The following is a 129,151-nucleotide window of genomic DNA, read 5'->3' as shown; positions in this document are numbered from 1 at the left end:
CCCAGCCCAGTTGTGTTTTTAAAGGTCTTGAAAGAAGGAAGATGTTTCTTGAGATACTAAGGTCTGGGTCTGGGTTCCATTTCTCTGTCCTATTCCCTCTTCCCTCTTTCACTGTAGACAGCACTGAAATGCTTTTTATTTATTGACTGAAGTAATACACATAGGTGGGTTGGGGGTTTTCAGGGAGGAGGGAGAGTGCCCATATTTCAAAATAACTTCATAATTAGCTACTTGTGTTATCTGGAAGATTCTGTGGCTACTTTTTTGAATTTAAGCATAAGGTGGTTACCTTTGACAGTAAGGCCATTCTTTGATACTGTTTTAATCAGGAAAATTGGTAACAAAATCAGTAACAACAGTGACAGAGTGGTCAGTCACATCTCCTTGCAGCTGAGTGTAACCATGATGGAAGAGAGATGAGCGTCTCAGCCCTTCGGAGCTGGTCACAGGCTGAGTCCTCAAGGCCCGGAGACCGCATGCTCTTCCGCAGTTAGAATGCCCAAGGGTCACTGTGAGCAAGAGTGTTTGCTCCTTCCATTCCCTTTCCTGGTGTTTGAGAGTTGGAAGGGAAATCCAGAATCATTTTGTCTAACCCCCACCCTACAACAGTGAGGGGGCCTTATGCCCGAGAAAGAGGGTGCCTGGGTGCCTCAGCACCAAGAAGGAGCGGTGGGTCTGCCTTGACCCCGTGGGTAGCGTGTTCTTTCAAATCTCACTCTTCTCTTTTAGTCATAAACACTTTTGAGAATCTGCTGACATCTGTGACTTTCTTCTAAGAAAAATGCCATAAGCACAAAATTTTTGCCAAGCTTTCAGAGGAGCCCTGGACCCCAGTGGATACCATGTAAAGAGCACCTTTTTTTTCTTTCTTTCTTTTTTTTTTTTTTTTTGAGACAGAATCTCACTCTGTCACCCAGGCTGGAGTGCAGTGGTGCGGTCTCAGCTCTCTGCAACCTCCGCCTCCCAGGGTCAAGCGATTCTGGTGCCCCAGCCTCCCGAGTAACTGGGATTACAGGCGTGCACCACCACGCCTAGCTAATTTTTGTATTTTTAGTAGAGATAGGGTTTCACCATGTTAGCCAGGTGAGTCTCGAACTCCTGAGCTCCAGTGATCCACCTGCCTCGTCCTCTCAAAGTGCTGGGATTACAGGTATGAGCCACTGTGCCCGGCCAAAAAGCCCCTTTCTAGACATAGCTCCTAGATGCTTTCTGTTCTCAGGGGAGCAGAGCCTCAGAAGGGTTCAGCTGCCTTTTCTACCCTTGCTGGCCCTGACTCATTTGTACACAAATCTTGGGTGTACAGGGCATCGTCACTCAGCCCCAGCACTGGTTGGCATTCTTACTTGATGGCAGAAAGAAAAGACAAGGACTTTGTTCCAGTGAACTGGGTCATTTCCATCACTTCCTCCACATGGAACTCAGGAGCTAAATGGAAATGTACAAAGACACAGCTATCATTAAACACATCTCCTAATTGCAAAGGAGTAGTTCTGTGCTGAGCTTTGAAATAAAATCTTTCACTTCAAACTGTATTTTAAATTCATTCTCCAAAAATATATTCTCTGCTCTTCCCTCAATCTCCCTGTGATTTTCTTATAACTTTTATAAATATGCTTTGAAATTAATTTCATTCACACATTTTGAAGTATGCTTTGAAGTTAACTTCATTTGCTCATCCAGAGTGGAATGCACAGAGGGGCTCTCTGGGTCACACCCATTCAAGTAGGCATCAGCCTGAAGAGTTCCTCACAGCTGGCCACCCAGCCCCTGTTCACATGAAGGGAATTCCTTTCCCACTGAATCGTTTGTAGTTTTAACTGCTAGAACGTTCTTTCTTAAATTGAACTGACACCTGGCTCCCGTAACTTCCGCCCATGGCTCCTAGACCTTTCCTCTGGGCAAAATAGAGCAAGTCTGACCTGCTTTGAATAGCAGGCTGTAATATGTTAGTTGGAAAGGTAAGCTCCAAGTCTTCCCTTCTCTATGTTAAACTCAACGTTCATCCAACCCTCTCTCCTATGAAAAGGCCCCCACTACTGAGGAGGCTGAGGAAAGAGCATTGCTTGAACCCAGTTTAGGCTGCAGTGAGCATTGATGAGACCACTATAGCCTAGGTGACAGAGTGAGACCCCTTCTCTAAAAATAAAAATCCCCCAGAGCCTCACCACCTTGGGGACCCACTTGTCAGCTGCACCCCTAAAATATGGGCCTAGAAATGGACACAGTATTCGAGATACAGCCTGAGCAGGGCACCCTCTAAGGGCCCCCATTAATTAACACACTGTCGGGTGGCCTTAGCCTTAAGAGCTGTGTCACACTCTGGGTCTAGGTCCATCTCAGTTCCTGAATTTTGTGATGTTTCAATCCCAGTTCTGTCATCGTCATAAACATTCTCTCCCAGCTTGACATCTGTGGTCCGAGGGCATGAACATGTCTTCTGAACCTTCCTCTGCATGGTGATGAGCAGCCTTGGAGAGCAGCGCCTTCAGGCAGTCATCAGGACAGGTCCGTGTGGCTGTTGTCTCCCCCGTCAGCGGGGCAGTTCAGCTCTGCGGCCTCGTCACACAGCTGCAAGATCACAAAGAAGGAGCTTGATGGATGGGTCACAGCATGAATGCACTTCAGCGTCATTCTCTGCTCCATTTACTAGTCACATTTCAAGAAAAAGAAAGGAGTTTGGCACCCTCCCTGGATCTCAGAGTGCATTCTTTTATTTTTACTTGAGAGGGGCAGGTGGTGAGCGCCTGCCTCCCCATTGATAGCCACGTTTTTGCTATCCTGTGGCCACTTAGAAAACATGACGTTTTGTCCCAGTGTCCATAGGTCCGGGTGAGTAAGGGAGCAGGGCACTTAGTGGCCTTGTTTTGTTTCGGTGTGAATAAAGAAGTGATGTGTTTTGAAGGCTGTGTAACTGATTCCACAAAGGACCATACAACCAATGCCAGGCAGCTCTCCTGTTGCCTGATGGCTACAAAAATGTCTCCATCAGGGCAGAACCTGGCTCACGCTGGGTGTGACTTCAGACGCTTATCACCTTGAGCATCCCTTGCCTTTTTTTCCAGGGCCTAGTCAACACCCCATGCATTCATAGTGCCTGCTTTCTGGTTGTCATGTCCTTAAGGGTCTTGTTATCCACCATGGAACCAACTTACAGCACCAGGCAGGCTGTCCTGCAGGATGTGCACCCTCCAGCTTTGTGTGGCCACTTCTAAGAGTTTGCCCTGACCTGCTCCCCATCCCCAGGATTTCCTGGAATCTGGAAGGTACAGATAAAGCTTCGCTAGATTCACCTGCATCTTTTGGTTGTAAGACATTTAAGTGCTATTGTGTCCTTTCTATTAAATCACACCATGATATTGTGTCCTTTCTATTAAATCACACCATGATATTGTGTCCTTTCTATTAAATCACACCATGATATTGTGTCTTTTCTATTAAATCACGCCATGATATTGTGTCCTTTCTATTAAATCACACCATGATATTGTGTCCTTTCTATTAAATCACACCATGATATTGTGTCCTTCCTATTAAATCACGCCATGATATTGTGTCCTTTCTATTAAATCACACCATGATATTGTGTCCTTTCTATTAAATCACGCCATGATATTGTGTCCTTTCTATTAAATCACACCATGATATTGTGTCCTTCCTATTAAATCACGCCATGATATTGTGTCCTTCCTTTTAAATCACACCATGATATTGTGTCCTTTCTATTAAATCACACCATGATATTGTGTCCTTTCTATTAAATCACACCATGATATTGTGTCCTTTCTATTAAATCACACCATGATATTGTGTCCTTTCTATTAAATCACGCCATGATATTGTGTCCTTTCTATTAAATCACGCCATGATATTGTGTCCTTTCTATTAAATCACGCCATGATATTGTGTCCTTTCTATTAAATCACGCCATGATATTGTGTCCTTTCTATTAAATCACGCCATGATATTGTGTCCTTTCTATTAAATCACGCCATGATATTGTGTCCTTTCTATTAAATCACGCCATGATATTGTGTCCTTTCTATTAAATCACACCAAAGGACATTTCATATCTTTTTAACCCACTGTCAGTGATGCTAAAACTTTGATTTTTGATTTTTAAGTGTTTTTTAGAGGCAGGGTTTCGCTCTGTGGCCCGTGCTAGTCTCAAGCTCCTGGGCTCAAGCAGTCCTCCCTCCTCAGCCTCCCAGAGTGCTCGAGTATAGGTGTGAGCCATCACACCAGGCCAGTGATGCTAAAATTGGCCACTGGTTAGGTGATGACAGTCCAGTCCTCCGTCACTCAGTCACATTTTCTCCCTGTAAAGAGGAACTTGTCCACGTGGGCTTCTTTGGGGGTGCCTCATCCACCATGTCGCAGCTGTTGGCCTCAGTTGACATCCTGGCCATGAGCAAGAATTCTTTGAGGGCTCAGGGAAGAGTGATTTCCTTAATTTGTCCTGTTGCCATCACGTGCTGGCAGTTTGTTGTCAGCGAGAGCTCCCACGTGTCAGCCAGGGCTGTTTGGTGGCCCTGTGCCCAGCCTCAGCCAAAAGGCAGCCCTGCACCCTGTTCTTTCCCTTTAGTGGTCAGGGCTCAAAGCGTGGTGTTGGTTTCATAGCTGCCTGAGGCGGCATCACACCTTATTTCTCTGGCTTTTTCATTCCTCTTTTTGAGACTTGACTTGCCAAAACTGTAGTCAGGGAAGCTCTTCAAAGCTGAGCGCCGTGTCCTGTTGGCTGACCCCATTACATTTTAAATTTTAATTTTGAAATAAGACAGAAAAGTTGCAAAAATAGTACAAAGAATTCTTCCTCACCCAGATTCTCCAAATGTTATTTCACCACCTGCTATATCCTGTCTACATGCATGCGTGTGTATGTGCGTCTATACGGATATGCAGTCATTCATTTCACCATTGACTTTTTACAAGCAACCAGATTTTTAAAAGTCTCTTAACTTCAGCCGGGCGCGGTGGCTCACGCCTGTATTCCCAGTACTTTGGGAGGCCGAGGTGGGTGGATCACGAAGTCAGGAGATCGAGACCATCCTGGCTAACACAGTGAAACCCCGTCTCTACTAAAAATACAAAAAAGTAGCCGGGCAAGGTGGCAGGCACCTGTAGTCCCAGCTACTTGGGAGGCTGAGGCAGGAGAATGGCGTGAACCTGGAAGGCGGAGCTTGCAGTGAGCTGAGATCACACCACTGCACTCCAGCCTGAGCGACAGAGCGAGACTCTGTCTCAAAAAAAAAAAAAAGAAAAGAAGTTTCTGTTGTTTAACCCAACCCAGTGTGTGGTATTTTGTTATGGCAGCCTATGCTGACTAATGTGTCTTCTTTACTAAGTAATTTATTGACATCATTAAATTTTACCCCTAAATTTTCCAGTATGTATCTTTAAAAACTAAAGTTAATGCCAAGTCTATATTCAAGTTTCCTAAATTACAGAACTTTTTTGAAAGAAAAACAGTTGTACTAAATCCCAGTGCTGCTTTAAATTGTTTGTGTCATCTTACTTAGGTATATTTGAACATAAAATCAAGTATAACCAGTATGCTGAATAAGCAGGGCCTATGTGACATAATTAATATGCGATTTTATTTTACTCCCTGACTCCTTAACAGTTAGTCAGTGAGGCAGCAATTGATTCAAAACACTGATAGATCCCATGATCTTTCTGGTCTCATAGAAAACAGAAAACTTAGTCTAAGCAAAAAATTCCATTTCGGTTTAGTTATTAAAATGGCTAGTGCTGTGTGATATTCAAACTTGCCAAATTCATTCAGAGATGAATCTTCTACCTTCCCTGCTTGGGATATTCAATATACAGGAAGGCAGGAAAGGTGGCATTGGGTATTCCTTCCCTTCCCCATACTTCGCTTCTATCCCTCTTCTCTTTTATTACTAGCTTGAATTTTTTTTATCCTACTAGGGTCAAAGTAGGGAGCAGGAGATAAGGGATGGGAAAGTCCCACACTTCACTGGCCCCATCACACTATGGATTTGAGCTCCCCCATCTTTGAGGATCTGTTTCCCAGGACACCACTCCTGATACCAGGTTGGGTCACCAAGTGGGGACCAGTCAGGGAAACAGGACCCACACTAGGTATTTCAACAAAGAATTGAAGGTAGGGACTTGGCTCAACAGATGTTGGAAGACTTAGAGAACCAAAAAGGAAACGGAGGTAACAAATAACTGTAAGAGGCAGCTACCACCCTCTAGGGGTTAAGGATTAAAGGGAAGAGTGAATCTGGGCTTATCAGAGCCTGAAAGTTCAGAGAAGGGCCCCACAGAGAGGGAACCAGACCTGGGAGGAGCAGCATGGCCAGGCTGATGGTAGGCCCTGTGGGAGCGGCGATGAAGCTGTCCTGGGAGAGCAGAATGAAGCTGAGCTGGAAGCAGCCGCCACTGTTGGCATGAAGGGCTGTTGCTGACCTGCCACTATCAGGACAGTGGGCACGACGGGAAGGAGCAAGTGCCTTCTTGTCTCCTTCTAGAACCTCCCATTTGCAAGGTCAACAAGGAGTCAGCTGACAATGGAGAGGTGTGTGGCTCAGCCGAGGCTAAGCATAGAAGCGAGACTTGAAGCTGAGAGACAACGGCTCAATATCTGGCACAAGGAGACAGGGTCCTTCCCCGCCCTCATTTTGCTCCCATGTCACTTCCTCCTCTTCAGTTTCAGACCCCACCAAGCTCAAAGCAGGGAGAAGGAGAGGAGGAGCACAGAAGGCCATCCACCCCATGACTCTCTCGTAGGAAAGCATCAGGCTCTCTGGCCTGGCCACGCCCCCTCACAGCCTGCCTCTGTGATCTCCCTGGGCAGTTTTTTTTTTTTTTGGAGACGAAGTCTCGCTCTTGTCCCCCAGGCTGGAGTGTGATGGCACCATCTCGGCTCACTGGTATCTCCACCTCCCAGGTTCAAACGATTCTCCTGCCTCAGCCTCCCGTGTAGCTGGGACTACAGGCACCTGCCACCACGGCCGGCTAATTTTTGTATTTTTAGTAGAGACGGGGTTTCACCATGTTGGCCAGGCTGGTCTCGAACTCCTGACCTCAGGTGATCCACCTGCCTCGGCCTCCCAAAGTGCTGGGATTACAGGTGTGAGCCACTGCGCCCAGCCAACTCCCTGGGCAGTTCTTCAAATCCAGACAAAGGCACTTCTCGCTTCATCCCAGGGCTGGTTACATAATATTTAGGGGCTAGAGTGAAATGAAAAGGTGGGGTTTGAAAATCAGGGAAATCGTGCTGTTAGTGTTAAAGCACTTTTTTCCTTTCTGGCTCACTCTGTCTCCCCTTGTCCTGGCATTTTTATGTGCCATTTAATGTTATTCTAAGTAAATAAAACTTAAAATATGAGGTTATCATTAAAATGTAAGACAAACATTACTGTTGGTTTTTATATTATTCAATGCTTATTTTAAATGCAAATATAAAAGAATTTAATGCCTATACAGAATCACTGAAATTACACAATGTGTAGCTTATACATGCATATGTATTTCATTCTTACCAGGGCAACTCTGCATAAGGCTAACAACCACAGTCATGCGCCATATAATGGCACCTCAGCCAACCACGGACCATGTAAGACAGAGGTCCCATAAGATTATAATACTGTATTTTATTCTACCTTTCCCATGTTTGGAGGCCAGGTGTGGTGGCTCACGCCTGTAATCCTAACGCTTTGGGAGGCTGAGGTGGGAGGATCGCTTGAGGCCAAGAGTTCAAGACCAGCCTGAGTGACATAGTGAGACCCCATCTCTACAAAAAATGAAACAATTAGTTGGGTGTAGTGGCATGCATCTGTAGTCTCAGCTGCTCAGGAGGCTAAGGTGGGAGGATTGCTTAAGCCCAGAAGTTGGAGGCTGCAGTGAGCTGTGGTCGTGCCACTGAACTCCAGCCTGGGCAACAGAGTGAAGCCTCATCTCAATAAATGAACAAATATATTTTGTTTAGATACACAAATACTTAGCACTGTGTTACCATTGCCTACAGCATTCAGTACAGCAACTTGCTGTACAGGTTTGTGGCCCAGGAGCAACAGGCTTTGCCATACAGCCTAGGTGCTGTACCATCTGGGTTTGTGTGAGTACATCCTGAAGTTCTCACAATGACAACATCGCCTAACACATTTCTCAGAACGTGTCTCCGGTATTAAGCGAGGTATGACTGTCACTTTTTGACCCATACACATTCTACCTGCTCTCTCCATCTGCAGCTTACTGATGCGTGTGGAAGGCTGACAGGGAAAGGAAGGACAGGTGGCCCCATCTTCCCCTTTCCTTTTCTGTCACCACTTTTGGCTCCGTGAATGACTGATACAGGGAAGCAACCCGAGTGAGAAAGGCTATGATCAGGAAGAAATGGAAACCCTGAACAGACGAGTAATGAGTTCCAAAATTGAATCAGTAATAAAACACCCACCAACCAGAAAAATCCCTGGACCAGAGAGATTCACAGCCAAATTCTACCAGACATATAGAAGAACTTGTACTAATCCTGCTGAAACTATTCCAAAAAATCAAGGCCAAGAAAGGGACTCCTCCCTAACTCATTCTATGAGGCCAGCATCATTCTGATACCAAAACCTGGCAGAGACACAACAAAAAAAAGAAAACTTCAAGCCAATGTCCCTGACGAACATAGATGCAAAAATTCTCAACAAAATACTTGCAAACCAAATCCAGCAGCATATCAAAAAGCTAATCCACCTTGATCAGGTAGACTTTATCCCTGAGATGCAAGGTTGGTTCAACATACACAACTCAATAAATGTAATTTATCACATAAACAGAACTAAAAGAAAAGCCACATGATCATCTCAAGAGATGCAGAAAAGGCTTTTGGTAAAATTCAACATCCCTTCATGTAAAAAACCCTTAACAAACTAGGCATCAAAGGAACATACCTCAATAAGAGCCAAATATGATAAACCCACAGCCAACATCATATTAAATGGACAAAAGCTAGAAGTATTCTCCTTGAAAACTGGTACAGTACAAGGATGCCCTCTCTCACCACTCCTTTTCAACATAGTATTGGAAGTCCTAGCCGGAGCAATCAGGCAAGAGAAAGAAAGAAAAAGCATCCAAATAAGAAAAGAGGAAATCAGATTATCTCTTTTCTCAGAAGATGATTCTATACCTAGAAAACCTCTTATTCTCTTCCCAAAGGCTCCTAGATCTGATAAACAACTTCAGCAAAATTTCAGGATACAAAATCAATGTACAAAAATAAATAGCATTTATTTACACCAATGACATCCAAGCTGAGGGCCAAATCAAGAATACAATCTCATTCACATAGCCACAAAAAGAATAAAATATCTAAGAGTACAGCTAACCAGGGAGGTGAAAGATCTTTACAATGATAATCACAAACCACTGCTCAAAGAAGTCAGAGATGACACAAAACATTACATGTTTATGGATAGAAGAATCAATATCATTAAAATGGCCATACTATCCAAAGCAATTTACAGATTCAGTGCTATTCCTGTCAAACTACCAATGACATTTTTCATAGAATTGGAAAAAACTATTCTAAAATTCATATGGAACCAAAAAAGAGCCCAAATAGCCAAAGCAATCCTAAGCAAAAAGAATAAAGCCAGAGGTGGCACACCACCTAACTTCAAACTATACTGCAGGGCTACAGTAACCAAAACAGCATGGTGTTGCTACAGAAACAGACATATAGGCCAATGGAACAGATTAGAGAACCCAGAAATACAACCATCTGATCTTCAACAAAGCTGACAATAACAAGCAATGGGGAAAGGATTCCCTGTTCAATAAATGGCACTGGGATAACTGGCTAACCATATGCAGAATATTAAAACCAGACCCCTTTCTTATGTCATATACAAAAATCAACTCAAGATAGATTAAAGACTTAAATGTAAAACCTAAAACTATAAAAACCCTAAAAGAAAATCTAGGATATACCATTCTGGACATTGGCTCTGGCAAAGATTTTATGACAAAGACTCCAAAAGCAATTGCAACAAAGATTGACAAGCAGGACCTAATTAAAGAGCTTCTGCACAGCAAAATAAACTATCAATAGGGTAAACAGAAAACATGCAGAATGGAAGAAAATATATGCATCTGACAAAGGTCTAATATCCAGATTCTATAAGGAACTTAAACAAATTAACAAGGAAAACACAAATAACCCCATTAAAAAATGGGCAAAGGACACGAACAGACACTTCTCAAAAGAAGACATACAGATGGCCAACAACTATATGAAAAAATGCTCAACATCACTAACTATTAGAGAAATGCAAAGCAAAACCACAATGAGATACCATCTCACACAAGTCAGGAATGGCTATTATCAAAAATAACATCTTGGCTAGCTTGCAGATAAAAGGGAATGCTTATACACCATGGGTGGAAATGTAAAGTAGTTCAGCCACTGTGGAAATCAGTTTGGACATTTCTCAACTAAGAGGTGAAGTGCCATTTTACCCAGCAATCCCTTTACTGGTTATATACCCAAAGGAAAATAAATCATTCTGCCATAAAGATACATGCATGTGTATGTTCATCACAGCACTGTGCACAATAGCAAAGACATGGAGTCAACATAGGTGCCCATTAATGGCAGACTGGATAAATAACATGTGGTACACCATGGAATACTACACAGCCATAAAAAAGAACTAAATCATGCCCTTTGCAGCAACACAGATGCAGCTGGAGGCCATTATCCTAAGTGAATGAATGCAGGAATAGAAAACCAAATACCACACGTTCTCATTTATTTTTATTTTATTTTATTTATTTATTTTTTTGAGACAGAGTCTCGCTCTGTCACCCAGGCTGGAGTGCAGTGACATGATCTTCGCTCACTGCAAGCTCCGCCTCCCGGGTTCACGCCATTCTCCTGCCTCAGCCTCCCAAGTAGCTGGGACTACAGGCACCCGCCACCACTCCCGGCTAATGTTTTGTATTTTTAGTAGAGACGGGGTTTCACCGTGTTAGCCAGGATGGTCTTGATCTCCTGACTTCATGATCCACCCACCTCCGCCTCCCAAAGTGCTGGGATTACAGGCGTGAGCCACCGCGCCCAGCCTCTATTTTTATTTTTTGAGATGGAGTCTCACTTTGTTGCCCAGGCTGGAGTGCAGTGGCACAATCTCGGCTCACTGCAACCTCCGCCTCCTGGGTTCACGCCATTCTCCTGCCTCAGCCTCCCGAGTAGCTGGGGTTACAGGTGCCTGCCAGTATGCCTAGATAATTTTTTTTGTATTTTTAGTAGAAATGGGGTTTCACTATGTTGGCCATGCTGGTCTCGAACTCCTGACCTCGTGATCTACCTGCCTCGGCCTCCCAAAGTGCTGCGATTACACGCATGAGCCGCCACACCCGGCCAACATGTTCTCCTAAGTGGGAGCTAAACACTGAGTACATATGGACACCAAGAAGGGAACACTAGACACTGGGGCCTACTTGAGGGTGGAGGGTGGGAAAAGGGTGAAAATTTAAAAAAACTATCAGGTACTGTGTTTAATACCTGAGTGATGAAATAAAGTGCACACCAAACCCCCACGACATACTATTTATCCGCGTAGCAAACCCACACTATACCCCCAAACCTAAAATAAAAGTTGGAAAGGGGGAAAAAAAAAAGAAAGAAAGGCTATGATCAGGTCACGTGGCCATTCGTAGTTTTTAGGACACCATTGCCTTCTCTCTGTCTGACGCAAGTTCTGGTTAGAAGAGGCCCTGGGGCTGTCAGTACCCCACTGACTCAGTTGTCCAGTACTGTGCCCACCTGGAACCTGCCTGAGTCTGGGCGGCCAGAAACAGCCGCCCCACCAGCACCCTGCGTACAGGGGCGTCCTGAGCCCTAAGTGTGAATGGGGCAAGCAAGGATTCCCGTGGACACGCAGCGTGAATGTGTTTCCTCACAAGCATACTCCGTGGTCCCAATGGACTTAGCAAACACAAATTCAAAGATCAAATTACTAAGAACTTTCAGATGGTGACATGCTAAGGGCCCGCACACCTGCCCAGGTCGCAGCCCTGCAGGGGCTCTGTTCAGCCTGGGGATTCTGCAGTCCTGCAGGGTCTCCTCCCCGGCCCCCGCCAGTGCTTCGTACAGGGTGCACATGTGGCCCACCAGAAACCCTCACCACATTCGCCACAGCTCCCTGCAGCACCTCCTGCCGACGTTCACGGCCGCCGCTCACTCTTGCTTGGAGGTTTTCTGTCCCGTGAACCTGAAAACTTTGCCACACGTATGCCCAGGTGACCAGCCTGTTCGCCAAGGTGCCTGATTCACGTGTGCTGGACGAGCAAACACGGGCACCCCTGGCAATTTCCCACAAGGACATGGGCACCCTTGCTCCCTGACAGCCTGTGCCACATTCCGGTTGTCTGTGGGCCCTCTGGGAAAAGCGACAGGCCCAGCCATAACGTACGGGAAGGAAACGGTTGAGGCAATGGCTCCCGAACTTGGCTGGGCTCAGGACCACTGGGGCACCTGCTAACAACTCGGATTCCTCAGCCCTGCCCGAGCCCTCTGAGTCAGAAGTCTGGGCAGGGGCCTAGGGGACATGCGCCTTAAGCCAGCTCCCCGGGGAGGCCAGCACTGCTGCACGACTGCCCAGCCAGGCTGTTGGCTCTAGGGAGGGGAGAAGCCCAAGCCCAGTCCCACAGGCTCCCACCCACACGGGGCAGCCAGTGAGAGACGTGGGAGGCTTGGGCATCGCCTGCGCGAGTCGCCCGATTTTCCCAGCCTCTCTTGTGGGTTGGTGTCTTCCTCTCCTATTGCTGCTGTCGCGAACTACCACCAACTTAGTGCTCAAAGCAGCACAGTTCTGTGGGTCAGAAGTCCAGCGTGGGTCTTAGCGGGCTGAAAGCAAGGTGTTAGCAGGGCTGGTTCCTTCTGGAGGCCCTTGGGGAGAATCTGTTTCTTGGCATTTTGCAGCCACCCACATTCGTCTGCTCATGGCCCCTTCCTCCAAAGCCGGAAGGGCAGCATCTCCCAGATCCTGCTCCCATCGCCACCTCCCTGATTGCCTTCTGCCTCCCTCTTCCATGTATAAGGACCCCTGTGATTACACTGGGCTCGCCAGGATAATCCAGGATCATCTCACCATCTCAAGATCCATAACCTAATTCCACCTGCCAGGTCCCTTCGGGCACCCAAGGTATCATATCCACAGGTTCTGGGGATTAAGAAGCAGTCTTCTTCAGAGGTCGTTATTCTGCCTACCACAGATGGGATCCCTCTACACCAGCATTTCTGGAGTTTGCCCATCTTTGGCTTGCATCAGCTTCACCTGGGCCACTTGTTCCAGATACCGAGAGCAGGGCCACCCAGACCCCAACCCCACACCTGAGCCTCGGGTTGCTGGCTTTTCCTAGGCATTCCAAGTGATTCCACACACGCTGACATTTGATAGCCCTGGAGAGATGAAACCTCGAGTGTGACAGGTGCCCTGGGGTACTCTGTAGGGGAGAGGAGGGTTACATCCCCGGCCCCCAGCTGCAACCTGACGGCCCCATTGAGTCACAACTTCCCCCAAGCTTTGGGGTTGAAGACGCTCAGGAGGTGCTTCCCGTGCCTGCAGATTTCACTCTGCTGGACGCTTTCCCCAGGACCCAGGAGGACTCCCCGAACCTAAACCCATGCTCCAGGCCACTTGGGACTGCTCATGCCAGTGATTCAGCAGGTGGGGCCAGGAGTCCCTGCCAGCAGGGGCACCCAGCCTGCCTTCCCTCCTGGTGAGGCATGCGACTGGGTGAGGGGATGATGTCAAGGACTCAGAAGAGCCACAGGCCCCTCTCATTTCCATGCCCTGTTATAAACATGGATGGGCATGGCCCAAGGAGAGCCTGGTTACCAGTGCTCCAACACTACAGGTCACCCCTGGATATGCCACCTACTGCCTATGGGTGAGGGGACCCTAGCAGGGGTGGTGGAGGAGGGAGGTGACCTCGTGGACTTAATGCAGGACCTGGGGGAATCTTGAGTGTTCCGAGGGGTGCACTGCAGCCGGCAAGGTTTGCACCTGCACCACGAGCTCTCCACCTGCGCTAGCACAGGGAGCAGTGGCTCTGTGCTGCAACCTTGCGGTGACCACCTCCAGCTCCTGCATTTCTGCCTCTGGAATGTTTCTTAAGTCCTGGAACTCTCCTCAGCCTTCATGCAGGAGCAACCTGAAAGCATAGGAGACGTGGGGGAAATCCTCTGCCCAGCAGGAGAATTCCGAGATGCTTCCTGCAGTTCCCCAAAGGGGCTCCACCAGGCTGGTCACCTGGGACCCCCCCCCCCCACATAAACAACCTGCACCCACATCTCTACCTCTGCTTCCAGGGGATCCCATCTGTGATGCTTTCCTTCATCCTTGGGCCAGTCCAGATCGGGATCAGACCCACACTTACCCTCCACACACGTGCACACAATACCACACATGTGCATACAACACACACATGCACACAGCACATGATATGCACACAGCACCACATATATGCACACAGCACATACACACATGCACAAACTGCCCACACATGCATACAGCACACACATGCATATAGCACACACATGCACACCACACACATACATGCACACAGCACACCACATGCATACACAACACACACATGCACACAACACGCATGCACACAGCACATGCATGCACACAGCATACAACATACACCACACACATGCACACGGCACACAGTGCCACATATATACACACAGCACACCCACATGCACACAGCACACACATGCATACACCACACACATGCACACAGCACCACACACATATGCACAGCACACATGCACACAACACATACATACACCACACACATGCACACAACATATACACATGCACGCAGCGCCAACATGCACACAGCACACACACATGCACACAGCACACACACATGCACACAGCAGACAACACACACATGCATATACCACATGCTCATGCACACAGCATCACATATATACAGCACGCACATGTGCACAAAACACAGCACTACATACACAAGCATACAACACACACACATTACACACATGTGCTGCATACACATGCATAGAACACAACACCACACATTCACACAAATGCACATACACATACTGCATATACCATGCATGCACACATGTGCACATCCATCCACACACACACACCCTCTCTCTTGCTCCTCCCAGCCCAGGCTCAGTGGGTTGGCAGCCCTGGACTGTAAAGGATAATTAAATGTGGCCCCCTCCCATGGCTGGCTATAGGATGACTTCTCCTGGAGCTCTGCCCTTGCAGTAACTTTGGAGGGTTTTCACCAGACCAAGAATGGACGAGTTACGGGTCAGCTAATAAAATGCTTTGGCCAGAGCCCAAAGTTCTGTCCTCATTGTTTCCTGATTTTATTGGTGATCTTGCTCAGCAGCCTTGCCTGGTGCCCCTTCCCTGAGTCACCTGCTGTGGCTGTGCCAAGCATCCGGGGCAGACGTACTGCAGGGCCTCACAGGCTCCTGCTCTGCATAAGCACCTGCAGCTGCTGGAGCCCATGCTGTCCTTCCTTCCTCCCTGAGGACCCGCACCAGGCGGGCACCCACAGGCCCTGCTGCCTCCAGACCTCCTCCACATGCCCCTGGACCCACCGTCCCAGCAGGTGCTGTCTGCGGTGAAGGGGCTCCTCGCCCTCCTGGGAAAGGTGCCCCATTCACCCTGCCAGGAGCCCTGCCATCGCTGTCACTTCTAACACATTCTCCTGCCTCCCATCATCCAGTCCTGTGGCTTCTCCCCCAGAAACAGCCCTCAGGTCTGCCCCATTCCCTGCCCCATGCCCGGGTCCATTCCCTGCCCCGTGCCCGGGTCTGTACTCATCAGCTCTCCCCTGCCTGCCACCTCCTCGTGGGCCTGCTGCCTGTCCCTCATGGCCACGCCCAGTGAACAAGGACTCCAGCCCCACTAACCCAATGCTGAGTTGGTGGGGCACACTCAGGTCTCCCCGAGTCACAAGTGTGCAGCATGTGCCATCCAGGCCAGGGGCAGCTGTGCAGGGGCTGAAGGTGCTGGGAAAGGCCTCGTGGGTGTCAGGACCCCTACATCTGGGGACAGCACCACTCCCTTCTGCTGGGGGTGCTGCTGGCAGAGCTGCAGCCACACCTGCCCGTGTCGACACCCAGAGGACAAGATCCAGCTCCTTGCACACCTGGACACCCTGCCTGGCCCTGTTCCCTTCCACCTTTGCTCCAGCCGCTCTCCAGCCTCTTTTTTCCAAAAACAATGCAAAGTCCATGCCAGTCATAGGGCCACGCCCTTGCTGTTCTCTCTGCCCAGGGTGCTTTTCCCAGATCCTGTGTGGCCAGTTCCTCATCTGATGTGCCTGGAGAGGCCCTTCCTGGGCCCTCCCTTCTAAAGCAGCCCCACCGCACTCAACCACCTCCCCAGTATGGCTTCCTTCATGGCACTCGGCGCTCTCCGAAATATTGTTTTTACTCTTTTGTTTGTATGGTTAGTTTTCAGCCTCCCTTCTCTAAACTGTGAGTTCCAGGGGGCAGGAACCCCATGTCGGGCTCTCTGCTATATTCCCAGCACCCAGCATGGTGCCCGGCACACATAGGCCCTAGGTAAGTGTCCACCCAATAGATGTCTCAGGGCAGCGGTGGGGTGAGGGGAGACTGAGCTGATGGCCCTAGGGATGGCTCACCCTCTACCCCAATGCCCTCACTCAGGGATTAGCCCCGGGGCACGTTCTGGAGTCAGAAGTTGGGCGGGCAGGGTAGGGGCTGGGCAGGAGATGTTCCTTGCTAGAGGGCACTCCTGGGTGGGCTATGAGGGGTTAGGGGCAGATGCCTCCCAGGGCCCAGTGGTGGCACCTGCAGCCAGGGTCCCACAAAGCTGGGGGCTCAGGGCAGAACTCCACGCTGGCCACGAGGCTCAAAAACCTTCCCAGTGTTGCATGAGCCACGACTGCAGCTCATGCTTCTTCCTCAGCACAGGCCCAACTCTCAGCAGCGATGGGTCTGGCAGGGGGAGGACACAGGAGACCTCAGGGGACACGGTCTTCTCCTTTGTCCCAGAGCATAGCTCTGCCACCCTCACCCCTGTGGGACATGGAGCTGTGGCCATGAGCTAGTCCACACCCATGTTCCAGCTGCTCTGGCCTCATCCAAGCATCCCCTACCCTGCTCCCAGCAGGGCAATCATGCTTCAGTGGCCCCAGCCACTTGCTGGAGAAAGTGCTTGATCAGCGGACAGCAAGGGTGAGCTAGGGAAAGACTGGCCTCACCCCCCTGAGCTGCACTTGATTAGGAGGGCCACTCAGTGCTGCCCAGACCCCAGAACAACACAGCTGAGTGGATCAGCTCTTCCGAGGTCCCTCTTGCAGCCTCCGCTCCTAGACTCCTGGCTTCCTCCAGGGGACACCCTGGGACTGAACCTGAGGCTTAGGGGCATAGGGTGATAATCGGAGAAGATGCAGGAGTGGCCCAGTGCCTGCACCCTGAGGTGCATCTGTCTATCTGCTGGGAGCACACCGCTCACCCCTGACCAAGTGCCTGCCTCTGTTCCCCCTCCCTTTCCCCACACCTGACCCTTGGTCTCAGACATCACCCTCCCTAGGGCCAGCCTCTGGCCCTGGCCCTGGCCCTGGCCCCAGCCCTGCTGCCTCCCTGCCTAGCTACATGGCCCACATTGATTCTAATACATCTGTATGCCCTAGGCAGATGCCCACTCTCTCCAGGACTCAGTTTCCCTAACTGTTCAAGTAATGGGCTGGACTGTTGTTTTTAACCTGTCCATTCTTCCAGAAACAGCCTTCAGGGAAGCTTGGAACAGCACCTTGCTCCATCCTCAAAGCTGACACAGGACTAACTCTGCCCCAGCTCTAGCGAGACGACACCCAGGCCTGTTATTCTTGCTCCCTAGGTCTGTGGAAATGGCCTGAGCTCGGCTCCTCGGAGCCTGTGTGTGGCAGCCACAGGCTGTCCCACTATCAGGCAGATGTGCCCTCTCTGAGGTGTCAACCCAGGGCCATTCTGCCACAGAAAGACTGGGATATAGGGGAGGCCAGTTTCTATGCACATAGGTTAAGGACCTGGATCTAGCTAGTCCTCTAAGCAGCCAACCTTGGCTTTTTATGATCCACAAACCAGCTTTTTGCTCAAGCTGGTTGGGTTGAGTTTTGGGCCACATCTCATCAGGCAGGTCCTGACTAAAGCAGAGTGAGATGAAGCCAGCTGGAACTTCTGTGTCAGGTGGGGCCTTGGAGAACTTTTCTGGCTAGCTAGAGGATTGTAAATGTACCAATCAGCACTTTGTAAAAACGCACCAATCAGCGCTCTGTGGCTAGCTAGAGGATTGTAAATGCACCAATCAGCACTCTGTACAGTGTACCAATCAGCACTCTGTAAAATGGACCAATCAGCAGGACATGGGCAGGGACAAATAAGGGAATAAAAGCTGCTTGCCCACCCATCACCAGCCAGCAGCAGCGACCTGCCCTGGTTTGTTTCCATACTGTGGAAGCTTTGTTCTTTTGCTCTTCACAAGAAATTTTGCTGCTACTCACTCTTTGGATCTGCACCAGCTTTTTTTTTTTTTTTTTTTTTTTGAGACGGAGTCTTGCTCTGTCGCCCAGGCTGGAGTGCACTGGCCTGATCTCCGCTCACTGCAAGCTCCGCCAGCCCGGGTTCACGCAGTTCTCCTGCCTCAGCCTCCCGAGTAGCTGGGACCACAGGTGCCTGCCACCAAACCCGGCTAATTTTTTTGTATTTTTAGTACAGACAGGGTTTCACCCTCGCACCACCTTTAAGAGCTGTTAACACTCACTGCCAAGATCCGTGGCTTCATTCTTGAAGTCAGCGAGACCAGGAACCCAGCAGAAGGGACAAACTCCGGACACAAGAGGACAGGTGTCCTGACCTCTATGCTGGGACCAACCAGGGAACTTTCACTGAAGACCCAGTTCAAGGAGGCCACTGGATCCTGTTAGAGCCCCTCTCCCTTCCTAAAAATGAAATCACGCATCGCCATCCTCCCAGCACCCCGGTGTCTTCAAAGTGGTGTCCACCCTCCCTGGGGGCCACGGGAGAGCGCCGAGAAGGTTGGGGGGGTGCCGTTTCCTCATCCCCTGATGGATGCCCACCCAGGGATGTCCCACTGGGGGACACAGACAACCTACGTGGCCATGATGGGAGGCCAGTCCAGAGAACGGGCCGGGCCCAGTCTTGAGGAGAGAGGGTGAACTGGGTTTTGGGGCGCTAGAGGCCCACCAGGTGAGGCGTAGGCTGGGGCAGCTCGGGCGCAGAGTCCGCCAGGGTCCGCGCTCAGGAGGGCAGCGTCTGACGGCCTGAGCGGGCGGTCCTGGCGCGGGGGGCCAGCCGCCGCGGAGGCCTGAACGCAGGGCGGGACGCTTGGCTCCGCGGCCTGGGCGCGGAGGGCCCTGGTGTGCAGCGCCGCCCGCCGGGCTCCCGCAGCTCCACCCCGCGCCCCGCCCGCTCCGCGCTCCCTGAGTGCCACGAGGGGGCGCAGCGCCGCGTTGCTCTGGGGCTGCCGCCAGGCGCTCGTGCGGGCTGCGCTGGGAGCCGGGCGGTCGGGCGGCGGCGGCAGCGGCGGCGGGCGGCGGCGGCGGGCGGCGCCCCGGGTCCGCGGCGCCCCGGTCCGCGGCGCCGAGGCTCGCACCGAGCGCTGCCCATGGGCCGGTCCCGGAGTTCCGGCGCGCCGGGAGCCGGTGAGTGGTGCGCGGCCGGGGCACACCTGGCGGTGCGGGCAAGGGCGCGGGCTCGCGGGGGCTGGGGAGTGCTGCCGGCGGGCGCGGGGCGCGGGCGAGGTCGCGGCGTGGGTGCGGGGCAGCGAGCCCGGCGGGGACGGCCTGTGTCCGGGCCGTTGGCGGACACGCGCGGGCCTGACCCAGAGCACAGGTTCGCGCGTGGTGACAGTGCGCGTGGCCGGCCGGCGGGGCCGGGTGCCGCGGCGCACGTGAGTGTGCGGTCTGCGCGGCGCGGTCGGCGGGTGGCGGGAGGCTGCGCGCGGCGCGGGAGCGTGCGCCGGGGTCAGCAGGGGCGGGGTCCGCGCGGCTGCGGGGACTGGAGGCGCAGGGGTAGCGAGGAGGGGACCCTAAGGGCACACCCCCGGTCACCTGGCGGGAGACCCGGCTCTGCCGCGCGCCCCCAGCCCCTGCTGGGCGCGAGGAGCAAGCTTCTTTCAGCCACTCGAGTGGCAGGAAAAGCCAGCCTGGACCAAAGCCTCCACCCGCACCGGACCTCGGTTTCCCCGTCTATGAAATGGGGACGGGAAGGCAGACCTGCCAGTGCAGGTGCAGAAGGGAAAGGACCTTGCGCCTGGGGGAAGAGGGTGCTGTCGCCCTTGAGGATGGGATCAGATTTGAGGAAAGGACCAGCGCTACTACTATCAGAGGACCTGCGAGAACAGTGGGGTCTGCTGGGAGTCCTGGGTGTGTCCCTCACGCAGTGACAGCGGACGGCATCAAGGGACCACCTGGTCCACTCTTTGTATTTAGACTGGGAAAGCGATGCCTGGGGGGACTTGTGGAAGGGTGCTGCCGACACCGCCCCATGCTCAGCGTGGGCGTGGGAAACTGTGGGAAAGACAGAGCTGGGAAGTTGGGGTGATGGAGGAGCTTTTCCGGGCCCCTACCTCCTGCCTCCTGGGGCTGTGGGGGAGACAGAAGTTCTACTGAGCCCCGGGAGCCTGAGAAGAGTCCTGGGAAGCTCTGCCTGCCAGGCAGGTGGAGTAACTGAGGTTTAGAGAGGGGCGGGACCATGGAGTGGCAACGCTGGGGTCCCACCTCTGGTAGGACTGGCTCCAACAGCCATAGTGCAGCCACTGTGCCAGGCGACCGGTGGAGGGGGACTGGGGTTGTCCGCTCACTGGCCACATTCATTGAGCGCCTACTGTGTGCCGCCTGCTGCCTGCCCCCGTAAGTGCTCACTGGCTGGTGTGGGAGGGGACACCAAACAAGGAATCAAAGGGAAAAGCAAGGACATGGCCAAGAATGCGTGCTGGGAAGAACATGCAGGAGGGTGACTGGGGCAGAGGGAGACCAGGGCGCGGCGGAGCCTTCCTCTGGTCAGGGAGGCTGTCCTGAGCGGGGAGCCCAGCCTGTGCTGTGATGGACGGGTAGCCTGGGGGCACAGCGCGGGTGAGATCCCTGAGGGCAGGAGGGGGCGGAGCTGGAGCCGAGACAGTACAGGGTCTGGATGTCCTGGGCAGCCCCCAGGGGGTTTGGAGGTTGGGCGTTGAAAGGCTGCCCCTGGCGGTGGGTGGGCGCACTGCCGGGGCAGGAGAGAGAGGGACAGGCTGAGGGGGGGCCAGGCGAGGGAGGGACAGGCGAGGGAGGGACAGGCGAGGGAGGGACAGGCGAGAGAGGGCCAGGCGAGGGAGGGCCAGGCGAGGGAGGGCCAGGCGAGAGAGGGCCAGGCTGAGGGGGGGACAGGCGAGAGAGGGCCAGGCTGAGGGGGGGACAGGCGAGAGAGGGCCAGGCGAGAGAGGGCCAGGCAAGAGAGGGCCAGGCTGAGGGGGGGACAGGCGAGAGAGGGCCAGGCGAGGGAGGGCCAGGCAAGAGAGGGCCAGGCTGAGGGGGGGACAGGCGAGAGAGGGCCAGGCTGAGGGGGGGACAGGCGAGAGAGGGCCAGGCTGAGGGGGGGACAGGCGAGAGAGGGCCAGGCGAGGGAGGGCCAGGCGAGAGAGGGCCAGGCGAGAGAGGGCCAGGCTGAGGGGGGGACAGGCGAGAGAGGGCCAGGCTGAGGGGGGGACAGGCGAGAGAGGGCCAGGCGAGGGAGGGCCAGGCGAGAGAGGGCCAGGCGAGAGAGGGCCAGGCTGAGGGGGGGACAGGCGAGAGAGGGCCAGGCTGAGGGGGGGACAGGCGAGAGAGGGCCAGGCGAGAGAGGGCCAGGCTGAGGGGGGGACAGGCGAGAGAGGGCCAGGCTGAGGGGGGGACAGGCGAGAGAGGGCCAGGCGAGAGAGGGCCAGGCTGAGGGGGGGACAGGCGAGAGAGGGCCAGGCTGAGGGAGGGCCAGGCGAGGGAGGGCCAGGCGAGGGAGGGCCAGGCGAGAGAGGGCCAGGCGAGGGAGGGACGGGCGAAGGAGGGACAGGCGAGGGAGGGACAGGCTGCGGAGCCCGGGCGGGACTGGCGAGGAGGAGCCCGCAGGCCGCCAGATGTGGGGCCCTGCCCGGGATCTGGCCTTTTTCAGGCCGGGGTCTGCACCCTCCTGCCATGTCCCCGCCAGTCTCTGAGGTGGTTCTAGCTCTCACTTGTACCTGGACCCAGATCCAGAGTCAGCCATTTCTCCAAGGGGTCTTGGTTCCTTGCGTGGGACCCGTGGGACCCGGGCTTAGTTTGGGGCGTGCACTCGCTGCCTCTAGGCCTTGTCAGTGGACCAAACCAAGGCACCTTTCTTTTTTACTAAAAATTAATATTTCCATTCCCTTTCTCCTGCAGTGAGAACCTTGTTCCCCCAAACATGAGTATATTTAATCATTTACTTAGCTCTGTAATGCACCCCGAAATAGTTTCAGAATTACTGCATCCACACCGAAGCCAACCAAAACCTACTATGTCAGCATCGGGATTTCCACGCGTGTGCAGGCAGAGTGCTGTGTGATGATGTTATCAATCGGACACACTGTTAGCTTCGTGTGTTTCTACTTGCATTCAATTTAGAGCTTTTTTTCCTTTAGACTTTAGGATGTAATTTTATTTTTGAATATGTAAAACACATGGTTTAAAGGTCAAAACTATTAAAAAGCTATCCTTAAAGGTCTCAATCCCACCCCTGCATCTTCTTCCTTGTTCCCACACCATTGGTAGCCATTTAAAATATTTTCCGGTTTATCCTTCCTGTGTCTCTTTCTGCAAAACAAGTCATTTAAGCATTATCACAAAAGTTAGCCGTACAGCTCCTTGTTTTTCTTCAGTTGGAAGTATGTCCTGAAAGTAACTTCTTACCAGTTCATGGAGACCTGTCTCATTCTTTTTTACACTCACATAGTATTCCGTTCTGTGGCTGTACTATTATTGTTTATTCAAATTATGTCCTGTGGATGACCATTTTTTTCCAAGCCTTTTTAAATTTAAAATAATGGAGTAATGGATAATCTTGCACCTATATTGTTAATATTTGCAAAGGTGTATATTTAGAACACAATTCTAGAAGTAGGAGTGAATGTGGATTTATTTTGTTAGCTAGTCCCAAATTCCCCGTCAAGAGGTAGCACCATTTTGCATTCCCACCACCAATGTATCACAGTGTCTTCTGTTTCCCCACAGCCTCACTGGTTTCAGAGCTGAGAAACAGTATTTCAGTGTATTTTAAATTTATATTTCTATTATTATAAATGAAATTGGACATCTTTTCACATAGATTTGGAATCATAGTTAGACTTTTCTAACTATGAAAAGCCCAATTATAAAGCAATCATCTGTGTTTTCTAATATTTGTTTAGTTTTGTACTTAGTCTCTGGATCCAATTTAATCTTTTTCTAAATGTCTAGCACTCTATCTCAAAGCCATTTATTTAAAAGGTCATCTTCCCTCCAGTGATCTGAAATGCACCTTCATCATACGCTAAAAATTCAAGCCCTGGGCCTGTTTCTGGGCTTTCTAGTATGTCTCACAGGTCTGTCTATTCCATCTGTTCACATACTGATGTGAGAGAGAGAGAGAGAGAAAGAAAATATATTTAAAGGCAAGGAGGGCCTGACACAGTGGCTCACGCCTGTAATCCCAGCACTTTGGAAGGCTGAGGTGAGCAGATCACTTGAGGTCAGGAGTTTGAAACCAGCCTGGCCAACATGGTGAAACCCTGTCCCTACCAAAAAATATAAAAAATTAGCCGGGTATGGTGGCACATGCCTGTAATCCCCGCTACTTGGGAGGCTGAGGCATGAGAATTGCTTGAACCTGGGAGGCAGATTTTGCAGTGAGCTGAGCTGAGATTGTACCCCTGCACTCCAGCCTGGGCAACAGAGTGAGACTCCGTCTCAAAATAATAATAATAATAATAATAATAATAATAATAATAATAATAATATAATGGCAAAGAGGACTTTATTCAAGACCGTTGCAATAGAGGAGAGAGATTGGGCTCAACTCTCCTCGTTGTGTTTTAATATGTGGTGGGCAAGTTCCTTCCACCGCTTTTGACTGCAAGGATTCCCGGCTCTTGCAGCATGTTGCTGGCATTTGGGCGGGGAAGGAGAGCGTATTAAGTTTATATTAGGCTTGGATATTAACTTTAGGATAATTGGCATCTTTATGAAGTTGAGTTGTATTATCCAAAACCGAGAGATGTCTTTCTGTTTGTCAAGACTACTTCTAGGAGTGTTTTGAAGTTTTCCTCATATATGTTTTTCATATTTCTTACGAAGTTTATTCATGAGTATTTTTATCTTGTGTGTTGCTACTATAAATGGTTTTTTCTTCAATTATATCTTTGAATTGGCTACTGTTGTGTGTATGTTATTTTATATCTTTCTGTCTTACCTGAATTTTTATTGTTAGTTTTATTGTTAGTCTTTTTTTTATTTTTATTTTATGTATTTTTTTTTGAGACGGAGTCTCGCTCTGTCACCCAGGCTGGAATGCAGTAGCGTGATCTCTGCTCACCACAACCTCCACCTTCCAGGTTCAAGTGATTCTCGTGCCTTAGCTTCCCAAGTAGCTAAGATTACAGGTGCCTGCCACCACATCAGGCTAATTTTTGTATTTTTAGTAGAGACGGGGTTTTGCCATCTTGGCCAGGCTGGTCTCGAACTCCTGACTTCAGATGATCTGCCATCTCGGCCTCCCAAAGTGCTGGGATTACAGGCATGAGCCGCCGTGGCCGGCCTGTTGTTAGTCATATCTTTGATTCTGTTAGTCATTCTGTCATCTACAAATTCAAATAGCTTTACTGCTTCTCTACTGATTTTTATGCTTTCTTTTATCTAATTAAATTGGCTGAATACCTCCAATTCAGTATTAAATATTGGATGTGGTGGGCCTCCTTACCTTGTTCCTGACCTTAGTAAAAAGGCCTCTAATACTTCCCCTATTAAGAGAGATGCTGACTTTAGGATGGGAAGAGATAGACAGATAGATGAGATAGATAGATAGATAGATAGATAGATAGATAGATAGATAGATAGAGGAATATCCATTGACTCCTATTTTATTGGTGGTTTTAAAAATCAGGATTGGTGTTGACCTTTGTTAGAGCCATGTATGGAGATAATGATCTGATATTTCTCCTTATTACCATTAACATACTGAGTCATGTGATGGATTTCCCAATATCAGGTCTGGGACTAGGCTGAGGTAAACAGACACAAAATGTATGCATATTAACACTAGGCCATCTTTGCATTTCTGAAATAAGTCCCACTTGGACATGATGTAGAAAATAGTTTGGCAGTTTCTTTAAAATTTAAACATAAAAATACCATATGACCCAACAGTCCCACTCCCAGGAATCTAAGAGAAATGAAAACAATGAAATGTCCACACAAAGACTTGTACACAAATGCTCATAACAGCATTGCTTATAATGGCCAGAAAAGTAGAGACAACGCAGTTGTTCATCAACTGGTGAATAAATAAACAAGATATATATCCATACAATGGAATATAGTTTGGCAATTTCAGTTGGCCCTTGAACAATGAGGTTAGGGATGCTGACCCCCACACAGTCAAAAAGCTACATGTAACTTTTGCCTTCCCCCAAATTTCACTTTTTTGTTGTTGTTGTTGTTTGTTTGTTTTTTGAGACAGAGTCTCACTCTGTCGCCCAGGCTAGAGTGCGTGGCATGATCTCGGCTCACTCCAACCTCTGCCTCCCAGGTTCAAGCGATTCTTCTGCCTCAGCCTCCCAAGTGGTTGGGATTACAGGCATGCACCACCATGCCCGGTTAAGTTATATTTTTGGTAGAGATGGGGTTTCACCATGTTGGCCAGGCTGGTCTCGAACTCCTGGCCTCAAGTGATCCTCCCGCCTTGGCTTCCCAAAGTGCTGGGATTACAGGCGTGAGCCACCGCGCCCAGCCTGTAGTATGTTTTGATATCATTGTATTAGTTATCTATTGTTGTGTAATAAGTTATCATTGACCTAGTGGCTTAAAGTAACACGTGGCTTATTAGCTCATCATTTCTGTGGATCAGGAGCCTAGGCATGGCTTAGCTGAGTGCTGTTGGTGGTGGCCAGCACTAGGTTCTTATGTAGAGACTCAGCTAGGGAAGGATTTGCTCCTCCACTCATGTGGTTGTTGGCAGTATTTAGTTCTTTGTAGTTATATTTAGAGCTTAAAATTTTGTCTGGATGTTGGCTGGAGGCCAACCTCAACTTCTAAGGGTCACCCCCAGTTCCTCGGGACCACCCACAGTTCTTTGTCACGTGGGCTTCCCCAGCATGACTGCTTGCTCTATCAAGCCAGCAAAGAGTCCCTAGAGAGTCACAACATAACAAAACATAACATAGTATAACGTGACATACATGATATAACAACGTAACATAATCCCAGTAGTGATATCCTATCATCTTTGCCATAGTCTGTTGGTTAGAGGAAAGTCAGAAGCCCCACCCAGTCCCAAATGTATGAACACCAAGAGGTAGAGCTCATGCCAGTGAGCGCCATAGAAACTGCCTGCCACAATGGTGTTGGATTCTGATTACTAATATTTATTTTTGCCAAAGTTTTCCCGGTCAGCCTTTGACTGGACAAAGCTTAGCTTCTGTTGGTTCCTTAAGAAAGACTTGTGAGTACTGGCCAGGTGCGGTGGCTCACACCTGTAATCCCAGCACTTTGGGAGGCCGAGACAGGCAGATCACGAAATCAGGAGATTGAGACCATCCTGGCTAACACGGTGAAACCCCGTCTCTACTAAAAATACAAAAAATTAGCCAGGCGTGGTGGCGGGCGCCTGTAATCCCAGCTACTCGGGAGGCTGAGGCAGGAGAATGGCGTGAACCCAGGAGGCAGAGCTTGCAGTGAGCAGAGATAGTGCCACTGCACTCCAGCCTGGGCAACAGAGCGAGACTCCATCTCAAAAAAAAAAAGAAAGACTTGTGAGTACTGTTATTTCCTGCTTGCTTGCTTTCTATACTCTTGCTACTTGAAGGATAGATTGGCTGGTTATAAAATCCTTGCCTCTTACTTTCTGTCCCTAAATTTTTAAAAATGTTGTTATGGGTTGTATTGCTTGTACATTGTTGACAAGATGTCTGATATAAACATGCCTTTCTTTCCTTTGTAAGTGACTTGATTGTTTTTCTGGAGCTCCAAAGAATTTTTTTTCTTTATTTTTAAAGTCTAATCATTTTACTAGGCATTCTCTTGGAAATGATCTTAGGTACGTGGGGGACTCTTTGAATATGCAGATTTAAGTCTTCTTTTATTTCTAAAACATTTTCTTAGATTATAGTGTTAAATGTTAATTATATACCATTATTTTACCTTTTTTCTTCAGGGATGCCAATAATATGTTTGTGTTAGATCTGTTTTTCATCTATGTTCTAGATTGCTTTCTCTATGAATTTTATTTTTGTTTTATGGTTGTTTTCATTCATTTCCTTAATAAACACTATTAAGCTTTTAGTCAAATCTGTTCTCCCTAAGAGATTTTCTAATTCGGTCTTCATTTCTGAGATGATGGTCTTTTCCTCATTTTCTTTCATGAGTTCAGGCAACTCTAATTTCACATTTACCTTTTTTTTTGGGTCCATTTCTGTTGAGTTTTTGAATGTATAATGTAGGGATTTTCTTCATGTGTCTGAATTTTTAGTGTGTCTTCATCTGTTCAGGCTGCTCTAACAAAATATCAGAAACTGGGTTAGTTTACAAACAACAGAACGATTTCTCACAGTTCTGGAGGCTGGAGGTACAAGGTCAAGGTGTGTGGTGAGGGCCGCATCCTGGTTCGCAGATGGCTCCTCTCCTCACGCCCTCACATGGAGGAAGGGGCAAGGGAGCTCTCTGGATCCTCTTTTCTAAGGGCACTAATCTCATTGATGAGGGCTCTGCCCTTGAGACCTAATCACCTCACAAAGGCCCCCCTCCAAATGCCATCACACTGGGGACTACGTTTCCATGTATAAATTTTGGGGGACGCAAACTTCCAGACCATAGCATTAGGTAATTCAAGTTGAGGTGTTGCGTGTCGTTTTTCCCTTTGTAAATTGGGGGTTTGTGGGAAGGATTAGTGTCAGCTCTTTATACTGGCTTTGTATGGGTATTATCTGTTCACTTAGAAATGTCTTAATTTGCCTGGACTGGTAGTAACAGATGGCTGCAGGCAGGAGCTGGGGGCTTGGGAACCGTAGTAGGTTTCTTAGTGTAAGAGCGCCCTCTCCTGTTGTTGTAGTGAAGTGCACCATTTTCCTTGTGCTTTGGGAGGAGGGAGTGGACTTGTGTTTTCTGAGTTTACAATACTCACTTTTGCTTCCGTAGGTCCTTGAATATCCAGGCTTGCTACTTCCTGTCTGTTACCAGCAAGCCTCCGAAGGCTGCCTCTACTTCCAGGCCACACGCCTGGCCCCTAGAAGAAGGGCCTTCCTGAGACAGCCACCTCCGGGCTCGAATGCTGTCTCCTTTCAGTTCCCCAACCGCCAGTGCTCCGACACCCACCCCCAGGCGTGCTCTGTTTCCCCATGTGGGGTGGGACTTTCTTCTTCTTGTTTTTATCTGGAGACAGGGTCTCGCTCTGTCACCCAGGCTGTAGTGCTCTGGTGCGATCACAGCTCACTGCAGCCTCCAACTCCTGGGCTCAAGTGATCCTCCCACCTCAGCCTCCAGAGTAGCTGAGACCACAAGCACCTGCCACCACACTTGGCTAAAGGACTTTCTTTTTTTCATAGTTCTTGGCCCCAGCTCCCCTCTCCTCATTCCCACAGTGCCTCTCCCTGAGCCCTAACCCCACCAATGCCAGCGTGGGCCCTGGAGCCGGTTCTGAAAGTTGGGGTGTTCTTTCCTCGCCCACACCAGTTAGAGGAGTACATGCCCTGTTTCCTACTCATGCTGGAGGCATGGGCATGGATGGTTTGATTAGCTCTCCTGCTTGGTCCATATTGGCTTTTACCAAGGAGAGGATTGGATTTAGGTGGCCGCCATTATCCCTGGGGACCTAGAGATGTCTGCAACCGTTTTACTTGAAAAGCTCCATAAAGAATGGTGTACTTGGCCGGGCACAGTGGCTCACGCCTGTAATCCCAGCACTTTGGGAGGCCGAGGCGGGCGGATCACGAGGTCAGGAGATCGAGACCATCCTGGCTAACACGGTGAAACCCCGTCTCTACTAAAAATACAACAAATTAGCCGGGCATGGTGGCGGTGCCTGTAGTCCCAGCTACTCGGGAGGCTGAGGCAGGAGAATGGTGTGAACCCGGGAGGCGGAGCTTGCAGTGAGCCGAGATCACGCCACTGCACTCCAGCCTGGGCGACAGAGCAAGACTCTATCTCAAACAAACAAACAAACAAAAAAAGATGTACTCTTCATCTATTAAATAAATCCATCAATTTTTTTTTTCCAGCTCTGTAGCCCAGGCTGGAATGCAGTGGCGCAGTCTCGGCTCACTGCAACCTCCGCCTTCCAGGTCCCGGTTCAAGCAATTCTCCTGCCTTAGCCTCCTGAGTAGCTGAAATTACAGGCACGTGCTACCATGACCAGATAATTTTTGTATTTTTAGTAGAGACAGGGTTTCACCATGTTGGGCAGGCTGGTCTTGAACTCCTTACCTTGTGATCCACCCGCCTCGACCTCCCAAAATGCTGAGATTACAGGCGTGAGCCACCACGTCCGGCCCAATTTTTAACACTTTGGAACATTTGCTCATTATTTCTACTAAGCCATTTAAGAGTAAGCTACAGGAATCAAGACATCAGCATCACCTTAGAACACGGAAATTCTTCTACAAAACCACAATTTGAATATGCACATTCAAGAAATTTAATATGAGCCAGGTGAGGTCACTGATACCTGTAGTCCCAGCGCTTTGGGAGGCTGTGGTGGGAGAATCGCTTGAGGTCAGGGGTTCAAGGCTACAGAACAAGATCCCATCCGGGAAAGAAGAAAGGAGGGAGGGAGGGGAGGGGAAGGGAAGGGAGGGAGAGAGGGAGGGAAGGGAGAGGTCACCTTGGTTTATTAATTTGAATAAGCTAACTCAGGCACCGCTGTTGCCAGTTCAAGGTCTTCCAGTCCCACACCAGCATCCTAATTGGTGAATTTCTGCTTTACGTGCAGTGGATGTCGCTAAGCGTGGGACGGAGTGCAGACTCTTGGAATCAGCTAATTAGTGCCCCTACAGAGGAAATATCTACCCGGGTCATTTGGTCAGGAAGTTGTTTAGTTGTTTGCTTAGTTGTTAGTTGTTTAGTGTCCTTTCTGGCCTTATTTTAATATCCAGGATCCGGTCAGTGATGAAGGCTTGGATGTTTGCCGTATCTTTTAGATCCTTTTAATCTACAGCAGTGCTTCCACATGTTTTTTGTGGTTCCTGTAGAAAGCTTGCATCCATTTTCTCCCACAATCTGGATTTGTCGGACTCTTTCCTAAAAACTCAATGCAGGCTAAGCATTTTGAGTCAGAATTGTTTTAAAATTGCAGAATGTGATGCTTCTCTAGGAGAAAGGCACCCCCTGCCACCTCTCCCGTCCTCTCCACTCCTGGGGGCTGCATGTCTGCCAGCAGGGGGTGGGCAGGTGGGGGTTGGGGAGGAGAGGTGCAGTCCCTTTGGCTGAGACCACTAGGGGCCTGGGTAGGCTTTGCCAGGATGTGCTGTGGTACTGTTGGGCTCCTGCCTCAGTTTCCCTTCTACCCTCTGGGAGTCCTTCCTGGGGGCTTTCTCCTACTTCCTCACTCCTCCAGCCTCAGGGCCTGGACCTGTGGTCCCAGCTCTGCCTCCCTGGGTTCCTACTCTTGGCAAAGGTCCTCGCCAGCCTCAATTCATGCAGGACCCCCTAAAGGATCCCAGAAGCAGCAAAAGGTGCCCAGGTCACGGAGGCCTAGGTTTGAACCCACCTGCTATGGTCTGAGTGTGTCCCCCCACAAATTTACATGTTGAAACGTAATTGTTGAATGGTATATATTGAAATGTAATTGCCAGTGTGATCATATTGAGAGGTGGAGCCTTTAGTGGGCAGTACCCTAAAAAATGGGATTAGTGCCCCTATAAAAGAAAGAGGTAGGAGGGAGCTGTTGTCCTTCCCCCATGTGAAGATGCAGCAAGGGGGCACCCTCTGTGGAGCAGACAGCAGCTTGATCTTGGACTTGTCTGCCTCTAGAACTGTGAGGCATACATTTCTACTACTTATAAATTACCCAGCCTCAGGTATTTTGTTATAGCAGCAGGAACAGACTAAGACACGCTCCTTCCTCTCTGGGAGACTCTTACAGTCCTAGGATTGCTCTGGGCCTCAGACACCAGATGGGCTCTTAACGCCAGAGCTGGACAAGGCAGGCGTCCAGTATGCCTTCACTTTCTTCCCTTGTTGGGCACCCGATGTGTCTCTCACTTTCAGAAATGATAACAGGGGTCCTGGTCGTCTTCTGCTGGGCGGCACTGTCTGGGGCTGGGGCCTACAGAAGGGTGCACTTTTGTCCTGCCTGTTTCCAGTTTCCTTAGGTCCTTACTGCCCAGGGTCCTTCCACCAATGGTGCCCCAAACTGCCAAGCCCCATAAGCCTGTCCAGGAAGAGTCCTACAGACTTATCTATGAAAGGCTCGTGAATGTGAGGGGGTCACCTTGGTTTATTAATTTTGAATAAGCTAACTCAGGCACTGCTGTTGCCAGTTCAAGGCCTTCTGGTCCCACACCAGCATCCTAACTGGTGCATTTCTGCTTTACGTGCAGTGGATGTTGCTAAGCGTGGGACAGAGTGCAGACTCTTGGAATCAGCTAATTAGAGTCCCTGTAAAGGAAATATCTACCTGGGTCATTTGGTCAGGAAATTGTTTAGTTGTTTGTTTTAAAATCCAGACAGTGTTCAAAAGTGCCAATCTGGCTAAATAATACATAGTAAAATTACCGCTGCCCTTTGTGACAGTTTAAGCACCTGCACAGTGCCATTGGCTGAGTACCTGTGGCCTCAGGTAATTCCCACAGCAGCTGCCATCGATTTGCAGATGGGGAAACTGAGGCTCAGGGACACAAGGGGACATCCCAGGGCCATGCAGCCAGTGTGGGCCTTGAGCTCAGCCTGCTGTCTGGGGTTTGTGCGGTTGACAGTCTGGGCTATTTTTGAGTGTGGACTGCTCTCACTCTCTGTCTTTGTGGGCCTCTCTCTGTTCACAGCCTCCCATCTGTCCATCACGTGGACCACCCAGCAAACACGTGCTGAGCAGCCGTGGGTTTCAGGCCTGAGCTGGGCTCAGCCAGGAGTGCCTCTCTGTTAATCCCCAGGCCTTCTCTGTTCAGCCTGGGTCCACTGTCAGAGGCCACCACTGCCCTGAGCAGCACCCTGGATCCCACCATTGCTTCCCTCTGCTGTCCCGGGGTTCGGGCTCCCCTCTGTCTCAGCCATTGTTGAGTGATTCACAGGTGTGTGACTGCTGGCTGAGGGAGGCAAGGCAGAGGGCTCCCGTATGCCTGATGCACCCCTGCTTCCTGACGCCAAATCTCAGTCCCCAGATAGGACTCTCCAGGAATGGGATCGTGCTGCAGAGGGACCAAGGAGGCTCATCAGAGGCAGGCTGGCCACAGGCGCCCATCAGTGAGAGCAGCCCTGCCCTGTGGTGAGGTCTGAGGGGAGCCTCACCGATGCCAGCCTCAGGCAGCACACCCAGCTCCACATTCTGGGGTGGAGTCAGGTCCAGGGAACCCTCAGGCTCTTTGGATATTGTTACCCTGGTGTTACTCAGAGATGCTGCAGCTAGGTGTTGCTTTGAAATACAGAATTTTTATTGAGTGCTTCTTATCAAGCAGGGTGTGCCAAGTTCTCCTTAAACTTTATCTTGTGAGAATGGAGATTGATAAACAGAGAAATACCTGTTTCAAAAGATGAATAAGGTTGATTGCCTGCCAGCATGACCAACCAAGACATAAAAAGAGAAAGCACAAATGATCAACATCAGGAGGGAGAAAGGGCCATCGCTGCAGATTCTTCCCAGGTGGCGAGGATAGCAAGGGATTTTTATGGAGAACCTCATACCAGTACATTTGATATACTTCAGAGAAAATGTACAAACACCCCAAAAGACATAACTTACCAAGACTGACATAAGAAGAAATGCAAAACCTGAACAATACTATTTCTTTTTTTTTTTTTTTTTTTTTTTTGAGACAGAGTCTCACTGTTGCCCAGGCTGGAGTGCAATGGTGTGATCTCGGCTCACTGCAACCTCCTCCTCCCGGGTTCAAGCAATTCTCCTGCCTCAGCCTCCTGAGTAGCTGGTATTACAGTCTTCTGCCACCACACCTGGCTAATTTTTTATATTTTTTGGTAGAGATGGGGTTTCACCATGTTGGCCAGGCTGGTCTTGAACTCCTGACCTCAAGTGATCCACCTGCCTTGGCCTCCCAAAGTGCTGGGATTACAGGTGGGAGCCACTGCGCCCAGCCCTGAACAATACTATTTGTGTTAAATAAGTTGAATTTATCATTAATAGGCTTCCCAAACAGAACATACCAGGCCCAGGAAGCATCCCTAGTGAGTTCTATTGAATAGTTAAGGAAGAAATGTTTTTAAATGAATTTTTAAAAGCTCTACACGACAAAAAAAAGGTAAGTATGCAAAGTGATAGGTCAATTAGCTTGACTTAGCCATTGCACAGTGTCTGCGTACATCAAAACATCACATTGTACACCATAAATACAATTTTTATTTGTCAGTCCTACCTTAATAATAAATAAATAAGTGTTTTTAATAATATTCCAGATAGTGGGGACCTGGACGGGGAGGATCTGTGGGCAGGGAGGATCCACGGGTGACTGTGACATGCCACTGCCTCACCGGGTGGCGGGCCTGCAGGTATCTGTTTGTTGTGCTTTTTGACATGTGTACGCTACAGGTAAGCTTTTCATGTAGCAAATGTTACATAGCACAGTCATTTTCACAGTCATGTTGTAAGGAGTTCCCGTGTCGTCGTCTCATACACCTCCTGTTGGTCCGTACTCTGCAGACACCCTTCTCAGTTTGGAGACCACTAAGTTAGTCAGGCCCCTGGGCCCCAGGGCACCTCCCTGCAGGGTCCCTCAAGGTGTCCCTGAGCTCATGTCTGTGTGAGGGCTGCTGTGGGAGTCAGCTCCAGGGACGCTGGCGGGAGGGCACGATGTCCCAGCTGCTCTCCAAGGTCAAACAGGAGTCAGGCCACGCGTGTGTTTGGAGAAGGAGAGGAGGGAGCAGCCAAGGTCAAGGCCCCCAGCTTGAGAGGCCCTGCAACTCCAGGCCGTTCTCTGCAGCAGGCACTGGGCCCCGCCCTGGTCAAGGCCCCCAGCTTGAGAGGCCCTGCAACTCCAGGCTGTTCTCTGCAGCAGGCACTGGGCCCCGCCCTGGTCGCCATCCTGCAGGCAGAGGGGAAGCGTGGCCTCGGTACAGGAGGGTGCTGGGCCTTCCTCACCAGCCATTTCCCGGTTTCCCTGTCAACCTCCAGCAGACCTGAAGCACAAGAGAGGCAGGTGGAGGAGCCAGGAGAAGTCACAGCTCTGAGCTGCAGCAGGTCACTCAGCAGGCTCCACCGCCCTGGCCACCACCACTGCACGTGAGCTGGGGAGAGAGGGCTGGCTCAGAATCCTCGGAGAAGGTCAGTCAGGCTCCGGAGCCCTGTAGGGAGATGGATCTCCTGTGACTTACTCCCGTAAAATGGCCTAACTTTCCAGGACTAGAGTGTCTGATGGTAGTGCCCATCAGTCACCTGGGAAGTGGCAATGTCCTGACCACAGTGGGGCTTTTCTCCAGCTTAGCACTTCCGACCAGCGGGCTGTGCTCACAATCCCCTTGAGAATAAAAAATGGTACACTCAGTGGTTTTTGTGAACGTGCCCAAGGCAGATTGTGAAAGGGATTTGAAAAGGGTGAGGCGAGAGTGTGACAGCTGCTCCCGGGACTTGAGCATGGACCCCGTGGCCTCTGCAGTTTGTGCAGATGCTTCCGCATGGGTGCGGCCAAATTGTATTAGCACTTTGGATGATGAAAAGGACGTTAAGTGTCTGCATGTCACCATTCTTGAAATGTTTGCCGGGGAAAATGTACTTCTATTTTGCAAATAGCGAGTATAAGAAAGAGGAACAAATTAGGTTATTGCGTTCTAACCAATTTCATGAGCAGAGCCGTTGACAGATGCACATTTCATATAATGAACGCGATCCGTGGTGTTGCCACTCACCTTAATGAGGAGAGAGAGGAGCGCCAAGCCCTCGCGTTCGGCTGCCCTCCCCGTCCGGCTCACACAGGGAGGAAGGCCCAGTGGTCCTGCTCTCTGCAAGCAGGGAGGACACCCCAAGGTCACACCGCATCCGGGCCCAGTGGACTTTCAGGGAGAAAGAATCTCTTTTTTTTTTTCAACCTTTTCATCAGAAAACAAACAAAAAAAACACCATACAGAATAGGAAGAATGTGAGTCACCACACACCCGTCTCCCAGCTCCCAGGGCTTCAATGCCCGGCCCGTCTTCCTTGATTGCCACCCCAACCCTATTAGGTGCTTACAGCAAATCTGAGACACAGTGCGGATTCCTCCTGGACTGATGGAGGAATTCCTCCTGGACTGTCTGTGTTACCTTCATGCCAGTTGACACATCTCATAAAATTAATAATAATTTCTTAGTATCGTCTAATGGCCAGTCTGTAATCTGATGCCCCCATTACTTCAAAAATATCTTTTTACAGTTGGTTTGTTCAAATCTGGAAAGATCCACATCCCACATGTTGCATTTGATTTTTGTATCTCTTAAGTGTCTTTTATTCTGTAACAGTTCTTTTTGTTTGGTTGGTTGGTTTTTATTTGTTTTTTGGTCTTCACTCTGTTGGTTTGTGAGGGGATGGGAACACTTGTCCTGTTGAGTCCCCCGGTCCTGCCTGGGCTCTTCGATCCTTAGGATGTCACCTTGCATGTCCCTCCCTGACTTTCCCCCCAGAGGAGTCAGATCTGTAGCAGCTCTGCCCTGTCAAAATACCACAAGGTCCCCTGGCCTAATTTGAAATTTTCTAGTAGCCACGTTAAAAAAGGTGAAACATTAAGAAGATATTTTAGGCCGGGCGCGGTGGCTCACGCCTGTAATCCCAGCACTTTGGGAGGCCGAGGCGGGCAGATCACGAGGTCAGGAGATCGAGACCATCCTGGCTAACACGGTGAAACCCCGTCTCTACTAAAAATACAAAAAATTAGCCGGACGTGGTGGTAGGCGCCTGTAATCCCGGCTACTCAGGAGGCTGAGGCAGAATGTGGTGAACCCGGGAGGCGGAGCTTGCAGTGAGCCGAGATTGCACCACTGCACTCCAGCCTGGGCGACAGAGCGAGACTCAGTCTCAAAAAAAAAAAAAAACCACTAAGAAGATATTTTATTTAACCCAGTATATCCAACCTATTATCATTTCTACGTATAGTCACTATAAGTTACTAATGATTTATTTTACATTCTCTTTTCATGCTGTCTTTGAAATTGATGTGTAGTTTGTGCTGAGAGCTCGTCAGTTCCAGTGTTGTTTCCATGAGAAATAATTGATCTATTTATATAGATTTCATGAAAATTACAGTTGAAAAACACATTTAAACGTTTTCCAATAACTGTATCAAATACCAGGTTTTGTAGGCTTCTTTTTTCAAGCGGCTGTGTAACTGATGTACAGTAAACACAGCGTGTGTCAGCCTATGTGATCACTCGTGAGAGCGTCACTCCAGCGAGGACACTGAGCTCATCCGTCCCTCCGCTTTCACCCGGCATGATTCGTTTAGAACGTATCCGTGCTGTGGGTGTCAGGAGCTGCTTCCTGTCCATCGCTGAGCTGTGTTTCCATTGTATGGGTTCCAACGTGGCCCCAAGATTCCCGCCCTGTTAGGTTGTTAGCCATCTTATATGGCAGAAAGGATATTTTCCCGTGCGATCAAGGTCACTAGTCAGTTGACTTTTAGTTAACCAAAAGGGAGAAGTCCCGGGTGGGCCTGACTAAATGAGGCAAACCTTTAAAAGCACAGGGTCCTTCCTGATGTCAGACAGACACGAAGCTAGAGGGAGACTCTGCTCTTGGCCTCCAGGAAGTAAACTGCTGTGTTGTGGAGAAAGTGGGTGGCCTCTCACAGCTGAGGTCCTGAGACTCATGGTCACAAGAAAACGAATGCTGCCAACAACTAGTGAGCGTGGAAGAGGACGCCCAGGCTGGGATGAGAGGGCAGCCCTGACCGACACCGTGATCTCAGCCTGTGGGCCCCTGAGCAGAGGTCCAACAAGCATGTTCCAGAATCCTGACCCTTAGGAACTAGGAGATGGTACATTTATGTTGCTTTACATCATTACATTGTGCTAACTTGTTACACGGCAATAAGAAACTAATCCACAGATCCATTGCATCTGCTTATGGACATTCGGGTGGCTCACTCTTAGAGACTCTTATAAATAAAGCCACTGTGGCCGGGTGCGGTGGCTCACACCTGTAATCCCAGCACTTTGGGAGGCTGAGGCAGATGGATCACGAGATCAAGAGATCGAGACCATCCTGGCTAACATGGTGAAACCCCGTCTCTACTAAAAATACAAAAAATTAGCCAGGCATGGCGGTGGGCGCCTGTAGTCCCAGCTACTCGGGAGGCTGAGGCAGGAGAATGGCGTGAACCTGGTAGGCGGAGCTTGCAGTGAGCCGAGATCGCACCACTGCACTCCAGCCTGGGCAACACAGCAAGACTCTGTCTCAAAATAAATAAATAAATAAATAAATAAAGCCACTGTGAACATTTATAAGCAAGTCTTTGTGTGGACATATGTTCATTTTTCTTGAATAAATACCTACCAGTGGAATGGCCAGGTTAAATGGTAGGTTCACATTTAATGTTTTAAGAAACTGCCAAATTCTTTTCCAATGTGGTTGAGCCGATATATTTTCTCTAGCAGCATATGGTAATTCCAGTTACTTTCCATCCATGAGGCATCTGGTATTGTCAGTCTTTAAATTTTAGCCGTTCTAACAGGCATACAGGAGTATCTCATTGTGATTTCGATTTTCATTTCCCAGATGACTAATGATACGAGGCATCATTTCTTATGCCTATTTGCCATCTGTAAATCTTTGATGAACTGTCAGTTCAGATATTTTGCACATTTTTAATTGGGTTCATTTTCTTATTGTTTTCTGAGTGTTCTTTTCATCAAATAGGTAATCTATAAATTTTCCACCCAATACCTGGCTGACATTTTATTCTCAATGGTGTCCTTTGAAGAGCACAAGTTCTTAATTTCAATTAAGTCCACTTCATCAGTTTTTAAAATCATGTTTTGGTGTTTAAGGAATTTTTACCTAACTCCAATTTATAGATCTTCTCCTACATTTTCTTCTAGAAACTTTATAGTTGTAGGTTTTACTATTGTTTCTGTAATTTTTTAAATTATTATTATTATTATTATTTTTGAGACAGGGTCTAGCTCTGTCACCTAGGCTGGAGGGCAGTGGTGCGATCACAGCTCACTGCAGCCTTGCTTGAGCAATTCTCCTACTACAGCCCCCCAAGTAGTTGGGACCACAGGCATGTACCACCATGCCTGGCTAATTATTACTATTATTATTATTATTATTATTATTATTATTATTTTGAGACGGAGTCTTGCTCTGTCGCCCAGGCTGGAGTGCAGTGGCATGATCTCGGCTCACTGCAAGCTCCACCTCCCGGGTTCACGCCATTCTCCTGCCTCAGCCTCCCGAGTAGCTGGGACTACAGGCGCCTGCCACCACACCCAGCTAATATTTTGTATTTTTTTAGTAGAGATGGGGTTTCACCGTGTTAGCCAGGATGGTCTCAATCGTGTTAGACAGGATGGTCTCGATCTCCTGACCTTGTGATCCGCCCACCTCAGCCTCCCAAAATGCTGGGATTACAGGCATGAGCCACCGCGCCTGGCCTATTATTTTTTGTAGAGACGGATTCTCACTGTGTTGCCCAGGCTGGTTTCCAACTCCTGGCCTCAAACAATCCTCCTATTAATACCTTGGCCTCCCAAAGTGTTGGGATTACTGACGGGAGCCACTGCGCCTGGCCCTGTGATCAGTTTTTAGTTGATTTTTGCCTTTGGTGGGAAGAATGGATCAACATCAGATTTTTTTTTTTCGCATGAAGTAACTGTTCCAGCACCATTTCCTTGAAGTAACTATCTTTCCTTTTTTTTTTTTTTTCAAGATGGAGTTTTGCTCTTGTTGCCCAGGCTGGAATGCAGTGGCACAATCTCAGCTCACTGCAATCTCTGCCTCCCGAGTTCAAGCAATTCTCCTGCCTCAGCCTCCCAAGTAGCTGGGATTACAGGCACCCACCACCATGCCTGGCTGCTTTTTTGTATTTTCAGTAGAGATGGGGTTTCACCATGTTGGCCAGGCTGGTCTTGAACTTTTGACCTCATGTGATCCACCCGCCTTGGCCTCCCAAAGTGCTGGGATTACAGGCGAGAGCCACCAGGCGTGAGCCACCAGGCACGGCCAAAATAACCACCTTTCTCCACTGAACTGCATTTGCATCTTCTTTAAAATTCCCTTGACAATATATATTTGTGACTCTATTTCTAGTTGTATTCAGTTGATCTTTGCCAATCTTGATGTCGTTACTCCATTCTCTTGATTTTGTAGCTTTAAATAAGTCTTGACAGTTAGCATAAGCACTTCAACTTTGTTCTACTTTTTCAAAATAGTTTTGGCTCTTCCAGTTCTTGGCATTTTGAAATAAATTTTAGAATCATCTTATCAATTTCTAGAGTCTATAGATCCATTTGGGAAAATTGAAATCTTAATAATACTGAGTTTTCTAACCCACAGACACTTACTTACGTGTTTAATTTCTCTCAGCCGTATTTTGCAGTTTTCCATCTACAGCTCTTGTACATCTTTGCTCAGATTACCTTGAGTATTTCATTTTTTATGTAGTGTAAATAGTATTTTTAAATTTCCATTTCCAGCATTTTGTTGCTCATAGGTAGAAATACAACTGATGCTTACATATTGATCTCATATCTTGGAATCTTGCTGGAATCACTTATTGATCACAGTGCTCTTGGTACAGATTCTGTAGAATTTCCTACATAGATGATCACATTATTTGTAGATAAAAACAGCTTTATTCCTTCCTTTTCAATCTGGATGCCTTTTGTTTGTTTGTTTCTTTCTTTCTTTTTGTCTTATTATACTAGACTGAACCTCCCATACAATGTTGAATAGAAGTATTGAAAGTGGATTGCTGGGTATTCGTGGACATAAAGACGGCAACAGTGGACACTGGGGACTACTAGAGGGGAGGGAAGGAGGAAGACAAGGGTTGAAAAACTATTGGGTACTATGCTCAGTACCTGGGGGACAGGATCATTCGTACCCCAAGCCTCAGCATCATGTCATATACCCATGTGACAAACCTGCACATGTACCCTCTGAATCTAAAATAAATGTTGAAATTATAAAAGAAAAAAAGAAAGTGGATCACCTTGCCTTTTCCTGATCTTAGGGAGAAAGTATTCCAATTTTCACTGTTAAGTATGATGTAAGCTGCAGGTTTCTCACAGATGCCTTTTATCCAGATGGGGAATTTCTCTTCTATTATTAGTTGGCTGAGAGTTTTTATTGGGAATGGATTTTGGATTTTGTCAATGCTTTCTTGTATCTATGAGATGATTATGTGGTTTTTCCTTTAGTCTTTTAATATGATAAATTGCAAAGGTTCTGTAACTATCGCCTCTGTCTAGTTCTAAAACATTTTCATCACCCCCAAAGAACATTTCATACTCATTAAGCAGTTACTCACTACTGCCCTCTCCTGCCATGACAACCAGCAAGCCTGTGTTCTTTCTCTGTGTATGTACCTATTCTGGATATTTCATATAAATGGAATCCTGTGGCATGTGGCCTTTCGTGTCAAGCAGCTTTCACATAACATAATGTTTCTGAGGTTCATTTATGCAGTGACATGTATCTGTACTTAATTCCTTTTTATGGCTGAATATATTCCATTGTATGTCTGTATCACAGTTATTTATCCATGCATCTGTTGATGGACATGTGGGTTGTTTCCCCCTTTTGGCTATTGAAGATAGTCCTGCTATGAACACTCATGTACAAGTATTTGTTCGAGGATCTGTTTTCAGTTATTTGGGGCATGTAACTGGGAGTGGAATTGCTGGGTCATTTGGTGATGCCATAGTTGACTTTTTCAGGAACTGTCAAACTGTCCTTTCACATTCCCACCAGCAACACACAAGGTTTCCAGTTTCTCCACATCCTTGTCAACACTTACTACTTTCTGTTTTGTTGATTATGGCCATCCTAGCAGGTGTAAAGAGGTATTTGATTGTCTTGTGATTTGCATTTTCCTAATGACTAATAATGTGGAATATCTTTTTATATTCTTCTTGGCCATTTGTATATCTCTTTTGGAAAAATGTCTATTCAAGTATTTTGCCTGCTTCTTAAAAAATTGGGTTATTTGTATTTTCTTTGTTAAGTTATAGGAGTTATTTATATGTTCAGAATACTAGACTCTTACAGATATATAAATTTGTGAATATCTTTCCATTTATTTAGATTTTCTTTAATTTCTCTTAAATAGTATTTTATAGTTTTCAGTGTGCAAGTCTTTCTCCTTTTGGTTAAATTTTTCTCCCATTTTGTAGTTTGTCTTTTCACTTTCTTTGTAATGTCCTTTGATGCACACAGGTTTTTAATTTTGTTGAAGTCTAGTTTATCTGCTTTTTCTTTTGTTTCTTACACTTTTGGGGTTGCATCTAATAATCCATTGCCAAATCCATGTTTCTCCCCAGGTTTTCTCCTGAGAGTTTTATAGTTTTAGCTCATATATATAGGTCTCTGATCCATTTTGAATTAATAATTATATATGGTAAGAGGTAGGGGTCCAATTTGATTTTTTTGCATGTGGATTTCCAGTTGTCCCAGCACCATAGAGACTGTTTTTTCCCTCATTGAATTAATGATGTTGGCTCCCTTCAACTGGCCAGTACCACACTGTTTTGATTACTGTAGCTTTGTAGTAAGTTTTGAAATCGGGAAGTGTGAGTCCTTCAATTTTGTTCTTTTTCAAGATTGTTTTGGCTATTTAGGGACCTTTGCAATTCCATATGTATTTTAAGACGGGTGGTTTTTTTGTTTTGTTTGTTTGTTTGTTTGAGACTGAGTCTTGCTCTATCACCCAGGCTGGTGTGCAGTGGCATGATCTTGGCTCGCTGCAACCTCCACCTTCTGCCTCAGCCTCCCGAGTAGCTGGGATTACAGGCATGTGCCCCCACACACAGCTGATTTTTGTATATTTAGTAGAGATGAGGTTTCACCATGTTGGCCAGGCTGGTCTTGAACTCCTGACCTCAACTGATCCAGCCTACCTCGGCCTCCCAAAGTCCTGGGATTACAGGCGTGAGCCACCACGCCCGGCCAGGATGGGTATTTTGATTTCTGAAAAAAAAAAGGCTGTTGGAGTTTTGCTAGAGATTGCATTGAATCTGTAAATCACTTTGGTTAGTATTGCCATCTTTACCATATTAAATTTTAGAACCCATGAACATAAATGTATTTCCATTTATTTAGACTTTCTTTAATTTATCTTAAATAATATTTTATAGTTTTCAGTCTGCAGATCTTTCTCTTGGTTAAATTTATTCCTAGGTATGTTATTCTTTTGGATGCTACTATAAATGTAATTGTTTTCTTAATTCATTTTTCAGAGCATTAACAGATGATGTATAGAAATACAGCTAATGTTTGTTTGTTGATCTTGTATCCTGCAACTTTGCTGAATTTGTTTTTTAGCTCTAATAGTTTCTTTGTGGATTCTGTAGGATTTTGTATATATGGGAGCATGCCACCTGTGAATAGAGATCATTTTACTACTTCTTTTTAATTTCAAAGCCATTTACTTCTTTTTCTTGCCTAACTGCTCTAGTTAGAACATCTAATACAATGTTGAATAGCAGTGGTAAAAGCGAGCATTCTTGTCTTTTTTTTTTTTTTTTTTTCCTGTGGAGATAGGGCCTGGCTCTGTCACCCAGGCTGGAATGCAGTGGTGTGATCTTGACTCACTGCAACCTCGACCTCCCAGGCTCAATCAGTCTGCCCATCTAGCCTCCCAAGTAGCTGACACCACAGGTGTGCACCACCACGCCTGGCTGATTTTTGTATTTTTTGGAGAGACAGGGTCATGCCATGTTGCCCAGGCTGGTCTTGAACTACTGGACTCAAGTTATCCGCCTGCCTTAGCCTCCCAAAGTGCTGTGTTTACAGGTATGAACCACCACACTTGGCCTTGTCTTGTTCCTTATGAGAAGGTTTTTAACTCCAGTTTAAATTTCTTTGATAGGTATAGTCATTCAGGTTATATCTATTTTTTGTGAGATTTGGTAGTTTGTATCATTCGAATAATTTTTGCATGTCATCTAAATTTTCAACTGATTGGCGTGAACTTGTCCATGATATTTTCTTATTATCCTTTTTATTTATTTATTTATTTTTAAAATTTATTTATTTAAGATGGAGTTTCGCTCTTGTCATCCATGCTGGAGTGCAATGGCACAATCTTGGCTCATTGCAACCTCCACCTCCCGGATAAAGGTGATTCTACTGCCTCAGCCTCCTGAGTAGCTGGGATTACAGGCACACGCCACCATGCCCGGCTAATTTTTGTATTTTTAGTAGAGATGGGATTTCACCATGTTGGCCAGGCTGGTCTGAAACTCCTGACCTCAGGTGATCTGCCCACCTCAGCCTCCCAAAGTGCTGGGATTACAGGCGTGAGCCACTGTACTTGGCCTCTTTTTTTTTTTTTTTTTTTTTAGATGGAGTCTCACTTTGTTGCCCAGGCTGGGGTGCAGTGGCTCAATCTTGGCTTACTTCAAGCTCTGCCTCCTGGGTTCACGCCATTCTCCTGCCTCAGCCTCCTGAGTAGCTGGGACTACAGGTGCCCGCCACCACGCCCAGCTAATTTTTTTGTATTTTTAGTAGAGACGGGGTTTCAGTGTGTTAGCTAAGATGGTCTCAATCTCCTGACCTCGTGATCCACCCGCCTCAGCCTCCCAAAGTGCTGGGATTACAAGCATGAGCGACCATGCCCCGCCTGGCCTCCTTTTAATATCTTAAGTACTTTAGTAATATTACCTGTCTCATTTGTGATATTGGTAATTTTTATATTCTCTCTTTTTTCCTGATTAGTCGGCCTAGAGGTTTATTAAATTTTTTTATCTTCTCAGAGAACCAGCTTTTAGTTTTATTGTTTTGCTCCATTGGTTTTCTTCTGTACCCCATTCATCACTGCTCTGAATATTATAATTTCCTTTCTTCTGCTTACTTTGGGTTCCATTTGCTTTTCTTGTTTTCGTTTCTTAAGGTGGAAGCTAAGGTGATATGATTTGAGATCTATCTTTTTTCGAATATAGGCATTTTACTACTATAAATTTTCCTGTCAGTACTGCTTTAGCTGTATCCCACATACTTTGATAGGTTGTGTTTTCATTTTTATTCAGATCAAAATACTTTTTAGCTCCCTTTATTATTTTTTCTTTCACCCATACATTATTTGGTAGTGTATTATTATTTAGTTTCCAAATATTTGGGGACTTTTCTTGTTAATGATATCTAATTTAATTCCTTTGTGGTCAAAGAACATATTTTATATGACTTGAATCCATTTATTTTAATTTACTGAGACATGTTTTTGTGGTCCCGAATGTGATCTATCTTATTAAATATACATTTAAAATGCATATAAGTTCCACTGTTGTTGTGTGAAGGGTTTTATAAATAGCAATCAGATTATGTTGTTTGGTAACATTTAAGCGTTCTGTATCCTTCATGATTTTCTTTTTTTTCTTTTAGAGACGGAGTCTCGCTCTGTCACCCAGGCTAGAGTGCAGTGGCACGATCTTGGCTCATTGCAAGCTCCACCTCCCGGGTTCACACCATTCTCCTGCCTCAGCCTCCTGAGTAGCTGGGACTACAGGCGCCTGCCACCGCACCCAGCTAATTTTTTGTATTTTTAGTAGAAATGGGGTTTCACCGTGTTAGCCAGGATGGTCTCGATCTCCTGACCTCATGATCCGCCCGCCTCGGCCTCCCAAAGTGCTGAGATTACAGGCGTGAGCCACTGCATCTGGCCCAAATCTCTGCCTTTTAATTGGATTGTTTAGAACATTTACATTTAATGTGATTAAGATATTGTTGGATTTAAATTAACCACTTTCTATTTATTTATTTATTTATTTATTTATTTATTTATTTATGTATATTTATTTATTTATTTCAAGATGGAGTCTTGCTCTGTTGCCCAGGCTGGAGTGCAGTGGTGTGATCTCTGCTCACTGCAACCTTCATCTCCCGGGTTCAAGTGATTCTTGTGCCTCAGCCTCCTGAGTAGCTGGGCATGTGTCACCACACCCAGCTAATTTTTGTATTTTTAGTAAAGATGGGGTTTTACTATGTTGACCAGGCTGGTCTCGAACCCCTGACCTCAAGAGATCTGCCAGCCTTGGCCTCCCAAAGTGCTGGGATTATAGGCATGAGCCACCACACCCGGCCTGCTATCTATTTATTTGATCTGAAATCTATTCTGAAATCTATTTATTTATTTATTTATTGAGATGGAGTTTTGCTCTTGTTTCCCAGGCTGGAGTGCAGTGGTGCCATCTTGGCTCACTGCAACCTCTGCCTCCTGGTTCAAGCGATTCTCCTGCCTCAGCCTCCCGAGTAGTTGAATTACAGGCATGCACCACCACACCCAGCTAATTTTGTATTTTTAGTAGAGGTGGAATTTCTCCATGTTGGTCAGGCTGGTCTTGTACTTCCGACCTCAGGTGATCCACCTGCCTCGGCCTCCCAATGTGCTGGGATTACAGGTGTGAGCCACCATGCCTGGCCTTTATTTTTTAATTGTTTCATATGTTCTCCCTTGTATCTTTTTTTTTCTGACTTCTTTTGAATTAATTGGGTTTTTTTATGATTCTAGTTTATGTTCTTTGTTGATTTTTTAAGCTATATCCCTTTGCTGTGTTATTTTAGTGCTTAATTTAGGTATCATTCATTGCATTAATTTTCTGTTGCTATCCAAAACATTAAAACGATCTTGGTAATGTAAAACACAAATTTATTATTTTAGAATTTTCATGAGTCAGGTGTTCAGGGAAAGCTTAGTTGGGTTCTCCCCTCAGGGTCTCACAAGTGTGGGGCTGGGGTCTTCTCTATGTTTTAGTGTCTTCTTCCAAGCTCATGTGGCTGGTGGCAGAATTTATTTCCTTGCCACTGTAGACTGCATGGTGGCTTGCTTCTTCAAGACCATCAGGAGAGTCTCTGATGCAAGTATCTGACCTTTTTTAAAAAAGCTTATCTGTTTAGGTTACACTCATGCAGCATAATTTCCCTTTTGATGATCTCAAATTCAACTGATTACAGGCTTTACTTAAACTTGCAAAACTCCCTTCATCTTTGCCAGATAACATCACCTAATCACAGGAGTGACATCCATCATATTCACAGTCCTGCCTATACCTAAGAGGAGAGGGGATTGTATGGGGTGTGTACACCAGGGAGTAGGAATCCGGGGCCATCTTAGAACTCTTCTGACCACCACAGCTTGATCCCAGTCTCCCTCCAGGTGATAGTGAGAGGTGAAGCCAGCTGGGCTTCCTGGGTCCAGTGGGGATTTGGAGAACTTTTCTGTGTCTAGCTAAAGGATTGTAAAAGCACCAATCAGCACTCTGTAAAAATGCACCAATCAGTGCTCTGTGTCTAGCTAAAGGATTGTAAAAACACCAATCAGCACTCTGTAAAAATGCACCAATCAGCACTCTGTGTCTAGCTAAAGGATTGTAAATGCACCAATGAACACTCTATAAAATGGACCAATCAGCACTCTGTAAAATGGACCAATCGGCACTCTGTAAAATGGACCAATCAGCAGGACATGGGCGGGGACAAATAAGGGAATAAAAGCTGGCCACCCCAGCCAGCAGCGGCAATCTGCAGGGGTTCTCTTCCAGCTGTGGAAGGTGCGTTCTTTCGGTCTTCACAATAAATCTTGCTGCTGCTCACTGTTTGGGTCCACACCACCTTTAAGAGCTGTAACACTCACTGCAAAGGTCCACGGCTTCATTCTTGAAGTCAGCCAGACCACGAACCCACTGGAAGGAAGAAACTCTGGACACACCTGAAGGAACAAACTCCAGACACACCACCTTTAACAGCTGTGTAACACTCACTGTGAAGGTCCACGGCTTCATTCTTGAAGTCAGCGAGACCACGAACCAACCGAAGAAACTCCAGGCTCAATAGTGTGCTGTTGCATGTATAGCATGAAGACCTCCTGCCAATGACTTTCACGCTCCACAATCAGCCTTGTGTTTGTATCACTTTCCTAGGGCTGCCTTAACTAAGTGTCACAAACTGGGGTGGCTTAAAACAATGTATTCTCTCATTTGGAGTTCTGGAGTCTAGAAATCCAAAATCAGGGGGTCACGGGACACATTCCCTCTGAACCCAATAGAACCCTTTCCTGCCTGTTCCCAGCTTTTGGTGGCTTGTTAGAAAGCTTTTGCGTTCCTTGGCTTGAAGTCGCATCACTCCAGTCTCTGCCCTCATTGTCACATGGTGCTCTTCCTGTGTGCCCGAGTCTTCTAAGGACACTGGTCATATTGGATTAGGAGTCCACCCCACCCCACTCCACTCCAGTGTGGCCTCCTCTTAACCCATTACATTTGCAGTGACCCTATTTCCAAATAAGGCCTCGTTTTGCAGATATTGGAGATGAGGACTTCAGTCATCTGTTTAGGAGGGACTCAGTCCAACCCACAACAATGCTATTGTTGTCATACATCTCTTTTCCACATATTTATAAACTCCACACTACAGTATTATTTTTGCTTTAAACACTCAAGTATGTTTTAAAGGCATTTCTATGAGAATTTTTTAAGTCTTTATGTTTACCTGGTAGCTGCCGTTTCCTGTGTCCCTGATCCCGGTGGGATTGCAGCCCAGCAGGACTGGCACATCCTGGGGAGGCACTGCCTGACTGCCAGTGATGGGAGGGGCAGAGCCCCAGGCTAGTTGTCCACAACCACGTGGGGTTCCTGTTCATTTTCTTGCTCCTGCATTTAGGACAGGTACCCACCTGGGCATGATGCATTTCGAGTTTCGTGTGAACAGTGATAGTGCCCTGCGTGGTGATCCCTCACATTTCTAGTTTTGTGTGAACAGTGATTGATAGTGCCCTGTGTGGTGATCCCTCCCATTTCGAGTTTTGTGTGAACAGTGATTGATAGTGCTGTACACGGTGATCCCTCCCATTTCGAGTTTCGTGTGAACAGTGATTGATAGTGCTGTACACGGTGATCCCTCCCATTTCGAGTTTCGTGTGAACAGTGATTGATGGTGCTGTACACGGTGATCCCTCCCATTTCGAGTTTCGTGTGAACAGTGATTGATGGTGCTGTACACGGTGATCCCTCCCATTTCGAGTTTTGTGTGAACAGTGATTGATAGTGCCCTGCGTGGTGATCCCTCCCATTTCGAGTTTTGTGTGAACAGTGATTGATGGTGCTGTACACGGTGATCCCTCCCATTTCGAGTTTCGTGTGAACAGTGATTGATGGTGCTGTACACGGTGATCCCTCCCATTTCGAGTTTCGTGTGAACAGTGATTGATGGTGCTGTACACGGTGATCCCTCCCATTTCGAGTTTTGTGTGAACAGTGATTGATAGTGCCCTGCGTGGTGATCCCTCCCATTTCGAGTTTCGTGTGAACAGTGATTGATGGTGCTGTACACGGTGATCCCTCCCATTTCGAGTTTCGTGTGAACAGTGATTGATGGTGCTGTACACGGTGATCCCTCCCATTTCGAGTTTCGTGTGAACAGTGATTGATGGTGCTGTACACGGTGATCCCTCCCATTTCGAGTTTCGTGTGAACAGTGATTGATAGTGCCCTGCGTGGTGATCCCTCCCATTTCGAGTTTCGTGTGAACAGTGATTGATAGTGCCCTGCGTAGTGATCCCTCCCATTTCGGGTTTCGTGTGAACAGTGATTGATGGTGCTGTACACGGTGATCCCTCCCATTTCGAGTTTTGTGTGAACAGTGATTGATGGTGCTGTACACGGTGATCCCTCCCATTTCGAGTTTTGTGTGAACAGTGATTGATGGTGCTGTACACGGTGATCCCTCCCATTTCGAGTTTCGTGTGAACAGTGATTGATAGTGCTGTACACGGTGATCCCTCCCATTTCGAGTTTTGTGTGAACAGTGATTGATGGTGCTGTACACGGTGATCCCTCCCATTTCGAGTTTTGTGTGAACAGTGATTGATGGTGCTGTACACGGTGATCCCTCTTGGTGTTTCTTTGCAATTGAAATTAAAGGGTTAGTGAGTGAAGAGGGGCACAGGTGGACTTTTCAGGGTCTGGAAATGTTCTGCTTCTGAATCTGGGTGCTGGTGGCCTGGTTCACTTGGGAGATCTCATCTAGCTGCACGTTTCAAGCATGTGTGCTTTTCAGGATGTAGGTTATACTCCAATAAAAAGGTAAACAACACAACCACACCCATGCTGGCTGAAAAGAGAAGCTAGAGGCACCAGGGCCCCTGTTTGTGGCAATGGGTTCAGCCGTTCCTTGGGCAGGAGCCAGGCCCTGGGGTGCTCCCACCGATGGCCAGTCTGGGGCAGTGGTTTTGCTCCCGGCACCTCTGGGCAGGGACCTGGGACTCAGGAGCAATGACATCTCTGAAAGGACTCTGCAAACTGTGAAGTGAGGTACACATGTCAAACTGTAAAGTACTGTGCACATGTCAGTCTGACTGCAAACTAAAGCATGGTGCACCGGCCAGTTTGTCTTCTGACTGCTTTGGGTCGTGGAGCTCGTCTCAAAACAGCAGCAGTGGTGGCACTGGCTTTAGGAAAGAGGCGGCTTTGTGGCTGTCATAAATCTGAAAGTAGCGGCCAGGCCACCCTTTCCACCAGCTTGTGTGTGGACAGCTGACTTGGAGTCAATCAGACCTGCTCTTTGTCGAACTCAAGCGTGCCCTAAATGCTTCTACTTGTTATTACCTCCGCAGACTGAGAGTGGCTGGAGAGAGAGGCAGCTGTGCCCGCTGCCTTTTTGTGTAATTGGCTGCTGGCTTTCCTCCGAGAGCTGCTGGTGGATGTGCTACAGGCAGCGTGAGCAGGCCACCGCCTCCCAGGGCTTGGGGTGGCCCTGGCCTGCCCCCGCCTAGCCGGCAGCTCCATCACTGCACTCCACCTTCTCTCTGCCCACTTGCCTGGTCCTTCCTTTCCTTTGTACTTTTCTTTCTGTTGGTAAAAGTAATAAAAACTCGTTGACGGATGCAAAGCCAGGAATGTAGAGAGAGTAAAGGAGGAAACCGACACCTCTCACTCCCCCAGTTCCAGATCATGAGTCTGCTATCATTTAACGTACACGACTTATCTCTGGGTACACGGAGATGTACATTTTTCTTTTGCAAAGATCCATTCATCCGAAGCATAGTGTGCATTGTTTGGCTTCTCTCCTTCAGCAGCTCAGAGCTTCTTCCTCAGGGTTCCTTTCAGTATTCCTTGAATGGAGAGACCACAGTTGGCATACCCGGTGCCCTGTGGCGGGACGCGTCTCCTTCCCAGCCTCTCGGCAGCTCGGCAGCATGGGAGCCTCCTCGCCCTGGCAGGTGCTGTATTGATCACTGCTTTCTTGCTGGGTTAGTTCCTTAGGGTAATTGCTGGGTCTGAGGTCAAAGGTGTCAGTGCAGGCTGGTGCAGGCTGGCTTCTGCCTTCGCGCCCCTGTCCTGGCTTGGTCTGCTCAGCACACCATGGGTTCCCCGGGCTGCTCTGCTCCCTGTGCACCCCTGGCCCACCCATCGGCCCTTCTCTCCTGAAATGCTGCCCTCTGGGCTTCCAAGCCCCCTCCTGTCCCTGGGCTTCCTGCTGCTGTTACCTCCCACCACCCTCTACTCCCTTCTCTCTGCAGCCTCCCTTATCTCAGGCAAGTCACCCAGGTGGGTCATGCACAAACCCCGGGGTCTGAGTGCTCCCTTTATGTCAGCAGTCCGCCTCCTCCATCCAAACATCAGCACGGCCCATGCACGCCACCCTCCCAATCTGCGCAGAACGCAGTCACTGGGCTGCAAGCCCCTGATTCCAGCTCGATCCAGACCCACGACTCTCCCTCCAGCCCCAGCCCGTTCTTCACTCAGCAGGCAGAGACGCTCCAGGGCTATCCTATGGTCCTAAACCCGCCTCCTCCCGGCCCCAGACCCCGTGGCCCGGGGCCTCCCTCATCCTGCTTCAGCCCTCAGACCTTGCTGTCCTTGGCTTGCTCCCCACTCCGGGCCTTGGCACCTGCGGCCCCGCCTCAGAACATTCTCCAGTCACTCCTCCTGTTGAGTTTTAGACCAGCTGTCCCCTCCACATATCAGCCAGGGGCGCATTAGGCCCATTTTACAGATAAGGCTGTCTGAGGAAAGTGCCACCCCGGGGTCTCACGGCCAATAAGGACCCCACCCACATCTGTGCTCTGGTCCAGTGTGTGGAAAGCCAGTGATGAAAGCCAGCAGCAGCTGGGGATGGTGCACTTCAGAGCCGGGGTGTTAGGTTCTTTCTATTGCAAGTGCAGAAACCCACCTCAGACTTAAGGACTCAGAAAATGCATTTGCTTCTGTAAATAAAAAGCCCTGGGATAGCCAGGCGCGGTGGCTCACGCCTGTAATCCTGGCACTTTGGGAGGCAGAGGTGGGCAGATCACTTGAAGTCAGGAGTTCGAGACAAGCCTGGCCAACATGATGAAACCCCGTCTCTACTAAAAATACAAAAATTAGCCTGGAGTTGTAGCACCTGCCTGTAGTCCCAGTTACTTGGGAGACTGAGGCAGGAGAATTGCTTGAATCCAGGAGGCAAAGGCTGCAGTGAGCTGAGATCACACCACTGTACTTCAGCCTAGGTGGCAGAGTGAGACTCGTCTCAAAAAAAAAAAGAAAGCCAGCTGGGTGCAGTGGCTCACACCTGTAATCCCAGCACTTTGGGAGGCTGAGGCGAGTGGATCATGAGGTCAGATCGAGACCATCCTGGCTAACACGGTGAAACCCCGTCTCTACTAAAAATACAAAAATAAAAATAAAAAAATTAGCCAGGCTTGGTGGCGGGCGCCTGTAATCCCAGCTACTCAGGAGGCTGAGGCAGGAGAATCACTTGAACCCGGGAGGCGGAGGTTGCGGTGAGCCAACATCGTGCCACTGCACTCCAGCCTGGGCAACAGAGCGAGACTCCACCTCAAAAAGAAAAAAAAATAAAAATAAAAGCCCAAGGTGGGCTTCAGGCATGGCTGGATGTGGGACATAGTCTCAGTCTCTGTGACTCCTGGCTCCGCTTCCTTCATGTGGGCCCCTTTCACAAGAAAGGCCCCACCAGCTCCACACTTACTTCCTGTCCTTACCTTGCCCTGAACAGAGAGAGAGGCTCTGCTCAGACAGTTCAAATAAATGTCCCAAGAACTGAGTCTGGTGGCCCACCCGGGTGACATGCCTGCCCATGGATTTATCCCAGAGGCCAGGGAGATGAAAGGCACTGAGTGGCTGGGCCTGGATCACATGCCATCCCAACTGTCACAGACCAACGCAACTCCTTCCCCAAGTGGCACCAGGGCCATGTCCTCCTACCACGGGCAGGAGAGGAAGGACAAATGGGCTCTGTTGTCAGAGGGAAGAGCAGATGCTGGCCGGGCAGAAACCGCAGAGGCCATGGCCTTGGACAGCTGCAGCAGGGCTGAGCCTTGGCAGGGGTCCTGGAAGGAAGCCCAGGGCTCTGCCCTGCCCGTGGACTGCTGCGGCCCAGCCGGGCAGATTCCGCAGGCGCTCACCGAAGAGCTTTTGCTGGGGCTGCCGGGACTAAGGAAGGTTAAAAATGGAGCCGATGAACAGCCTGCGTCTTTGGGGAAGCTGCTGGGTGAGCCAGGCAGGCCAGACCCTTCACTCGGTGGGGAGGTGGGGCTGGGAAGGGAAAGCAGCCCCTGGCTTCGGGGCTGAGGGGCTGATGTGCACATGGTTTGAATGCATCCTCTACTGGGCTGGACGTTTCTGGAAGTAGCCCAGCCAGCCCCCCACCCCACTGCCCCTCATCCAGCCCCTCCATCAGGCTCTGAGAGTCTCACCTCTCACCCTGGTCCTCCTCCATGCTGGCAAAAGCTGCCATCCCTTGGAAACCCCTCGTCAGCAACCCTCTCCTCTGGGAGGTTGACCAAGGTGGGGCAGGAGTTGGAGGCCAGGCCAGGGGCCCTGTCTTGGGTTATGCCAGGGGGAGACAGGGGCAGGACTGACCACTGCCCAACCCTGACGGCTGGCACCACACAGCAGTCATGCTTTCATAGCCTCTGCTGTGGCTGAATCCTTTCTGGAAAAAAGTATTAGCCCTGGGACCGGGCGCGGTGGCTCATGCCTGTAATCCCAGCACTTTGGGAGGCCGAGGCAGGCAGATCACGAAGTCAGGAGATCAAGACCATCCTGGCTAACACAGTGAAACCCCGTCTCTACTAAAAATACAAAAAATTAGCTGGGCATGGTGGTGGGCACCTGTAGTCCCAGCTATTTGGGAGGCTGAGGCAGGAGAATCACTTGAACCCAGGAGGTGGAGGTTGCAGTGAGCCAAGATCGCGCCACTGCACTCCAGCCTGGGCCACAGAGCGAGACTCCGTCTCAAAAAAAAAAAAAAAAAGTATTAACCCTGGAAAGCCAAGGCCCTCTGTTACCTGAGTGGCACAGCTGGGCCCTCACAGGCAGCCTTTCCCCTCTGCCTGGTCCTGGCAGGGGCAGGAGGGTGTGATGGATGGCACGGGGCCTGCCTCATGCAGAGACCAGAGCAGCAGAGACTTGGCCAAAAGTCGTTATTCTGATGACTGGATTGACGGGCTCCGGTGAGGCTGAGTCTTTGCAAGATTAAAACAAGCGCTCAGCGTGGCTGGGTCAAGTGCCCTCCCGGGGCTGCTCTGCCTGCCAGAAGCCTGCAGGAGCAGGGAGGCCTGGGGCTGGGGCCTCTGCCTCCAGGGCCCACCTGCTCTCTGGGAGTCATGGCCACCAGGGCCCAGGCCAAGGGACTTTTGTCTAAGAGACCCCAAACCAGGAGGTCCTGAAGTCCACCCTACCCAACAGCCACGTGTCCTTGTTTCCTTGTGGCCAGCGATGTGGCCTCTTTGGGTTGGGCTGATGATTGAACACAGTAATGCAGCATTGTCACTGTCTCCAGCCATTATTACGTGTTTCTTTTAATACCTTTTTTTTCCTTTGAGACGGAGTCCCACTCTGTCACCCAGGCTGGAGTGCAGTGGCACGATCTCAGCTCACTGCAAGCTCTGCCTTCCGGGTTCACGCCATTCTCCTGCCTCAGCCTCCCGAGTCATGCGCACACAGACACACATGCGTGCACACACACACACACGCGCGCACGCACACACACACATCTCCCCAGCTTTTCTGACAAGGGCCTTTTCTCTGCCTGCTTGAAGTTTCTGAGGGAAGCCAGAGAAAACAGTATGTTTCTTTGTTTTATCATAAACGGATGACTTCATCTTCCCTCGTTCTTCCCAGAAAAGACGATGACGAATTTGTTAAAGTTTAGCTGTGAGAGCCTCCTCTTATAGCAAGAATGAGAAGTATTTAAATGGCTCCTTGCTTTTTGGAGTTATTTTCAGATAAACAGTCTGCCCAAAGTCACTCAGGATTCATCAAGCCCACAGCACGGCCCAGGCTCCATGCTGGGCACTGAGTGTTTCTCTGGCGCCCACCGTCTCCAGGCGGAAGGAGCCCCCGAGAGCAGCAGCGAGGAGGACCATACCTCCCCAACTTTCTGAGACCATCCCCATGTCCGGGCCCCCCCACCCCTGAGCTTCCATGTCATGGATCACAATTAATGAAAAATTGCACAGGTTTTTTTTTTTTTTTTTTGGTGGTGGTTGTTTTGAGACAGTCTCGCTCTGTTGCCCAGGCTGGAGTGCAGTGCACAATCTCAGCTCACTGCAAACTCCGCCTCCCGGGCTCAAGCAATTCTCCTGCCTCAGCCTCCCTAGCAGCTGGGATTACAGGCGCCCACCACCACGCCCAGCTAATTTCTGTATTTTTAGTAGAGACGGGGTTTCACCATGTTGGCCAGGCTGGTCTCGAACTCCTGGACTCATGATCTGCCCACCTTGGCCTCCCAAAGTGCTGGGACTACAGGCGTGAGCCACCGTGCCCGGCCAACTGCACCAGTTTTAACTCATTCCCCCAAATTTGAAATTTAGGGGAGAAATGAAATTCTTTTCTCTTTCCATTCTTATTTCTCTGTCATTTAAGATTTTCCAGACTTTGACAGACACATCTCCAGCTAGAAGGAAATGGCCCCAGGGAGTGATGTCCACACAGCTGCTTCTGCCTAGACAGCTGTAGCCAGTGTGGGATCTGCTTTCCCCACCTCAGGGTCCTCTTCATGCCCTGCGCCCTGGGCAGCTGCAGAGGCTTTGGTCTGGAGACCGGGTGGCAGGCTTAGGTGGGGCAGAGGGAGCAGGTGACGGAGACAGTGAGGTGGTGACATCCCCAGGTCAAGGGGCAGCCCTTGGCTCTGGCCAACAAACAGTACCAGGCAGGAATGCAGGCAGGCCCTGTGTAGCCAGCTCTTCCGAGTTTTTGCAGGAAAGCAGACGCACTGATTCTCCTGAAAGCCCCCAGTGTGTAAATAAGGCCAGTAAATTCGCAGTCTAAAAGGGCATTATGCAACCCATGCAGGACACCCAGGCAGCTTGTCAACTGCAGGTGACTTAACTGGAGCAGGCAGGAGAGTCAGGCAGGGTGCTGCAGGTCCTGCCAGGGAACAGAAGGGCCCCGAGGGCTGTGCTCAGCTGCCAGGGTCAGGTTGGGGCAGAGGAAAGGAAGATGCATTGACCCTCAGGGCCTCAGCTGGCAGACTGGCAGGAAAGGGCAACCCAGAAGAGGGTAGATCATGGGCAAAGGCATGGAGGCGGGAGCACAGGGAGGCAGAGGACAAGGGAGGTGAGAAGCGCAGGGTGGCAGGGAGTACAGGAGGCAGGGGGCACAGAGATGAGGAGCACAGAGGAGCCCAGGGAGGTGGGGAGCAGGTGGCAGAGGTGGCCCGGCCTCCCCTTTAGGGGAGCTGGGCGTGAGAGAAGGGCTGGGAGCCCAAAGCTCTGGGGTGGAGCCTCAGGCAGAGATTCTGGAGAAAGGGCAGTGTGGACCTGGCTCTTTGCTAACTGGGGCTGGAAGGCCCTGGCAGACACCCGGGGCTAGGCTCTATGGGAGGGTCTGAGAGAAGCAGCGGGCAGGCAGCATCTGGAGCGGAGTGTGCCACAGATTCAGTGTCAGGCTGCTGTGCCCCCGTCCCTCTGCCCCTCAGCCCTCGTTTCCTTGGCTGCCTCATGAACCCTGGGCCCTGGTCACACGCAGGACAGAAGCCAGGGGAACATACGCAGCAGTAGAGAGCTGGGCATCCCACGCCAGGTGGCCGTTCCTGCCTAGGAGGAGGCACGGGAGCCTTCCTGGAGGTGGCATCTAAGGGCTGGGAGAGCAGGTGGGAGGGACCACCAGCCATCTGGGCATGCCGGGGCCCTGAGTGCTCAGGCAGGCTTGGGACACCCAGTGGCTGCTGTTGCCCACTGTGCTCTCATCACAGGGAAGGTGGCCCTGCCCGTCCTGCCTGGCCTGCCTTTAGGTGAATTGGATCTATTTATAGCTATTGAGACTTTTTAAACACTATTTTTATTTCTATGAATGTAAGGGTGGAAGTGCAGATTCCTTGCGTGTTTGGGCCTTTAGTGCACCCACTGACCCCAGCCCTAACCCAGTAGGCCCACCTATAACATGGGTCTCATGAGCCCACTTTACAGATGTGAAAGCTGAGGCTCCAAAAGCTGAGGGGCCCGCCCCACAGCCAGGCAGCAGAGAAGACCCCAGTGGGCCCACACCCTGGCCACCGAGCAGGTCCTGGCCCTCACAGGCTTACCTCCCAAGACCACTCTTTGAATTGACTCCCAGAAGCCGCAGGGAGAAAACAAAGCATTTATTTTTGCTACGCATTCGCTGTTCTCCAGAGTGCCGAAGAGGTGTTTGTCAGGAGGTGTGGGTGACACATGCCATCGCTTGCAGACAGAATTGGCTATTTTTGCGCTAGACTCTGGCATCCCAGCAGGGTGCCCGTTGCAGTGGTGCAGGTGCTCAGGCAGCTCAGGCTGACCTGTGTGGGGACAGGGCCTGGGACCCAGGGGCTGAGTGTGAGTGCTGTGGAGGCCTGCCCTGGAACAGACAATCCACACATGTGACAGTTATTTCAGCACGTCCCTCGGCCTCAGAGGCGGGCTCTGAGGGTGCTGGGGTGCTTGTCACTGCGGGGTCTCCCGTCTTCTCATGGGCGGGTTGGATTCCCCGGGCTGTAGGAGGAAGTCCTTGTTAATGTCCCTTTCCCACCAGTCTTCAGGTCTGAACACGAGGCTGCTGCTGAGGCCTCTGGGGTCAGCAGTTTAGGACCTGCCCTCCCTTCTCCAAACACAGGTCACACTTCTTCCAGATCCTCCCAAGCAGAAAGTCGCGGGCTCCTGCAGCTCAGAAGCCTCAGATCCTAAGCTCCTGAGAATGGTTTTCCTCCCTGTGCTGCCCTGACTCCTTCCTCCCTGAAGATGTGCAGCCCGCGGGGGTAGATGGGGGTGCCTGGCCGCGTCTCACACTGTGGTCCCTGAGTCCTGGAACTCCGGCCGCATCTTCTGACCTGGGCTGTCTGCATGCTCTCTGGGATTCAGGGCCTCCAGTTTGGAGCAGCAGCGCTGACAGCCCCTCCTCCCCACTCTCCAGGCAGGGAGAGGCCCCCAGGCAAGGTGGGGACAGGGGACGGGGCAGGGAGCCCTGCCTGCAGGCAGACCCACACCTGCCACCACGTTCCAACTTTGGCCCTGAAGACAAGCGGAGCAGGACCGGGGTGTGTCACAATGCACCTGTGAAGCCCTTTTGGCTGTCGGGGCTCCGAGGCAGGTGGCCAGGCAGGCAGGCCCGGGAGGGAGAGGTCTGGTGGCCCCATGCAGGACTGGAGTAAAGGGAGGGCACCGCTGGGGGGCCAGGTGTGGCTCATGATGCCACAGGGACCTCCGGAAGGTTTGGTGAAAGAGGAAACGAGACGGTGACTTTGGCAGGTTTCAGGAGGGCAGCGAGCCTGGCCAGGACGGGGCCTCCGCGGGGACAGGCGAGGACCAGGCAGCAGCTGCGTAGCGCGGGGGCTGGAAGGACAGTGACCCTCGGCTGGGGCATGGGGAGTTGAATGAGACGCTACAACTTGCGTCCCTGGCCCTGCTGGCTTCACACATCTCAGTGGCAAGTGGGATTTTCACACAGAGCCTGATATTCATTCTCGTGGTAAATAGGACGCTTGTTTTCTCCCTCACAGAACAGGCCCATGCCCCTCCTTGCAGCTGCCTCCTGGCTGGCGGCCCTATGGGAGCAGCCGGGTCACTGCTGTCAGCCTCAGCCCTGGCCGGGGCCTCCTGAGCTCTCGGCCCCTCCCCTGCTGCCCGGCTTGGTCCCCTCCCGCATCCCAGGGGCCATCATTCACTCACTCACTCATCCACTCAGCCAGGAGGCTTTTGCTGAAACCTGCTCTAGTGCTGGGGTGCAGCCGTGAGCAGGAACAGGCAAGGTGGTGCCCCAGTGGAGCTCCCAGTCCCTGGGGAGACACATGGATGTGGATTTGGAGAAAAGCCAAGAGGAAAATGAAATGGGATCCAGGGTGGAGAGGGGCTGGGCAGCCAGTACTGTGTGGAGCAGGGAGCCCGGGGGAGGACAGCAAGCATGTAGCCCCAGGGTGAGAAGGCAGCCTGCACAGGGGAGGGTGAGGGGAGAACTGGGGCTGGGCCAGAGAGGCGGGCTTGGAGCCCCATGGGGTCGGGGGGTGGGTGCTGGGGGATACGCATGGGGCTACGAGAAGGGTCAGGGCAGGTTGAGTGACGTAGCCAATGAGGGTGCAGACCAAGTCCCAGTGCTGTGCTGGGCACACAGGCTCTCAGCCTCTCCGTGCTCATGATCTTTGTTGTGCACAGGGGAAACTGAGGCTCAGTGAGGCGCCCACCCCCCTGCCCCCATTGCTCACGTCCCCCAGCCCCCTCTCCCAGCTCACCAGCAGCCCTCTCCAGTCCTTCCCCTCGGGCCCTGTTGCTCAGAGGACCTTTCCCTCACTTCATTCACTTCCTCTAGTGGCTGCCTCCAAAATACGTGGGCCTCTGCCCGCAGCCACGGCATTTGTGAACGCTGCTTCCAGGAGCAGACACTGGAGCCCCTTCAAAGGGGCCAGGGGATGTGTTCCAAACAGAGGGAACCATGGAAGCCCTTACTCGGAGGCAAGGTGGGAATGTGCACGGCCCGTCTGGGGCGCAGCCAGCAGGGAGTTAGATCTGTTCTAGTCTTGCGTATTTTGTTTCATAAAATCAGCTCGTTTGTTAAAATAGATATATTTTGTAATGAAATATTCCTACCTAAATCATCAGTATCACTTCCCATAAATAGAAAGTGACCATAAACATTAATGTAATGAAAGCAAACGTTATTTATTTTTAAAATGAATGAAATTGCAGCATAAACAACAGCTTTCTGGTTCTGGGATAGTCTGAGCATGCTCCACTCTCCCACTGAACACAGCTTAAAACCAACAGAATGCATAAAGCCCCTACTTGAGGGCTTTGAAAGCTGGAATTTGGAGTACTACCTAGCTGGTAGGTTTGCCATTTTCCCCCTGGTCTAGCCAAGCCTACACTCCGGGCAGCATGGAACCTGGACGGACATCAGCACTAACAGTGAACTCCAGGAGAAACCCTCTGCTTCTGGTTTGAGGAACGGGAGGAGGGTCTCTTATTAGTCACAGAGCATGGAGAAAATCCATTTTAAAAACCTTTGCTCTCTCATACCCCAGCCCACAAGTAATCCCATGGAAGCATCGCGTAGGCCCCACAGGAGCCCAGAATTCCAAGAGGGAGAGGCCTTCCTCTCTGAGGGGAGGAGCTGTTGCCTCAAGGAAGATGAACTCCCGGCTTCTCTTTCACCCTCTGACCCCCACCCCTTGGCCCTGGAATCAGGCATAGCCATGGCAAGTACACAGCGAAACCAAGGAAGGAAAGCCCTAGCTTTCTGGCTCGACGACCGAAATGCAGAGCCCCAGGAAACGGGAAAATACCATAAAGATTGCTCAGGAAAGCAATCCCCTGGAGTTTTTTGGTTGTTGTTTTTTTGTTTGTTTATTTTGGGATGGAGTTTCGCTCTTGTTGCCCAGGGTGGAGTGCAATGGAGCCATCTCGGCTCATGGCAACCTCCACCTCCTGGGCTCAAGCAATTCTTCTGCCTCAGCCTCCCGATAGCTGCGATTACAGGCATGCACCACCAGGCTCGGCTAATTTTGTATTTTTTTAAGTAGAGATGGGGTTTCTCCATGTTGGTCAGGCTAGTCTCGAACTCAGATGATCCGGCCACCTCAGCCTCCCAAAGTGCTGGGATTACAGGCGTGAGCCACCGTGCCCAGCCTTTTTGTTTGTTCGTTTTTGTTTTTGTTTGTTTTGTTTTGTTTTGCTTTTGAGAGTTGTTTATTAATTCCTGGGCTTATCCTTAAGCTGCAGGAGCATGGCACTAACCCATCATAGGCTTTCACAACTATAGTACAAAATAAACCACGGCCCAGGTCTCAGACTGGCCACTAGGTAGCACAGGAATTTAAATACCGACTCAGTGACTTTGAAAACAGAACTTACATGGAACCACAACCCATAGAAGTGTAAACTTTTGGCCCAAGCCCTTCTGGGTCAATTATCTGCTAAAACAAAAATATAAATATCCCCCATAGGATTTAAACAAGACCCAGAATTCCACAGCATAGTATTCAAAATGTGCTGACCATTCAGAATTACTTGACCTGTGAAGAAGTAGGAAAATCTCAACCTGCACAGGAAAAGATAATGAGCAGATAGATAACACTAAGATGAAACAGACATTGGGATTATCGGACAGACTTGAAAGCAGCTATTATTAAAATGCGGCATCAAGTAAGGGCAAATGTTCTTGAAACACACGGAAAGCTAGAAAGTCACAGATAAGAAATAAGAGATATAAAGAAGCAAATGGACATCTTAGAACTGAAAAATACAATAACCAAAATTTTATTTAACTCATTTTATTATTTTTTTTGTTTATTTATTTATTTATTTATTTTGAGACAGGGTCTCACTCTGTCACCCAGGCTGGAGTGCAGTGGCGCAGTCTCGGCTCACTGCAACCTCCGCCTCCCAGGTTCAATGATTCTCCTGGCTCGCCTTCCCACAAAAGTTTAAAATTCACTGGATGGACTTAATAGCAGAATGGAGATGACAGGGGGAAGGATCAGGGATATTGAAGATAGTTCCACAGAAATTATCCAATCTGAACAACAGAGAGAAATTGAAAGAAAAATTAAGAGCCTCAGGCCTCTGGGGGACAATAGCAAAAGCTCTAACATTTATGTCACTAGAGTGCGGTACAGAAAAAAAGCATTTGAAAAAATAATAGCTGGAAACTGTCCAATTTAGTCAAAGACATAAACTTACAGTTCAAGAACCCGCCAGACAGGATGAATCTCAAGCAGAATAAAACACAAAGACACTCCATGCCCAGATACATCATAATCAAACTACTGAAAATTAAGTCAAAGAAAAAATATTGTAAGAAGCCAGAGAAAAATGATATTTTACTTATAAGGGATGAATAGTTCAAATGACTGTGGATGTCCTTTCAGAAACCATAGAGGCCAGAAGTAAGTGGAACAAGAGTTCTAAAAGAAAAGAACTATCAACTCATAATTCCACATCTATTAAAAATATTCTTCGGGGCCGGGTGCAGTGGCTCACACCTGTAATCCCAGCACTTTGGGAGGCCAACGCAGGTGGATCATCTGAGGTCAGGAGTTCGAGACCAGCCTGGCCAACATGGTGAAACCCCGTCTCTACTAAAACTACAAAAATTAGCTGGGCATGGTGGTGGGTGCCTGCAACCCCAGCTACTCAGGAGGCTGAGGCAGGAGAATTGCCTTAATCCGGGAGGTGGAGGTTGCAGTGAGCCAAGATTGTGCCATTGCACTTCTAGCCTGGGTGACGACAGCAAAACTCTGTCTCAAAAAAAAAAAAAAAAAGAAAGAAATTCTTTGGGAATGAAGGTGATATAAGACACACTCGGGTAAAGGAAAGCTAAGAGGGTGTGTTGGTGTGTTGCCAATAGAACGGCTCTGCAAGCACTGCTCACAGAAGTTCTTCTTGCCAAAGGGAAGTGATACTAGAAGGACACATACATGGGGAATGAAGGACGAGCAACAGAGACAGTAACCGTCTGTGTCAATATAATAGACTCCTCTGTCCCTCTTGAATTTTTAAAGTATGTTTGATGGTTGAAAATGAAAATAACAGTGTCAGATGGCATTTTCAATGTATGCGGACCTACAGTATAAACAAGGGAGGATAAAACTTAATGCCTACAGGGTGGTAAGTTTCTAGATTCCACTTGAAGTGATGGAATATTTATTCTAAATAAACTGTGAAAAGTTAAATATATATATGCTGTAATCTCTAGTGCAAACCATGAAAAAAACTATACAAAAAAATAGAAAAATTAGGCCGGGCACGGTAGCTCATGCCTGTAATCCCAGCACTTTGGGAGGCCGAGGCGGGCGGATCACGAGGTCAGGAGATCAAGACCATCCTGGCTAACATGGTGAAACCCCATCTCTACTAAAAATACAAAAAATGAGCCGGGTGTGGTGGCAGGTGCCTGTAGTCCCAGCTACTCAGGAGGCTGAGGCAGGAGAATGGTATGAACCCAGGAGGCAGAGCTTGCAGTGAGCCAAGATCACGCCACTGCACTCCAGCCTGGGTGACAGAGTGAGACTCCATCTCAAAAAAAAAAAAAAAAAAAGGAAAAATTAAATGAAATACTAAAAATGTTCATATATTCAAAAGAAGGCATAAAGGGGAACAAGAATTTTTTTTGTTTGTTTGTTTTTGAGACAGAGTTTCACTCTGTTGCCCAGGCTGGAGTGCTGTGGCACAATCTTGGCTCACTGCAACCTCCACTTCCTGGGTTCAAGTGATTCTCCTGCCTCAGCCTGCTGAGTAGCTGGGAATACAGGCCCACGCCACAACACCTGGCTAATTTTTTGTATTTGTAGTAAGGACAGGGTTTCACCATGTTGGCCAGGCTAGTCTCAAACTCCTGACCTCAGGTGATCTACCTGCCTCAGCCTCCCAAAGTGCTGGGATTACAGGAGTGAGCCACCACCCCCGGCCTAGAATTTAAAACAAAAATTTAAAAAGAAAAAAAATCATTGCCATGAACCTAAACCTGCTCTAAAAAGTTTATTTAATAAAATAAAACAATCGCCTTCACTCAAACATATCAATAAATATAGTAATTGTAAAGTCTTAAGACTACCCATGAAAGGACAGAAATTGCCAGAGTGGATTTTTTTAAATGATCCAATTTTATGCTACCAAAAAGAAACTCATTTCAAATATAATGGAATAGATAGGTTCAAAGAGAAAGAATGGGAAAAGGATATACCAGGAAAATAGTAATGAAAAGAAACCCAGAGTGGCTATATTAATAACACACAAAGCACAGTTTAAAGCAAAGAGAATTACCACAGATAAAGAAGGACATTACATAATGATAAAAGGGTCATTTACAAAGAGAACACAACAATCCTAAATGTATGTGCACCTAACAACAGAGCTTCAGAATACATGAAGCAAAACGGACAGAACTGAAAGGCAAAATAGACAAATCCGCAAATATAGAGACTTCAACACTCCTCTGTTAGCAGGAGACAGAAATCAGCAAGGATATAGAAGAACTGAACAATATCATTAACCAACCGGAGTTAATTGACATTTGTAGAAACTTTACCCCACCACAGCAGAATTCTTTTCAAGTGCAAATGGAATATTCACCAAAACCATATCTTGGAACATGAAACACACCTTAGCAACTATGAAAGATTGAATTCATATAAAATATGTTCTCTGACCAAAACGGAATTAGATTAGAAATCAAAGATAGAACCGCAACAGAGAAATCTTAGAACAAACACTTAGAAATTAGGCACGTATCTAAATAATTCGTAGGTAAAAATGCATGTCTCAAGGGAAATTCAAAAACATTTTTAACTGAATGAAAATACAGTGTATTAAAATCTGTTGGATATATCTAAAACAATGCTTAAATGAGTAATTTATATCAAAACATCACATTGTACCCCATAAATAGATACAATTATCTCTTGTCAATGAAAATCTTTTATTTTTGAGAAGAAACTTGCAGTGTTCTTACATTAGGAAGATCTCAAATCAATCATTGAAATTTCACATTAAGAAACTAGAGAAAGAAGAGCAAAATAGACCCAAAGCAAACATAAAGAAGGAAATGATAAAAAATAAGTGTGGAAATATCAATGACGTTGAAAACAGAAAATGATAGAGAACATCAATGAAACCAAAAGCTGGTTCTTTAGAAAGATCAATACAATTGACAAATCTCTAGCGATACTGACAAAGAACAAAAGAGAGAAAACACAAAGGTCAAGAATGAAAGTGGGGATATCACGAGAGATCTGCAGACATTAAAAGGGTAATAAGGCAAGGCTATAACAACACTACACACATAAATTTGACAACTGAGATGAAAGGGACCAATTCCTTAAAAGCAACTAACTTCCAAAACTCACCTTAGGTGAAATAGATAACCTAAATAGTCCTATAACCATTAAAGACCTTGAATTTATCATTTCGAATCTTAGAAAAAGAAATCTCCAGGAAGAGATGGTTTACTGGTAAATTCTACCAATCATTTAATGGAGAAATAACACAATTCTATACTGTCACTTTGAGAAAATAGAAGAGGTTTGGTTTTTTGAAATCAAAACCAGACAAAGACAAACAGACCAATGTCCTGTATGAACAAAAATCTTCAGCAAAATATAGCAAATAAAATTCAGCAGTATATATAGGTTATAGATTATAGATAAAAGTATAGAGAGATATACCATGACCAAGTGGGGTTTATCCTGGGGATGCAAGACTGGTTTACTATTTATAAATTAATCAATATAATCTATCACACTAACAGTGTAAAGAAGAAAAGCATCACAGCAATTGATACAGAAAAAGCATTGAACAATAGGTAAGAAAGGAAGTCTCAAGGGAAATTTAACATCCATTCGTGGTAAAACTCCTCCACAAACTAGGTACAGAAGGGAACTTCCCCAATCTGATAAAGGGCATTTTCACAAAACCTACCGCTAATATCGTATTTAATGGTAAAAGACCGAATATTTTCTCTCTAAGATCAGGAACAAGTTGACTGTCCATTCTCAACCCTCCTATCAGTATCCTACTGGAAGTCCTAGCCAGTGCAATAGGCTAAAAAAAAAAAAAAAAAGTGAGGGGGTGGTGGGAGGAAAGGAAGCCTACAGATTGGAAAGCAAGAACTAAAACTGTCTGTTTACAGACAACATGATAATTTTCTACCTAGAAAATCCAAAGGGGGAAGAAAACCTAGAATTAATGCATAGGTTTCTAAAGACCCCAGGGTACAAAGTCAACAATCAATTGTATTTCTCTGTACTACCTATGAACAATTGGTAGCCAACATCTAAAATACAATGCTGTTTGCTATAGCTACCCCCAGCCCCCCAAAGATACTTATGTATGAATCTAGCAATCCGTATGCAGGATCTGTGTGCTGAAAACTCTGAAATGAAATTCTGATGAAAGAAATCAAAAGAGACACAAGTAATCATACAGACACACTGTATTAATGGATTGGAAGACTCAATGTAGTAAAGGTATTAGTTCTCCCAAAATTAATCTACATATGTAATGCAGTTCCCATAAAAATCCCAGCAGGATTTTTTTGTGGAAATACATAAAATAATTCTAAAATGTATATAGAAAGGCAAAGGAACTAGAATAGCTAAAAACATCAAAATGTGAGTAATAATAAACATAAATCTATTTATGACAATTCACACCTGTAAAAAGCTCCTTAATGCGGTGAGGGGAGCTTGTTGATCAAATGTGGAAGGGCTGTCTGGCTTTGAGTTGCTTGGGGGAATACAGAGAGGACAGTTCCATGTTCAGCTTTGAGAACCTGAGGCTCCCACCTGGGTCTGCCCTGCATGGCTGTGTGTGAAAGGCCATCTGGCTCTTGGCCTGTGGCCCCTCCAGTTACACTCCCAGGCCGTGGGTCCTAGGGGTGACATCAGAGCTGGGACCTGGAGTGCCAATGCACTGGGTGCACATGTCCTCCCTCTGGGACTCAGTTTCTCCACTGCCCAGCCCAGCTGGATTTTTACCCTGCTGCTTTGAGAACTCAGGAGCCAATGCCACATCCATGACCCAGGAAGATGGGGATTGCAGAGTGGCTAGAGACAAGCAGACAATGTCCTGATTTTCAGAGAGGGAGGCAGGGCCTGTGAGTAGGAAGCCAGAGAGCTGGTGGCTTCGGACAGCACTCACACTCCTCTACAGGCCAGTGCTAGACAACCCAGGACCTTCCTGTCCCAGACTTGCTAGCTCCGTGGGGGACATGAGGCCACCCTGCAGGTCAGTGATCAGACAGAACCTCATCTATGGTCATCCATCCACTCACTGATGAATTTGTCTCAAGCTTGCTTTCGGATACCCACCATGTGCCTAGCACATCCCAGGCCCTGGGGGCACTGCCATGGATATGAGAGACCCTGTCCCAAGGCTCCTGGTCTTGTGGGGAGGCAGAGAAGAGACAGGAGAACCTCAGTCAGTGACAGGGGCTGTGGGAAAGCCCCAGCGATGTAATGTGGAGGGACGCCCGTCCCGCAGGTGGGTCTGTGTGACCTGGCCTGAGACTGGCGAGCTGAATGGGGGCGGGGGCGTCAGCCACGTGCAGGAGGGAGGGGGCTCCCGGCAGAGATTGCTGCGCATGCGCAGCCACAGCGGTGTTCCAGGAGCCGCGGGGCTGGGGAGGCGAGGCTGCACCTGCTTCCCCTCTTGGGCTCAGCCTGGCGTCCTGCAGCGCTGCCCTCACAGCCCCGGATCCCAGTCAGTGTAGACATCTGCCCTCCCTGGGCTGGCGTCCAGGACCACAGAGCTCGCGTCAGGTCCTCAAGACGCCACGGCGATGGCCCCGGCCCCATCAGGTCCACACAGGTGCGCCACATTCTGGGCAGTTCCCACCTGGCTGTCGTGGCGCCTCGTGTCGCCGGGGCTTCCGCAGGGCTGCGCGGGGCTAGGGCCAGTTCTTGCCACCTCCGCTTTCCAGGGAGGAAACCACCTCAGTCTCCTTGCCTCGGAGCCCACTCACCTCCCAAAAGACACTCCGGAAGCGGGGCGGAGGGAGTCCCTCTCCTGCCGACTGCAGCCCACGTCCTCAGGGCCTCCCTGCACCTTCTTCCTCTCCCCCAAATCTGGGGAATGTTTTTCTAGTCTGGGGACTGTGGAGGAACTTTGCATTTATCCCAGGCATATCAGTCTCCAAGGTCCAGAAGAAGAGTCCCATTTTTCTCTGCTCTCTGCCACCACTTCCTCCCCCAGGTCCTGAGCACAGGCTGGCCTGTGTGAGTGGGGAAATGGGCCCTTATGGTTAGTGATGGGCCCCTTCCTGGCCTCTCTTTGCACCCACAACTTCCAGGGCTGTACCAAATGCAGTCACACGCCACTTCCTCAGTTTTCTGTCATCTGTCTTGCTGACACGTTTCCCTAATATTGCCACATTGTGTTATACTATAAACACAGATGCTCTAAAGGTGCGTGCAAAAATCAGCATTCGGAGGAAAGTGCCTTCGAGCACTTGTAGGACGCATTTATGTGTTTATACCAGGGGTCTGCCTGGTTTTACAGGGACGTTCTCAAGCTGCGCATGGCTTCTTGCTGATGTGAGACCCTTACTGGAGTAGATACTCTTCTGCTTGCTGTTTTCTCCAGTGGGCGCCTATCTAGAGGTTAATTTTGTATTTTTCAGCTTTAAAAGTTTTCCTAATACTGATGACAGGTATATTGTGTGTGGCCTACTGAAATTAGGAGCCAGTTTTCCTTCCCAGAGGCAAAGCTGACAGTGTGATAGGAATGATGCTGGGCATTAGGATAGAAATGGGTGCGTGCAGCTCGGGGGCCTTTGCCTTGGGGAGCCAGGTGGAATGACCCCAAGTCAGGGAGTGATGGTCAGTGTATGTCACCAACAGAGGGGACACCCTCTGCAGTGTGGAGCCCACCCCTTGTGCACAACCTGGAGAAAGGTCTCTAGGCTCACAGGGCGACGTGCCCAGGCACCTGGAGCAGAGGGTGTCCAGTCTGGAGGCCCCAGAGGCCAACTGCACATGGAAGGTGAGTGGGTGCCTTGACTCGGACCCTGGAGGCCTCAGGGACCCCTGGCTACTCCTCAGGTCCAGAAAAAGCCAAATGGCTTCTTGTAGGAGGGGCTTGGGAGGGGCGCTCTACTGAGTCACTAGGAACAGAGGAGATTTGCAGGAAACACCTCCAAGTTAGCAAAGAAGTGGCATCCAGAGAGACCTTCCCACTGGTGCACCTTCCATGGGATAAACAAGGCCATAGGTGAGCAGCCATGAGCCCTGGAGGCAGGAGTATCCCCTGGGGCCAATTTTTGGTATCAAGATTCTACAAGCAGGGCTAACTTTGAGGGCAGCTAGATTCAGGATCCAAACAATGTGCTCAAAGCTTGGCTTCCTGCCCCCACTTGTTGGCTGGGCAGCCACAGCAGCTCACATTCATCTGCTCAACCTCCAGTCCCGCTGGCAAGAGAGCATCAGGAGGGCTGGCTGAACACTTGGTCCCTCCTGAAATCTCAGTGAAGTACACCAATGGGAAATTGATTGTCAAAATAAACAAACAAAATGAAAGCAAGTGGGTACGTAACCAATGATAGAGCCGACCTCAGAAAGCCAAATCCCCAGCCTGTGGATCAGTTAAGGGGGTGCTCCCAACTTCAGGATCAGAGTTCCCCCAAATGGCCTACCTAGATCTCCCCACTGCAAGCTTGTCCGCAGCCCCATCATCTCTCGTGAAGCATCCAATCAGTCTCAGTCTCTATGTGGTGGCCAAGGAGTCCCAGACATCTGAGTGAATGCTTCCGGCATGGCAGACGGAGACCAGGGCAAATGAGGAAAAAAGGCAAATTGGAGGAAACAAAGGCAATGCAGGAAGAAGAAAACTTCAAATAAAACTTGTTAAGGCCAGGCACGGTGGCTCACGCCTGTAATCCCAGCACTTTGGGAGGCTGAGACAGGTAGATTGCCTGAGCTCAGGAGTTTGAGACCACCCTGGGCAACATGGTGAAATCCCATCTCCACTCAAATGGTGCATGCCTGTAGTCCCAGCTACTCGGGAGGCTGAGGCAGGAGAATCGCTTGAACCTGGGAGGCAAAGGTTGCAGTGAGCCTATATCGCACCATTGCACTCCAGCCTGGGCAACAGAGTGAGATTCTGTCTCAAAAAAAAAAAATTAATTAAAAAATTAAAAAAAAAACTTGTTACTAATATTCTCAGAGAGGTAAGAGAAGATATTACATCTCTGAAAAAAAGAACAAAAAGTAGCATCCAAAGGACAAAAAAAAAAAAGACCTCATAGAAATTAACAATATGTCAGCAGAAATAAACAAAAGAAGATTTGGAAGATAAAATTGAAACGCTTTCAGAAAGTAGAGCATGAAGATTTTGTAATGGGAAGTAGGAGAGAAAATATTTTTTAAATTGGAGGACAAGTCCAGGGGGTCCAACAATGAGTGCTAAGAATTCTAGACAGAGAAAATGAAGGAGAGGGAACCATCCATGAAATGATTTAAGAAAGTTTTCCAGGACTGAAGGGCATGAGCTTCCAGCCCGTGAGACTGGAAAGTGCTCCACACGAGGGACATAGAAAGGCCCGTGTCAAGGTGCGTCCTTGTGAAATTTCAAAAGACTTGGGACTAGGGTGACCAGCTGGCTTTGTTTACCTGGGACTGAGGGGTTTTTCTTGGGATACGGGATTTTCAGTACTAAAACTAAGACAGTCCCAGGCAAACCAGCATGACAGGTCACCCTACTGGAACAAAAAAAATTCTACAAAGTTCAGAGAGAAGCCAGAAAACAATGCCTTCAAAAGTGTGAAGACAAATGAGCACAGATCTAGAATTCTATGCCCTGCTGAACTATAAACTACACTAGCAAGTGTGATGGTAAAATGAGAACGTTTACAGACATGTGAGATCTTAAACATTTACTTCCTAAGCACCTCTTCTCCGAAAGCTACTAGAGGATGTGCTCCATTAAAATGAAAGACCAGCGCAAGAAAGAAGACTTTAAATACAGGAGACAGGAGCCCAACACACAAAGGAGAAGGAATCTCTTGGAGGATGGTGAAAGGTGATCTCAGTGTAACAGCTTTGCACTACATCTGGAGGGCAACTGAGCCCCACTGCAGCGGCGTGAGCTAGGAAGTAGATGATCATCACCAAGACCCCCACTCCCTTCAAGCCATCTTTTTAAAAAATAGACTTTATTTTTTAGAGCAGTTTTAGGTTCGCAGCAAAATTGAGCAGAAAGTAGAGATTTCCCACATCCTCCTGCCCCCACACATACAGAGGCTCCCCCATTATCAACATCACCCACCAGAATGGTACGTTTGTTACAGCTGATACACCTACATTGCTACATCATTATTACCCAGAGTGCATAGTTCACCTTAGGGGGTCATGCTTGGTGTTGTACGTTCTATGGGTTTTGACAAATGAATAATGTTACATATCCACCATTATAGTATTATGCAGAATAGTTTCACTGCCCTAGAAATCCTCTGTGTTTCACCTGTTTATTCCTTCCTCCCCACTAACCCTGGAAACCACTGGTCTTTCTACTATCTCCATAAGTGTTAATGTTCCAGAATGTGATCTAGTTGGAATCATACGGTCTTTTTGCATTGGCTTCTTTTGCTTAGTAATATGCATTTACATTTTCTCCATGTCTTTTCATGGCTTGATACTTCATTTTTTTTTTTTTTTTTGAGACGGAGTTTTGCTCTTGTTGTCAAGACTGGAGTGCAATGGCACAATTTCGGCTGACTGCAACCTCCGCCTCCTGGGTTCAAGCAATTCTCCTGCCTCAGCCTCCCAAGTAGCTGGGATTACAAGCATGCGCCACCACGCCTGGCTAATTTTGTATTTTTTTTTAGTAGAGACAGGGTTTCTCCATGTTGGTCAGGCTAGTCTCGAACTCCTGACCTCAGGTTATCTGCCCATCTCGGCCTCCCAAAGTGCTGGGATTACAGGTATGGACCACCGCGCCCAGCCCTGATACTTCATTTCTTTTTAGCACTTGGATGCATGTACCACAGTTTATTTATGCACTCACCTATAGAAGGACATCTTGGTTGCTTCCAAGTTTGGGAAATTATGATAATGCTGCTAGAAACACCTGTGTGTAGGTTTTTATGTGGACATAATTTTCAACTCATTTGAGTAAATACCAATAAATGAGATTGCTAGATTATATGGTAAGAGTATGTTTAGTTTTGTAAGAAACTGCCAAGCTGCATTGCAAAGCACCTGTAATGTATTGCCCTCTCACCAGAAATGATGAGAATTCCTGCTGCTCCCCTTCCTTGCCAGCATTTGGTGGTGACAGTGATCTGGATTTTGGCCATTCTAGTAGGTGTGTAGTGTTGTCTTGTTCTAATTTGCATTTCCCTGATGACATATGATGTGAAGCCCCTTTGTAAATGCTTATTTTCCATCTTATATCTTCTTTGGTCAGGTGTCTGTTAAGGTCTTTGTCTCATTTATTAATCAGGTTGTTTATTTTCTTATTATTAAGTTGTAAGATTTCTTTGTATGTTTTATTTTATTTTATTTACTTTTTTTTGAGACAGGGTCTCACTCTGGTTGCCCAGGCTGGAGTGCAGTGGTACGATCTCGGCTTACTGCAGCCTCAACTTCCTGGGTTCAGGTGATCCTCCCACCTCAGCCTCCCAAGTAGCTGGACTACAGGTGCACACTACCACACCCAGCTAATTTTTTAGTAATTTTTAGTAGAGATGGGATCTCATGTTGCCCAGGCTGGTCTTGAACTGCTGGACTCAAGCAGTCTGCATGCTCAGCTTCCCAAAGTGCTGGGATTACAGGTGTGAGCCACCGTGCCTGGCCCTTTATATATTTTCGATAACAGTTCTTTATCACAGAGGTGCAGCGCTTGTTCCCCACCTCGGCCCTGCCAGGCACCAACTGTGCTGAGCCCCGTGTTTCCCAAGACTCCCTTTCAACCCTGCTCACGACTTCCGCCGGAGGGGCCTTGTCAGCTCCCAGAGAAGCGGGAATCAGACCACAGCCTGGAGACTGATCCGCTCACCTCCTGGAGCCTCTGTCCAGCAGGGGCAGTGCCGTCCTCTCCTTGCACCGTCAGCATGTGCCTGCCCTCAGCTGTCAAACTAGGCAGGGTATTTGGGGATAAATACACAGGTGGAACTACAAAGAAAAGTAAAGGAACAATTAGCACAAAAGTCAGGATGGTCTTGTCTAGAGGTTAGGGGGATAAGGAGTGGGACTGGTTGAGGAAGGTGCATTAGGGATTTTAAGGTACTGGTAACGCTCTTTTTATTAGCCTGGGTCCTGGGAACAGATGTTCATGTTGTAATAATAATAATAGTAATTGTCTCGAAGCAAAGCCCAGACTTTGCTCTAATTGGATAACCTGGTCACTTGCTCAGCAGTGAGAGGACGGACAGTGCCCTCTTGGCCAGGACTCAGGGTCCCCCCCAACTCAGGCTTCAGCCAACAGGGAGAAGTTCCTGAAGGCAAGGCAGCATGCGGGTTGGGTGAAACAAACCCCTTCGCTGTAGCTTGGGGAGTGACTGGACTGTGCCTCTCCTTCTAGAAGTATGTCCTCAGGACGTAATTGAGAACGTGGGCCAAGAGTAAGGGACAGGATGGAAAACAGAGCGGGAGAGAGGCTGACTTGCCCTCTTGGGAGAGCTCTATATTTAGTGGCCAATCTGCCGTGGGTCTTGGTGCTGTTGCTTCGCAGCCAACAGATTGCCTGCAAGCCGGGCCCTGAGCAATCAGAAACAAGAGCTTCCTGAGGGAAACAGCGGGATCTGTCAGCAGGAGTTGAAGGCCATATGGAGCCCAAAAATAACTCAGGCCAATCCTCCCCTCACAGCCAAGCGCATTGCCCTCCTGAAGGCAAGGCCAGGTGCATCCTCAGCCTCCGCAAGCAGATCTGGGCTTGGCCTAGGGAGGCCGCAGTTCCCCCACAGCATCCCTTCAGACATCAGGGAGCAGGCAGGAGTCCTTCATGAGACCCAAATGGAAATGAAATGTATGTCCAAGCTCCAGGCTCTTCCAAGGAGAGAGAAAAGGAGGACCACAGAGGCTTTCAGAGCCTAGACGTGATGCTACCACTGCTCGGGGCCGCCAGACATGAGCTCCAGACCCATACTCAGGGTTGGGGGCTTTCCTCCCTTGAGGTTTCTGTGCAAGGTGGGGAAGGGCTGGGCTGTGATCTGAGGCCTCTCCTTCAGCTCAGTCCATCAGGGCTGCCCAGAAGCTCCCTGCCTCCTGGAGGCTTCCAGGAGCCACACGGTGGCTTCCAGTACTCAGGTTGTCCCTTAGCTCCCAGCGCCAGCACCCGGCTTTCCTGCTGAACCTTCGGGCCAAGTCTGTCTTCCACTCAGGCTGTTCCAATTCTCCGTCAAAGGTCCAGGGCCAGGAGCTGGGCCTGCAGTCAAGAGTTCAGGGTGGGCCAGGCGCGGTGGCTCACGCCTGTAATCCCAGCCCTTTGGGAGGCTGAGGCGGGCAGATCACAAGGTCAGGAGATCGAGACCATCCTGGCTAACACGGTGAAACCCTGTCTCTACTAAAAATACAAAAAAAAATAGGCAGGCGTGGTGGCGGGCACCTGTAGTCCCAGCTACTCGGGAGGCTGAGGCAGGAGAATGGCGTGAACCCGGGAGGCGGAGCTTGCAGTGAGCTGAGATTGCGCCACTGCACTCCAGCCTGGGTGACAGAGCGAGACTCCATCTCAAAAAAAAAAAAAGAGTCCAGCCCAGTCCACCAGTCAGCAGCTGGTAACCTTGTCCACCCCACTTTACCCTTGAGGGTCCGGGTTCATTCATCTGTAAAGTGGGTAGTCATTTCCCTATGGTCATTTTAAGGATTAAGTGACACTGACATATGAGAACAAAAGACACTGAAGAATGATAGAGCCTATTTCTTCTTTAACTTAAGTCCCTGGAGTTCAGAACCTGTCCGGATAAGGTGGAGCAGGTGCTTCACCCAGGAGCCTTGGAAACAGTGCTGAGTTCAGCTCCCTATCCCTTAAGGGGACAGGGACTGTCCCTGTTCCTGAAGAAGCCAGCAGAGGTAGTCCCAAGCAAAGAGGCCCATTTGGCCCTTGCAACAGTGCCCGGCGCCAGCTGAGGCTCCAGACACCTGCCCAGGGGGCGGACTTGTCCTGGGCCCTGTAAGAAAACTTAGAATTCAGGCCCCTTCTGAGAGCTTCTGGGCGCCCTTCACAGAGAGAAGTATAACTGAACAGAATCATGGACTCTGAGAAGGCCCGGGGCTGGTCAGTTCTTTCTCATGGCAGGAGAAGGAATAAGTAATAAACTTCCTGGGGCTTCCAGGACACATGCTGACCAGGGGCCACGTGGCCCCAGCCCCTCCCAACAAACCAACGTTTGGGTTTGGAGTAGGGGGACTGGGAACATCATCCTAGAGGGGTTTCAGCTCTGTTTCCAGAGCACACCTCACCCTGATGGAGAGATAGAGCAATATAAGATACTTATTCTTACTAGTATTGTTTCTGCTAGCAAGTTCTGTCCAATGCATTATGACAAGAAAAGGGAGAAAAGTTTAACCACCAGAAGGAAAAAGATGAAATTACCATTAATTGTAGACATGATTGACTTCTGCAAACTCCAAGGCTATTAGAACAAATAAGGTGCTATACAAAGCCATATACAAAACACAATAGCAATAGCCAGTTAAAGATGTAATGCAGAGAAGTCGGGGAAGATGGTGGAGTAGCAGGCATCAGGATTCCATCTCTCCATGTAGATGACAAGTGAACTGGCAGAATCTGTCTGATACAACTATTTTGAAGTTCTGGAGTCTATTCGAAAGCTTGCAGCTCCAGAGGAGGGCTTGGATAGCAAATCATGGTGAATTCTGGTCAATTCAAGCTCTTCACATGGTAGCAGCTACCTATCCCCCACCCCTAAATCCCATGGCAGGCTGCGCATGTGTTTGTGGAACAGCTTACGCACAGCCTGTGGGAGCCAGGGTGGGCCGTAAAGACCTTGCACTCCAAGTATCAATATCAGGGATCTGTGTTCTGCTGCCTCTGATCACGGATGTGCAGACACAGAGGTGGGCCCCCATTGCTATAATCTCCACTTGGTGAAAAGGCTTCCATGGGATTTAAAGAGCCAGAACCTTTAAATTCCCCACTACCTCCCCTTTAATTGTTCCCATTTTCCCCATTTGGGAGCCAGGCATTTAAGGACTAGAACATTCAAAAGCAGTAACATATGGGGAAGTTTATAAAGGTACTGCAATTTCCCTGGGACAGGTACAGCCTCAGAAAAGACCCAAGAAGACTTACCATTTATACCTTATGCTGATCCCAGTACAGAGGCAACTTATAACTTTTTTTTTTTTTTTTGAGATGGGGTTTTGCTCTTGTTGCCCAGGCTGGAGTGCAGTGGCGCAATCTCGGCCCACTGCAACTTCCGCCTCCCGGGTTCAAGCAATTCTCTTGCCTCGGCCTCCTGAGTAGCTGGGATTACAGGCGCCGCCACCACGCCCAGCTAATTTTTTGTATTTTTAGTAGAGACAGGTTTTCTTTTTTTTTTTTTTTAAATTATACTTTAAGTTTTAGGGTACATGTGCACAATGTGCAGGTTTGTTACATATGTATACATGTGCCATGTTGGTGTGCTGCACCCATTAACTCTTCATTTAACATTAGGTATATCTCCTAATGCTATCCCTGCCCCCTCCCCCCACCCCACAACAGGCCCCAGTGTGTGATGTTCCCCTTCCTGTGTCCATGTGTTCTCATTGTTCAATTCCCACCTATGAGTGAGAACATGTGGTGTTTGGTTTTTTGTCCTTGTGATAGTTTGCTGAGAATGATGGTTTCCAGCTTCTTCCATGTCCCTACAAAGGATATGAACTGTTCATTTTTTATGGCTGCATAGTATTCCATTGTGTATATGTGCCACATTTTCTTAATCCAGTCTATCATTGTTGGACATTTGGGTTGGTTCCAAGTCTTTGCTATTGTGAATAGTGCCACAATAAACATACATGTGCGTGTGTCTTTATAGCAGCATGATTTATAATCCTCCAGGTATATACCCAGTAATGGGATGGCTGGGTCAAATGGTATTTCTAGTTCTAGACCCCTGAGAAATCGCCACACTGACTTCCACAATGGTTGAACTAGTTTACAGTCCCACCAACAGTGTAAAAGTGTTCCTATTTCTCCACATCCTCTCCAGCACCTGTTGTTTTCTGACTTTTTAATGATCGCCATTCTAACTGGTGTGAGATGGTATCTCATTGTGGTTTTGATTTGCATTTGTCTGATGGCCAGTGATGATGAGCATTTTTTCATGTGTCTGTTGGCTGCATAAATGGCTTCTTTTGAGAAGTGTCTGTTCATATCCTTCGCCCACTTTTTGATGGGGTTGTTTGTTTTTTTTCTTGTAAATTTGTTTGAGTTCATTGTAGATTCTGGATATTAGCCCTTTGTCTGATGAGTAGATTGCAAAAATTTTCTCCCATTCTGTAGGTTGCCTGTTCACTCTGATGGTAGTTTCTTTTGCTGTGCAGAAGCTCTTTAGTTTAATTAGATCCCATTTGTCAATTTTGGCTTATATTGCCATTGCTTTTGGTGTTTTAGACATGAAGTCCTTGCCCATGCCTATGTCCTGAATGGTATTGCCTAGGTTTTCTTCTAGGATTTTTATGGTTTTAGGTCTAACATTTAAGTCTTTAATCCATCTTGAATTAATTTTTGTATAAGGTGTAAGGAAGGGATCCAGTTTCAGCTTTCTACATATGGCTTGCCAGTTTTCCCAGCACCATTTATTAAATAGGGAATCCTTTCCCCATTGCTTGTTTTTGTCAGGTTTGTCAAAGATCAGATAGTTGTAGATATGTGGCATTATTTCTGAGGGCTCTGTTCTGTTCCATTGGTCTATATCTCTGTTTTGGTACCAGTACTGTGCTGTTTTGGTTACTGTAGCCTTGTAGTGTAGTTTGAAGTCAGGTAGTGTGATGCCTCCAGCTTTGTTCTTTTGGCTTAGGATTGACTTGGCAATGAGGGCTCTTTTTTGGTTCCATATGAACTTTAGAGTAGTTTTTTCCAATTCTGTGAAGAAAGTCATTGATAGCTTGATGGGGATGGCATTGAATCTATAAATTACCTTGGGCAGTATGGCCATCTTCACGATATTGATTCTTCCTACCCATGAGCATGGAATGTTCTTCCATTTGTTTGCATCCTCTTTTATTTCCTTGAGCAGTGGTTTGTAGTTCTCCTCGAAGAGGTCCTTCACATCCCTTGTAAGTTGGATTCCTAGGTATTTTATCCTCTTTGAAGCAATTGTGAATGGGAGTTCACTCATGATTTGGCTCTCTGTTGTCTGTCATTGGTGTATAAGAATACTTGTGATTTTTGCACATTGATTTTGTATCCTGAGACTTTGCTGAAGTTGCCTATCAGCTTAAGGAGATTTTGGGCTGAGAGGATGGGGTTTTCTAGATATACAATCATGTCATCTGCAAACAGGGACAATTTGACTTCCTTTTTTCCTAATTGAATACCCTTTATTTCCTTCTCCCGCCTGATTGCCCTGGCCAGAACTTCCAACACTATGTTGAATAGGAGTGGTGAGAGAGGGCATCCCAAAGACAGGGTTTCTCCATGTTGAGGCTGGTCTCAAACTCCTGACCTCAGGTGATCCGCCTACCTCAGCCTCCCAAAGTGCTGGGATTACAGGCGTGAGCCACAGCACCAGGCCAACATTTTTTTTTAAACCCCTGGGGAAGGAGGAGAATCTGATTTCAAGAGTTGCCACATTGTAAGAGTCAAATGTCCAGTTTTCTACAAAATAAATACCACAAGGCATATAAAGAAACAGGAAAACATGGTCCATTTGAAGGAAAAATAAGTAAATCAACAAACACTGTCCCTGAGAAAGACTACATGACGGACTTATTAGACAAAGGCTTTGAAACAAGTGTCCTAAAGATGTTCAAAGAAGTAAAGAAGTAGCAGTCAAGAAAAAGATGGATCAACAAAATGGAACTATCAATAAAGAGATAGAAAAACATACAAAGGAACCAAAAATAAATTTTGGAGCTAGAAAGTACAATAACTGAAATGAAAAATTCACTAGAGGTATTCAAAAGCAGATCTGAGCAGGCCAAAGAAAGAATCAGCAAACTTGAAGATAGGGCAATTGAAATTATTGAGTCTGAGGAACAGGAAAATAAAAAAGATTGAAAAAGTGAACAGAACCTACAGGACCTAAGCAATACCATAAAGCAGACCAACATACACTTTGTGAAAGTCCCAGAAAAAGAAGGGAGAGAAAGGTATAGAGAGATTATCTGAATAATTAATGGCTGAAAACTTCCCAAATTTGATGAAAAACATGAATGTAAACATCCAGGAAACTCAGTGAACCAAGTAGGATAAACTCAAAGAGACCCACAGTGAGACACATTATAATCAAATTGGAAAATATAACAACAAATAGAGAATATTGAGAGCAGCAAGAAAGAAGTGAGTCATCACATAAAAGGGGTCCTTGGCTGGGCACAGTGGCTCATGCCTGTAATCCCAGCACTTTGGGAGGCCGAGGCGGGTGGATCGAGAGGTCAAGAGATGGAGACCATCCTAGCCAACATGGTGAAACCCCGTCTCTACTAAAAATACAAAAATTAGCTGGGCGTGGTGGTGCATGCCTGTAGTCCCAGCTACTTGGGAGGCCGAGGCAGGAGAATCGCTTGAACCAGGGAGTTGGAGGTTGCAGTGAGCCGAGATCATGCCACCGCACTCCAGCCTGATGACAGAGCTAGAATCTGTCTCAAAAAAAAAAAAAAAAGTGATCCTCAATAAGATTATCAAGAAATTTCCCATCAGAAACCTTAGAGGCCTTGGGGGTACAGTGGCTCACACCTGTAACCTGTAATCCCAGCACTTTGGGAGGCTGAGGTGGGCAGATCATGAGGTCAGGAGATTGAGACCATCCTGGCCAACATGGTGAAACTCCATCTCTACAAAAAATACAAAAATTAGCTGGGCTTGGTAGCATGTACCTGTAGTCCCAACTACTTGGGAGGCTGAGGCAGGAGAATCGCTTGAACCCGGGAGGCAGAGGTTGCAGTGAGCCGAGATTGTGCCATTGCACTCCAGCCTGGTGACAGAGCGCGACTCTGTCTCAAAAAAAAAAAAAAGAAAGAAAAAGAAGAAAAGAAACCTTAGAGGCCAGAAGGCCATCAGTTGATGCATTCAAAATGCTGAAAGTAAAAAATCCTGTCAACCAAGAATCCTATGTATGGCAAAACTGTCCTTCAAAAACGAGTAGAAAGTTAAGACATTCCTAGATAAACAAGAATCAAAGAAAGTCACTACCGCAAGGCCTACCTAGAAGAAATGCTAAATGAAGTGCTTCAGGTTGAAATGAAAGACACTAAAGAGTAATTCAAAGCTGTGTTAACAAAAATATCTGGTAAAGATTTATCCATGGGCAATTATAAAATCTGGTATTATGATAACTGATCTGTAACTCTACCTTTTTTTACATGATTTAAGAGACTAATACATTAAGAAAATAAGTATTAGTCTGTGCTTTTGAACATAATAAAAATGTAATTTTGTGACATCAATAACTAACAGGGTGGGGACAGAACTGTATGGGAGCAGAGTTTTTGAATGCTATTGAAGTTAAACTGGTCTAAATTCAAATTAGAGTGTTATAACTTTAGGATGTTAAATGTAATCCCCGTGGTAGCCACAAAGAAAGTAGCTATAGGATATACACAAAAGGAAACAAGAAAGGAATTAATGTTTCACTACAAAAAAAGAACACAGTACTGCAGGAAATAAGGAACAAAAAGATATAAGGCAATAGAAAAAAAAAAACAGCAAAATGGCAGGAGTAAGTCCTGTCTTAACAGCTATTATTTAAAAAGGAAATAGATTACACTGTCTAGTCAAAAGACAAAGATTGGCAGAATGGATTTTTTTAAAAAGATCCAACTATATATTGTCCACAAGAGATTCATTTTAGATCCAAAGTCATAAATAGGTTAAACATGAAGGGACTGAAAAAGATACTCCACATAAACAGTAACCAAAAGAGAGTGGGAGCAGCCATACTAATAACAGAAAAAATACTTTAAATTTTAAAAGATTACCAGAGACAAGAACGGTATCCCATATCAATGAAAATTTAATACAGCAAGAAGATTTAATAATTATAAACATTTATGTCCCAATAACAGGTCATTAAAATACATGAAGCAAAAATGGGCAGAATTGAAAGGAGAAATGGACAGCTCTATAGTAATAGTTGGAGACTGCAATACCTCACTCTCCAGTCTAATGCTTTCCCAACTGAGCTATTTCAGCAGCTGCTACCTCACTCTCAATAATGGATAGAATGCCCAGACAGAAAATAAGTAAGGAAATAAAGGACTTAACACAATAAGCCAACTAGGTCTAACAGACATATTCAGAACTCTACTCAACAGCAACACACACAATCTTCTAAAGTGCACATGGGATATTCTCCAGGATAAACCATATGTTGGGACACAGGTTAAGTTTCAATAAATTTTAAAAGAGAGATATCATACAAAGTATCCTCTCCAACTATGACAGGATGAAATTAGAAATCAATAATAGAAGGAAAATTGGAAAATTCACAAATTTGTGGAAAGTAAACAACACATTCTTAAACAACCTATGCATTGAAGAACAAGTCCCAAGGGAAATTCAAAAATACTTAGAGATGAATGAAAATGAAAACACAACATACTAAAACATGGGATACAGCAAAAACAGTCCTTAATGGAAAATTTATAGCAGTAAACACATTAAAAAAGAAGAAAGATCTCAAAATAACAACCTAATTGTACAATGTAAAGAGCTAGAAAAAGAGGAACAAACTAAACCCAAAGCTAGCAGAAGGAGGGAAATTATAAAGATCAGAGCAGAGATAAATAAAATAGAGAACAGAAAAACAATAGAAAAAATTTAAAAAGCCTAAAGTTGGTTCTTCAAAAAGATTAACAAAATTGACAAACCTTTAGCTAGACTGACTGAAAAAAAAGAGATGACTCAAGTTATTAAAATCAGAAATGAGAGTAGGGATACTATTACCAATTCTACAGAAATTAAAGGGATTATAAGAGTACTATAAAAAATTATATGCCCACAAATTGGAAATTTGAACAAATTGGAATTTCTAGATGAAATTCCTAGAAACTGAAATCATGAAAAAAAAATTAGAAACCCTAAATAGATCTATAACTAATAATGCAGTTTAATTAGTAATTAAAAGCCTTCCAACAACAAAAAAGTCCTGGACCCGGTGGTTTCACTGGTGAATTCTACCAAACATTTAAAAAAGAACCATCACCAATCCTTCTCAAACTTTTCCTAAAAATTAAAGAGGCAGAAACACTTCCTAACTCATTTTATGAGGTCAGCATCACCTTGATACCAAAGCCAGACAGAAGCACTACAAGAAGTAAACTACAGACCAATATCCCTTATGATGCAAAAATCCTCAACAAAATATTAGCAAACCAAGTTCGGCAGCATATTAAAGAAAATTATACACCACAACCAAGGGAGGTTTATTCCTGGAATGCAAAGATGGTTCAACATACAAAAATCAATCAACGTAATACAATAGATTAACATGATGAAGCAAAAAAAACATGATCATTTCAGTTGATGAAGAAAAAGCATTAAACAAAATTCAATGCCCTTTCATGATAAAAAAAAAATACTCCAAAAACTGGAATAGAAGGAAACTACCTCAACATAATGAAAGTCACATATGAAAAACACATAGCTAGCCAAGCGCAGTGGCTCATGCCTGTAATCCCAACACTTTGAACGGATCACTTGAGCTCAGGAGTTGGAGACCAGCCTGTGCAACATGGTGAAACTGTGTTAAAAATACAAAAATACAAAATACAAAATGAGCCAGGTGTGGTGGCATGCACCTGTAGTCCCAGCTATTCAGGAGGCTGAGACAGGAGAATCACTTGAACCTGGGAGGCAGAGGTTGCAGTCAGTCGAGATTGTGCCACTGCACTCCAGCCTGGGTGACAGAGCCAGACTCCATCTCAAAAACACATTGGGGGAAAGCTTCATGATATTGGATTGGGCAGTGACTTTTTGGATATGACACCAAAGACACAGGCAACAACAGGCAAAAATAGACAAGTTGGACTTCATCAAAATGGAAAACATTTGTGCCTCAAAGGACACTATCAACAAAGTAAAAAGATAACCTACCGAATAGGAGAAGATATTTACAAATCACATAGCTAATGAGGGATTGATATCCAGAATATCTAACAAACTCCTAAAACTCAAAAACAAACAAATCCCAAACAACTCAATTCAAAAATGGGTAAAAGAGGATTTGTGGGGCTAGCTGCCTCATGCCCCTGCAGAGGTCCCAGCAGCAGCCACGTTTGAAGCGTGAGCTCCAGTTCTGTGGGGCTTCTCCTCTGATCTGGGTCTTGAAATGCCACGGCTTCTCTTTTGTTCTTTAAATCTCAGGGATGGGGTAATTACATCCTGTCATGGAACCAATTCTATGAATTAAATTTTCTTTGCTTGAAAAAAGTGGGGAAAAGTCTTGAACAGGCATTTTTCTAAAGAATATATACAAATGGCAAATGAAAAGATGCTCAAGATCACTGATATTTAGGGAAATGCAAATCCAAACCACAATGAGATACCACTTCCCACCCATTAGGATGGCCATTATCAAAAAAGCAGAAAACAACAAGCGTTGTCAAGGATGTGGAGAAATTGGAACTCTTTACATTGCTGGTGGTAATTTTAAATGGTGCAGTGGGCCGGGCACGGTGGCTCATGCCTGTAATTCCAGCACTTTGGGAGGCTGAGGCGGGCAGATCACCTAAGGTCAGGAGTTTAAGACCAGCCTGGCCAACATGGTGAAACCCCATCTCTACTAAAACAAAAATTAGCCGGGCGTGGTGGTGGCACATGCCTGTAATCCCAGCTTCTCGAGAGGCTGAGGCAGGAGAATCACTTGAACCCGGGAGGCAGAGGTTGCAGTGAGCTGAGATTGCACCGCTGCACTCCAGCCTGGGCGACAGAGTGAGACCCTGTCTCAAAACAAAAATTAAAATAAAAATAAATAAAATGGTGCAGCTGCTGTGGAAAACAGTATGGTAAAGGGGGAAACAACCCCCACTGCCCACTGACAGATGAATAGATGAACAAAATGTGGTATGCGCATGCAATGGAACAGTATTCAGCCTTAAAAAGGAAATTCTGATGCATGCTACAACAGTGGTGCACCTTGACAAAGATGAATGAAATACGCCAGTCACTGAAGGACAAATGTTTTATGATTCCACTTATATAAGGTACCCAGAATGGTAAAAATACATAGAATGTAGAACTGTGGTTACAGGGGCTGGGGGAGGAGAGGAGGAGAAATTGGGGAGTTAGTGTTTAATGGGTACAGGGTTTCAATTGATGATGAAAAACTTCTGTGGATGGATGGTGGCAGTGCTTGTGCAACAGTGTGAATGTACTTAATGCCACTGAACTTTACACGGTAAATTTATGTTAAGTATATTTTTTTAACTTTTTTTTTTTTTTTTTTTTTTTTTTTTTGGTAGAGACAAGGTCTTGCTCTGTCACCCAGGCTGGAGTGCAGTGGTGCAGTCATAGCTCACTGCAGCCTTGAATTCCTGGGCTCAAGCAATCCTCCCATCTCAGCCTCCCAAGTAGCTCGGACTACAGGTGTGTGACATTACGTCAACCTAATTTTTAAAAACTTTTTCTAGAGATGAGGGTCTCACTATGTTGCCCAGGCTGGTCTCAAACTCTTGAGAATGTGTAAATGTGTAAAATTCTGCACATATTAAAGCAAGGGCAGAAAGGGCTCTGATTTGGGGCCGTGGGCCCACCACAGCCTTTGAGGCTAAAGCAGTGGGACCATTTCCAGCAGCTGTTGGGACGTGGTTTCAGCTGCAGGGCTGGATGGGCAGGTAGAGGGTTGCCCCAGCTGCAGCCAGCACAGAAGCCATGGGGAGCCATGGCGGTGCAGTTGGCAAGTCTTTTTGGCACACACAGAGCCTTGGTTAGCAGCAGTTGCTGCCTGTGTTGTGGTCTGGCCCTAGCAGGTGGCGAGCTCCCCGTGGGGAGTGCTGGCCTTGGAGGTCCTTTCTCCACAGCAGGCACTGTGCGAGGTACTTTGTGCACCAGTCTCCATAACCCGAAGAGGGGGGCCGCTCCCTCTTCTCAGAGCTCACAGGTGTCTTCCTGAGACACGCGTGTGGTCCTCACAGGGGCCTTCAGGAGCCTTCTTTACCTCTGTCCCTTCTGCCGCACCTGGCCCAGGGAGAACATTGCTCCAGCCCCCAGGACGTGCTCTGACCAGCCACCTGCTTTTCTTCTGCAAGTTTAACGGATTTCCATTTTGCAGATGTTTAATGCCAGCCACCCATGCTGAGGGATGTGGGGACCCCAGCAGGAACAGGGTTTGTAAACTGACCACCTTGGCACTACAGATGTCATTTCTAACTGTGCTTTAACTCACTGTGTGGCCCCCATAGTGGCTTTTTTAAAAAATAGAATTAATTGCCACCCTTACAATGATAATATGAAACATAAGTCAGGAGTCCTGGATGTCCTGGATGGCTTTTACACTGAGAAGGTCTGAGCACGCCAGCTCCCAGAGCACAGCAGAGCTTGTGAGTTTTCACTGGCACAGCCGGCTCACCTTCTGCCAGCCCCACGCTGAAAAGGAACAGCAGGGCCCTTGGGCACGTTTTCACCTGGCTGGGGGCAGGTGACCGTTACCTCTTTCCAGCACCCACTGGAATAGCAGGGGAGTGCACATCCATCTCCAGGGCTGGCCTTCCTTATTAAGGCACCACATCGTGCCCCTGTCCCTGCACACATTTCCCATCTCCCATAGAGGGGTTGGGCTGGTGCCATGCTGTCCCAGAAACTGCCAGCGCCAGCGGCCTGGAGCAGGGTGGGCCCTGAGCCTGTCAGCGAGGCCGCCAGAAGGAAGGATGCCCAGCTGGGCACGGCAGGCATCAGAGTGCCCCTCTGCAGGGTGGCACGTGGGGTCCTGTCCCATGTCAGCCTGTCTGTCTGCAGACCTGACCCCACACAATCCTCGCCTGCTGTCTCTTGAACTGCTGCAGGAGCCCCAGGACCTCCAGGTGCAGGGCCTGGAGACACACACAGGAGAGATGCCTGAGGGGTTGGGGGCCAGGCAGTGGGACAGGAGCCATGGAGAGGGAGACCGAGGCAGAAGCTCATGCCTCAGCCACTTGGGGCTGTGTGCCAGAGCCAGGCATTTCCTCTCAGTGTCCCATCAGTACCCTTGCCACAGCGGGGGCACGTGCCCCCAGCCTCACCATTCCAGGCCTGGAGTCAGTTCAGGTGTTCCCAGAACCATCATCTGATGAGTGGACTTCAGCTTGGACGAATGACTCTAAAACAATGGGGTGCGGGGAGGGCACAGCAGCGACTCATTTCTCAGGGCCCCACTGCAGTCTTCATCTGCATGAATGTCATTTCCACCATCCGCAGCTTTCTCTCCCGCTCTTTTCCCCTCCTTGTGCCACACCGTTTTCTGTGTTATGACCGTGTGTTCAGAACCACCACTGCAGCGGCCACAGCCACTCTGCCCGTGGGTCTCTGCACCTCCCCATCCATGCTCCCTTTGTTTGCCATCTGCGCTGCTCGAGAGTGTTCACTGCTGGGATTTAATGCTGAAGCAAGGGCCTTTCTTTCCACAGCTTGTCCCCTTTATTTTCTCAGGATACATTTCTAAGGCTTTGATTAGAATGAAAGGACGCTATAGAAACCATATAAGGCTCTTGGTACATTGAGCCAAATCTTGGTACAATTAAAGGGACCATGACAACGCGTGCCACCCCTCCCCGCAGTGGTGTGTAAGGGGCTGCCCTTGCAGGCCTGCCAGCACTGGGCATTTAATTAAGTCTCATTCATTTCATGGGTAGGAAGCGGAACCCCACGGGAGCAGCCACACCGTTCATATATCTAGTTCACGCACACCTAGCCCCACGTCCCAAAGAGGCAGACAGAGGGAGAAATGGAAAGGTCTCTCCACAGGGTACGGGCAGAACGTTCCCCATCCGTGCTGAGCCCCTCATGCTGAGAGCCCATCTCTGCAGCCCCCAAGACTCCCAGCCCCTTTGTCACGTGCATCATGCAGGACATGTGCACAAAACACAGATGGGAGACTTAACGGTGATTTCAAGACTTCCGAGAGATATTGTAACAATAAACAATTGTCCCATCATCACTGCCTCTTTTAAAAAGTGTGATACAAGGTCAGGAGATCGAGACCATCCTGGCTAACATGGTGAAACCCCGTCTCTACTAAAAATACAAAAATTAGCTGGGCGTGGTGGCGGGCACCTGTAATCCCAGCTACTCGGGAGGCTGAGGCACAAGAATCTGGGAGGTGGAGATTGCAGTGAGCAAAGATCGCGCCACTACACTCCAGCCTGGCGAGACTCCGTTTAAAACAAACAAACAAAAAGTGTGATAAAATACACATAACATAAAATGTATCATTTTAACCCTTTTAAAGTGTACAGTTCAGTGGCATTAAGTACCTTCATATCGTGGTGGAACCGTCACCTCCACCCCTCTCCAGAAATCTTTTCTTCACAAAGTGAGACTCTGTTCTGGTGTCCCACCCCCAGCCCCTGGCACTTGCCGTCCCACTGTCCGCCTCTGTGAATGTGAGGACTCTAGGTGCCTCCACAAGTGGAGTCACTCAGTGTTTGTGCTTCTGTATCAGGCTCATTTCACTTAGCATGATGTCCTCAAAGTCATCCGTGTTGCCGCAGGCTCAGAACCTCCTTCCTCTCTGAGGCTGACTCCTGTCCCACTGTGTGGAGAGGCGTTTTCTCCATCCATTCGTCACTGATGGACGCTTGGGCTGCTTCCTCGTTGCTTTTTAAAAATTATTTGTGGACATCCAAACAATGGAATATTGTGAGGCGATTTTTATAAAACTGAATGAGGCAGCCCTGCCCTGCCATGGAAAGGTCCTCAAAATGCATTGTTAGTGAAGAAAGCCCAGTGCGGGGGAGTGTGGACAGTATGCTGCCTTTTTGTGTAATACAGACAGGAAAGGGGTTATGTATTTACATTTCCTTGTCTTTGTGTAAAGAAGCTACAGAAAGACAAGAAACTAATAAAAGCAGTCACTTACGGGTGGAGCAAGGGACCCTCGTTACGTGGCTGTTTTTGCACACAAGGAACGTGATGCTCTGATCACTCTGCACATTCCCTGACCCCAACTCAGTCACTCCCCACTACCCTTCCAGGAGCCACTGCCTGGCTCCTGACACCTAAGTGTATACTCCCATGATGACACCACGTTGCCCCCAGCTCCGCCAAGCCTCTGCATATGCTGGTCAGTCTGTCTGGCATGTCTCTCTGCAGACTGCTTCCTGCCCTCAGCCCTCAGTGCAGCCACCCTCACCCAGCCCATTCCAGGCAGGCTGGAGCTCCTGCTGGAGGGAGGAGGAGCTGGCTGTCCCTGGCGGATGGAGGAGCAGCCGTGTCCTCTGTGTCCCCAGCTGTCTTCATGCAGAGGCCAGAGGTGGGCACCTGGCCTGTCTGCACCAGCACGCCTACAGGGACGGGTGGGAGTGGTGGGGGAGCCCCCTGGTGGCAGCAGCTCTGACTTCACCTTCTCTTAGGGGCCAGGACATCCACCGCAATGAGCATAGAGAGTGGTCACCCCCTTTTTCCCTCACAGCACACCTCCAGTGGGGCAGTCTCTGCACAGCTCTGCCTCCCCTACCAGCTCCCTGAGGTCGGGCTTTGTCCCCATTGCCTGGAACGGAGCCAGGAGTCGCCCCATGCATACACACATGAATGGATGACCCTTTGCAACCGCAGGAAAAAACTGAAAGCTGCAGCACAAGGATAAGGCCATTCATTGAGACCCAGACCTGGACCCAGCTGGTGACACGATGGGTGATTGGAGGTCGGAGGGCTACTGGCAGCCCAGCCCCTCTCTGGGCATCCGTGTGGGTCACAATAGTTCATCAGCCACCAGCACCCCTGGCTCCAGTGTGAGCTAGTCGCTCCAGAGCAGAGCTGGATCTGAACACTGCTCCCACCTCCCATGTGCCCAGCACCTGGTTCCAGGCCAGGCCCCAGGTCGCCTGGGAGCCTCCTGGCTGTCTCTTTAAAGTGGCAGCCTCCTGGCCTCCTTCAGAAAGGCCCCTGCGTGGCACCTCCCACCATCCTGCAGAGGCTTCCAGAGCCACCTCCATCCTTGCCACTGGCTCGTCAAGAAAATGGGGCTGGGATCTGGGGCAGGCCCAACGCTGCAGGGTGAACAGGTGCCAGGTGTCCAGCAGGAGACAGCGGACCTCTCAGGCTCACAGGTTTTCTGTCTTGTGGAATCAGGCTGAGCTGCCGGGCCCTGGGCAGGAGGCAGAGCAGCGTGCACCCTGCAGCTGGCCCCTCCCGCCGCTAGCCCCCTCCCACTGAGCATGTGCAGCTTCCTGCATGCCCACCTGCTCAGCCGCCTCCCCCTGGGACAGACAGGAGGTGATTTTGTGAAATTTTACAGTTTCATTGGCTGAAAATTGAACACTTACAGCATTGTCAGGGAGGCGAAAATAAGCTGGCTGTCACCATGGCCAGGACTGTCTGGGCTGCTGTCCACACCAATGCCTGAGCCCTTCCCATGCTGTAACCCAGTCCCAGCACCTCCCACACCCACATGGCCATGGGACAGCCCTCTGAGGGGCTCCCTCTGATCCCCAGTGTCAGCTCTGACCCACCACGTCCCTCTGTCTCTACTCCCAGGGCAGGGTCACTCAGAGTGCTGGAAAGGAGAAACAGGCCAGGGTCAGGGTTTGCCATCGGGGCAGCAAGGACGGCACGAGCAGGGGAGCCTTGGAGTCCACAGAAGACCCTGCAGTGAGCTGGCAGGACTCCACAATCAAGAATGTAGGGGCTGGTTAAACAGTCACAGGTTTAGCCAAGACGCGTCACTGTGAGGGCTCCTGGGCTTTCAAGGAAGACTGGCCTAGAGGGGTAAGTGGAAGAGTTTCTGAGAGTAAGCATGGGCTCCCTGCACGTGTGTATGGACACCTGCTGCTGCCAGGCCCGTCACTCAGAGCAGAGTCACAGAGGATGTGCTCTGGCCTCTGCCTGGAGGTTTGGGTAGAGAAGACACTGTAACGGCTGCAGCTGGCCTTTCCCTGTGCCAGGTACTGACAGCAGCACCCAGGCACCCAACAAGGCTGACAAGCAGAGTCTGCCGATGCCCACCAGAGGTCAGGTGCAGCCTTGGTGGGAAGCAGGGAAGGCTTCACCGGGGACGAGGCATTTCAGCCACACCTGGAGGGATAGGGGAGTGAAGATGGTGGGAGAGCCTTCCTGCAGGAGGGAACGGCCTGTGCAGTGATTCAGAGTTGGAGAAGGCATTTGGAGGAGAGTACGTGGCTGGCGCCAAGAGCAATGGGGTGTGATAGGCGGTGAGGATGGACAGGTCAGCTAGTGCAAATCACAAAGAGCCTGGAATGCCAGGTTAAGGAGAACAGCAGTTTTTACTGTACCTGAGAGAACCCCAACTTAAACAGGCACATGTGATGGAGAAGTCCACGGAGCAGCTTCAGGCACAGCAGGATTCGAGGTCCCCGACACTGTGCTCAGGAATGTGCCCACTTTCCTGCCACAATAGCCCCAGTAGTGTCGGGCATACATTCCACCAGCTCAAGGACTCCAGGGGGAAAGAAAGCCTCCAAGTGCCACAAAAGTTCTGGGATTGCAGCTGAGCCCCCCTAATTTGGATGGGGCCAATCCATGAACCAAACCTGCTTCTTTGTGGCCAGAAGCAGGGGGATTAGGCTGATTATCCAGGCTTGTGAAAAACAACCTTTGTGGAGGGGTCGGAGGGGAAGAATCTAGAAGAGGCCTGCCCCTGAGTGGGGCAAGAGAAGTAGAGTAGAGAAGAGATGGGTCTTGCAGGAGAGTTGAGAGGCTGTGAGAAGAAGGAATGAAGGCTGTGCTGTGAGGAAGGGGACCCTGACAGCACTCCCAGGAAATGACCACTGGACTCAAGCTGGCACGAAGTGGCTGTGGGGAGAGCCTGCCCAGCCAGGAGCCCTGGGACCAGCAGCTCCCACTCAGGTGCACCCAACTCAGGTGCACCCCCACTCAGGTGCACCCAACTCAGGTGCACCCCCACTCAGGTGCACCCAACTCAGGTGTGCCCCCACTCAGGTCCTCACTGCTCCTTGCCATTGCAGGCAGGCATGCCACAGACGCTGAGTGCCTCCGACATGGTCACCCCAGGCAGCCTCAGCCCACCCCCCACCGAGCCCACAGATGGCGAACAGGCCGGGCAGCCCCTCCTGGATGGAGCTCCATCCTCAGCCTCCCTGGAAGCACTGATCCAGCACCTGGTGCCCACAGCCGACTACTACCCCGAGGTGGGTGGACCCACCCAGCAGCCAGGAGAGTGGGCTCTCCTCCACCAGGCACGGGAGGCAATAGGGTTGGGAGTGGCCTTGGGCCAGGGTACAGGGCCAGCTGGGAAGCATGCCCCTCCTGGTGCCCTCCTGAGCCTGTGCCCTCTTTCTCGTGTGTCCCCCAGAAAGCCTACATCTTCACCTTCCTGCTGAGCTCTCGCCTCTTCATCGAGCCCCGGGAGCTCCTGGCCCGGGTCTGCCACCTGTGCATTGAGCAGCAGCAGCTAGACAAGCCGGTGCTGGACAAGGTGAGGTGGAGGGCAGGCCAGGGGGTCTCAGAGTGTACCAGCACTGCCTTGCCCTGCCCTCAAGGCATCAGCCTCTCGGGGAGGCAATGATTGTCCCCGTTTTCCTGACAAGGTGGCTACCGGGTGTTTCCACCTTGTCTGAGGCCCAGAGCCAGAAGGAGCAGAACAGGACCTTTAACCTCCATGTAGTTTTCCAGTGCCCTACGGGAACCCATGAGCCCATTAAGCCCAGACCTGAGTATCCGGAGCCCGGTCAGTAGGACCCATCTGTGGCCGGGAGGGCCTGCTGCCTCTGGTGGGCTTCCCTCCCCCAGCACATCCGCTCCACCTTCCCAGCCCTGGCCAGGTCCTGCGGGCTGCCTCTATTACACACGCGTCGGTAGAGCTCTACAGCTAGTGGGAGAAACCCAACTTCAACCCGCCTGAACCAGAAGGACTTAGCTGGCTCACGTACCTGCCCTGTCTCAGGGACCGCTGGCTCGGGCCTCAAACCACAGCATTGCACCGTGGCCTGTCTCCCTCCCACCCTCTGCTGCCGTTTCCCTGGGCTGGCCTCCCTCGGGCTGGCTGGTGCGGTGCTCGGCCGCCTCCACCGCACCAGGCTCACCCACCACCCTTTCCAGTCACGTGGAAGCCTCAATCCTTTTCTCTGCTGGTCCAGTGAGTCTCCTCATTGGCGTATCCTAGGTCATGTGGCCACCTGTGAGCCAATCACTGTGCATGACGGAGGATGCCCTGCTCTGATTGGTCGGCACAGACCTAGACCCAGCCCTGGGGCAGGGGCCGCTGCTCTGAGGACTCCTCACTCCCCGCAGCGCGAAGACTCCCCAGGGAGGATGGAGCCGTCAACTGCAGAGAGGCCAGAGCAAGACATGGCCCAGCCCAGAAATGTGTCCGTCCCCGTCCTCTCCCCGTGGGCGCAGAGCAGGATCGCACCCCCGCGCCCCCTCCCTGGCACAGAGAGGGCACGAGGCCCTGCCTGCCCCGGCGGCCAGACCCGCAAGGACGCGCAGTGAGGCTCACGTGCCCGCCCGGCGCCCCTCACCAGCGCGGTGCCCCTCGCTTGCCCGCAGGCCCGGGTCCGGAAGTTCGGCCCCAAACTGCTGCAGCTGTTGGCGGAGTGGACCGAGACCTTCCCAAGGGACTTCCAGGAGGAGTCGACTATTGGGCACCTTAAGGACGTGGTGGGCCGCATCGCCCCCTGTGACGAGGTGGGCAGCCGGGCGGGGGTCGCGTCACCCTGGGCCCCTCCCGTCCCGGGCCTGCGCCTGTTCCCGGCCCGCACCCCGGGGCCCTCATCTCCCCAACCTGCACACCACGGCCCCTCTAAATCCAGCCCCTTTCGGGCCCATCAAGGAATCAGGCACTGCAGAGCTGGGAGGGAACGCGGAGTCTGGTGACCTCTCCCTGACTGCTCTCACCAATGGCATCAGGTGGCGGGTGAGGGAGGACCCATTCCTGGGCTCTTGGGGCCAGGTGGCCAGGCTGTTGGCCTCTGACCTACTAGGCGGGGCTGGCAGAGCCCTGTCCTGGGCCTTGGCCATGGAGACCTCCCCCCCCGCCCCTCCCCCACTTCCCCTGCAAGAAGGGCTGGGCTGGTGGTCAGTGCTGCTAGGCAGGGACCTGCAAATCAGGGCCAGAGAAGAGTGTCTACAGGATGAACAAAAAAACAGTAGCAAGGAAAATGGCCACATCTGTCCAAGCAGATCTTCCTGAGATCCTCTTTGCCTCCACGGGTAAGCTGCAAACCTTCAGGGTAGGGGCAGAGGAGGGGACAAGACCTCACCCCTGCAGTTAAACCACACCAGGTAAACACAGCCCTTGCCCTCAGGAACCCCAGTGGCTTGGGAGGCCTTAGGTGTGCTGGGCATCAAGTGCTGCTGTGGCCCACACCCGCTTTGCTCTCCCAGCTGTGTTACTCTGAGGAGAACACTGAAGGGTCTCCAAGCCTCACTTCCCTTATGGGCAAAAGGAGGACAAAAATCTTCACCTCCGAGGATTATGGAGCTAGACGTCTCCTGGTGTGTTTAGAAGGGGCAAGTTGATCAGCATCCCGGAATGCCACTGTGGGCAGCACTGGTGTAGCATTACCTGGAAGGGGGAAAGGTGGGAGGGGGCACATGTTGGTCGTCCTGGAAGGAAATGGAACATGGCAAGTTGGTAGCTGGTGACATGCCGCAGAGTAGGTCTGGACATGGCAGAAGAGCTGCGTGTGAGACAAGGGAAAACTGCCAAGACAGGCAGGGCAACAGGAAGCCAAATGCCCACGGCAGACATCACACAGGCTCTGAGGGAGGCACTGCCCGGGGTCACTTCACACAGCAGGCAAATGACTCAGAACTGAGCAGGCAAGTTCCGAGGCTCAGTGAGATGAGAGAGTGGTTTCCTCTTCCTCCTCCCCGTACTTCTACCCTCTTCTGTTCTGCTCCTCATCCCCTCCTCTTCCTCCTCCGCATCCCCTAATCCATCTCGAGATTGTAACATTTGGCTTAGGATGCAGTACAAAACAGGGCCAGGGAACAGTTGATGATTGGATGGGTGGGGGATGGGAACAGTGGAAACAGGGGATGGGGTGCTGGCTGACTGGGAAGACATTTGGCTACTTTTATAGATGAATGTGGGAAAGAATAGGTGACTGGGTAATTGGATAGGCAGGTGGATGCATGGGGTAAGTGGATGTGGAAAGATTAATGGAAAGAAGAGAGGGAGAAACGTAGGAAGGGTGGACAGGTGGGTGGGTGGATGTTTGAATAGATGGAGGGGAAAGTGGGTGGGTGGGTGGGTGGGTGGATGGTTGAACAGTTGGAGAGGAAGGTAGATGGGTGGGTGGGTGGATGGGTGAATAGATGGAGAGGAAAGTAGATGGGTGGGTGGGTGGATGGATGAATAGATGGAGAGAAAGGTAGATGGGTGGGCAGGTGGATGGTTGAATAGGTGGAGCGGAAGGTGGATGGGTGGTGGGTGGGTGAGTGGATGGGTGGTTGAATAGTTGAATAGATAGAGGGGAAGGTGGATGGGTCGGTGGGTGGGAGGTTGAATAAATGGAGGGGAAGATGGATGGGTGGGTGGGTGGGTGGGTGGAAGGGTGAGTAGATGGAGGGGAAGGTGGATGGATGGGTGGGTGGATGGGTGAGTACATGGAGGGGAAGGTGGTTGGGTGTGGGTGGGTGGATGGGTGAGTAGATGGAGGGGAAGGTGGATGGGTGGGTGGGTGGATGGGTGAGTAGATGGTGGGGAAGGTGGATGGGTGGGTGGGTGGATGGGTGAGTAGATGGAGGGGAAGGTGGATGGGTGGGTGGGTGGATGGGTGAGTAGATGGTGGGGAAGGTGGATGGGTGGGTGGGTGGATGGGTGAGTAGATGGAGGGGAAGGTGGATGGGTGGGTGGGTGGGTGGAAGGGTGAGTAGATGGTGGGGAAGGTGGATGGGTGGGTGGGTAGATGGGTGAGTAGATGGAGGGGAAGGTGGATGGGTGGGCGGGTGGATGGGTGAGTAGATGGAGGGGAAGGTGGATGGGTGGGTGGGTGGGTGGATGCGTGAGTAGATGGTGGGGAAGGTGGATGGGTGGGTGGGTGGATGGGTGAGTAGATGGAGGGGAAGGTGGATGGGTGGGTGGGTGGATGGGTGAGCAGATGGTGGGGAAGGTGGATGGGTGGGTGGGTGGATGTGTGAGTAGATGGAGGGGAAGGTGGATGGGTGGGTGGGTGGATGGGTGAGCAGATGGTGGGGAAGGTGGATGGGTGGGTGGGAGGATGGGTGAGTAGATGGAGGGGAAGGTGGATGGGTGGGTGGGAGGATGGGTGAGTAGATGGAGGGGAAGGTGGATGGGTGGGTGGGTGGATGGGTGAGTAGATGGAGGAGAAGGTGGATGGGTGGGTGGGTGGATGGGTGAGTAGATGGAGGGGAAGGTGGATGGGTGGGTGGGTGGGTGGATGTGTGAGTAGATGGAGGGGAAGGTGGATGGGTGAGCAGATGGTGGGGAAGGTGGATGGGTGGGTGGGTGGATGGGTGAGTAGATGGAGGGGAAGGTGGGTGGCTGGGTGGGTGGATGGGTGAGTAGATGGAGGGGAAGGTGGATGGGTGGGTGGGTGGGTGGATATGTGAGTAGATGGAGGGGAAGGTGGATGGGTGGGTGGGTGGATGGGTGAGCAGATGGCGGGGAAGGTGGATGGGTGGGTGGGTGGATGGGTGAGTAGATGGAGGGGAAGGTGGGTGGATGGGTGAGTAGATGGAGGGGAAGGTGGGTGGGTGGGTGGGTGGATGGGTGAGTAGATGGAGGGGAAGGTGGATGGGTGGGTGGGTGGGTGGATGCGTGAGTAGATGGAGGGGAAGGTGGATGGGTGGGTGGGTGGATGGGTGAGTAGATGGAGGGGAAGGTGGATGGGTGGGTGGGTGGATGGATGCGTGAGTAGATGGAGGGGAAGGTGGATGGGTGGGTGGGTGGGTGGATGGGTGAGTAGATGGAGGGGAAGGTGGATGGGTGGGTGGGTGGATGGGTGAGCAGATGGTGGGGAAGGTGGATGGGTGGGTGGGTGGATGCGTGAGTAGATGGAGGGGAAGGTGGATGGGTGGGTGGGTGGATGGGTGAGTAGATGGAGGGGAAGGTGGATGGGTGGGTGGGTGGATGGGTGAGTAGATGGAGGGGAAGGTGGATGGGTGGGTGGGTGGATGGGTGAGTAGATGGAGGGGAAGGTGGATGGGTGGGTGGGTGGGTGGATGGGTGAGTAGATGGAGGGGAAGGTGGGTGGGTGGGTGGGTGGATGGGTGAGTAGATGGAGGGGAAGGTGGGTGGGTGGGTGGGTGGATGGGTGAGAGGGTGAATGTTAGGAGGAAGCAAGGGTAGATGAGTGAATTGACGGTTCTGTTGGGTTGGGGGTCACTGTAAAAGAGGTGGGTGATAGCAGCTGGGTGAAGAGATGGGGACAGGTGGATGGAGATGGATGAGTGAAAGTGAATGGTGGACTGGTGGGTAGGCAAGTGGATTTGTGAGTGGGCAGATGTTAGAAGGAAGGAAGGGCAGAGGAGTGCATTGATGGATCTGGAGTGGGTCACTGTATAAAAGGGGAGGTGGGTGGTAGCACGTGGCTGAAGAAGAGGTGAGTGTGGGGATGGTGGGTGCTGGGTGGATGGTATGCAGGGGGTGAGACCCCAGTCTCCTGTTTTGTTCTCTTTGACCCCCAAGGGTCAGCAGTGAGGTCTGTCATATGACTAGGCAGATTTGACCTGCCTGATGTTGGAGCCATGTCTTGGTGGTGGGGCTGGGGTAAGCCCTGGCCTGGTTCCCCTCGGGAAACTAGTAGCACCTATCCACCTGGAGAACCCATAGGTCTCTCACCAGGCTGTGTAGTGTGGACTGGAATAAGAGTTTCCCAGTCCCAACCTAGGCCCCGGCCAGTAGTGCTTCCCCATGTCTCTGGTGACCTCAAGTTGCCCTTCCACAAAAAAGCATGCACCCCAAAGAGGACCTTCTCTGGGCACTGCCTCTCCTCACTGGGCACTGCTGTGGACTGTGGGTTGTTCCCCTCCTGGTGCAGAACGGTTCGGGATGGAAGAGCCCTGGACCAGACTGATGAGGCAGGGCCTGAGACCCAGCCTGAGCCCACCAAGATCCAGACTCGGAAACCACAGCTGCGTGACCTCAGGCAAGGTGCTTTGCCTCTCTGAGCCAGTTTCCTTATCGGTAAAACAAGATAATACCTGTCCCCACCACGCAGCTTTGCAGCGAGGAGTCCGTGAAGTCAGATGCATGCTTGCTTCAGCACTCGATAAACAAGGGCTACGAGGAGAACAGATGGTTCCCGAAATCAGGCATAGGAGCATTATTTCTTAAGTTTTACAGAACTTTTGTTGTGAAACATTTCAAACATACAAAAGTGAAGAATGGTTACCATGCACTCCTCTGTCCTCATCACGCAACTCCAACAATATTTTGCCGAACTGGTTTGTCCTGTCCCCTCACACATTTTGCTTTCCCACAAGTTAGCTGTAAGCAAACCATAGTACATAGGCTTTGCTTCCAAAATATTTCAGCATTATCTTTTTGAAAGATTTCTCACACAAGGGTGGAATAAAATGATAGAAAGTGCTGTGCACAAGATAATGAGGTGAGCACAGGTCTTTTCAGAGCTGTGTGTCTTTGGGCAAGTTACTTAGTCTCTTTGGGCCCTAAGTGTCTTTCTGTAAAAGGGAGGATGATCGTTCTTCCCTCACAGGGCTATGAGAGAACCACAGAGCTCAGGGCTGCAGAGGAGACAGCAGTGGGCTCCCCATCAGAGTGACAGTGAAAGGTGGCACCTTCCTCTTTCCACCGCCCACTCCCATGTCGTCACTGTGCTCCACACCAGCTCTCGGCAGCTGGAGCAGCACTGGAGAGGGACTGAGGAGGCCATTCTCCATAACTGTGGTTCTGGGGAGTCCCAGGAAGCCTTCCCAGCATCGGGCCACCCTGTGCTGGGCAGCGGACCCAGACAAGTGTCATGGCCAGCCCAGCCTTTGTGGGGCTCCCGGTAGGTTGGACACAGTAGTCAGAGCTCAGGGAGGCCAGTGCCAAGGCTGAAGGAGGCTCAGGGAGCCAGGGAGGACCCCAGTGCTCTGGCCATACCCATTGGGCTGGCCACAGAGGAGGCCGACTCAACAGGCAGCCCCTCTCCAAGGACTGGTCTTGCTTTCTTTTTTTTTTTTTTTTTCTTTTTTTCTCTGAGACGGAGTCTCACTCTGTTACCCAGGCTGGAGTGCAGTGGCGTGATTTGACTCACTGCAACCACCACCTCCTGGGTTCAAGCGATTCTCCTGCCTCAGCCTTCTGAGTAGCTGGGATTACAGGCGTGCGCCACCACGCCCAGCTAATTTTTGTATTTTTAGTAGAGACGGGGTTTCACTATGTTGGCCAGGCTTGTCTCTAACTCCTGACCTCGTGATCTGCCCACCTCGGCCTCCCAAAGTGCTGGGATTACAGGCATGAGCCACCGCGCCCGGCCTGGTCTTGCTTTCTAACTCACTCACACGGACTGTCTGGGGAACTGACCACCGCCCTTTGAGGCTCCCTCTGTGGCAGAGGTGGCAGAAAGCTGACATAGAGGACAAACTAGCGGAGGGAGCAGACCCCCAGGAGCTTCATGAGCTCCTGTGTCAGCTTTCTGCCACCTCTGCCTGTTATTTAGTAGGAGGACATCGGCCCTAGGCTGGCTCAGGAGGGAGTCTCCTAGAATTTCAGAGAACAAAGGCCAGTGCTCATCTGGCCTCATCTGGTCAGGGACAGGGGTTCCAGCTGTGAAATGCCCAGTCCAAGAGAGCTTGGAGGCACCTGGAGAGCCATGGCTGCCATCCAGGCCACCGTCGGACGACTCCGCATTCACAGCCAGCTCTATGCATGCAGCAGATGGCTCATGGAAATAGAAGGAAACGCGGCTCCAGACCACCCAGCCTCCCGGGCAGCCTCCCAACTATGATCAGTGCGGAGAGAGGGCTTCAGCCCGAGGCAGGAGGGGCAAAGTGCTGTTCCACCCCAGCACGGCCTGGTGCTTCCTAAACGTGGACCCACGATAGTGACGAGGGAATGCCTTGACATGCTCGGTGGTTTAGGTCTCTGGCCCTGCCCTTATCTACCAGCGAGATCTCCAAGCTCCTATCCACGAGTGTGGAGAAATCAGTGAGAAAATGAGACGGGGCCAAGGAGCAGGGCAGATAGCATCCCCACACTCAGAGGGGACATAGAAGAGTCAGGAAAGAACAAACAAGCTAGAATCTAACATCACTGGAAAAATCTAAATAAATTAGCAAGCAGGAAAGGATGATTATTTGGAATGAATATTGGTTCATTCAACAGTAACAAATCTTGCTAAAGTGCGTTTTTAAAAAATAAGGCAATCTCGTGGCCCTATCAAGGGGTAGGCACAGACACCCTGCAGCCTTGATTTTGGCACGGGCCTGCAGTCCGCCCTGACACCCTGCTGGAGAGAGCGTCTGCCTGTCAGCAGGTGAAGGCGGTGTTTATCCACGCATTCAGCAGACGCTGGTGGACACCTCCTGTGAGCCAGCTACGGCCCTTCATGAACACAGGGCAGCCCGCAGTTGGCTGTGTGGAGCTTGTGGTCCAGGGAGAAGAGATGCACGGGACAGAATCATTTCCCTGACAGCTCTAAAAGTGGTGTGGCAGAAGGGCTCACAGCACTGAACACCAATGGCCCATCTGGGGAAACAGCACTTGAGCTTCGGTCCAGTGGATGAGGAGAACATGCCAGAAGGGAGAAAGCTGTCCAGATCCTGCCGGGGACATGGGGAGTGGGGACATGGGGAGGGTGGGAAGGAGTCAAAGGGGCAGAGGAGTGACCTGGGTCCAGAGCACAGAAGGGGAGCAAGGGCGCATAGAGGCCACCACGCCTGGCCAGAGCTGACCTCGGGGCCTCAGAATCACGCCAGGACTCCTATCTTTGCACAAGCCATGGAGGCATTTTCAGGAACAGGGAGGCAGCGATCAGATTTGCATTTTGAACAGACCACTCTGGCTACAGGGTGGAGAGGAACCGGCGAGGATGCATTGGGAGCATTAAGGAGGCCAGTGCAGCCAGAGAGATGACAGTGGCCTGGCCTCCAGCGACAGTGGTGGGGTGCGCAGAAATAGAAGAAAATGAACTAGAGAAGGGTGGTGATGGCCTAGAGGGGCATGAGGGAGAGGGCGGGGTCGAGGATGGCACCAAGCCTGTGTGTCTGGTGGCCGACACGCTGTCCACCAACACTGGGGATACCAGCTTTGGACAAGGAGAGCCAACCTCCATTTGCTGTGCTGGGCAAACAGAGGACCGTGGGCCATATGACGGACCACCGCCCATGTGACTCTGGAGATCAGAGGGAGACTGCAGGTGTGAACCAGAATAGCCAGGAGCTAAGTAAGAGTGAGAAGAGAGGCCTAGACCGAGCAGGAAGAACCCCGAACCCCATCATCTCACGATGCTGAACACAGGCAAGCCTGCAGACAGCCCAAGGCAGGAGCAACCAGGAGGCTGAGGCGGAGGTGGCCAAGGAAGACGCAGCCCGAGAAGCGGCCACCGGCTTTGGTGACAGGAGGGCCCAACGAATTGACTGCTAGGAGCGGCAGCCAGGTGAAGTGATCCAGGAGTGAGTGGGAGGTGAGGAGACGAAGCAGCAGGTGTAGCCACTCGTGGGACTCTGGCTATGCCTGGGAGAGAGACAGGAGGTCCATGGAAGGGCCAGGGCCCACAGGGTACTGACCGTGCCCCCCAAGGCTGGCAGTGGCTGCGCCCCACTCCCCATCTTCCCAGCACTGAGATGAAGCCCTGGGAGGCAGTGTGCCGACCACAGTTTTGGACACAGCCTTCCTGAGAGGGGTCGTTCCCTCCATGGGTCCCCCGCCCGCTACCCCGCAGAGGAAGCAGGCCACTTCAGTTACCCAGTGTGGAGCCTAGGTTCCCTGGCCTCTGCTCCCAGCAGTATTCGTCCAGGTCACCCTATGCGACTTCTTTGATAGGACCACTGTCGAGACAATGGGTCATTTCCTCCCACACTGGAATAACAGCTCCACAGGGCTGCAAGATCTGTGCTGCCGCCGCTGTGCTATGAGAGCCCAGCCCTGCTCTGGGCACACAGTGGGTGCGCCGTAAGTGCTCACCCCCACCAGCCAGCTCAGACGCATGGGCTCTTGCTTTGGGCCACATCACGGGCTGGGTACAGGGATGAAAGGCCATGGTCACCCCTCAAGGGGCACCTCCTCTCCCACCGTCAAGGAAAACCTCATTATTTCCCCTCGGAAACCCCTATTTCCAAGGAAGTGCCATCAGACTGGCTGGGTTTGTTAAGGGAGACATCCTCATGTCCTCAAGGGTTTTGGTCTAACTCAGAGTGAGATGCAACCCCCTACAGCCAGGAGCCGGCCTGGGCACTGGCAGGGGCAGTGGTGGGAGCTGGAGCCTGGTCCCCAGCGATGGCGCGCCTTGACTGGACAGGCTGCTGCTCCCAGAGGCCTCGGGAAATAACGAGGGGTGGCAGTCGGCATTATCAGGTCACTTCAGAGATTGCAGGGAGTTTTCCTTCACGCAATTTTGAGACACACAGAACCTGCAGCGAGCAGTAGGCAGATGTGGCATCTGCATGCTGGCTGTGAGAGTCTGGGGGCTCCGATTGCTCCGGGGAGCCTCAGTCAGGGCCCTGGGGTGCTGCTGCTGTCTGAGGACGCTGGAGCCCTGCGCTCTGGTGGCGGGGTTGGGAGTCGTCTGGCACTCCTATGGCAGTGGGCAGCTGTGGCAGAGCCTCAGATGGGAGGAATGGGACAGGACGTGGCTTAACCCTAAGCCTAACTCAGAGCACAGGGGCCAGGTGCAGAAGGCGCCCGGGGGTTAGCCGGGCAGTTGTCCGACTCTTCTATCTGTTGCCCATGGAAGGAACGACCCCTCTCAGGAAGGCTGTGTCCAAAACTGTGGTCAGCACACTTCCTCCCAGGGCTTCATCTGAGTGCTGGGAAGATGGGGAGTGGGGCGCAGCCACTGCCAGCCCTGGGGGGCACGGTCAGTCCCCCGTGGGCCCTGGCCCTTCCACTGACCTCCTGTCTCTCTCCCAGACAACAGCACAGCTGGTCGGGGAAGGCCAAGCTGGGCCTGGGAGATAACAGAGGCACCATTAAAGCCAAGCCAAATGCCAGTCGTCTGCCCAGGGCAGGGCCCATGCCATGTCTCCCTCCTCTCTCCCTTTCTCTGGCTTCCTAGCCGTGCTCACCCCACTCTACCCCACTGCCCCAGACAGCTGCCCCCGGCCCCCGTCACCCTCCCTGACGTGTGCTCCTCTTGGCTCCCACCCACAGATGGGAAGCCCTGCAGCCTTCACCCCAGATCCCTTGCCAGGTGGCCCCAACCTGGCCGGGATTGGGTCCCGTTTTGGGGTAGGGGCAGGTCCTGGCCCCTGTGCTGGTACCTGGCCTTTTCTCCAGAGACCCTGAGGAAAAGACCCTCCCTTTGGAGCCCAGGAGGCTGCCTGGCTCCAGTGTTAGAGATGCAGAGATGGGTGTTCAGGCCTGAGTGCCCCTTTCCACCCACCAGGCATACCGGAAGAGGATGCATCAGCTCCTACAGGCTCTGCACCAGAAGCTGGCGGCTCTGCGCCAGGGGCCCGAAGGTCTGGTGGGTGCCGACAAGCCCATCTCCTACAGGACCAAGCCGCCAGCCTCCATCCACAGGGAGCTCCTTGGTGTCTGCAGCGACCCCTACACACTGGCCCAGCAACTGACCCATGTGGAACTGGTGAGCCGGCCCAAGCCACCTTCCTCACCCGGGATTCAGCAGGACCCACACAGATACATTGTGCCCGCCCTGGCTTCCCAGAGCAGCCCCACAAGCTTGTGAAGGAGGCCCTGGCCTAGCCTCGAGCACGCACTGGGCTCCTTGTGGATGCAGAGGCCAAGGGCCCACCCCAGGGAGAGGGAGGCTGGGGCGGGTTCTTCCCTTTGAGACTGAGGGTTGATGGCGCCCTCCCTGCTCTCCAGGCACTCTTCAGCGCTCCCATGCGCTCGTTATGTCTCCATCGCCTGGCCAGGCAGGCCCTGTACACAGAGGAAACTAAGGCCCAGAAAGGTGAAGCGACTTGCCAACGTCACACAGCAGAAGGGACAGAGCCAGGGTTTGTTCTGACCCAGATGCCATGCTCCTGGCCACCAGCCCCTCCACCCCGCAGAGCAAGCAGGCCACTTCAGTTACCCAGTGTGGAGCCTGGTTTCCCTGGGCGTCACGCCCCATAGCATTGCTCCCTGCCCCCGTGAACCGGGAAAGGAGGGGCTGCCTCCTCCAGGGAAGGCGCTGAGCTCTGTGACAACCTAAAACCAGGTCTCCAAGCCCCAGTGTGGAGGGCAGTTGCAGAGTGACTGTTGTGAGGAGGACTAGGGGCTGGGGCACCACAGCAGGCCCCCCAGTCGACACCCCCTCCCCATACCTTCCCTCTTTTACCCACTCTTCCCCCTTCCCTGCAGGAGCGGCTGCGGCACATCGGGCCTGAGGAGTTTGTCCAGGCCTTTGTGAACAAGGACACTCTGGCCAGCACAAAGGTAAGAGGCTCTTACGGGCTGTCCCAAAAGTGACCCCCACCCAGTGACTGGCCGCTCTCGGGGGAGCCCGCGAGCCTTCTCTGGGCGAGCGCTGGAGTGGCCCAGAGGGGAACAGGTGGGCTCGGGGCGGGGGCCCTGCCCACTCCGCCGCGCCCCTCCAGCTCGGGGGCGGACCACGACAGCCGAGTCCCGAGTCCCCGGAAAGCCTGGACGTGCGGGACGTGGGGGTCACCCACCCAGCGAGGGCGGAGGAGTGGGCCAGGACCCTGGGCAGGGAGGAGGGTGGAGGACCCCCTGGCGCGCTCCGGGACCCCGTGCGCCTTCCCGGTGCGTTTCGGTGGGCGCCAGTGCCCTCCAGCGGCCACGCGGGGAAGCGCGGGTTGCTGCGCGCTGCCCGGGCTGGGTAAGGGAGCTCCTGGGGCCCGGGGCTCAGGACACAGCCCACGCACCCGGATTTCGATCCCGCCCTTCTGGGAGCCCAACCAGCAGGGTGCCGGTGCCTCCAACGGGCTAAATCCAAGCCGGAATGGCAAACATTGTGCCTTCTGCCCTCACACCGAATAAAAGTACAAACTAAATATGAGATGGCATTTTCACTTCTCAGATAAGCAAAAATCACCTAGTAGGTTAGACACATTGTGGAAGGCACACTCCACGTGGCTGCTGTGGTGAAGCTGGCGCAGCCACTTTGGAGGGGAGACTGGCACTAGCATCAACGCTTTAAATAGACTTTCTTGACCCCAACTTTCCATACCTACGAATTTATCCCACAGATGCACACCCATGTACGCGAACATGCACGGACGAAGATATTTGGGATAGACAATGTTTATTATGGCCAAACACTGGGGGCAGATTGCCTTATCACCCATGGGGACTGGATTACAAATTATGAAACATCTATAACTAGAATGCTGTGCAGCTATGAAAGGGAATAAGGTGGACAGAACAGTCTCCAAGACCTATCCGTCCAGGCACTGAGAGAAAACGGTAGAGGGAAGAGCAGGGGCAAGAGTGTGTGACCATTTGGGTAACCAAAAAAAGAGGGTAACACAAAACCATGTATGTTGCCTGTGTCTGTAAGCACTCTCTAGGAATGCTGCCTGCTCTGGGAATTCTGAACAACTGTGGTGCTGGGAGGCAGGAACGGGAGGGAGTTTTTTGTTTTTTGTTTTTTGTTTTTTGTTTTTTTTTGAGACGGATCTCGCTCTGTCGCGCAGGCTGGAGTGCAGTGGCGCGATCTCCGCTCACTGCAAGCTCCACCTCCCGGGTTCACGCCATTCTCCTGCCTCAGCCTCCCCAATAGCTGGGACTACAGGCGCTGCCACCACACCCGGCTAATTTTTTGTATTTTTAGTAGAGATGGGGTTTCACCGTGTTAGCCAGGATGGTCTCAATCTCCTGACCTTGTGATCTGCCCGCCTCGGCCTCCCAAAGTGCTGGGATTACAGGTGTGAGCCACCGCGCCCGGCCGAGATTCTTACAAGATTGTTTGGTTTGGGGCCATTTCCAAATATTACTTTTTTATTGTGAAATACATCAAGACGACACATGACATTTGTTTTATCTCCCCTACTGTAGATGAACATTTGTGTGTCCAGCTTTTTGCTGTTATAAATATTCCCACAGTGGACATTCTTACACCCGCTGGTATACACGAGTGCACACTTTCTCTAGAGTGTCCGTTCTCAAAAGGCTCAGGATCCCTTTATACTCTTAAAAATTATTAAGGATCCCAATTAACTTTTGGTTATATAGACTATATTTATCAATATTTATATTAGCAATTAAGATTACCTTTTTTTTTGAGACGGAGTCTCACTCACTTTTGTCACCCAGGCTGGAGTGCAGTGGTGCGATCTCGGCTCACTGCAACCTCCACCTCCCGGGTTCAAGTGATTCTCCTGCCTCAGCTTCCCTGAATAGCTGGGACTAAAGGTGTACGCCACCACACACGGCTAATTTTTGTATTTTTTTAAATGTTTGTATTTTTATTAAAGACGGTGTTTCGCCATGTTGACCAGGCTGGTCTCAAACTGCTGACCTCAAGTGATCCACCCATCTGGGCCTCCCAAAGTGCTGGGGTTACAGGCATGAGCCACTGAACCTGACCCTAAGATTAATTTTTTAAAATGTTTATTCAAAAATAACAATAATAGCCAAGCAGTGGCCCATTGTTTCAAAATGATCACTTCTAGAATGCCTAAAGAGAAGCAAACGGACTGCTTGAGCCCAAGAATTCAAGTCCAGCCTGGGCAACATAGATAGCAGGAACCCATCTCTCTAAAAACAAAACAATAAAAACCCATTACATGGTAACATAAATAACATAGTTTATGAAAAATAATTCTTTTTTCACAATAGGAAATTACTGAGAAGAGTGGCATTGTTTTATAGTATTTTTTACAAGTGTCTTTACTGTCTGACTTAATAGAAGACAGCTCGATTCTTTTCTCTGCTTCTGCATTCTGTCTCTTGACATAGTTTTTTGGTTGAAGAAAATCCAACCTCACACCAATAGGTAGCTGGAAAAGGGAGGAGTATTTTACCACCTTTTCAGATAATTGTGAATATGCTTCTTTGATACCACACTAAAACTCAGCAAGTGATAGCTTTTGAAGATTAACTACAACATGAAATCTGAAAAGATACCAGTGAACTTTCTGTACTCTGATGTTGAAAGCCATTGATCTGTCTTGAATCTTGATGCACAATTTTGTGACATCAGACATTGGTCATACGGGAAAATATGGGTTCACTGTGTTAGGCAGATCTTCCAAATGTTGGCACATTTCGTAGTACAACATTTTAGAAATCACATGATTATCACTCTTAGTCTCATTTTTAAGTCTGTAAGTATTGGGAAGCTGTCAGACTCACAGAGGCAGATATGTGTCTTACAAGTTCCCAGTTTCCTCTTGAAAGCCTTAATTTTATCATTGGCAACAAATATTGTCAATTATTCTCCTTTTATAAATGACTAAGCCAAGAACTTTCAGTTTTTATTTTTTAAACATCATTTAACAAGAAAAACATTCAACCAAATTAAAAAGAATTAGGTTGGATTAATTTGCAATAAAATAATCACCTTAAAATATCAGCCCTTCTATTTAGGGCCAAGGAGCCCAGTAGTTCCTGTTTGGACGGCAGAATTGCGCAATTATTTTTACCTATATCTGATGGCACAAAAAAATAAGTCTTACAACTTCCACTGACACCTTCCCCCCCTCCAGAGTAGATAGAGTTCATACAATTGCATCTTAGGTCAGTACTTAGGCTCTTAAAAATCATCTTACATTTTAAAATATAATACAACTACTCTGGTAACAAGAATACTTACAAATACCTTAGGTGATTGCATGACACATTAGACTGCTCAAAGAAACAGCAAAGATGAAAAATAATGTACAAGGATTATAGTCCCTTGTTTATAGAAACCATCCAAATAAAATATTTTCCCTAATTTCAATTGTTCTTCTTTAAATGACAGGTTCGTTTTGTTCATTTTCAAGGAAATATCAGCCAAACACTGAAGTCTCAATTACCACAGTAGGTCTAGGAGTCCTTCTTTAGAGCAGAAACGGTACTCCAAGAAAACAGTGGCCCGTTCAGCTCACGAGTGAACGAAGTGCTTTCCCTCAAGACAGCCGGCACACTTTCTGTATGCAACAGAAGGGCTCCATGTGCACAAACCGTTATGTCACATAGAATATGGAAAACCTCAGAAATCTAGACTGAATAAAAGTTAAAAGTTTTGCCTTGTTTAGGGCATTCTTAAGTCACACTCCCTTTTTTCTTCTTCTGGGCGATTTTCCCCACCATTGCTTTTGCACCATCGGTACAAATTTCAACACAGTGGAAAAGGCAGTAACATTGTATTATTATGAAAATAGCCAGCTGGGTGCGGTGGCTCACGCCTGGAATCCCAGCACTTTGGGAGGCCGAGGCTGATCACGAGGTCAGGAGATCGAGACCATCCTGGCTAACATGGTGAAACCCCGTCTCTACCAAAAACACAAAAAAACTATGCGGGTGTGATGGCGGACGCCTGTAGTCCCAGCTACTTGGGAGGCTGAGGCAGGAGAATGGCGTGAACCTGGGAGGTGGAGCTTGCAGTGAGCCGAGATCGCGCCACCGCACTCTAGCCTGGTCGACAGAGCGAGACTCCATCTCAAAAAAAGAAATAAATAAATAAGCACAGGACTCCATATTTTTCCATTACCTCCAGTGTGTATTTATTGTATGTCCTGTCTGCTTGTTGCTGGTTTAATGAATGTAATTTACTTTTGTATATCAAGTTTAAATTTGACAATATCGTAAATTCTAATAATTTGTAATTATTAGACAATATCGTAATTCTAATAATTTGTATTCTTTGGGGTTTTTCACATAGGCAAATACATCTGGGAGTAATGACAGTTTTGTTTCCTCCTTTCCAATCCTTATTCTTTTGAGTTCTGTGGTAGTCATAGCGTAGAACCCTCCACTAATAGGAATTAGACAAGAGTGATCGATAGACTTTAATCTATCATTTTAAATCTCTGAAATGTTGAGATTGTTTGTTATTGCAGAGTAACACTACCAAATCTAACTTTTTTGTTTTTTGTTTGTTTGTTTGTTTTCTTGAGACGGAGTTTCACTCTTGTTGCCCAGGCTGGAGGGCAATGGCACGATCCCAGCTCATTGCAACCTCCGCCTCCCGGGTTCAAGCAATTCTCCTGCCTCAGCCTCCCGAGTAGCTGGGATTATAGGCATGTGCCACCACGCCCGGATAATTTTGTATTTTTAGTAGAGACGAGATTTCTCCATGTTGGTCAGGCTGGTCTCGAACTCCCGACCTCAGGTGATCTGCCCGCCTTGGACTCCCAAAGTGCTGGGATTACAGGCATGAACCACTATGCCCAGCCTGACTAACTTATTGTGCTAACTTGCACCTCTGGTACAATGTCAAATAGAAGTATTGATAGCTGGCATCTTTATTTTATCCTGATTTTCAAAGGAACGCTTTTAACGTGTCCCAATAGAGTATGATGTTTGCTACAGGATTTCTTTAGACGCCTATTATCAGCTTAAGGAAGTATCTTGTTCCTTCCTAGTTTTCTGAGAATTCTCATCATGAATGGTTGTTAAATTTCATTTATTTTTTCTGGATCTGTTACTCACATATTCTCTTCTCCTTTAAACTGTTAGCTGATTATTTATATTAGTTTTTAAAATAAATGTTTCTTTTGTTTGTTTTGGGTTTTTTGTTGTTGTCGTTGTTATTGTTGTTTTCGAGACAGAGTCTTGCTCTTTTTCCCAGGCTGGAGTACAGTGATGTGAACACAGCTCACTGCAGCCTCAACCTCCCGGGCTCAAGTGATCCTCCTGCCTCAGCCCCCCAAGTAGCTGGGACTACAGGCACATGCCTCCATACCTGGCTAATTTTTGTATTTTTTGTGGAGACACGGTTTCACCATGTTTGCCCGGACTAGTCTAGAACTCCTGAGCTCAAGAGATCTGCTCACATTGGCCTCCCAAAGTGCTGGGATTACAGGTGTGAGTCACCTCACCTGGCCTAGTTTTTTATTGCTGTTGTTGTTGTTGTTTGAGATGGAGTTTCGCACTTGTTGCCCAGGCTGGAGTGCAATAGCACGATCTCAGCTCACTACAACGTCTGCCTTCCGGATTCAAGAGATTCTCCTGCCTCAGCCTCCCAAGTAGCTAGGATTACAGGCGCCCACCACCAAGCTCAGCTATTGTTGTATTTTTAGTAGAGATAGGATTTCACCATGTTGGTCAGGCTGTTCCCGAACTCCTGACCGCAAGTGATCCACCCTCCTCGGCCTCCAAAAGTGCTGGGATTACAGGCGTGAGCCACTGCGCCAGGCTGTTCTTTTAATCAATGTTGAACCAACTTTGCATTTCTGAGACAAACGAAACTGGGATAAATGAAATCATTATCTTTTTCACACATCCCTGGATTTGGTTTGCTAATGTTTTAGGATTTCTGCAACTATAATTGTCAGTGAGACTGAACTGTTATTTCCCCTTCTGACACTGTTCTTGTGTAGTCTTTGTTTCTCTTACCCTGATGTCTATTCTTCCTGAAAGACTGGAATTACTTGTTCTTGGAGCATTTTGTAGAATTAGCCAGTGGAACCATCTAGGCTTGGTATTTTCTTTCTTTTTTTTTTTTTTTTTTTTTGAGACAGAGTCTCGCTCTGTCACCCAGACTGGAGTGCAGTGGCGCGATCTCAGCTCACTGCAAGCTCTGCCTCCTGGGTTTACGCCATTCTCCTGCCTCAGCCTCCCGAGTATTTTCTGTGAGGGATGACTTTCATGTACTGATTTAAGGTTATTCTTGTTTGTTTCTTTGTTTATTCTTGTTATCGATTTAATGGTTATAGGACTATTTAGGTTTTATGTTTCTTCTTTAGTCTGTTTTGTAATTTATATTTTTCTAGGAATTTGGCCATTTCTACTAAGTTTCCAAATTTATAGACATAAAATTATTTGTAATATCCTCTAGGTATCTTTTTAATTTCTTCACATCTACATTGACCCATCTCTAGTATTTTGATTATTTACACCTCTCTTTGTTTCTTTATCAATCTTATCCAAGGTTCATCAATTTTATTAATATTTTCAAATAAAGATCTTTTGACTTTGTTGATTCTGTAGATTGTAGTTTATTTTACTATTTCATTTCTTTCTTCTCTACTCTTTATTATTTTCTTCCATCTACTTTCTTTGGATTTATACTGTTGTTCTTTTTCTAGTTTCTTATGTGGATGTTCAGCTTGTTTTTATCCTTCTTTTCTAATAAAAGCATGAAAGATGATTTCTCTTTACATAAATTTTTATTTACAGCCTCCAAGTTTTATTTTTTAACATTTTCATTATCATTCTAATTCCATTATGATTTCGTCTTTGAAACATAGATAATTTAAAAAATTTTTCTGTTTCTGAACATTTGAAAAGAATGCATGTTCTCAAGTAATTAAGTTCAAGTTTCCATATTTGTTTATTACTTCAAATTGTGTTGTTCAGATTCATATTCATCCTGGGTTTCATTTTGTTTTTCTTTTTCAATCTCCCTAACCTATTAGTTACTGTCATGTGTGTTAAAATCTTCCATGTAACTGTAGGACTCAACTTCTCCTTATAAAGAACTTCACCCTTCTGATTATTTTTGCCTCCATATATTGAACCTATGTTGCTAGCTGCAATCAAGTTTAGACTTGTGACATATCCCTGATGAGCTGACCCTTTTATCATTATGCAGTTACTCTCAATTTCTCCTAAAGCTTTTTGCCTTAGGGTCTTTTTGTTGCCTTAAAGTCTATTTTGTTCAATATTAATATAGCTACATAATATTTATCAGATATATATTTTCTTTTTTTACTTATATCCTTGTGTTTGGAGTGTATCTCTTGAAAGTGGCAAGCAGCTGCATTTTTTAATTACAGCGTTGTAATCACTAATCCATAAGAATTTGTTCTTGCTATCTTCTGTTGTACTACATAGTTATCTTCCTTATCTGTTTCTTTTTCCTCCTTCCTTTGCTTCTTTTGAATGAATAGGTCCCCCATTCCATCTTCCCCTCTATTTATTGAAAGTTACCCTGGCAGTTTTTTGGGAATTTTTTTTGTTTTTTGTTTTTGTTTTAGTTTGTTTTTTTTTTTTTCTTTTTAGATGAAGTTTCGCTCTTGTTGCCCAGGCTGGAGTGCAGTGGTGCGATCTCGGCTCACTGCAACCTGTGCCTCCTGGGTTCCAGCAATTCTCCTGCCTCAGCCTCCTGAGTAGCTGGGATTACAGGCACCCACCACCACACCCAGCTAATTTTTGTATATTTAGTAGAGACGGGGTTTCATCATGTTGACCAGGCTGTTCCTGAACTCCTGACCTCAGGTGATCCACCTGCCTTGGCCTCCCGAAGTGTTGGGATTACAGGTGTGAGCCACTGCGCTCGGCCTACCCTGGCAGTTTTAACAAACACATTTATGTTAAGTTTCATCTTTTAAATGGTGGTATATTATACAGTGGAAAGTTCTATATCCATTTAAAAATTTTATTTCCAAAGGATATGTTATGGCACAGGGAAAGGTTCGCATAGCAAGGCATGGGAATCTATATGGTTATGATAGATGCGTGCATACACACAGCTGGTGCCCATTACTCCCAGCAGCTCAGCACCGAATGCGTGAGCACAGAACCGTTGCTCCCAGGGGAAATGCAAGGTTAGGTTCCTGTGAGCCTCTCATCACAACGCTTTTGCCAGCGAGTCAATATATCACCTTGTTTCATGTGTGCTTATGTTTAAAGACATTATTTAATATAAATTATTGATTAATATTGATCTCATGGCTAACGGTGCTGTTACTCACAGCTGAACGCTGATGTTACACACATTTTCTCTGTGAGGCACAGAGCAGCCTTTGTGCGCGTGGGAACACTAGACGGCACTTCAGCACCATGCTTGTGGGCCTTTCTCAACAATGAAACTATCAGCAAAAAGCACGAAAATGCAAAGGATATGATACTCAGTAGGCCAAGTCTGAGCGTGTGATGCAGGAGGACAGAGCATTGCTTAGCCTCCTCCGGAGATGCTCGCGGACGCTCATGACTTCAATATTTTTGCCACCCCGCGCATGTGTACAGATGACCACAAAAGTGACACAAGTTTTTGGGGTTACAAATACATTTTAGGGAGCAGGCAAATTTGCAAATACAGGATCCAGGAATAATGAGGTTCGTGTGTGTGTGTATGTGTGTGTGTGTGTGTGTGTGTGTGTGTGTGTGAAGTCACATTTTAAAATGTATTTTTAAAAGGACTAAAAGGGTACATACCAAATCTTTGGTATTTCTGGATGGTTTGGGGGTTTTGACATTTCCCAGATCGTAAGGATCATGAACTGACTTCATGTTCTAAAAGATGATAGACAAAAAGGCTCAGAATGTGGTCCTGTGTGGTATGTTTTTTCTAGCCCTGCTTCAGTGACAAGACCAGCAACCTGGAGGCTTACGTGAAATGGTTCAACAGGCTGTGCTACCTGGTGGCAACTGAGATCTGCATGGTGAGTAGACAGTCAGGGTGGCAGGCGGCCGGAGTCGGGAGGAGCCCACGGGGGAGGGAACCAGAAGGACACCTTGAGTCCTGTTCATTTCCAAGTCCAAGGCCAGGCTGGGCACCCCTCCAGGACTCCAGGTGACACCAGCTTTCCTACAGTGACATTCCCCTCCAAGTAGAACCCAGGCCAGATCCACCGGCCAGGCACAGAGGGTGCTGGAGAGGGTTTGCTGAAGGAGCGAGAGGCTGTCACTCCCAGCCCCAGTGGCTCTGCTCTCTCCATCTGTGCCGGCCTGCCTGGGGCAGCCTGGCCTGCAACTGGCCTTGTTTGGCTGGCTCGGGACCTAGAGGTGGACAAGATCTGACCTTTGAGCATTGGGAGATGCACGTAAAAGCCCATGGTTCTAGCTGCTCTTGGAAAGCACCAAGTCTCAGCAGCGTGGAGCCAGACGTGCTTGTCACTGAGTCGCAGTCCCGCCTGGCCACACCCACCCGTCCTCCTCCTTGCAGCAGAGGGACCCTCCTCTGGACTCACTCTCTCACCTTAAGATAAAGCCCAGGGGGCTGCTCATCCCAGGGCCAGGCTGGAGGCAGCGCCGGGCCAGGCTGGGCTCTCTGCAGCAGGTGCTGAGACTGAGTATGGGGCACGTGTTCATGAGGGGTCCACACCTGTGGAGAAGAGTAGAGAGGAGGCGGCCCCATGCGACGTGGCGATGGACACAGGAGTTGGCCTCTGTCCCTCACCTGGCTCAGCCTCCATCACAGGGCGGGCTGCCCTTCAAAGGACAGGGCCAGCCTTGGGTGGGCAGCTGTCTGTGGCCAAGACAGCCCCTGGAAGGGGGTTTGGTGACACATCTCAGAGCACAACACCCCACTTCTTGGTGGCAGTAAAGACCCTTGCTGCATCTTTGGTAGGCAAGCAACACCTACCTGTGTGGAAAGAATGCAACGCAGGCCCCACCGGTCCAGCCCACTTCCTACTCTCACACTGCTGGCTGCAGGCGAGAGGGCCGAGCCTGGGCGAATCCTGGCCTGGTCCCCCAGGGAGCCAGCTGTGGCCCAGGATGGCCGGGGAAGGACACGGTGTGGTTCTGCGCATCACAGGGGTCTGAAGTCCCGAGCGCCTGGCCACAGACAAGGGTTTACCAGTCACGCAGTTGTTAGATGGAGAGAGCAGAGGGGCTGCTCGAGGGACAGGCCTCAGGGCCAGCTTGTACCCCAGTGAGGGGAGAAAGCCCAGGGCTGGGGGCAACTGGGTGGGGCTCTCTCATTCAGGGAAGGAGTGGAGTGGGAGCTGGGCCCAGAGGGAGGAGGGCGCTGGAAGGGAGCCAAGGAGCATATCCCGAAGGTGCCTCTCAGCAGCTCCAGGGCTGCAGGGGGTGCCCGTGCCCCCACCTAGCCCTCTGTGGCATTGGGCTCTGCTGGCTCGGCCCATGAAGCACTCTGAGACCCTGTTTACCCTGAGCCTCAAGTGCCTCAGCTCTGCAGTGGGTTTAGAGAAGGCAAAGAGGGCCAGCTGAGGGGAGCGGGCCTGGTCAGGGCAGGGTGGAGGCGTGTCACCGCTGAGGCTCTGCTGCCCTGTCCCCAGCCAGCCAAGAAGAAGCAGAGGGCCCAGGTGATTGAGTTCTTCATCGACGTGGCCCGCGAGTGCTTCAACATCGGCAACTTCAACTCCCTCATGGCTATCATCTGTGAGTGGGCCGTCCCAGGCCTGCAGTCCCCAGTGGAGGGCCCCCCCAGAGGTGGGAGTGGGTGCAGCCAGGCAGGCAGAGTGCACGCCAGGGCCCACCTCTGAGCAGTGGGAGGGCGTGGGCCAGGCTCTCTGAAGGCCTGGACAGCCCCATGTCCCCACCTCAGAGGTCCTGGGGAGCCGCCTCTTTTGAGGCAAGCCCAGTCCCCTCGGGATGTTTGGTGAGGGCTTGGTGGTATGTCCCCAGACCCAGAGAGAACGAGGGCCCAGTGCAGGTGCTCGGTACAGAATGGGACCAGCATGGTGGCAGCAGGCCCACCTGACCATGACGTCCACCAGCATCCCCTCACCCACCCACCGTGTGACAGGCTGAGCCCTGCAGACCCCAGCCCTGGTCAGGGTGCAGTCCAGGGAGCTGCAGCTACACAGAGGCACCCCTGTCCCAGGAGCAGCCCTCTCCAGCCCTCCCTCCCTCTTCCAGCCGGCATGAACATGAGCCCTGTCTCCAGGCTGAAGAAGACCTGGGCCAAAGTGAAGACGGCCAAGTTTTTCATCCTCGAGGTAAATGAGGCTGCTGGGCTGCTGGCTGCCTCCGGCCATCCCCTGGGCAGAACTGCCCACATGCATCCCTGTCTCCTTCCAGCACCAGATGGACCCAACGGGGAATTTCTGCAACTACAGGACAGCCCTGCGAGGGGCGGCCCACCGCTTCCTGACGGCCCACAGCAGCCGAGAGAAGGTAGGTCAGGGCCATGTTGGCCCAGGGGGGCTGCAGCAGGGAACCTGGGTGCTGGCTCAGAGTTCACCTGCTGCAGCTCCTGCCCCCTGCAGCATCAGTAATAGACAGCCAGGTCTCCTTGCTTGCATGCCTCCAGTGTGGGGAACACACCACCTCCCAAAACCTGAGGGAAGCCAGCCTCAGACAGCTCTGACTGATAGGAAGTGCTTCCTGAGGGCCTGAAGCCGGGCTGCCTGGGGTCATCCTTTCTTGGGGGGCCACGCGAGTGAGGCCACTTTGTCTTCTGCTCACCAGTTCTTCAGAGCCCCCACGGCCCCTCCTCTCTTCTCCTGAGTCAGCGGCCCCAGACCTGCCCTGCCACACTACGGTTTCCAGGCTCCTCCCCACTTGGGGCCCTTTGGTCCCTAAACAGCTCCATTTGTCAAAATTTCTTCTGTTTCAGATAAAACTGAGGTTCCAGGTACACAGGATCTTCCACCTCCCTGATTCTAAACATAATACTTTTATTTATGTGGCCTCAGATCACATTTACATTTTTGGCAATCACTGAACTCAGCTTTTTCCTCACCCAAACTGCCTGTTCACAGCTTGTATTCTTTTTTTTTTTTGGAGATGGAGTCTCTCTCTGTCGCCCAGGCTGGAGTGCAGAGGTGCAATCTTGGCTCACTTTAACCTCCACCTCCTGGGTTCAAGCGCTGCCTCAGCCTTCCAAGTAGCTGGGATTATAGGCGCCTGCCACCACGCCCAGCTAATTTTTGTATTTTTAGTAGAGGCGGAGTTTCACCATATTGGCCAGGATAGTCTTAAACTCCTGACGTCAGGTGATTTGCCTGCCTTGGCCTCCCAAAGTGCTAGGATTACATGCGTGAGCCACTGCACCCAGCCACAGCCTGTATTCTTATATACCTGCATTTGTGGGGCCTTTGCTGACCTGATCAATTTTATTTTTCCTCCAAATTCTACTCATGGCCTGTGGTACAGAGAGTCATGGACAGGCTCTGGGATTGCAATGATCCTCTGGGTTGAAACCTGTTACCATCCTGATGATTAGAGTTGTTCATCTCTATGGAGAGGAAACTCCAAGATTTGTACCTTTGAAGGCCCGTGCCGTGCAGGAACATTAGTGGAATCAGGTCCCTGCTGTGGTTCGTGCATGTCTGTCTCCAGCTTGAGGGATAATAGAACACATGGCTGTTGTTGAAATTCAGGTCCCCCTGGAATTGCACTGGAGGGATGCCAGTGGGCAAGTTTGGGAAGCAAGCTGAGGTGTGCACGCTTGTGCCACCTGCCAGGCCTTCTTGGCCCTCCACCCAAGGGGCAGACACCAGCCACACAGATGGCTCTGTCCTGTCCAGCTGGCCTTTCCTGTTCAGGCTGTGAGTGTGTCAGTGACTCTGGGTCCCAGGCAGGGGTCTGCCGCAGAGGGGAGCAGCAGCCAGGGATGCGAGACCTCAAATTGCAGGGCAGGTGGGCGGCCCACCAGGAGCCAGAGCCCAGGAAGCTAGACAGCAGGGGTAGGAACCTCATGTCACTGAGCACCTGCCTCATCCCAGCCACTTGGCCTCCAAACCCCAACTGAATTCTGACAACTAATCTGGGGGCATCAGCATTGCCAATTCCCAGATCAGCAGACTGAGTCTCGGGTGGGAGACCTCACTAGTCCACTCACACTGCAGGTAGGTGGCAGAGCCAGGATCACACTCCAGCCTGTCTGGCTCTGAAGCTCGTGGTCTGCACACCAGCAGGCTGACTCCTGTTCCCAGGCATTGGGTGTGTGTGGTGGTCGCAGGGCACTGGCTACGGGCCTAGGTTGGATGCAGAGTCGGTGTACAGGAGCTTGGTGCCGAGCTGGGCTGGGAGCCGTCAGCCATGGCCTGGGCGCTCCGCACTGCTTCCTTCATCTCTGCTGGGACACGGGGGCTGTGGGGCAGGTAGACAGACTGGGATTCAGATGCCTGTGTTCTGAGCCCCTTCCAGCCCTGGGTGCTGGGATGCTGTGCATTGGTGCTGTAGGCGGGCGGCTTACAGCTGTGTATTTACTTTAACCTCATTCTCTAACTTCCAGAGAGAGACGGGTCATGGGCTAGGCCCACAAAAGCTGCTTTATGGGTGGAGAGGGGTGGAGGGGCAGAGGGAGGGAAGGAAGGAGGAAGGGATACTTAGAGCCGTGCTCACAGCTTCCTGGCGCCCCAGCTGAGTTGATGGGCTGGGAGATCTCGGTGGTCATAGCACTTTACGCTTCTTTCCTGTCTGTGGGCAGCTCCTGTCTGCCCCTCTCCCAGTCTGTGTCACAGGGCCCACTTATCTGGGTGACCTCCAAGCTGACCCGGGCTCTAATTAAACTTCTCACATCAGAAGCAAGGGCAATGGCTTTGCAGATACAAAGGCCTGTTTGGCTGCTGTGAGGGCAGGGAGACCAGGTCAGACATGGGGGGTGGCCTTGAGTGGCGTGGCCGTGGCGGAAGGGGTGAGAAGTGCTCGCGTATGGGATGCGCCACCTCTCGAGGACCAGCTCAATGCCCCTGCCTCCAGGAGGCCCAGACCAGGTCCCAGAGGAGCCTCCTCTTCGTGCAGAGTCCCGCACTCCTTAAACCCCCTCCCTGTCTTGGCGCATCTACCTATTCCAACACAGTTCAGCTGTCCAGAACCCGCACTAGGACTGGGGACTCAGCACCACTGAGGGAGGGCACAGACACAGACCACCCCCACAATCCCCCCCACCACTGATCCCGGCACAGTGAGGAAGAGGCAGGACAGGGCACTAGGGCAGAGCCACCTGGGACTCAGCCCTGCTTCCGCTGCTCACTGTTGTGTGATCTTATGCAAGGTATTTAACCTCTCTGGGCCTCAGCTTCCTCATGTATAAATGGGGTTGTAAGAGCCCTGCTTCACAGGACCATGTAAAGATGGAAAGTAATCGTGTGTATAGCTCAGCAGTGAGGCACTCAGGCTTGATAAAGGCATAAGTAGCGGGCTCTGTGGGAGCACAGATGGAGGCTAAACCCAGCCGGCAGTGGGGAGTTGGGATTAGCAAAGATTTGCCAGATGAGGCCTCCTCATTTTGTAGGTTACTCCTACAACTGTGTCTCCCACTACAATGAGGTCAGGAGTGAAGAGTCTGGTGGGGGCCTGCACGCAGCCCGCAGCCCTTCACAGGCTGGGTCCATGAGCCTTTCTTTGCCTTCGGGCAGTGGAGCAAGAATGCTTTTGGTCTAACAGTAAGTGCATCAGGATCAGATCTTTAGCATCAAGAAAGACATAGGGGGACAAACTGTTAAATTTTTTTTTTTTAAAAAAAAGGAGGCCACCTGGGGAGGCTGAGGCGAGCAGATCACAAGGTCAGGAGTTCGAGACCAGCCTGGCCAACATGGTGAAACCCCATCTCTACTAAAAATACAAAAACTAGCCGGGCATGACGGCAGGTGCCTGTAATGCCAGCTACTCAGGAGGCTGAAGCAGGAGAATCACTTGAACCTGGGAGGCGGAGCTTGCAGTGAGCCCAGATCACGCCATTGCACACCAGCCTGGGCGACAGAGCGAGACTCCATCTCAAAAAAAAAAAAAAAAAAAAAAAAGGAGGCCACCAAATTTCAGAACAGTTGATGCACATCTGTTCCATGTGTCTTTAACAGTGTGTTCAGCAGGGACTGCACCTGCCGGTGCACACGAGCCTGTGGACCTTTGGATGGTGATGGGGGTAGTGGGGACCTACCAGCCCCTCCCAGAAGGCAGTGGAAGGAATATTCAAGGGTCATCATGACTGTGCATCTCTTACCCAGCCCCAGGACAGGCGGCGGCACCACGGCGCTCTGCAGGGTGATGCGCGCCTGCTCCTTTCTTTGTGGTCCTTATTGCCCTCCATGGTGCACAGGAATTCGCCTTGTAACCCGTGAAGCCCCGAGGACCCAGCTAGCCCAGGAAGTCTCCCCTGCCCTCTGCACCCTGGGGTCGGGTCTGAGGTCCCTGGGGCAGCTATCTGCTGGCAAGGCTGCCCCCCGTCCTGGAGCCTGCTGTGTGGAGGGCTGGCTGGGGCCGACCTGCCCCCTCTTTCTTCCAGATTGTCATTCCTTTCTTCAGCCTGCTCATCAAAGACATCTACTTCCTGAATGAGGGCTGCGCCAACCGCCTTCCCAATGGACACGTCAACTTTGAGGTAGGACCTGCGTGCGGACCGCCACTGAGGTAGACAGGCCGGAAAAGTTCCCAGGGCAGGACCACTGGCCCTTGCACACCCAGCTTCATGGGGGACCCTGGGGCAGAATGAGCAGTTCACAGCCGACCTCGGCAAGGTTATCAGGGTCCTCCCACCCTGACATCCACTGCAGTGGAGATGCTGAGGCTCAGGGTCATGTCCATCCAGGCTGCACCTCACGGCCAGCACAGGTGAAGCAGGGTCCATCTGAGCCCTTGAGGAGCACCAGGCTGGCAAGAAAGGCAGCTCTGTGGGCCCACAGTGACAACTGGCAAGGCACTGTGACAGGGGCTGTGCCCTGGGGTTCAGGACCAGCCCAAAGGCGGAGCCTTGAGCAGCAGGAGGAAGCTATCAGGCCAAGGCCAGAGTGAACAGAAAAGAAAGAATTCTGCTCCCTCTGTAGACACTCACCACTCTCAGCTCAAGTGTCTCCTCCTCCAGGAAGCCTCCCCGGACCTCCCAGACAGAGATAGCCCACCTGTCAGGCCTCCCAAAGCACAGCAGGCTGGGCATCCCTCCATCCATCCTCGATCCCTCCATCCATCCTCGATCCCTCCGTCCATCCTCGGTCCCTCCGTCCATCCTCGGTCCCTCGTCCATCCTCGGTCCCTCCGTCCATCCTCGATCCCTCCATCCATCCTTGGTCACTGTACCCAAGTCCCTGAGCTCCTGAGAAGAAAGGCCAGGCTGACCCGCTCCATATCCTGACCTCCAAAAGGGTCCACCCAGCACACGTGTCTCGGCGTAGCTGGTGAGCTAGGCAGACCCTGAGTCAGACAGAGCATGCCATGCAGCAGCTGGACCCATGGTCTGTAGGAAGGAGAGGGCTCTTCTCCCACTGAGAGCCAGCCCCACCCTAGCATTGGCCTTAGCAGTGGGTGACACAGTGGGTGTGAGGCCCCACCCAGCCTCCAACTCCAAGGAGCCGTAAGTCCTGGGCCAGTCACCAGTCACTGCTCTGTCTGAGCCTCAGTCTCTCCCTGTGTAAGATGGGTCTTCAACTGTAGCCCAGAGAGGGGCTGGGGGTAGAGGTGCAGCATGGCCTCCATGGGCTATGAGTGTCCCCTGCAGCTGGGAACCACGGCGCATGGCCAGACCCTTGGGCCTGGAGCTGCCCTCCTCACAGACACCCCAGCAGACCGCCACATGCTGCCCACAGGCCTGGTTAGAGGGTCCCAGGCCGCCTCACCTGTTAGGTTAGCCCAGGCTGGAGGTGATGTGGGCAAGATTGGACTTAGGCAAGACACTGCAGGGGCCCAGGGAACTAGGATCCTCCTCCAAAGGTGACACCAGCCCAGAGCCAGGTGTGGGAACCCCTGCCTTAGCCCTTCCTGAATTGATCCTCAGAGCTGAGGCCAGGGACAGGTGAGACTGCAAGGTGCTTGTGTGGTCCCAGCTTTGGGGAGTGAGCAGAAGGGACTGGACCTGGCTTCCAGGGCAGATCGGGGGTGTCGTGGAGCGGGGGTCCCTGCCATTCACAACTGTGCACTGCTCTTTATTTAAAGTTGGCACCTTTTTTAAAAAATTAAATACATGTGTTTACATTTTACTTAAATAAAATCACACTTAAATGAATTACTTAAGTCTTACTTAAATATACCTATTTAAATATATTTGCATAATTACGTAAATCAACAAACATGTATCACTTGCCATACATAGAGGATAACAACAAAGTAAATACAATGACATAAAACCACGCCCACTCTTGCTCCACGCAGGCTGCAGGCCGGGACTGCTCTCGCCCTCATTTATCGCCCCCTGCTCCTCCTCAGAGCCCGAAAGTCACTGGGTGTTGAGAGAGTCTCTGCCAGGACCAGCCCCTCCCCCTCATGGGGACCTCCAGGCACTGGAGTGCCTCCATTCTGTGTCTCTGTAACCCCTGGCAGAAATTCCTGGAGCTGGCCAAGCAGGTGGGGGAGTTCATCACCTGGAAACAAGTGGAGTGTCCCTTCGAGCAAGACCCCAGCATCACCCACTACCTGTACACCGCCCCCATCTTCAGTGAGGATGGTAAGGTAGCCCTGCAGCCCTCCTGCCTACTGGGCCACGGGACCCTGGGGTAGCCTCTCAGTCACCATTCAGGACCCCTGCTCTGAGTAGGTTAGGGATGCACCCTGCCCACCTGGGCTGGCTCCGGGAGGGAACAAGGAGGGCTCCATCCCCCTGGCTGGCCCATTGCCACTCCAGGAGGACAGGATGGGCCTGAGGAGGCCCAAGCTGGGACCTCAAGGACCCCTGGGGCCAGGCTCCTCCCCGGACACAGTTTGGACACCTTTGGAATTCTAAATCAGAACCATCTACCTATCTGACTCACTTTCCTCAGTAAAGTGGGGGTGATGATAAGAATCACCCTCGGCCAGGCACAGTGAGTCATGCCTATAATCCCAGCACTTTGGGAGATAGAGGCAGGCAGATCAGAAGGTCAAGAGTTCGAGACCAGCCTAACCAACATGGTGAAACCTGTCTCTACGAAAAATACAAAAATTAGCCGGGCATGGTGGTGCCTGCCTGTAATCCCAGCTACTTGGGAGGCTGAGGCAGGAGAATCGCTTGAACCCGGGAGGCAGAGGTTACAGTAAGCCGAGATGGCGCCACTGCACTCCATCCTGGGTGATAGAGCGAGACTCCGTTTCAAAAAAAAAAAAAGAATCACCCTCCCAGAGCTTACGTGGGGAGTGCCAAGCATAGCACTGACTGTGTAGGCGTGTATGTGTGTGCGGGTGTAACAGACACAGGCGCGAGGTGAGGCCTCTTTGCTGCAGAGTGCCATTCATTTCTGTCCTCTCCACTAAATAAGCATTTCCATGTGATCATTTGTCAGGTGTAAGCTTGCTTGCAAGGGTGCTAAGGGGGCAGGTCCCAGGGCCCCGCTTTCAGGAAGCAGAAGTGGTGGAGAAGCAAGTGGCCCTGTGGGCTTGAGCTAGGGTGGAATGGCCCCGTGGCCAGCCACATCACCCTGAGAGGGCCTGCTCAGGATGCAGAAGACCTGGTTCCTCATCACAGCAAGCATGTCACAGAGGGACCCACACTTAGGCTCAGCGGGCACTTTTACTTTCTGCCAAAAAAAAATAGGGGAGAAGGATCTTTTAATGATTTTGCTTTTGAATACTTTCAACTTTGCCATTTTATTGTTTATATTTTGAAGCTGGGAACTTTTTGGAGGGGGTTTCACCCGTATCTGTAGCCACCTCCCCCCAATGCCACTAAGAAGCTCAGCAGCTGATGAATAAACCTGTCTGAGCTGCTCCCACCCCAGCGAGCTGTGCAATGAGCAGGCCTCATCGTCTCTAAGGCTCTCCTGCAGTATCTGGAAAGTGGGGTGATGCGAGAACCTGCTCCCCAGGGCCACGGTGGGAATGCCTGGAGTTGCCCAGGCAAAGCCCACACAATTACACTCAATCCACACTAGTGCGTTAGTTTCCTATCGGTGCTGTCACGAATCACCACAAACTTAGTGGCTCAAAACAACACAAATTTATCCTTATACACTCCTGGAGATCAGAGGGCTCAAATCAGTTTCTCGGGGCTAAAATCAAGGTGTCAGCAGGGCTGGTTTCTTCTGGAGGCCCTGAGAGGAGAATCTATCTCCTGGCCTTTTTCAACTTCTAACGGCCACCTGTATTCCTTGGTTGTGGCCCCTTCCTTCATCTTCAAAGTGCGTCACTCCGATCTCTGCTTCCATCATCACATCATCTTCTCTCCACCATAGTCAAATCTCCCTTTGCCATCCTCTTATAAGGACGCCTGTGATTGCATTTAGGGCCCCCACATATAATCCAAGATATTCTCCACATCTCCAGAGCCTTCATTTAATCATGTCTATAAGGTTCCTTTTTGCCATAGAAGGTAACATTCAAAGGTCCTGGGATTAGAACCTGGATACCTCTGGGACATTATTCAACCTACTACCCTAATTATTATTATTATTATTATTATTATTATTATTATTATTATTATTATTATTATTTTTGAGACAGAGTCTCGCTCTGTCTCCCAGGCTGGAGTGCAGTAGCTCAATCTCAGCTTACTGCAAGCTCCGCCTTCCGGGTTCACGCCATTCTCCTGCCTCAGCCTCCCGAGTAGCTGGGACTACAGGTGCCGCCACCACGCCTGGCTAAATTTTTTTGTATTTTTAGTAGAGACCGGGTTTCACCGTGTTAGCCAGGATGGTCTCGATCTCCTGACCTCATGACCCGCCCACCTCAGCCTCCCAAAGTGCTGGGATTACAGGCGTGAGCCACCGCTCCGAGACCTACTACCCTAATTATTATGGTGATTGTTGTCATTAGCCAGCGACCTCTTCATGGAACTTGGGCATTAAGATGAGTCAAAGACACATGAAGAGAGGCATAGAGGAGTCTCAGGGCGGAGAGGGAGAAAAGAGGGGGGCATTTTATTTACTCCTTTAGTCAACCATATGTCTTCAGAGACTGCTGTGTGCCAGGCAACAATCTGGCAGTTAACACAGACAAAATTGGCCCTCCTGGAGCCCCATTAGAGAGGGGCATCTTCCATTTTTACTGTCTCCTTCCTTCTGTCCCTCCCACAACCCCAAAAAAGTGGAGGAAAGTAAAGTAAGAGACCTAGGATGTACTGAGCCCCAACTGGGTCACTTACAGCCCCTGACAAAAACCTGGCCCTGACCTCAGCTCCAGGCTTCCCCGGCAGGGCCCACCTGGCAATTAGTCAGCCTTGAATCTCCTTGAAGCAAATGAAAATATAGAAAGTCTCAGCAAAGAAATGGAAGATATAATAAGGAAGAGCCAATGGGAGTTTTAGAACTGAAAAATACAATAACTGAGAGGGAAAACTGAGTGAATGGGCTTAACAGCAGAATAAAGAAGGCAGAGGAAAAAATCTATGAACTGGAAGATAGAACAATAGAAATTATACAATCTGAACAACAGGGAGAAAAAAGACTGAAATGGCCGGGCGCGGTGGCTCATGCTTGTAATCCCAGCACTTTGGGAGGCCGAGGTGGGCAGATCATGAGGTCAGGAGATCGAGACCATCCTGGCTAACACGGTGAAACCCCATCTCTACTAAAAATACAAAAAATTAGCCGGGCATGGTGTCGGGCACCTGTAGTCCCAGCTACTCAGGAGGCTGAGGGAGGAGAATCGCTTGAACCCAGGAGGTGGAGGTTACAGTGAGCCAAGATCACACCACTGCACTCCAGCCTGGGCCACGGAGTGAGACTCTGTCTCAAAAAAAAAAAAAAGAAAGAAAGAAAGAAAATAGACTGAAACATATTTTCAGAGACCTGTGGGATTATAACCAAAGATCCCACACTCATGTCATCACAGTCTGTGGAGGAGAGGAAAAAGAGGGCAGGACTGAAAAAGTACTCAAAGAAATAATGGCTAGAAAGTTCCCAGAGTTGGAAAAAAAACATAAACCTACAGATTCAAGAAGCTGAATGATCCCCAAAAGGAAAAACTAAAGAAACCCCTACCAAGACCCATTGTAGTCAAACTTCTGAAAACTGAAGAAAAAGAAACAAATCTTGAGGCCAAGCACAGTGGCTCACACCTGTACTCTCAGCACTTTGGGAGGCTGAGGCAGGTGGATTGGTTGAGGCCAGGAATTCGAGACCAGCCTGACCAACATGGCAAAACCTCATCTCTACTACAAATACAAAATTTAGCCAGCTGTGGTGGCACATGCCTATAATCCCAGCTACTCGGGTGGCTGAGGCACAAGAATTGCTTTAACCTGGAAGGCAAAGGTTGCAGTGAGCTGAGATTGTGCCACTGCACTCCAGCCTGGGTGACAGAGCAAGACTCTGTCTCAAAGAAAAAAAAAAGTTTAGGCTGATGAAAGAAATCAAGGAAGATGTAGGTAAGTGGAGACATAGGATGTTCACGAACGCAAAGACTGCATAGCAAAGGTATTAATTCTCCTCCTAGAATTTAAGTAGAGGTTTAATGCAATTCCTACCCAAATCCCAGCAAGACTCTTTGTAAGATAGAGATGAGATTCTCCTAAAATTTGTATGGGAAGTCAAAGGAACTAGAATTGCTAGAACAATCTTGAAAAGGATTCGTGGGAGGAATGAGTCTGCTTGATGTTAAGGCTGATACGATAGAACTACAGTTGTTAAGACAGCACAGTATTAGGGGAGGGATGGACGCATGGATCAATGGGACAGAATAGAGAACCCAGAAAGAGACCCACACAAATATACCAGGTGATTTTTGACACACACACACAAAAAAAAAACAATGGAGGAAAGCTAGCCCTCCAACAAACAGTGCCGGGGCATCCGGACATCCACAGACCAAAACATGAACCCCAGCCCAAGCCTCACACCTTATACAAATAATTAGCTCAGCATGGATCACAGACTAAAATGTAAAATGTAAACCTATACAACTTTTAGCAGGGAAAAGCAAGAGATAACCCTCAGAATATAGGGCTAGATAAAGAGTTTCTTATTCCAAATATGCCATTATGATATGACCCAGCCATTGCATTCTTGGGCAGTTAGTTATTCTAGAGAAATAAAGACTCATGTATTTATACATCATTTGAAGTGAGTTTCACACAAAAGCAAAAGCCCTCACGCAAATATTATAGAGCTACGGTCGTTAAGACAGCACAGTATTAGAGGAGGGATGGACACATGGATCAATGGGACAGAATGGAGAACCCAGAAAGAGACCCACACAGATATACCACGTGTAGAACAGGTTATTATCATCAACCATAATTGTGACATTTCACTTCATTTTCTGTCTAGGTCTTTATTTGGCTTCTTATGAAAGTGAGAGCCCAGAGAACCAAACAGAAAAAGAGAGATGGAAAGCTCTAAGGTGAGTCTTCCCGCCGAGGTGGGGCCCAGGGGCTGCTTGGGACCAGGACAGGGCCGAGGGGCTTCCGAGATACCCAGGTCTCCAGCCTCCTGGGAGCCTGAGCAGCCCACAGTGGGGATCAAGCCACAGTCATAGGGATGAGGAGAGGAGGCTGAGCCTGTGACTCCCCCATGGCTGGTGGCTGCCTCTGTGGGCAGTCAAGATGCATGTCCCAGGGACAGGGACTCCCAGTCTATATTTGTATGCCAGACAGTGGGACACACACCCCACCTCCTTCTTGCTCGGCGTGTTAACACGTCCAAGTGGCAGCCGGAAATGATCCATAGCAATGGACTTCGAGGGCTGAGCCGCAGGGATTTGCAGAGCACCCCTCTGGGGCAGGAGGCCGGCTCTTCTCAGCGCACTGAGAAAGTGGCTCTGCTGGAGAGCAGTCTAACTGGGGTGGGGAGCTCCAGGCTCTCACCGCTCCCGACATGCTTCAATCTGCAGATCTTCTATTTTGGGGAAGACATGAAAGCGCTGAGCTGAGGGACGAGGAAGAGATGGAGCCCGCAGAAGCCGTCCACAGCCCTGCCTCAGTGGCCCAGCGGGCAGAGGTGGGGGAGCGCCTCACTACTTTGCAAATGCCGACCCCGTGGCCTGCTGCCCCCCACAGTGGCCATACGGGCACAGGAGACCTTTTGTGGGACTTTGGCCCTGGCAGGACCCAGGGCCTCCAGACGTGCGGGCAGCACATGCCTTGGGGACATCCTGCCTTTAGGACCGTGGGGCCTGGTCAGTCTGTCCATCCTCGGCAAGGACACAACACTGCCCCAGAGGGTGGGGCCGCTGCAAGCTCGAGACCTTGCTTGCTTGGTGAAATGTGCCACTTTGGCCACCACCCACAGTGTGTCACCAGGTGGCTTGGGAACTTCTAGAGCTACAGCAGGCATCACGGTGCAACATGAGATGCCTGCGCCAGCCCCAAGCCCACTGGCAGCCACTGCCATTCCGCCCATGGTCCCTCACCCTGCCCTGCCGACGAGCTTGTCTCTGCAGCCCCAGGTACCCCCTTCCTGGATGCTGCTGGCCCCAGGAGATAGCTTCCTGGTAACAGCTGTGGAACGCGTCAGCAGGACAAACTGGACACATGGAGTTACAGTGTGTACACGGCAGTCCCGCCACCCAGCCCCCTTGTAAACTCTAGTCGCTATAAACACACCCGTAAACTCTGCCTATCCATGTCCACTGCATGTCCACCCCATGGCAGGTTTTCAACTCAGCCCGGGGACTGATGTAGCCACAGTTCAGGCATGGGACCGGGTAACCGTTTCCCATCCAGAGACCCCGTGTCGTGCTCACAGAGCCTGGTGCGTGGTGGATGCTCAGTTAACCTTTGGGATACCCACAGCCTTGCCTGGTGCCCCTTGTCTAGAGCAGGGCATGAGGAAGCCAACAAAACCCCCTTGGCCCACCAGCAGGCCCCTCCCACAGCCCCACCCTGTCTGTTTCCAGCCCCTCACAAACTGAGCCAGCAAGCAGTGGGCCGGGGAGCAGCCGAGACCCCACCTGACACGTGACAAGGTCATCTAGCCAGGAAGTCAGGGAGTGCAATTTGCACCCCCTTTCCTGGTCAGGGCCTGCTGGGTGGTGGATGGGTTGGGGAGGGAGCGCTGGGGTGCACTGACCTACCCTGGCCAGCTCTAGGCCATGTCAGGCCCCTCAGCAGTGGAGCCCTACTCAGTATCAGACTTGGCTGTCCTGGACTTGGGTCCTATCTGGGGAACGGGCAGAGACAGGGCCACCAGCAGCCGGTACCTCAGCCAACTCAGGGATTCTGCCTGGTGAGCCAGGACCACAGCAAGGCCCCAGAAGGGTCTGGCAGAGGCACGGGGCCAAGCAGAATCTGCCCTGCACCAACCCAGCCCACCTCTTCCATCTGAGACCCCAGGGAGGGCAAGCAGTGTGGAGAGGTGGGGGCAGGGCTCCCGCAGGGCCTGGGCAGAGCCCTGGGGGCCAAATCCCGGGAGTTTGGGGGGTTCCAGGAGCTGGTTAGAGCCACCTTCTCACCCTCATCCCTACCTGACACCCTCAGTCCCTGGCACCCCTTGGGCAACATGAGAAAAGCCCCCTCCAGAGGTCAGCGGGGACTGTCCCTGCCTCCTGGCCGCACCAGTATGCTGTTCCCACTGCCTGACATGCTGTTCCCTGCCTTGTTGATCCAGTCAGAGCTGCAGCCTCAGGTGCAGGGCCCATCTCCCAGAAGCCATTCCTGGCAGCAGCCCCCCAGCGGCCCAGCACAGGATGGGTGTCAGGAGGATGGCTAGGTGAAGCTGGGTGCCCTGAGGCTCACCCCAGCAGGGGAGGCTCTGGGGGCAGGAGGGAAGGAGGCAGCCCACAGCCAGCCCCGTGGAGAAGGCAGGGCTGGGGGCTCAGGCTGAGCACATTTGTGCCTCAGGATCCTCCAGGGGGCCTTCAACCTGGCTCTGCACCCCTCTGAGCAGCTGCTGTGTGCCAGGCCCTGGTGCGGCCAGAGGGCATGAGCTCCCTCAGAGGACCCACCCAGACACTGTGTGGCTTCTCCAGGTGCAGCCTCGGAGCCCAGGAGGTCTTGCTCACGGCCACGCCATCTGCTCCTTGGCTCAAGGCCCTTCCCTGCAGAGGCGTCTTTGTCCTCTTGTAGTCTTGGCTCCAGTGTCATGGCCAGCCAGATGGGACGGCCCCCAGGGGCTCCACAGGGCAGGGCCTGTGCCTGTGGGGCAGGTGTCAGCAGCACAGGTGGTGCCCAGGACTAATGCCTGTGAGCTCCGCGTGGCACCAGGTGATGCGAACCCCTAACACCACTCAGTCGAACTGCAGGCACGAGGCGGGGCCTGGTCATGGGCTCTCCTTCACCGCCTGGGATTCTTCTCCAGGGAGGGAGTCGGGGTGGGGTGGAGCCTGCAGACCGGAAGATTTTTCCCTGACTGGGGCTTGCCTCAGAGGCCCTGGGCCTGGCTGGGGTTCCAAATTGATTCATTCTCACATGGGGGACCCCTGGGTTCTCTGAAATCCCTGCCCCCCATCACTGCATCACTGGGTGCTGGGGTGTTTCCACCCCACCCCAAGCAGTTTCCTTGGGAAATGGTATCTTGGTTCTGGCTGCTGTAACAGAATACCAGAGGCTGGTAATTTATAAACAATGGGAATGCATTGCTCACAGTTCTGGGGGCTGGGAAGTCCAAGATGAAGGCACCGGCTGATTCAGTGTCTGGCCCCTCACAGGTGGTGCCACCTGCATGCCCTCACACGGAAGGGGGATGCAGCTGCCTCCAGCCCCTCTTAGGAGGGCCCTAAGCCCGTTCACAAGGGCACCACCCCCATGACTTACCCACTCCCCAAAAGACCCCACCTGTTATACCCTCACACTGGGGATTCCGCTTCAACATGGGAATTTGGGGGGTCACCGGCATTAGACCACAGCAGC

At 49.9% G+C, this 129,151-nt stretch overlaps 1 protein-coding gene across 1 annotated transcript; it reads left to right on the top strand.

Annotated features, from left to right (window-relative positions):
• The first annotated feature begins 19,494 nt into the window (after positions 1 to 19,494).
• RASGEF1C (RasGEF domain family member 1C) lies at positions 19,495 to 126,915 on the top strand. The gene is made up of 14 exons (XM_054489157.2): positions 19,495 to 19,689; positions 90,704 to 90,886; positions 91,051 to 91,173; positions 92,247 to 92,384; positions 102,218 to 102,418; positions 103,141 to 103,215; positions 112,185 to 112,274; positions 113,856 to 113,958; positions 114,439 to 114,518; positions 114,601 to 114,696; positions 118,754 to 118,849; positions 120,778 to 120,901; positions 125,634 to 125,706; positions 126,196 to 126,915. Exons 2-14 carry the CDS (start codon positions 90,710 to 90,712, stop codon positions 126,218 to 126,220), a joined length of 1,401 nt encoding a protein of 466 aa, XP_054345132.1. The 5' UTR covers positions 19,495 to 19,689; positions 90,704 to 90,709; the 3' UTR covers positions 126,221 to 126,915.
• The last annotated feature ends 2,236 nt before the right edge of the window (positions 126,916 to 129,151 follow it).

The sequence above is a fragment of the Pongo pygmaeus genome, chromosome 4 (assembly GCF_028885625.2).
Source record: "Pongo pygmaeus isolate AG05252 chromosome 4, NHGRI_mPonPyg2-v2.0_pri, whole genome shotgun sequence".
NCBI lineage: Eukaryota > Metazoa > Chordata > Mammalia > Primates > Hominidae > Pongo > Pongo pygmaeus.
The sequence above is the reverse complement of the archived record's forward strand: the minus strand, read 5'-3'. Positions and strand labels throughout refer to the sequence as shown.

Coding starts and splice junctions, on each gene's coding strand:
- RASGEF1C (XM_054489157.2), top strand. CDS start 90,710: ATGCCACAGACGCTGAGTGCCTCCGACATGGTCACCCCAGGCAGCCTC. Junction 112,275..113,855: donor TGGCAACTGAGATCTGCATG/GTGAGTAGACAG, acceptor CCCTGTCCCCAG/CCAGCCAAGAAGAAGCAGAG. Junction 114,519..114,600: donor CCAAGTTTTTCATCCTCGAG/GTAAATGAGGCT, acceptor GTCTCCTTCCAG/CACCAGATGGACCCAACGGG.